Source organism: Hylobates moloch, unplaced genomic scaffold, assembly GCF_009828535.3.
Source record: "Hylobates moloch isolate HMO894 unplaced genomic scaffold, HMol_V3 SCAFFOLD_9, whole genome shotgun sequence".
NCBI lineage: Eukaryota > Metazoa > Chordata > Mammalia > Primates > Hylobatidae > Hylobates > Hylobates moloch.
Genome location: NW_026652284.1, coordinates 113,083,077 through 113,208,266, shown reverse-complemented (window position 1 = coordinate 113,208,266; position 125,190 = coordinate 113,083,077). Strand labels below are relative to the sequence as shown.

The following is a 125,190-nucleotide window of genomic DNA, read 5'->3' as shown; positions in this document are numbered from 1 at the left end:
CAGTAAAATAGCACTGCACACTTAAATAGCTAAAACCTTAAACACTAACACTACCAAACGCCGGCAAGGATATGGAGCAAGTGAAACTCTCATTCAATTGACCATGTTTTTTAGGTCTGTATCTGGATTCTCTATTTTTGTACCATGGATCTACATCTCTATCTTTATGCCATGTCTACACTGTCTTGATGATTGCAGCTTTATAATAAGCCTCAAAATTAGAAATTGGATTACCTCCAACTTTGTTCTTCTTGAAATTTCTTTGGCTATTCTAGGTCCTTTGCATTTTCATATAAATTGTAGAATAAGCTTGATAATCCATTTCAAAAAGTCTTCTGGGATTTTAAGTAGGATTGCATTATATTTACAGGTCAATTTTGGGAGAACTGACATTTCAGCAACACTGAGTCTTCCAATCCATTATCCTGGTATATCTTTCTATTTATTTATGTCATCTTTAATTATCCTCAGCATTGCCTTTGTAGTTTTCTGCATATATCTTAAACATTTTAAAAAATGTATCCCTATTTATATTTTGATACTGCTGATAATGGCATTTATTTTTAAATTCTAATTTCCAATTGCTCATTGCTAATGCACAGAAATATTAAATCTGGTAGCATTTTGGTAGATTCCTTAGACTTTTCCAGGTACAAACACGTCGGCTAAAAATATTTCCTCTTCCTTTCCAATTGGTTTACTTTTCTTTTCCTTATTGCCCAGTTCCATCTTACACTGGCAGGACCTCCAATACAATGCTGGGTAGAAGCGGTGATAGTGGACGTTCTTGCTTTGCCCCTCATCTTAGGGAGGAACATATTCTTTTGCCACTATGATGTTAGATTAAGTTTCTTCGTATATGCCCTTTGTATAGTTATAAATTATACATTTCTTTCTAATCTTTGTTTTCTGATCATTTTACATCATGAATGGATGTTGAAATTTGTGAAATACTTTTTATTTATTGAGATTAACATATAGTTCATATTTTTTTTTTTTTTGAGGCAGAGTCTCGCTCTGTTGCCCAAGCTGGAGTGCAGTGGCGCGATCTCGGCTCACTGCAAGCTCCGCCTCCCGGGTTCACACCATTCTCCTGCCTCAGCCTCCCGAGTAGCTGGGACCACAGGCGCCCGCCACCACACCTGGCTAATTTTTTTGTATTTTTTAGTAGAGACGGGGTTTCACCGTGTTAACCAGGATGGTCTCGATCTCCTGACCTTGTGATCTGCCCACCTCGGCCTCCCAGAGTGCTGGGATTACAGGCGTGAGCCACCGCACCTGGCCATAGTTTGTATTCTTTTATTGACCTGTTTTGTTACATTGATTTTTGATTATTAAGCCAACTTCATGTTCCTAGGAAAACACTCAACCTGATCTTGACATATTATCCTTTATATTGCTGGGTTTGGTTTGCTAATATTTTGCTGAGGATTTTTTATCTACATTCAGGATGAATATGTATTGATCTTCTGATATCTTTTTTTTTTTTTCTGGTTTTGGCACGAGGTCAAAGTTCATCTCAAGGCATAAGATACTAAATGCTTTTTTGTACTTTCTGCCAGTGTTGACATAAAATCGAGATTACACTTTCCTAAAATGTTATAATAGAATTCACATTTAGACCTGAAGGTTTTTTCTATTGTTGTTTTGAGAGAGGGCCTTGCCCTGTCACCCAGGCTGGAGTGCAGTGGCACAATCATCACTCACTGCAGCCTCAACCACCTGGGCTCAAAGCGATCTTCCCACCTCAGCCTCTTGAGTAGCTAGGACTACAGGCAGGTGCCACTACACTGAGCAATTGTTTATTATTATTATTTTACTTTTTGTAGAGACAGGGTGTTATTGTTGCCCAGGCTGGTCTGGAACCCCTGGGCTCAAGTGATCCTTTTGTTTTGGCCTCCCAAATTGCTGAGATTACAGGCATGAGTCATTGTGCTCAGCCTAGATTTTTAATTATAAATTCTACTTCTTCAATTTGTTTTTTTGGTAATTTGTGTCCTTTGAGGGATTTTCCCATTTCAGCAAAGCCTCAAATTTATGGAAATGTATTCACTGTGTTTTAAAAAACTGTTGGATCCACAGTAAGTCCCCCTCCTCCATTCTAGTTATTTATCAATCTCCAAGAGAGTATCAATTTTTGTTCTGTTCCAAGAACCAGCTTTTTATCTATATCTGTATTTTGTTCATTTAGTATTTCATTGGTTCCAGCACTATCATTATTTCCTTGCTATTATGCTTATTTGGCTGTAATTTGCTCTTTATCTTCTGGTTTCTTAAGGTGAAATCTTTTACCAGTGATTTTGTACTTTTATAAATATAAGTAAAGCTGTAATTTCTAACATTGATTGAGGTGTATCCCACAATTTTAGCATGTTGTTTTCATTTTCATTCTATTTAAAATATTTTCTAATTTTACTTGTAACATTTTTTTTCTTGGGCTCATCGGTTATTTAGAAGCACACTGTTTAATTCCCTAACATTTGGGAACTTTTCCAGATTATCTTTCTGGTATTGATTTCCAACTTAATTCAGTTGTGGTCAGAGAGCATATGGTGCATGATTTCAATTATTTTACATTTATTGAGACTCTTTTATATTTACCTTTATTGAGACATATTGTTTTATTGCCTAGTATATAAGTCTATCATCTTTAGTGTTCCATGTACACTTAAAATGTATGTTCTTGTGTTGTTGGGCAGAATGACAATGTTCCGTAAATGTCCATTTTAAGTCATTTTGGGTGATCATTTTTGCTTAAGTCTTCTATTAATATATCTTGACTTTGTCTACTTGTTCTATCAATTAGTGCTAAATTAGGAGGGGTGCAATGTTCAACTATAATTGTTAAATTTTTCTATTTATTCAGTGATGTTAGTGCTTGCAGTGTGTATTTTGATGCTTTTTAAAATTGCAATGCACTATTTTTGGTGGACAAAAGTATGAGAGGGTGATAAAGACCTATAATTATAGAAAATAATATTCTGTTAGTAAGTAACGTGGAAAGGCAGAAGGGAGAATATAAACATATGTAAAATTTCTAAATGTTAAAGATTGCTCATGTATTTTAAAAGCAGATGTTGGTAAGTAACAAAACAGTATTCTGATTCCATTGTATACATTTAAAAATAATGTAACTGGTTTATTTGAATATGTCAATATTTGCAAAATGGAAATCATCCTTTGCAATAGTTTAAACTCATAAACATCTTCAAATGGAAGAATCGAAGCCCCATTGCTCATGGCAGTGTCTTCAATTATGCATATTCTTATTAGCTTTTGCCCTCCCCTCCCACACCTTTGTTTCCCTCTCATTTCAACTTCCTTGGATCATTTCCTGAATAAACTAAGTACAATCAAGTCTTATCTCTTGCTCTACTTTCAGGAGTACCCAAAGACAGGTGTACCAGGAGTGAAATGCTTTAGAGAGGCCACTCGCAGTCAAAAGACATGAGAAGACCAGTTTTAATTAACAGGCATCATCTATTTCCCAAAAACCCCTCCACCTACAAGTCTAATTATCTTTCATCTCCTTGTACTCTCTGATAGCACCTATCTTGTTGAAAAATATTTTTATGTTTCCATTAGTCCATAGACTGTGATCTTATTAATCCCATATCCATCCCCAGCCTCTAAGCTTAATAGCTGGCACATGGACAACCCTAATGTCTAATGAAATTTCTATTTATTTAGTAACAGTTTCTAGGTACTTTATTTGCTTTACTTAATTCTCAAAACAAGGCTCTAAGCTGGGCATTATTCCCATTTTACAGATAAGGATAGTAAAGTTCCAAAAGATCACACTGCTAGTAAATTGCCAGAGTGAAAATTTGAGTCCAAGACTGCAAAGTTCATGCCTGTTCCACTATATTATTAATCACTGATGGAGTTCCTCCATATCTTAGTACAATGCAGGATACCATGAAAGGCTTTCAGTAATGGATTACTTCTCATAGGAAGAGAAATGAAGTTTGAAGGATTGTCTGGGTTTACAGAGGGACAATAAACAGTGGAGAATTTTCCAGAAGAGGAAAACAATACGAAGGTAATACAGGAAAACAAGTGTAGTCCATTTAACAGTAAGGCTACATTTAAATAACTTTGAGGATTATGTAAATTGCAAAAGATCCAGATTACAAAGACCTGACATGGTTTGAAACAGGGAGTCACTAGACATTACAGAGCAGAAAACTGAAATGACAAGAATAGTTGAAGCACATAGGCTGGAAAGAGACTATGAACTTGAATAGCACAGGATTTGAATCCTGAACCTGCCCCCTTATGTCTTATCCAGGATAAGTTTCTAAATGTCTCTATCCCTCAGCCTCATCTAGAAAACGATCATTTTACCTTATTTTATGAACAAATTAGATACTGCAGGTAACATGTACAATGCATGGAACATGTGCAATGCATGGAACAGTCTGGCAGTGACAACTGTGATGAATTAGAATAAAGGCAAAGTTACAGTTTCAGAGGCCAGTGGTAATATCTTCATGACATTATTTTATAAAAAATGTTGGAGCTTCAGTAGGATGCAGAAGTAAGAAGACAACATCATGTTTTAATGATATGGATATGAGGGAGGACTCGGTGTTTGAAGCCTGGACTCTTAGGGTAACGTTATTAACAGAGACAGTGAAGTTGGCAGGAGACTTCGTTTATTGCAGGGGAAATAGTACGCTTCATTTTGAACATGTGAAATATGAACATCTGAGAGGAAATAAGACAGTGGAAATAAGATGAGTGTTAGGAAAAGGGGTTTTACCTGAAATTTAAAGAATAACCAAGTTGTTTTCGAAGTACATTACCCTTAAGTTTGGAAATAAGTCAGCAGAACCACAAACAAGTATGAGGAAGTACAAGTTTATCAGCAACATACCAAGAGGGAGCCTTCTCTACCAATGCTCATCTGTTCCGCCTGGTGGCAAATAAAACATTGTCTTTTCAAGAAACACTCTCTCTAGTTTATTCCTTCTATTTAAATACATATAGTGATATTTAAAAAGACTAAAAGAAAATAATCTCATCTGAAACTTTTCACAATGGATTGACTTCTCAGAAACTAATTCACTCTCTTAAAGAAAAGGCTCAGCGCACTAGTGTGAAAGGCTTCAATCGATTGATATACTCTATATTAAATGAAAATATGCATAAAAATAATTTGATTTAAAGATCTAAAATTAAAAATTCAGATTTCCAGTTCGTAGACATATAAGCAGAGCAAAAATTTCAGTACTCTAATAATGGAATTTTCAATTTGTTGGCTAACAAATAAATTGATCTAATTTTTAGAAACTACAAGAACAAACGTGCATGAATTTAACCGTGTTCACCAGGAATCGAGAGGATGAATGTTACTAGGTACAAAGGGTCTTCTGTGTGTGTGACAAGAATCTAGGCAACATCATTATTCATAGGTTAAGGATGCTATTTGCTCCGTATCTGAAAAAAAGAAGATATAAATTCAATGTCTAGAATGTAGCCATGACAGGGAAAATATTAGAGCCATTATTTTAAAACGCAAAGGAAAAATAATAGTATCGATCATAAAATATAGACATTAGCAAATTTACTCCACACATGGAATACAGGCACTACTTTTTTACTTTGATATGCAAATTTAAGCAATTACCCCACAATACCACCTCTGCTAAAGCTTTTCATTTATCAGTAAGATCTTTCACAAAGTTAAAGTATGACAAGTAAATACACAGGACTATATTTTCTGTCTGTTGATCTTTGGCACATTTGTCAAGTTGGAGAATCTCAAAAGGCAATAAAAATTTCTGACTGTTTTGCACATTCTTTTAATCTTTACATCAAAATATAAGGCCGCAAAAAGGCAAGCTGAAATTTTAGGATATGTGGAATAGTTTTAATAAAGAGTTTTACATACAGTACCCTTACATATAGAACAATGTGTTTGCAAATTTAAATAATATCTGAATGTACAGTGGCATGTATTCTTATCAAAGATAAATTCAAGTTTACTGTCTATCAGTTCTAAAATGCATTTATACAGATTGCGAGAACTGATAAACAGAATGAGGCATAAAATATTCAAGTGTTATGTCATCAAATAGCCTCCTCTTAACAGTCTTTTTCCCCTTTTAAAAAAATTTCAAAACCTATACATACATTTTTAATTTTTAAAAACAGTCTGTTAAAAGGTAACATTTCATGTTAACCACCAATTCATATAGTCTATAGTAATAAAACTAGATATGTGATATAAATATGTGTAGATTATGTACATATGTACGTTGAGTGTTTGTTTAAAACAAGCATACACACTTACGCATACCTGCGTATGTAGCACTGGGGGCGCATACAACTCACATGAGTACTGGCAGACAGTAGGACCTAGGCTCAAAATCCAGCAAGAGCTAACACAGCAACTTAGTTGCCTTTGGTTTCAGAAATTTGTCCATTTGTGATCAAAGCTAAAAGTTTTGAGAGTGCATGTATTTTTTAAAAATAAAATTCATCTTCAGAAATGAAGCTTTTCCAGTATTCCACTACTAGCAGTTAAAAAAATCCACAGCCACAAATTATTTTGATATTCTGTCACTCCTCATCCCAGCTGAGGTTATTTACAATGTTTTTTTTTTTTCTTTTCTGAAGGCAAACAAACACCAAGCATACTCAGGATCAAACTGTACGTTGAGCCTGAATACTGCCATTCAACTATATATATGATATATATAGTATAAGTGATACATAGGTTTTGGATGGACTGGTGGCATTATGTAAGACTTAGGGTGGGAGAACTCTCACAATATTTAAAATCGTCTTTCCAGCAGAATCATGATCACTTGGCACATCGGACCCTTCTGCAAGCCAGTTTGTTTTTAATGAGCTTAATGCCTGCAATATATTCCAATTATTTGGTGTTTGTTTTTTAAATACATTCATAATGAAGTAAGAATTCCACAACTGTTTTTCCCAGAAGTGAGACTTCTACTGTCAGTTTTCTGATTAAGAACATTCATCGCCCAAGAAACAGCTCATGATCCTATAAAAGTTTAAATACCCTAAATTTCCGTACAGCTGGATCAACTGCTGAGAAGACAGTTCTTAGAGCAACCCTGTAGAATTCTCCAGAATTTAAATTTCCTTTACAATTTTGTTTTTGGCCAAGTGCTGGTTTATAAACATAGATCTTTCTATTAAAAACTATACAAATATACCATATTTCTTTCTACAGGTATCTTGAGCTTCATGTAAGCAACTACTCAAAAATTCTGCCAACTTGAAATCCCTTAGTATACATTATATTCTACTTCATTGTTCCTTGGCATATAACACATTCTCATTTGCAGCTTGCTCATGAATTTGTTTTTAAATACTAGCTTCCTTGATAAAGTTGTTCTTCCTTTTTCTTTCCAAGGTGCCATCCTATTGACATCACAAATCAGTGAATGACTAGACATTACTAAGCTTTTAAATTATCCACTTAGCCGTCACTTGGATAATAAAAATGCTTTGACTGAAGAAAGCCACATTCTTTCATTAAGTGTTCACTGTTGTCATACAGAGCAAAGAGTTGCTATCTGCTGTACTTTGCCCATGTCCATTAGGAGCTGTTTTATGTGGCGTTTAAGTTGGGGCAATCTTGCAAGAGGATCTGGTGGCTCCAACTCCCCTGTGAAATCAAGCCAGCTTTCCAGAACTAAAAGAGAGAAGAAAATAAACAAATTTAAACTGCAACTGGAAGAACAGTCAGAAAATGAAACAATTAGAAAGTTGGAGCTGTGATGGAGTTAAGCGTTCACTTCCCCGTCTTTAGAAGGCCGACATACTCAAGACATTTCTGAAAGGTTAGCATCCTGTCATCCCACCCCACAGAGTTCTAGTACCTCTTGGCAATTTTTATCTGTCATTTAAGATAATTTTCCCCTTTATATATATAGGAATTATATATTTTTATATATAAGGGGGAAATACATATACACATACACATAAACATATACACACTAACTTCATTTTGAAGGTCTCCTTTTACTCACTTCTGGAATAAGATACAACAGTTCCCTATGTCTGCTCAAGCTTTCTATTAATTTAGACTCGTCATCTCTACACGAAACATAACTAATCATATTTTTTAATCCAGAAGTTCTTTTTAACAAAGAAAAGGAAGTAGCAATTTCTCAGTGTTCTTTTCAGTTCCACTATTTTAATACTACTTTTTAAAAGACACGCAAGCATATTAAAATTCTAGGCAGAATGCAATTGATTATATTCTATAGTTTTTATTAATGTTTCCTTTGGAAATCTACCCTAATAATATGAAATAGTGTCAAGATGCATTTTCTTTTCTTCAAACATCGACTCAAAACATTACATTAACTCTACAGTTAGCTTATACCCAGATGGAAGAGGCTTCTAAAATGGGTTTCCATTTTCTCCCTTCTTCTCTCAAGAGGGGAAAAAAAGGAGTAGGAGCTCTAATTTAGTGTAGAGGAGAGGTATCATGTGCTTATGCCAAATTAAAAAAAGTAAAGTTGGGGTGCAGAATATCGTCTATGATGTTAGGAAGAAACAGGAGTCAGAAAGCATTAAGAACAACATGGACTGAGAATCAGGTAATGTAAGTTATTCTAGTTTCTCAACTATAAAGTAGTGATAGTATCTTTCTTGCCCACTTTTCAGGCCTCCTGTGTGATGATACAATTTTAAAACATAAAAGAAAACCACTTAAGGTTTACCTAATTAACTTTGTAGAAGTTTTTGTTAATTTAACAAGTGCTAACCAAAGTAAAAAATATTCAAAATGTTTTCACATTTCAAACATGCTTAAATTCCTTATGCTGGCTTCCAAAGAAAGCTTAGTTGAATGAAACTAATAAATTTATTCCATAAGTGATCTATCTGGAGGCTGGCAGATAGACAGTATTTAATAAATATCCACCTTAAAAAAATAAAAACAACCTAAGATCACACCCAGTCATATTGTTTTAAGCGTAAAAGATCCCAAATGTGTCAAATACAATACAAAGGGAGTAATAAAGCCCCATCGGTATGGAAAGTATCTGCAGTTTTCATCCCATAATTTAAGAATTTTAAGTAACTTCTTCATAGTAACAATAAATTCACTATAGTAACTGTATTTTAGTTCTTTCTTAAATTACCATCGACTTCTTTTTCTATTAGGTCCATCCTGCTGGTAACTTCATTCTGCACATTTTCTATGTGTGTAAGGAGATTGAGCTGCCACTGAAGATGTGAGTCTCCTGGGTCCTCGGTGCCCTTTTTATCATTATAAACAAATACTGTATTCCGTTCAGCTGGATTCTTCTCCAAAGGACCATTGGAAAATAAACACAAAGAACGGGATGAAATGCAGTCATTGAGGTAAGGATACATGAAACACCTCATCACTGGTAACAGTTAGTGAGATCCAATCTGACTCCTAGGATATCTTTAAAGAAGTACTGCTACATAACCAAATTCCAGCTGGTGGTTCTTAAGAGCAGATGCACCCATCACCTCCCTCCACTATGCCTCGCATGGTGCTACATAGGCAAGAAGGCTTCAATAAAATGCACTAAATAAATGAAGTCACTAATTCTACTCTGTAATTAGAATTCCTGACTAATTTAGACTGGCCTCTTCCTCAGTTAATCTCAACTGGTGATATAAGTGGACATAAGAGGGGAAAGCAATGATGAAAAGAAATCAAGAGCATTTCCAAAGACCAGTATAAAATCTAATTAACTATTGACTGGACTTTACTGTTATAGTACAGTAAATCAATGAGGGGAGGGAAAGGCAAAAACCTTTTACAAGTTTCAAAAGTACAAACTGCTTCTCACACACACACACACACGCGCGCGCACACACACAGACACACAATGTGCGTTTAGATTTGCCAGAGATAACTCATTTTGCACAAGGAATATTAATTAAACAAAATAACTTACCACAAACTTTATGATACGAAACACAAACATTCCAATTCAGTTAAGTACTTATTTACAATAATTACTTGTTAAGGAATGCAGAAAAATAAAAAAAACTAATTTTAAAGTGGCCTCATTAATTGAAAATCAGTAAAAAATAAAGGTACATTTCTAAGATAATCCCAGTGAACAGGAAGTAAGTTTACAGATGTCCAATGCACATAGGTCTGTCAGAATTCAGCTTACTGAATAGTGGGATGAACTGACAAACATGCTAAAATTTTTTAAAAAGACAGAGTGCCACCTTTTATCTAACTCACATAAAGAGGAAGACAAATCATTACACCCATATGTACTTTCACATTCTTACACACAGACATTTTTGTTTTGAATACAATGTGGTTTATTTTTTAGAAGCATCTAAATGTACTTATACAATTGAAACTTTTGTTAGAGTAACAGTTTATTGAATTACTACAATTCTGAATTAGAAGATAATCAAATGTTCAAATGGCCAGTGTTTTCCTGTAGAGAAAACAAAAAAATCTCCTTACTTTAACAAGGTACTGGGGAACTTGGAAATAGAAGTAAAATCTGGGAATTCAGTATGTCTTATTTTATAAAATTTTCCTTTGTTGTTCTATCATAGTTTCCAAGCAAAGAAAAATGAACTAGTTTTACCTTTTCAGGCATTCCGTGTTCTTTTGCTGAGTACTGTAAACGGTTTTTATTTCTCATGTGGAATTCTTGTTCTTCTTCCAAACTACTAACATCGTCATCATCTGAGCTCCCAGGGTCTGCGAGAGATTTACAGTCCTGACCAAAACTTTGTGGCTTTTGATAGCTATGCTCACTTGTTATATAAGTTCCTTCCATTTTTAGGGGCAAACGAGGTGGTTCTTTATGGTTCTGTACATATTTCTTTTCTTCTCGATTAACTGTGTCTTGAGCTATTTTTTTCTCCACCCCAGCTATTATTTGATCTTGGTCTTTTCGCTTCCCAGAACAAGCCCAGAGATGAAGGTCAGGATGATGTTTATTCCTTAAAACAAAGTTGGAAAAACAGCAGTTCAGAAAAAAAAAAAAAAATCTATTAACAAGCTGAATACAATAATCTATTTCAGAACTAGGTTAGGAGGACATCTAGGACTCAAGACAAAAGCAAAGGTAATCTTTAAGTTAACTCCCTCCAGGATTTCATCTAAAATTTGAATCTTCTCAATTAAATAAACAATACTCAGAAAAGCAATAACAAATTTAATTGTGTTGATAGTTCACATCATCATTTGATACATGCATTTCTTTTTCTACTGATTTTTCATTGTCATTTTTTCATTGTAAAATTTGAAAACCTTTAATGTGAGCATATTTTAAAAACTTTTATTCAGTCAAAAAGTGATAATTCCTGATGACAAAAATCCTAAATATAAATGCACAGAAAGTAAAAATTTCCTCTCCCATGGCAAACATAAATAACTGAGGTATAATCTTCCAGACTTTTTCTGTATACCTAAAATTAGTTCTTAAATGGATAAGTATACACATCTTCCTGTGACACAACCAGGACACATACAATCTGCCTTTTTGTACGTAACAGACTATGGGCATCTTGCCATATCATGTCATACAGATAGATTTCCCTTATTTTACTCTAGGGCTGAACAGTTACGAATGTACCAGTCGAGCCAACCAATTCCCTATTGTTATATGTTTGTGTACCTGTGTGTATCTTTGCACACAAGTCAGAATATTTCACTCAGATAAATTTCTAGATATGGAATTGCTGGATAACATGCACATTTATTTTGATAGGTACTACCCAAGGGACCTCAAAAGGGATTATACTAATTACAACCCCATCAACAATCTTTGATAACGCCCATTAACCTCATCCTCACTGAACATGTAAGCATGATATTGTACAGTTAATTCTGCAGTAAGTAAAACCGGAATCCAATCATCAGAGCTGAAGTGAAAGGACATTTGGGAGATACAAACCTCTCAAAAGGCTCAATAATGTTTGCATATTAATAATTTCCAAATTAGATACATACTGAGTCAAATTAGTTCTCTTCCAATAATACTCAAGTATTGTTTCTGAAATTATAAATTTTATCATTTGAATCCCTAGTAATTTAATATTCAGAAAATACTAAAACACTCAATCGGTAAAAGGCATAGTAGAAGAAAAGCTGGCACTGTAGTCCAATAGTCCAAGGGGTTGAATTCTGTTGTGCCATAGAGAAACCTGAACAAGTTACAAAATCTATGTCTTTCACTACCCAACAATGAAATGAAGTAGCTTATTATAAGGATTAAATGAAATATCACATGAAAGCACATGACGTGTAGGACTTTCAATAAATCGTACATACTAACAGATATTATGATTTAAAATATTAACATAAAGAGGGTCTATAAGTATATGAAACAGAAAGGGCCCAATTAAAATCCCTGGCAAAATTATGAATGCAGAGAAACTCATACTGATACCAAGAAGGAAATCAGGTTTTAAAAAAAGACCTAATAAATTATTCCCTCCCTTAAGTCTTAGCACTTACATGGCCTTTTAAAAAACAAATTCATATTCAGGCTCATGATAAAAAACTGAAGCAAATTTTATTCAACAAATAGTTACTGAGTACTTACCCTACACTATCAATTAGAGACAAAATGATGAATAGGACACAAGCTCTATTTTAAAGGATCCCATGACTTAGTAAGGGGAGACAGGCATAAAAAAATTAAGCATACCAAAGTGCCTGACACAAGTATGCGTGGAGTTTGCCAAGAAGAACATGGTCAACTCTAGTTGGGCAGGTAATTATGAAAGGCATCTGCTAGGGGCACTAGTGGTAGAAGCTTATCCTGGGTGTGCGTAAAGGCCTAGAGTGATGGAAAAACTTACTTCATTTAGGGCTTATGATTTGGGATAGCTGGGACGTGTGGGGGAAAAAGCACAGGGATTATGTGGCAACAAAATGGTAGACAGAGTATATGTCATGGAAGGACTCAGTCCATTGGGCAACAGGAAGATGCTCTAGTACATTAAGTTGGAGAAAGACAAGCTGATATTTATCTTTTACTCAGCTTACACTGGCAGCAGTACAAAGAATGAACTGATAGAGTACAAGGCTGAAGCCACAGAGAATGGACAAGCATGGCAATCGTTCATGTGAAATGTAACAACCTGGCTGAGACAGTACCAGTGAGAAGTGAGAGAGGAACGGACTGAACAATGTTCACAAATTGCAATGGATGGGACGTGAAAGACACAAGGATGGGAAGGGAAGGAGAGGATGGGGCAAATTTCTGGCCGAGGCAAGTGCATCCAAATGAAGAAAATCTTGTGAAGAACCAGTGAATCATCCTGTTTTTACTTAAAATGTGGGTTTTTGTTTGTTTGTTCTTTTAAAGAAGAATTCCAGTCAGGCATTAGGAAGGACTGGAAATAAGGACTTCAAGAATATTCTGATATGTTCTTTAAAGACTCGTTTAAGATAAAATTCTATGGGATGACTAACATATTTGGTGCACAGTAGAGAAGTGAATTCGGTTTGTGAAGGCTCCCTTCATCACCTTTAAATCAATCTTTATAAAAAAAAAAATACTCACCCTGCTTAGAATCTATTTCATCTTGATAGCATTCCTGAAGGAGGACACAACGTATAGGGTTCACCACAGCAACTGCACTTAATTTTGCACATATGGTAAGCATACCAAACAGTGGGACAGGAGCTAAAATGTACTGAAATACTAGATGCTATATCTACCTTTAACCACACTTACACATTCTAAGAGAATAGACAGGAAGCACCAACGCATCCAAGAGGTTGTTAATCTTTCCTTATTTTTAAAAATGAAACTTTATTCAAATAGCCGTTCTCTCCTCCAAACTGTTACTCTGGACCATCAAAACGCCGACAGTGTTGGTTTGAATTAAAATGTCCACTGAAGTGTGACCCTCCCTTTGCTGCCCTTCACTTACTTTAGTATTCCAATCTTCAGCTGTAGCCCGTGTAGCACTTCTGTAACACCATAGACATCAGCAAGCAGGTGATGTGTAGAAACTATCTTTTTGGCATTGAGATGAGAATAATTTTCTTTAAAAAATGATAACCCGCACATTCTCCCATTATTCAACCACTCCTTATCATAACGATATTTTGCACTCCACCTCTGACCTGCAGATGAAGTTGATATTAAATCACAGAGGATTGCACTTATTCGGATTTTTCATCAACTGCTACCCTACTAACGTTGCTCATGAAGCAAGGCAAGCTCTAGCACTAGGAGCAGATTCAAAAAGAGTAAGACAGCGTTCTGAGGAACTGGTGCAGGAAGAGCTCCTCCACACCTTCAGCATTCCTGCCCACCCAGGAGAAGAAACACCATTAAGGACATGGTCAGTGGCAGATGACACTTGCAAAGGGAACCTTGAGTGTACCGCTTTCAATTTTTTTGTAGTCATCATCTGTCCTCTAAAAAGGCTCAAAGGGCTGGATAAAAACTAGACAGGGGTTATTTCTCTCACTAACCTTTGTTTTGAATTGGATGAACCATAGAGTTCTAGTTGAGTGAATAGGAACCCTTCCCCCATGTCTGTGATTCCACAGAATCCTATGAAATTTCATATCCTCCATGTTAATACAAATTAGATCCTATTACAATCAGGTGTTTATGTGCCTGTGTCCCATACTATACTACTAGCCAGTTGAAGGCATGGTTTAAATCAATCATCTCACCACAGTGGCAAATAGAAGCCATCCAATAAACGCTTCTGAATAAATAACAAATGTCTACATTTGTTATTGAATAAATACAATGAATAATGAACAGTATAAATGTTGGTGAGTGAACAAATGTCTATATTCATATGGAATAATTAATTCTCTTGCTTCTTACTGTGACTTTTTTGTGATTTATTGTGACTTTTTTCTTTTTTTCCAATAGTCATGGGACCAATTCACCACATGCCTATTATTTGAGAAAACCTAGTTATTTCCTGCCTGGAGGCTGAGGTTAAATTCAATATGCAGAATATGCTATCTGAAGATCCTCTAGCATAGAAGAAGGCACCAAGTAGACAGCATGGTGGATTGAGACTAAAAAGGCATAGATTTCATCTCAGTCTGCCTCATCAGTAAAATAAAGGCATCATAGGTAGTGTTCTAAGACTCCACCTGCCCTACAATGAGTCGAACATGCAGAACTGCCAGGTCAGTAGCATGCAGGTTCAGAATGCAGATCTACTCTGACTGCCACAAATAAGCCTAGCTAGAAATGGATACAGAGGAACAGACAGAGGCTAATTCTTCTCCAGGAAAAAGTTACACCTCTTCCCTTCCAGTAGGATAGTAATTTTGTTGATAAATATATGCTAATGTATTTGTCTAAGTAATCAATGTGGAAAATAAAAATGTAACGGTGAAAAAATATTCTAAAATTTTAATATGGAAGTTGAGTCTAATTGACCAAGAAGTACAGTGAGTCCTCACTAAGCGTAATCAATAGGTTCTTGGAAACTGGCACACTGAATAATGAAATGAATTGTACTATAAGCTAATTGATACATACAAGTTAAGTTCCTATGGCATACAGCATGCTGTTTCACTTGGAGTCATAGTTTCCAAGAACCTATCAATGACATCATGTGAGAACTTGCTGTAGTGGTAGTGAACACAGCTGATAAACTCTGGAATCCTGGAGGAGACATAGAGGCATCCTGGCAATCAGCACGGCACAGAAAGCCTTACCTGGTGGGTCCCGGCAGATATAGCAGATATACTGCTCTGGAATGCTCTCCTCCAGCAGCCCCATGCACACGCTGTGTTGCCAACACAAGCACTCTTCACACTGCAGAAAACAGAGGAGTATTACAGTCACCCGATCCTCACTAGGAATAAGCTAGGAATAAAGATACATGTCCTTTCTTTGAATTGGCTGGCTTGGCTTCTTACTGTCACTATCAGTTCCATTCTTATTCGACACAACAAAATCAAGTCATGACTTAAGATGAATTTTATCTTTGAAATGGTCAACTACTTCACGAATTTTCTTTTGTTGCACCTATTAGAATATGCTTTGATCAAGTACTTAAGTCATAAAAAAGTCATAATTTCTCTCATTTAATTCCCACTGATATTTAGGCAATCATATCATAAAACTCTTAAAATAGTTTATTAAAATGCAGAAATTAGGGGAAAAAAAGTTGGTAGCAGTGTCTATAGCAATGATCTATTAAAGTACTACTTCTGTGGTAAAGTTATAAATTCGTAGTTCCCTCCATAAAACCACAGAAAAATGCGAGGAAAAAAGATTACTCTTTCTTCATGCTCTCAACTAACATCTCCAAATCTTCTGGCATCACAAAATTTGGGTTATGCTTTCCTTTTATCTTAAAGATACCTTTCCTACAAGAAGAAGTTGTTAACTCCTGCAACAAAATTTTTCCTTTAAGAATACTGGACATTTTTATGTTTTAATCACTGACAAGTGAAGGGTGACTATAAATTATTAATTATTATAATAATTAACATGAATGCAGATGAGGAAGAGAAAGGTTGCTGTAGCCTGCCCTTTCATGTGAAGGCTTACCACCCTAATCAATCTAAAGAGTTTCAGTTTGAAGGCACTGTACTATATACCCTAGAAAAGGAAGAGAGACGCTAAAATAAGAACATTGTCTACTTTACTTAATGAGGAAATCTCCTAATCATTACTATGAGTATTTTCCACATAGTAAGTTAGAAACCACTATCTGCAGCAGTACAGTTAGTAAAGAAATAAAACACCGTGATGCATTTGCTGAGCACCTGAAACAACTAACTCATTATTATAGGGAAGAGAGGTTAACTAATTACCTGGATCATGAAGCCATTCTCCTCATCCATCTCACAAATACATCGCACAATTTCATTAAGAGCATCATCCTCATCCTGAGATTCCTCAAAATTGGTTGAATCAAGGTCCTGATTGTATTCATCCCCACTCAGGAGCAAACTCTCCGTTGAAGAATCATCTAGGAAGTCTACATCTGATAAGTCTAGAATATATACAAAAAGTATACTTAGCACAACTTTTCTATTTTCATGTTATTTTTCATAAAGAAAGGAGCTATGAGAAGCGATCATAAGCTATGAAACATTTTAAAAAGGGGAGCAAACAAATAAGAATACTGTACTGTACTTGTCTCTGGACATAGAAACAAAAGATTTTTGAAGCTTAGGTAATTATGACTGCTTTACATCTTATAGTATACACTATTATAAGTAACTCAAAGTATCTTTTAGACTTCATGCTTACAGAATTTATGGCTAAGGCTGATGTCAATAATTTAAATTTGCATAGTTTCCATACACTTTCACATACATTATCCCTTCTGACCCTCATAAAAACCCTGAGTTGTCCCCTTGTGATTTCATACTATCAGTGTGACACCACTGTCCGTGGACCTGGGGACAGGTGTGTGTAGTAAGCCCCCATTAGCCAGCACAAGCTGGCTCTAGCACACCACTGATCTTCATTCTTTTTCTTCTTTCTTTTTTGGATTAATAAAGTGCTTTTTGAAAAATCACTTAAAAAAAAAAAACTCTGGATTGTAAAGAGGACGGGTTTTATTATTCGTACTATAAACAACTTCAGAGAGGTAAAGGAGCTTGCCTAGGGTCTAAAATCAACAATACCATTATTGACAGTATCAGCATCATCAACTACTATAGCACTTAGTAAGCACACAGTGCTATGTTAAGCACTTTAAACACAGGATATATAACTTGCTTGAGAAAAGGAGCCATGGAGTGGGAAAACCAACGGAATACCAGGAATGCCTGATTCTCAAGCCTGTGTTCTTAATCACTTTACCAGTATTTCTTAAAACTGGAACCATGAGTTCCCCAAGGGATTTTTAAAATGTATTAATTTTGTCTTGGTAAAAATATCCTTTTAGATTAAGCATATCCTAGAAACTAGACTATATGGATGACTACTACATACGACTCAATTTATATGCAGGTTTGAGGCGTGTGTGTATGATAGTGGCAATGCCGAAGCCTACCATTTTGCTCAGGTTACTGAGGAAAAGAAAATTTGAGACAGACACGGGGGAATCTTTATTTAGAACAAAGGAAAATAAATGATGACGGAACACTAAAATTTTTGCAGTAGTTTGGATGGAGAAATGTTAGGAAAACTGAGTCATCATGAGAAACAGAACATCGTATACTGCTGTGTGAGCTCCTGACAGAGGCTAATCAGCAGAGCACCTTCCTACCTCACATCCTACCCCCCGACCACATTCTGAGTGATCCCTTCACCTGCTTATCATGTCTTCTCTTACTAGAATATCAGAGTCCATGACAGCAAGAACTTTGCATTGTTGAATGCTACATCCCCAGTGATTAGAATGAGGCCTGATATATAATACAGCCACTCCAGAATGTTTATAGAAGAACTAAGGAGAGGCTCAGAGAGAGAATATTTTATTTTCAGACTTAATCAGATCAGACCAAAGTTGAACAGATTTGAACTTTAAAAATTCACGCTATTTATATTCTATATATTTCACATGACTTAGTGTTTCCTCTATCAGCTTCTAATCTTGCTTATTTTTTTCTTGATTCAATGTTTTTGAATGTTTTGTTGTTGATTAATGTTTTATAGAAAAATAAATAAAGTTTTCTTCTCTTTGAAGTCACAGGGACATACGGAAGGAAGGTCAGCAGAAATAGATAATAGAGAAATATCTGAAAACATTCATGGAGCTAGTAAATCAACTAGATATGGAAAATCTAGTATGAACAGTATAACTTGTTTTAAAAGAACCTAAAGAGGAAAATTTCACCCATCCATAATCTTGCTGGCTTAAATCCAAATTTTCTTTTGGGCTTTCTCAAGTTCATTGGAATGTGGATAAAACAGTTTCAAACACTGTTGTAGCATATAAACAGTATTAAATGGGCCGGGCACAGTGGCTCACACCTGTAATCCCAGCACTTTGGGAGGCCATGGTGAGAGGATCACTTTAAGTTAGGAGTTAGAAACCAGCCTGGACAACAAAGCAAGACCTCATCTCTACAAAAGCAAAAATAATTCGCTAGGCATGATGACCTGTGCTGGTAGTCTTAGCTACTCAGGAGGCTGAGGCAAGAGGATTGCTTGAGCCAAGGAGTTTGAGGCTGCAATGAACTACGATCACACCATAGTATTTCAGCCTAGGCAACAGAGCAAGACCTTGCCTCAATAAATAAATAAATAAAAATTAATTTGAAATTATATCATTGAAAGGAATTACTGTATCTCACATATACTTGCATGGCAAAGATTACCAGTTTTATGGTGTTAGCAAGCAAATTTATCATATTCTCCAGAAAATCTAGTTTGAATAACTCCCAAGCATTAAACTTATGCTTAGCTGAGTTTTGGAAGTTGAGTAAAATGGATGACAGAGCTGAAAGTTATGTAAGAAGCAAATAAAAGTTCCCCCTTACACTTGAATAGCCACTTAGACAATGGCTCCAACTGAGTGGCCACAAGAACAGCTGTTGCCATCCAACAACTACCCCTTAAACTGTCATTGCTATTTCCTGAGACAGCATTTTGCAAGTGTGGTTTCCTGATCAGCAACATTATCATCACCTGGGAACTTCCTGGAACTCAGAAATTCTGAGGGTGAGGCCCAGAAATGTGTTTTAACACACTCTCCGGGCAGTTCTGACACATGCTAACATCGAGAATTTCTGGCCTAAGACCTTATTAATATTCCTTTTCTTTCTCCTGACTTACTACTTGATCATAAGGGCAGGGCAGAGACTAAGAAGAACAGAGAGTACACATCTATGGCTCTTTTCATGTTCTTTCAAGGGTTCTTGTTTCAGCACCACAACTGGCCTAGATATAACCTCTATTCTCCATCTCTCTATAGCAAGAGATAATCTTCAGATCTTGACGATTCACCGTAAGGATGTTCTTAATGTGATTATCAACCTCTGCTTCTCCATAGAATCACCTACAAGTTGTATCTTGCCAGGATCCTTCCAGAAATCTCATTCAATTGTGCCTCATGGTAGGATCCATGATCAGTATAGTTTAAAACAACCACAGCAATGACTGTAAGGTTCACCAGGGGTGAAGAACCACTGAATCGTGGGAAAAAGCAGACTTGTATTTGCTGGAAAAGAGTGGTGGTAACTTCTTTTTAATCCCCTCCCATACGTCAAGCTTCTAAAAATAAAATGTCACAAGTGTCATGTGCTATAAAGGAAAGAAAATGCTTTCTCCATAACGAGCCAGGGAGGACTTAGACCTGGAAGCAAACAGTGCAAAAGCAAACATTTAACCTAGTATCCACCATCGAGGTCAGTCAGAAGAAAGAAAAAGGCAGGAAGTGAGCTCACTCATGAGGATCCTAGGTTGTACTTATGCTGAAGGCCCCGTCCCTTATTCCTCACTCTCTGACTCTGGTCGCTACTGCATTACAGCTCTACTCTTACGCCACAGCCCTCAATGTTTAGAGCTGGGATCTCTCTTCCTATTGCTTATAATATTGGAAGCAAGGTAAGAGTCTTCAACACTTTCCACTGTCAGGACTGGACCTGCAGGAAAGTCTAACAGATTTGAACTCCAGTGCTCCCTTCACTGCTGACGTGGACTTCTGACTACCTAAGGGTGCTTAGTTCCTGCCTGTGTTTAAATCAGTTGTCTGACTACATCTCAGGACTTTGGTTACAGATGTATCTGACTGGGAATTCAAAGTATACTTTTAAGATTACCATAAATATTTATTTAAGAAAGCATTATCTATGGAGTTAAGGCAGACCTCGGTTAGAGTTTTAATTCTAACACTAGCTAAGCCGAAAAGCTACTTACCTGTAAGTTTCGGCTTGTTTACATATCAAATGTGAATAATACCTACTCTGTCAGTTGATAGTGAAGAATATAAAAATATATGTACAAAAACCTACAGAAGTATATACACTAGTAATATTTTCCTTATGACTCTCTTCCACCAATAAGTATAAAGCCAATTTAACTTTATATAAATTAAAAAGTAGCTCAAATTTCTCACATCAAGACTTTCATATTAGTTTAGCTAACAAGTTTTTAAATCGTGTGCCCTTAACAGAGTATGTTTTATTCTCAGTTACACATTTAGGAATTGTAAGTCTTGTTTTAACCATCACATGGTTACACATACTTTCACCACTAAGATCAACGGACAGAATTGCCCTTGGGTACTGATAGGTTGTAGTTTTCTCCGTAAACATGCTTCGTGGAGCCAGAGAACTCCCAGAAGATCGAGTTAGTGGAGAAGAGCACCTTTCCAAAAATTCGAGGGAACTGTCTTCATAGTCTGAATAGTCTGCAACATAAGATACAGAAAGAAATATTAATAAAGTGTCAGATAATTAAGGTCACTATAAAAATAACAAAAGTTATGTTTCAGGATACATCAAATAATCATGCTACCACTTTCGCTTCTCATCCATGAAAAGCTACATATGTATCTGATGAACTGGGTTTAGCAAGAACACTTGGGAAACAAATATACCCCAGACAATATATACGTAGTAGGGGGCACCAGGTTCTAACTGGTACCGGTAAACTTTTGTGAAGTATTACAGAGGTGAAAAAGGATTATTTCACATTCTCTCTCCATTATAATCACAACTATGTCTGCAGTAAAATATGCAAGATGACAACACATGGACACATGGGGAAGAACCACACACACTGGGGCCTGTGGGAAGTGGGGGAGAGCATCATTAAGAATAGCTAATGCGTGCTGGGCTTAACACCTAGGTGATGGGTTCATCTGTGCAGCAAACCACCATGGCACACGTTTACCTGTGTAACAAACCTGCACATCCTGTATATGTACCCCAGAACTTATTCGGTTGGTGCAAAAGTAATTGAGGTACTTTTGTACCAACCTAATAAAAGTTGAAGAGGAAAAAAGATATGCAAGATGGAAATTCACCTTTTTTCTTCCTCACAATTCGTAAAGACGTTCTCCTGATGTCTGGCACACCAATTATATAGTGATAATCTGATCAATAAATTTTTCAAGTAAAAAATCACAGAAGGTAATTAACTAGTCCTGGAAGAACTCTGTAAAAATTCTGTTTTTCTCAGTTTTGTAATGAGTCCCACAGATGTTTGCAGGGGGAGAGGCCATACGCAGCTTACTGGAGAGTTGAGGGTATAGTGAGGGAAGGAAAAAAGAAGGTGGGGGTGTGATTCCAGGCATGTGGGAAGGCTCTGAAGCTGAAGAGTGCATGCCACATTTGGCAAGCTGTAAGACTGGCTGGAACACAGTGAATAAGGGAGAAACAGGGCTACAGTGACAGGAGCCAGATTAGCTTTTTTTTTTTTAAGTTTTACCCTAATGCAATAAAAAGTCATTCAATGCTTGTATGGAGGAGGAGCAAGATGTGACAGTTTCATTTCCAGAGGATCACTCTAGCTGTGGAGTGGAGGATGGAGTGCAGGAAGGCACACATAGAAGTGGGGGGACAGTTCAGAGGCTACAGCAGTAGTCCAGGCAAGAAAGGTTGGTGGCTCAGAACTTGGGTGACGGCAACTAAGGGGAAGATTTCAAGGACTATGGAGTGCTGTTATAGACTGGAGGCCGAGAGCTAAGATGGCATTATCAAGATTGATTTCCAGGTTTATGCTTGAGCAACAAGGCAACAAAAGTAGGTCTGAGATGGGGCTGAAGAGTAAATGCAAAGTGGAGAAACCAGAGAAGAAACAGAAGTTTAGAAGACGGCTCTGTAAGATGGGAAATCTTACACATCACCTACATGAACCTTAAGATGTGGGAAAGGGGGATGGCAATGGTGAGAAATGCTAGATTAAGAAAAGCACACATTCCCTCCATTTTAATAGAGGCTAAGAAGACGAATATTTTCATGTAAGCATGCAGATGTGGTGGATAGAGTATGAGCAAGTTCCCACCTGATGATGTCTGTCTCCTCAACTCTGTGAGGAAAAGGATGTCAAGTGACGCAGGTTAGGGAATACATGAGAGGTGGAAATGAGAGGCGGAAACGAGTGGGAAAAAGGAAAGACAGAGAGTGGAAAAGTGAGCTTATAAGAGACACACTGGTCTGTACTAGGTATCCATTTGAAGTTGGCAGTTGTGGGAGGCAGAATAGTCTGCCAAAAATGTCTATGTCCTAAACCCTAGAACTTTTAAATAGGCTAAGATATGTGGAAAAGTGGAATTAAGGTTGCTAATCGGCTGACCTTACAACAGGGAGAGCACCCTGGATTATATGGGTGGGCCCAATGTAATGGCAAGGGTCCTTAGAAGTGAAAGGATGGAGGCAGAAGAGATGACGTGAGAGTGAAACAATATGAGAAAGACTGGCCCACTGCTGACTTTGAAGATGGAAGCAGGACAACAGCCAAGAAATGCAGAAGCCTCTGGAAACTAGAAGAGGCAAGAAAACAGACTGTCCCTAAGAGCCGCCAGAGAAAAATGGAGCCCTGTTGATACCTTGGTTTTAACCCAGAGAGACCCATTCTGGACTCCTGACCTCTAGAACTTTAAGATAATAAATACGTATTTTTTTTAAACCAGTGATGTGCAGTAATTTGCAACAGCAGCAATGGGAAACTTACACTCATCATCATAAATACCATGGCACAACCAACACTGACTGAGGGCTCTCTATGTGCCAAATGCAATTTTCAGTTCTTTATGTGTATTAACTCTTTTACTCCTCACAAGCATCTAATGAGGGAAGTAGGACTGCTAGTAAAGAATTGAGGCAGGACAGATGAAGTAAATTGCCCAAGAATATACAACTATCAATGGCAAAGCCAACATTCAAACCCAGGCAGCCTGACTGTGGAAGCTGTACTCTTAACAAACAAGTGATATCGGTGTATTTCAACATTTAAAGGGTGCACAAGCTGGCAAGCTTGTTAAACCCCAGATTCCTGGGCCTCATCTCCAGTACACTGGAAATGAAAAACTCCGGCCGGGCGCGGTGGCTCACGCTTGTAATCCCAGCACTTTGGGAGGCCAAGGCGGGCGGATCACGAGGTCAGGAGATCGAGACCACAGTGAAACCCCGTCTCTACTAAAAATACAAAAAAATTAGCCGGGCGTGCTGGCGGGCGCCTGTAGTCCCAGCTACTCGGAGAGGCTGAGGCAGGAGAATGGCGTGAACCTGGGAGGTGGAGCTTGCAGTGAGCCGAGATTGCGCCACTGCACTCCAGCCTGGGCGACAGAGCGAGACTCCGTCTCAAAAAAAAAAAAAAAAAAAAAACTCCCAGATGATGCTGATGCGGTCAGATTACAGCAGTCTTTGCGCAGCACTACGCTATTCTGACTCCAGTGGCCTCACCATAACCACAGTATGCCCAACACCATATTACTTAGGCCCAGACATGGAAAGGGCATTTATTAAATGCTAAGTACTGTATCAAGTACTTTACAATGATTACTTTATTTAATTCGAATAATAAATCTATGCAATAAAACTATCAATTATCATTTATTTTAGAAGAAAGGAAATTGGGATGTAGAGAATTTAAATAACCTGTCAAAGGTCACTTAGCTATAAGTGATACGGGCAGGATGTGAATCCCTATACTAAACCTTCAAGGCTGCCTTCTTATCAACTCCATTATATATTGCCCTTTCAGCAAAAGTAAAAGTAGAAGCAGAATCTGATTGTAAAAATAATGAAAGAAACCTCAATTTTGCGCTAAAATAAAACATGGCTGATATTTAATAGGTAAAACTTGGCATTCTGCACCCTGTCTGTATTCCCTACTTCAATTCCCTCTGGCTATTATGAATAAAAGTCTGTTATGTTTCAAGGCTTAGATCAGAAGTAGTCTCCTACATAAAGTCCCTTCCTTGATCGTGCCAACTTTTCTAGCTTAAACGTTTATTTTGTACCACTCTTACCACAAATATCAGACCTTCTTGGTAGAGATTTACATATGCTTATCTCTCTTACTATATACTTCAATGACTTACAAGCTCCTCGAAGGAATCTTTTTTACTATGTAATGCTTTCAATTCTCTTTCACTTCTAACTCTATTTCTTTTTAATCTCTGTATGCCTGCAGTATCCTTATATTTACAGACACATGAAAGACAGATGAAGTGATTTGCTCAAAGTAACAAAGCTAAAAACTGGCAAAGATGACACTCTTAAATCCCAACATGGTGACTTCTCATACACACAAATTAAACACAATGTTAGTATTATGTCTTGTAAACCAATTCTGTTAATCAAAACATAACCTACTACCTCATAAAATAATAAAAAACAACTAAATTATTACTTTGCATAACTGCATTAAAATAACAGATAGGGACAAGAACTTAGTATGCCAATAGAAACAAGTAAAAACTTGTTGAAGAGAAGAATACATAGTTTGATAAACAGTATTTCAGGTATTAATAACATAACATGGTGATTAAAGTTAAAAATTCAGACTTGCAAGTCAGACTGCTTGGATTTGAAATGAATCTGCTTTTCACCGCTTGCTAGCTATGAGAGCTGGAGAGCTCTCTTTCTCACTCTCTCTCAGTTAACTGTTGGTAAAATGGAGATAACAGATCCTATTGTAAAGGGTTAATATGAGGATTAAATGAAGTAATAATATTTATAAAATGCTTAGTTTTGGGTACATAAGTACCAGCAGGATATATAAAATAATGTTGAGTGGTAAATAAAAGAAAGAATTTTGAAACTCCCTCATGGTGCTAACTATAGACTAAAAAACATACTAGAAGCCTCATACAGTAATAATGTCAATTCTTTAACATTAAGATGTCTTTAAAATTTCAAAGTTACTTCAAATCCTGTATTTCCCGCTTAAAGACCACTCTTCTAATTTAACCATCTGGGGAAAAGTGCCATTTCTAAGATAAAGTAAATAGCTCAGAATAAACTCTCCTCAAATGCAATAATTAATTACAAAGATGACAGTGATTACCAAACTCAACACCTGCTGTTTATAAATAGCAATGTTTCTGTGCATCTTACCGGGACTCTTATTTACAAAGTTAAGATTTTCATTTGTAAGCCTGATTTCAAAATGTAAACAAATATATAAGGTTTTCTTTTTCATTAAAAAATAAAAATATATACCATTTAAAGTATGTTTTAATGGCTCTTTGTAACGGGTTACATAGTTAAGGGCTGGTCACAATTCTAAGGTGCAAGTTTTTTTTGGCCATTTTTCCTCTATTAATCCTAATTGCTCTTCCTTCTCTCAAGTTACAATTTCCTGCCTTCTCTTAAGCTCTAGCCCTCATATTTTGCTGCCAAGCGTGGGCCCCTTATTTTGTTTTGTATCAGCTGCTGTTATCTTTTTCCCCACTTTCACAGGTATTTTGTATATAAGATTCTGTGTCTGCTACTAAATATTAGAACAGAACACAGTTTGTTGCTGTGCCATAAGATAACCTGAAATAGCTGGCCATTCCGCACTGACAATGCAGGTCTCCATTGGAACACCTAAGCTAGGCAAATCCCCTCTGAGCCTTTGGTCAGGTGGGAGTTCATCTGGAAGTTTTATTTGCTGCCTGAGCTTCTCTCATTTCTGTATTGTGACATACCGCTCACAGATGGGTATTCAGTAATCAAATGAGTTCATGGCGAATAGTTTTTGTTTACCAAACTCCGGAGTTTCCTACCTCTACATCATTCCTAGCTTGAATTCCACAGTTATATATGAAGAGGTGATGGGGGGGTGGGCAGAAGGGAAAGGAGTGAGGAGCAAGGCACACATAGAAGTGACCGGAAATGTTCAAGACTCTCTGGAAAGCGGTTTCAAGCTTTGAACCCCATTTTGATCCTGTATCTTCAAATTTACTCTGGCAGCTTTAGAATTCGAGAATGTGAAAACTTCACATTCTGTGAGAAAATTAAATGTTATTTTTGGACTATGGAGAGAGTTAAAATCCGAAGAATTTACCAACAATGATTACCAACCACAAAACTGCCCAGTTGGATTTGTATTTTTTAAAACTGGTTTTATTAAATGTCTAATAAATATGAAAAAATGGGTATGACACAAAGAATATCAATAGCACAAAACACTTAGGTACTGATCACGCAGTTTAAGAGAGTATCATCATTTTTGAAGGTCCCTTTGCACCATTTTCCAGTTTGAACTGATAACGGCCCTACCCCACCTTAGAGGCAACCACTATCTTGAATTTTTTTTTTTTTTTTTTTTTTGAGACAGAGTCTTGTTCTGTCGCCTAGGCTGGAGTGCAGTGGCACAGTCTCAGCTCACTGCAACCTCCACCTCCCGGGTTCATGCCATTCTGCTGCCTCAGCCTCCCAAGTAGCTGGGACTACAGGCACCCACCACGAAGCCCGGCTAATTTTTTGTAGTTTTAGTAGAGACAGGGTTTCACCGTCTTAGCCAGGGTGGTCTCGATCTCCTGACCTCGTGATCCACCCACCTCGGCCTCCCAAAGTGCTGGGATTACAGGTGTGAGCCACCGCGCCCAGCCACTATCTTGAATTTTTGTTCATCATTCTCTAGTTTTTCTTTATGCTTTTCCCACACACAGTTGAATCTCTTAAAAATACACTGTTTAGTTTTAAAACTTTTTTATCTTTATATAAGTGAAATATTCTGTTTTCTTCAGTTACTTGGTTTTTAGCTTACCATTTTGTTCCTGAGATTCTGTAGCTGTAATTCATTTATTTATTCCGCTGAAGGAATGCATGACTTTTGATGGAGAGCTGGGCTGCTCCCAGTGCTGCTGTGAACACTCTCATATTTGATGCACCGTGTGAGTTTCCTCAGGGGTTTTTAGGCCACATGGCACACACATTGTCACCTTACTCCCTGGTCCCCATCTGTTTCCCACAGTAGTTGTGTAGTTGCCTTCATTTCCTCAGCAACATCTGCTATTACCTACCTAGTTAGTTGTGCCAATACAGCACGTATGAAACAGACTTCACTATGTTTTAACAATTGAGTTTCATCTAATTTTCTGATACAATTTTTCATACCAATCCTATGTGGTCATATCCTTTTAACACATTGTTAGATTTCATTTCATAACATTTATTTATGGATTTTGGATCTATATCCATAACTAAAAAGAGTGTGTGGCTGTGCTTTCCCATATTATTCTCTCCTGATTTTGGCAGCAAAGTTATTTAAATCATTTAAAATAAATTTGGAGTTGTGTTTGTTCCTAGGGGTGCCATAAGAAATTACCATAAATTTAGTGGCTTAAAACAACAGAAATTTATTCTCTCAAAGTTCTGAAGGCTGGAAGTCCAAAATCAGGGCTTGACAAGGAAGTGCTCCCTCTGGAAGCCCCCGGGCCAAATCCTTCCTTGCCTCTTGCAGCTTCTGGTTCCTCTGGCTCCTTGGCTTGGGGCTGCATCCCTCTGATTTCTGCTTCATCTTCACATGGCCTTTGCTGATACCAAATTCTGTTGGTTTCTCAAATTCTTCTAAAAATATCATTTCACTCTCATTCTTGAAAGCTAACTTAAGGAACTCTACAATTCTAGACTGAGAATAATTACTTGAGCATGCTAAAGGGTGCTTGGTCAGGGCATCGAGTCTACCATAATGCTGGAAGGAAAAACGTCTAATCAGTTGCAACAATTAATTTATAGGCCAGAGTGAAACAGAGTAGTATATTTTTGAAATTTAATGTCAAAGGAAAGCTACAGAAACCTTTCAGTTCTCAACACGGGGATCTTGTCATGACTCCATTTTGTAAAAGAAAAGGGGAATCAAAGGAAACTTCAAATTTTAAAAAAAGAGGGAATAACCATCTCAGTATACTTACCATGCTGCTTAGATTTCTTTTTCTTTTTTTTCTTCTTCTTCTGTTTTGGTTTGTAGTGATCTTTGTCTCTCTTCTCTCTTCTTTCCTTATCTTTTTCTTTTCTCTTACCTAAAAGATAAAAGTGAATACTTTAGCAATCACGACTGATCCTGAGTTGTTCCTTTGTGGTTAACCTAAAAGCAGCATTTATGTTTTAATCAGCTATTCCAGTCACCTGCCCAGAGTGGATGGGTTCAATTAAACTGTTCATGTCATGACTCTGGAAGTCCTGATAAGCTTATTGGACTATAAGAGGGGATCTTCATTAGCAGTGCTGAGAAATCCCAACTCCTGATACCTTAAAGTTAACACAGACAGTAGTTAAAACCTTTCAATGAGTAATATTCTCAATTTCCTGATGTGGTAAGAAGTTAAACTCCATAGTTTGTTTACAAAGGACCTGAATGAAGAGACTTAGTATTTCCATATGTAATTTAATGAGAGAATAAATTAGGAGATTAAAAAAAAAACAAAAAACCTGATGGACTTTTTGCTTTGGATAAGCTTTAAAAATAATTAAATCAATTCATAAACAACTCCTCCAGTCTTTATTTACATTCTTTGTGTGTTTAACAATGAAGGCTAAGAACACGAGGAAAAAAAATATACTTCATTAAACTAATTTTTCCAAAATTGTAAAGCATTCTTTTCCCCAATCATATGTACTTAAAAAAATAAATATTAGAGCAGTATCCTACATTTCAAATTAAATCATCACATATATCCTACTAGCTATTGCTCCAACTCACAATGGTTTAGCCTATAATTTATCCAACATATTTGACCAACTTCAGTGATTCAAGCTCCAGTTAACTAATCTACAGTATATTTAAGACTATCATCCATTATTTCGTGACTTTTAGTCATTACAGCACAGGAAATAGAAAATATAGCAGAAAACTCAATAACGTTTTTATAAACCATAATGAAGAAGAAAGTGTGAAAAAATTACTATTTTAATCTATCATCCATTCTCTAAAGTCTCAACCATATTAAATCGAGGTCTATTTTTGAATAGCCACAATTTTGACTAGGGATGATCATAAACACAAAAGTTCCTTCGGAGGAAGCAAGAGACTCTCTTGACAAAAAAGTTACATATAAAACAAGATAATGTGTTTAATAAATCATGTATCTGGAGCTGACTAACACTAGTAAGAACTAAAACAGATGATCACTTACACCTAAGGTAGCATTAACTGGTAAAGAGTAAGGGGCAGACTATGTCCTCCCTCTCTGTCAAGCTTTATAGTCTTTTGCTTAAATATTACTTTCTGTTCATACCAAATGCTGTTGAGCTTTTTTCTTCCAATTTCACTTTTTTTTCTGTTTTCGATATTCCTGTGGGTTAGGGGAAAAATATGTAAGTTTAATCAGAAAAACTTAGAAGTATGGGATAATATTTTACATTACAATTGCTCATAAAACTCTATGTAAACCTCTTTTTCTCCTAACGGTCTACATGTTTTACTGCCTGAACTGGTAACAAAGCAGTGAGATTTCTTACCTTAAAAAAACAACCAAAACAATAAATTAAATGTGATTTTTGTTATTCAAACTACTTAGGTTCAACTTCTGGTTCCACCACTTACTAGCTCTGTGGCCTTGAGGACATCATTTAATGCCTCTGTGCTTCTGTTTCCTTATCTGCCAAACAGGAATAAGTCTATATATCTCAAGCAGTTATAAGGATTATGTGAGTCAAAATATGTAAGATGTCTAGTCCAAAGATTGGTAAATATGTAATTTTTTTCATTTTCTCCTTTGTGGTAGGGTAATAATTTGACACTACACTATTTCCAGAAATAGCATAAATATGGGTCTCACCATAAAGAAAAAGTTAACTGTACTAGGCCATCAGTAAAGGTCTACTCTAGCACCACAGACTTTGGCAATCCAAAACCTACTGAAATTCATCTGAGTAGTAGTTCCAGGTACCATTTTCTACTTCTGTGACAGTTATGACATGAATGCTATCTGGATTATCCAAATAAAATATTAAACTCCATATTAAAGTATACTGGTTTTCAACAATCTGTACACATTTTTAAAACTAACATTTAAGCTCTTGTGCCTAGAACAAACTTGTACCTTTGAACTCCATCATGAATGCACTGTTAGGTAATGATAATAGCCAAAATAAAACTGTTCTGCAAACCACTTTTGTTCTATATATAAATGTAAAATACAAAGACATATTTATACATTAAAATATTCAATCTCAATAAATATTCCAATAAAACATTAATAGTCCAAAATTCATTTTTAAACCAATATTGCACTTTTAATTACTGTGCAGCTGACACAGGTACATTTAATCAATTCATATTCAACCATTCCCAATGCTAATATCTATTTGTGGCTAGTGTTAATCTAAGAAAAATACTACAGTACATTTAAAATACAATTTTAATCTATTAAATTATGCTTTAATGTCACCATTTACCAGTTTTTTTAATTTTTTAAGATCATTCTACAACAGTATCAAAAAAGCTGATATTTCATTCATCTTCAAATATTTTCTATCACTTAAACATAATAAAAATATAAAAATACCACTCAAATCAAGTGCCAATAAGGCTCTAGCAAGTAAGTTTAAACCTAAATAAGAATACCAAAAATCTCCATTTGTTATGACAGAAAAAATGAAAGGGATATCACAGCAAAGAGAAATACAATTAAATTTTCTTATTAGCAAGACTGTTGAAGAAATGCATCGTTTCTGTTTACTACTTGCTGCACTATTAGAACTTTATAAATTTTATCAATTTCCTTGAAAACAAAAAGCATTTACAACGCAAACCATGAGGCATGTGCTTTCCAAATCCTCAGTGGTAGTACAGATATATTCAGATATATTGCTAACAGTGATCATTGCCTCTTAGGTTCTTACATCTCTAGAGCACTGGATCTCTAGGGAAAAGATGGAGCAATGATGTTTAGAATCTCCTGGAGTGGGGACAGGGAGTCAGATTAAAGGAACTGCCTTACTAGGCTACTTTTACTGAATGGAATGTATGCACCCCTTAGGTACTTGGAAGACAAATAAAACAGTTATGAACCACTGCACCAGAAACACGGAAGTTAACACAGTAGAAGAGATGCAGTCATTCCCAGAGTGGGGTCCAGAGAGTCAGTTCTAGATTTAGTTTTTACTTGTTCTAGTGGTTCCCAAACCTTTCGATTTCATAAATGATAAAACTTCAAAAGTAAAACTGGGAGACTTATAAAGGGTTGTCGATGTTTTACTCAAGCAAGGATATTAAAATAAATATTCATATATGCAAAGGCAGGACTTTAAAAAATACTTACAAATAGGAAAACAAAACAGACCATTCCAGAGGTCAACGAGAAAAATAAGTTTAGTTTTACAAGAAGTTCACGATCTCGTCCTTATTTTACCACGTGCTAGAATTTGGTGACCAAAGTACCAGAACATTAGTTTGTAGAATAGTAACCTTTAAACTAAGTTTTAGCAACAGAACATTTAAGAAAAAATTATCTGGCAGCTGAATACAAAACACAGCAACAAAAACCAAAACACAAATGGAGCTACTCTAGTTAAAGTCAGAGAGGCAGATCTCTGAACCACGCCTGCCTGCACACAACTCAAAAAACTAGTAATGTAGAGGGATTTCTCAAGCCTCTTCTGGTATGCTAAACATTACAGATTCTTCTGACTAAAAAGAGAGGCAATCCCTGAGACTCTCCATGGAAACCCCAGGCTCTGTAGAAGCCATGAACATTTGGTATGAGGGTGGAGGCAACAGAGCCTCCAGTTGTAGTTTTGAACAAATCTGGAAAATAAATTGAAAAATAATTTAAAACAAAAAGGCTTTTAAATAGTAAATGTAAAGTTGATGTGAGATGTTGGAATATAAATGAAGGCCATTTCAAAACCCGCCACAGGCAGATTAGGTAGAACTGACAACATGCTTTTTTGCCATACTTAGACCAACCCCATGACCTACTTCTGTTTTTCACTGGTGATAAAATGGATTATACTAACCAAACGATAATATAATTCATGAACACGCTACAGAAGATTCACTAAGAAGAGTCCAACTATCTCATCTATGATAGTATCATAGTATCTATGTAAGTATGTATGTAATAAGTAAATACATTTACTTACATCTACATTTGATTCAAAAACTAAGATGACTTTGAATGACACTGAAGCAAAGCCTGATGCATTTCATCGAATGCTACCCGAAAACTCAGGGGACCTGCTCACGGACATCCTGACGTTACATAAAGGTACACTGTATACGGCCACGTCAAGCCAACATTCCTATCCATGCTAACTAAGACATGCTGCAATAAAACAGGTAAATGCTCCTTGATACTTATTTACTAATTTGCTAAAAAATAAAAAAAAAATGAAGATGTGTTACTAAAGGTATTTCTTTTAATACAAGAGTAACTTTTTAAAATGGCTCAAAATTATATTTATACAACCTACTAATGCCAATTTTGCCTTCACAGTGGTTACAAACAGTAAGTTATCATCTCTAAGCTATCTTAATTGATGTTTTTAAGCTGGAAATAATCCTATATTATAATCTTTTTTTTTTTTTGGAATAAACATAGACTCTATCAAATGCCTGATTAATGATAAGTAAAACATCAACATTGTAGAGCCAAAAGTGACCACAGACATCATCTACTATAATCTCATCATATAGATGAAAAACTGAGTTTCAAGGAAGCAGGAAGAAAGGCAGATGGTTTGTCTCTCCAGAGTTTTTAAGAGGCTCTACCAGAGGCCTCTTGGGGCAATCTTTTCTTCCTTTACACCCAAGAGTACTTTACACCTCTTCAGGCACTTACATCTTGCTTTAAATATTTGTATTTCAGTTATTAGCTTTGTGTCCCTTCTAGACTCTAAGTTTCCGGAAGGCAGATTCCATATCTGTTCACACTGTGCTTCCCACCTAAGGAGAATTGTGTGACAAGGGGCAATACAGAATTAAGATTTCCTGAGGCTATATCCTTATCCAAAATTGGCTGGCTCTGTGAGAAAGCATCCTGATAGTAAAATAAAAACAAAGGCACCAATTTTTACAAAGATACCAATTACTTGTTTGGTAATGTAGGCAGCAGTAGCATTCTTAACAGTGGCTAGACATGTGGGCATCCATCCCAGTAGAAGAACATAGAGAGATTATTTCAAGTTCATTATCTCTACTGGAAAACAATTAAGAAAAGTTGTATATAATAATTGGACTATTTGCAAATCTCATTAATCTTTCAGCATCAAATGCTAAACTCAACAGCGTGAATTCATCTTGCTCCCCCAAAAGTAAAAACCTAACCATGTCAAACAATTTCACAGTTAGCAACTAACACCCTCATCATTCTAAACTCCCCAAGAGTTTCAATTTGACAAAAATAACTCAGAAAATGTCTCTGACAAACTGTAAAGAATGTTTTCAATTATGAGTTTTAAAATTCAACAGTAACAAAATTTACTTTTATAATTAATATGGACACCAACCAAACATACATGTGTGTATGAGTGTGTGCATATATGTATGTACGTATCAAAGAAATGAAAACATAAAAACCTGGCACTTCGACTCTAGATGTAAGAGGACTTGGGGAACAGACAGAAGCATAACAAATACTGCAAAATGGTCAAGAGAGGGTGAATAACAAAAAGGTTAAGGAGAAAAGCATAGAGACCACCGAGAATTTCAATGCAAGTGGGACAGGCGCACAAGGTTGTAATCAAAAGGTGTTCAGTTAGAACATGACCTAAATTGCACTACTTTCCTCAAAAACTAAAAATTAAGAGGTCACAGAAACAAATTAGAATTTCACCTCCCTCTATTCAAATACTGTGTTCAACCCTCTAATAAACCTTCTGTAATTAACAATTAAAACTATGCATTTCCTTGCTATAATCAATTAAAGTTGACAGCTACTGTACAATTAAGCTCATCATACCCAGATAATCCTTACTCTTCCACAAATTCAAATTATAGCTAAACTCCTCTCTACCTTTTACTTTCCCAGAAAATGATCTTACTTGTTTTACTTTTCCAATAGTTACTGCTAATATTTAAAAAGGGAAAGAATATTCGTGTGCCTTCCTCTAAGGTAGTCAGCCACATTGCCACAAATATGCTAGAAATTCTGAAAAGAAGAAGTTAATAATCTGGTTAGAAGCAAAATCATCTAAGTCAAGGACTTCCATGCACAATCACTACATTGATATTTTAGGATATATAATCTGTTAATATAAGACTCTTAGTTATTACACAGTTACTTATATTGGCCTATATTTCAATATGGTTACTAATATTAGAATACTTTTAAAGAAAAATGTAAATATTTTCACATGTACATCTGAAAATAATTTTCCCAATGGATATACAACCTTTTAACATATTTTTCTTATATTCAGTATGGTAACAAATTCCAGATCGTTAAAGAACTGAATAAGACCTTTATCAAAAAAGTATCTCAGTGGGTCAATGATAATTTGGAAACCTTGTGGAAAAGTGGAAAAGAAAAATTAATTATCTTAAGGAAAGACCAAGAGTCAAAAGACAATAGATCTGATTTGAGAAACTACAGGAAATGTTTCAAAATCTACAAATATTCAGATTTGGGTATTGTTTTATTTTTTAAAACATGATAAAGAATTATCATGTACAAAGTAACTTCAACCTTTATATAAAGATAAAAATTAATAAAAATAAGGCACATATACACCATGGAATACTATGCAGCCATAAAAAATGATGAGTTCATGTCCTTTGTAGGGACATGGATGAAACTGGAAAACATCATTCTCAGTAAACTATTGCAAGGACAAAAAACCAAACACCGCATGTTCTCACTCATAGGTGGGAATTGAACAATGAGAACTCTATGGACACAGGAAGGGGAACATCACACTCTGGGGACTGTTGTGGGGTGGGGGGAGGGGGGAGGGACAGCATTAGGAGATATACCTAATGCTAAATGACGAGTTAATGGGTGCAGCAAAACAACATGGCACATGGATACATATGTAACAAACCTGCACATTGTGCACATGTACCCTAAAACCTAAAGTATAATAATAAAAAAAAAATAAATTAAAAAAAATAAGTATATGTCTCTTAAGTTACTTCAATCATTTGATTTCAATACATGCCATCACCAGAAAAGAATAAGTTTCATTTTATGCTTCATCCAAAAAATGGATAAAATGGTTTCAGGGAAGATGCCTGTAAACACAATGATCACCAACACCCTTGGTAACGAATCAACAAACTGCCTTATGTTTTTCTCCAACTCACAACAAACTAAATTCAGACTTCCTTCAAATACCTAATTCCAATAGTAATTTACCAGAAGTGCATTTGTAACTAGTATTGGCCTTTTTTATTATGTGTATTCTGGATCAGGTTATAATTCTTAAAAACTTCTAAATAAAACAATGCACCCACATAAGGGAAACATGAATCGATATTCTGCTAGATTTAAAATATCAGCTTTGTAAAATACACATCCAAATGCTTTCGAACTACAATAAATATCACAAAATCATGAAAAAAATGTGTTATTAAGGATGGCTGATTTTATATATTGCACTCCTCAAAATAACTTTACAGCAAATTTAATTCAATTTGGAGGATTCTGTCCCAAAATATGGAATTATATTTAAGATACAGGCATATAGTTCAGTGTTTCTTCAATATTAAATTCTATCAAAATCCTTAAACCAAAGTACTGATCCCATTAAGTATTTCCTGGCTTCAAAAGTAAGAATTCCTGTAATTATACTTAGCTCTAATAATTTATATTTAGTAGAAATAAGGATATATAAAAAAGCAGGGAGAAGGAAATAGATCAAGTGACAAGGTTAAGAAGCATGTATGTCCAAGGAATATGATTGTAAAATGATCCCACAAAAGACCTTTAAAACAGAGATTTATGAAAAGGAATTATATAGGAATCAAAATAATGTAGTTAAACCTCAAAATGTTTATACCTAATAACTGCAAGCCTAGCTACTTATCTACTTATAAGAGCCTTTATTTTTTTTCTTTTACCTGCTGCTGCTGGAGCTCCTCTTCCATCAGCTATTGCTTTGGAAGAAGGATTTGGAAGCATCTGTGTATCCTCTTTTTCTGCCCTGGGACATTCATTATGGTAAGAGGAATCTGAGGCTACTGGTGCTGTAACTTCTGAACCACGACTTAAGTCAAGAGGGAGACAGGGTCCCAGCTTCTCAAGTGGCAAATGTGCAACATCAGGCACTACACAAAATAAAGAGTGTAATATAATATTAACACAGATAAAATGGCTCAGTTACTATCACTGTGAATTAAAGTGTTACATAATTTAAACAGTGCCTGGCACAAAGAAGGCACTCAATAAATATTTGTAGAATAAGTGAAGTGCTTATAACTCCAGAAGATATAAGAGCAGAAATATCTCAATATTTTAATAATCTTTATCTCTTAGTTTTTTCTTTATCTTCTTTTATGTTTGGTTCTATAGGAAATCAATATACATTACCCTCTGGTACTGAAGATTCTTGCTGATTTTGAGAACTGATGGAGAATACTTTCCCATCAGTGGCTGGAGAGGGAGAAGAAACCTTTTCTACAGAATCATCAGGCATGGGTAAGGTGGCTAAACGCTGAGATCTTCTTCTCCGCTCACTATGCTTGAAAGGTCTAGGGGGATTCACAGGCTGTGGAGGACCTAGAAAAAGATCTTCAATGTTCACGAAGCAGATACATACCAGGAGCATCTTATAATATTTAAGGAGATAAATGGGAAAAAATGATTTATATTCTTCCCTCTGATGTTGTTATAAGATATCCACAAGGAATGGCATGTTCCAAAGGTAATCAAAGGCAAAAATTGTGCCCTCATTCAAAATGAGTCAATCAAAAATTGTAAAATCTATACTCTACTAGAACTAAAAGAAAATAAAATGGAACATTAATTTCAAGTAGCTCCCCCAAGTGACAGACTACAGTTAATTTCTCTAATTGCAGATCGTTGTGTAAATTGCCATTTTTCCTTCGGGAAAAATAGTCTCTTTACAGCAAAAGATAAGGAAAAAAAAATATATATATATATATTCCTTTTGCTACATTGCAAATCTAGAAACTCTAAGGGAAAAAAAGGCAGGGATATAGATGATATGACATTAAATGAGTTAGTGATTTACTTTACACTAATGTAAATAATTTTATCCCATCATCATCCCCCCAAATGGAGTTTTATAAACATGTCTGGGCCTGATTCATTAAAAAAAAAAAAGTGAACAAAAACAACTTTGTATACTTATTGTGAGCAAATAATGAGGATATTTAAGATGATGACATTGTGTACTTGTGTTTTTTAACAACTTGGTAAGTAACTTAGGCATCTTCTAGCAATATAATATAAATATTTGGAAATGTCTCTCACACTTTTAGATATCTTCTTTCTACATGGCATATAAACACATTTGACTAGAATAGGCAAGATTATATATGCCAATATATTCATGTTAATTTAGAAAGAGGAAATAAGAACAGTCTAAAGAGATTGATGTTTGGGTATTTAAGAGTAATTTACAATCAAAACGAAAGACATGTTGGTAACTAAAAAATATGAAAGAATAACATTTAATTGCTATAATATTGTGGTTATAACACCAAGATATAATTTCCAAAAAAAAAGTTTATTAATGTCATATGACATTCCAGTGACTACTACTGACACTATTTCATGATAAATGCCATAATGAAATGAAGCTTATTAGGAAAACAATTATGTTCCCATTCTTTCCACCTATTAAAAAGAACAAAAAAGCAAAACCTGATCAAAATGAAAAAATGATTCAGTAGAAAATATGGCAACTAAGGGAAAATAGGTTAATATGTTTGATAAACGTCTTCTGAATGCCAACAGCTTTGATTATTCTGGAAGACACAATATGGAATAGTTCATAAGGAAACGTCATATTCACTCAACTGATCATGTATTTCATTTGTTGCATAAAGAGCAAAAAAAACCATCATTTACCAACGGACTTTTCAAATAACTGTTACTCATGTCTCCAACTTAGAATACTAAACTAATATAAGAAACTCAGGGTCAACACAAATCTTGTATTATTTATATATACAGATATATAGGGAGATAGATAGATATACCCATGTGAAAGGTGATTTCGAAAAAGACTGCGTTAACTCTTGAAAACTTAGAAGTACTGAAACAGTAAAATCTTTAAAAATATAATCACGGGGGCATTTTTTTTTCATTAAAAAGATTAAACTGAAGTCTAGACTGTAAATATTATAATAAGAATGAATAAAATGTATTGCAGAGGGAAGTTATAGACAAGTGGGGACAAAAAATCTACAGGAATAGTCTTAAGTAAAAATAGCTATCATGGGTCTTTTTATAACTTTCTTTTTTTTTGTAATGAATCAGGCCTCTCAGTATGCTTGGATTATGAGTTGAGGAGAGTCAAACTACAGTGGAATCTGTGTTATTAAATGGAAAGGATTCTCAACCAGCAGTAGTCTCTAAGCAACAAATCAGTAAGAAATGTCTATGGTTTTTGCCCCTGAAATAGTTTCAAGCCTTCCCTATCATATCCACTTGAGTTTTTAAAAAGCAACTTCATAAAAATACAATATAACTACAATCAAACTGTTTTTAATGTATCTTATAGGATAAATAACTATTTTTTAAAAATCTGTGCTCACTAGTTTTATTTATCACTGAAGAAGAAAGCTGAGATACAAGCGTCAAATCCTCGACTTGTATTAATTCTGGGGAAAGTGGTGATTTAGGGGGTTTTATACACCCAGAAGAATCTCCAGATTCATGTTTGCATTTCTTGCTGCGAGCCTTCCCTGAAGACAAAGTTGAGGATAACAGTGCAGGTTTCTGAGTGTTGGCAGAACTGCTAATGTCAGCTTCATTTTTTTTCTGACTTTGAGGTTTAGGTGAAATCGCCTGAATAAATAATAAAAAATTGATATTTTTATTTTGGCTTCTTCATTTTTGTTCTTGTATTCTATTTTGACTGTTAAGCAACTTTAGTATCCAGAAACATTGTTAAGCAACATATAACATTTCTATTACAAATGAAAAACCAAAAAGAACCCCACAAATTATTAACTAAAAGTTGAATAGGCTGTCTTTAAAGGGATGCTGTCAACTTTCAGTCTAAATTAATTTTTTAAAATATATTATTCACAATATTTTCGGAACATAAAATGTTATCTTACTGGACAAATATTTTCAGTATTAAATAGAAATATACCCCTTTAGGAACCATAATTGCCAATGACAATAATTCAGAAAATAAACAGCATTTTCATGTTTTAAAGGATTAGAGGAATACATTTAAGCTTTTGACTTTAGATGTTTTCTTATAAAATCTTTTCTTTTAAGTTGAATGTGAAGGTCTAAGTAGACAGTTTCCCTTTAAAGAAAGATCTGAACAGGAAAAACAATGACCAAATTAACAAAGCACTATCTTTAACTCATTTTAGTGCTGAAAGCTAGAGTTTCATAAGCACAATGCATCATGAAATCAGAGCCACCAGCAATATAGAGTTAAAAGACTAAAAAACAATACAAAACAAGCAACAACAACAAAAAAAAAACCAAAGAGATAAAGTGTAAGTTAAAAACATTGGATTTAAAAACAAAATACGTCGCATTCTTAGATGAGAGTTTTTACCTTCTTCCTGCCAACTGATACTTTTAAAAAAAAATTAGAACTTTGTCAGTTCTTTCATAAAAGAACATTTTTATTCATTTGGCTGTAAAATTTCCTACATATGTTAAAATATGTGTGAATGTGTCCATTTTTCAAAACAAGAGAAAATAGCTACATTGGATGAATTTGCAATTTATGGTTCTGCAATACCTCTATCTCTTTCTGATATACCTATCTGAAAGCAAAATACATAATATGCATTTTTTGAAAATCTATTCTACCATAGGCCTTTATAAAGAATCAAATTGCTAGCACTATAAACGACATGCTTGTCCCCAAGAAATCTTTTCACTTCCATATCTTGTGGAGAATAACTATCAGGTTTACTGTCTGCAGTTCTCTGGAGTATGAAAGATCATTTTCTGGGGACTAAATAAATAAATAATTCTGTTCCCACTGAGATACAAGTCAAATTTTGCTGGGGAAGAAAAGTGCATATTTGGTATTAAGTAGGGCACCTTGAATGCTCTATAGACAGCATGTTGGACATACCACATAAAAGGCCTGGTGTCAAGTGTCCCATTCATTCAGTTGTCATCATTTCTATTATTGAATTTACTCATTATAAATGTGTATAAGTGCAGATTAATTATTTGAAAAGGTACTTCATAAATGGATAGTATTCCTAACCTTATTATAAAAGGTGTTGCCAGAAAAGTAATTAGAGCCATTACTTGTAAATAAACAATTTTATTGTTCATCTTCACATATGTGAAAGACATCACTACAGCATCCATTACTCTCAAGTTACAAAGTTATAAAACAAGATTTTAAAACTTAATATCTTGATAAGGTGCTTAACTTCTAAACAAGGAAAAATTAACATTGTTTTTAAAACTTACTGAGTTATTATGCATCTAATGCAAGTTTTATCCAAAAGTAAATATAACATGACATATCCCTAATACAATTAAATAATCTATAATTAATAAGCTGAGAATTAGGGTTCAAGACCACAGAGTTTGAATTTTTTAAAAATATAAATAAGTCCATTAGCACAGTAAGTTTTGACTACAGGCCTGTTATCAATCTATGTCATGAGTGACATTACTTTAACTCATTAGGAAACAGAGGTTAGTAACAATCAATACCTCTCCTTTAGGTCTATTGCTGATACCAATTGAGATGTAATTAAGAGCTTTATAACTCGGCTTTTTAACTATGAAACGAGGCTAACACATAGGATAAAAATAAGTGTTTGTTCACAAAACATTTTCACATTGAAATCAACCTGAATGACAAGTAGAAAATGAGGAAATGGCATGGTGTTCCTGAAAATCTAAAATAATTTACAAGGTTTTCATTAATGATTGTTGGTCTCTTTGTTACAAAACTGGCAAGGACTCTCAAAAGTTTTTAATTATGAAAATAGAAACAGCCGAGTTACACAATTTTCCTTTCTTTCTTTTTTAAATTCAATTTCAAAACGTGGTTTTCTGTACTTCTCTCTAAGATGGGTACTGCCCTCTACACTAACTTCACATTTAATAAGTACTTTTCACAATCACATTCACCTCAGCAGGATTGTGCATAATCAAAGATTGACATTGTAATGAATTTTCCAGAAACATTTTATTACCCAAGTCCCTGATTTATCGCATTCTGAGAATACCATAAACAGTGGTGAAAATACAAAATATTGTTATATCTGGGACGTTGAATATAGTAATACACAGTAAAAAAAGGTATTTAAAATTTGGTTGATATATTGACAATAACGGCAAAGACTTAACCGTTTGATGATCACAGAAAATCAGAAGGTATGATTCAATGACATATTAATCAATTTAAAAGACCCATTGATTTAATACAACATTAATGGAGGCACCAAAACAACGCACTGTTATCAAATCAGGCCTAAAATAACCCTGAAAAACTCAATACAATATCAATTAAATTTGGAATAGTTTTTAAAACGCATCTAGAGGAGAGCAAAAGATACTCATTTTAAAGTCTTCTTTATTAGGCTACTAATAAAGAAAAGTAATACAAAAAGGATATATTAAAACTACATTAAGGCTCAGATTTTAAAACAGGAGAACCAAGGAAATCCAGTTATGGCTATTACTGCGTTCTTATAGTCTTACAGTGCCTAAGAAGTTAAGCCCTTAGAGAATGTAAAAGCATGCACAGTTCATTATGTACAAGTATTGTGGGAATCTGAAGGTAGCCAAGGCAAAATCTAGCAACTGCAACCTTCACTTTTAAATTCCTCTATTAGGTGGTTTAAAGACAGACCCTTAATAGTTTTTTAAACTCTCTTTTTTTGTAGTTATTAAAATATACATCCTAGCAAAAATGTATGGCTCATTGATCAATTCATAAAACACATAGTCAGTCTAACAACACCAATTGTTACAATATAAAAGAAACTTCTTACAAAAGAAGCTTTATTAGATGTCAAAAAACCCTGTTTTACTCACAAATGGAAAGTATTTGTGTAAGGGTCTTTTTGTAAGCTAGTTAAAGGTGATCCAGCTGGAAGCTTATACCCTGGGATGCCTGTCTCCAGGCCTTCAAATTTTGGAGACAAAGGCTTTAATGCCAGTCTATAAAATCAAACACTAATGAAGTCTGTAGTTATCTGTATACCTTGGAGAAGGCAGAGTTAAAAATATATCGTCAATTAATTAGCTTCCTATTCCCATATCTGATCAAAAGGGGAATTTCAATTACGTAGATACTAGAGCTCCGTGATCATTCCAGTGGGAACCTTGAAAAAAATCAAATGCTACCATTTCATACCTGCTCCAGCATTGGAGCTGTTTCATTGTAGTCTTCCTTTTTTTCAGCACCATCCACCCCAACAGCTTTGGATGCCAACAAACCTTGAGAAAAATTGTACAGAAATTGCTTATTAGAAAAAATACTGACTTACACCCTAATTAACTTTGCAAAAATCTTAGTAGTTGAAATTTCCTATACTTTTTAATATATAGGAAGTAATCTCAAATGTTTTCTTTTCAAAAATACAAATATGCTTAATAATAAGCCAAGGGACTGAATCAGAACTTGAGAGTTGCTTACATAGTTGCGTGTCTTTTAATATTACTCAATTAAATCACTGAAAACACACACTTGCACACACACATTTATTCTGTAAAAAGTTAAAATTCTATGTCTTAATGTCCACATTAAGGTTGCTCAGGTTGCTAATACTTATAATACAGATTTTGTCTATACAACTATAAAAACAGAGTAAGACAGAAGAAATCCTTCTAAACATCCAGAACATAAAAAAAGATTTTCTGTTGTTTTAGTAGCTAAAAAAGCTATCAATTCTTAAGTTCATTTAGATCCTTTTAATCTAAGCTTTATGTGTGTCCAGTTGTACCTTATCTTCTTCTAAGAGTTTAAACACAGATGGATCCACTTTATGTTAAGGGAAAAAGTGTGGGTCTTTCCTAGAACATCTGAACTTAATATTATAGTTCATTTTGTCATTTTGTCTATAAATGACAAAAATTTTTAGAAGTTCCAGTTTTCTTCTATGTATGTCACTAATTCTCAAATTTAAAAGACAGAATAGGCCAGGCGCAGTGGCTCACCCCTGTAATCCCAACACTTTGGAAGGCTGAGGCAGGCAGATCACTTGAGGTCAGGAGTTCAAGACCAGTCTGGCCAACATGGTGAAACCCCATCTCTACTAAAAATACAAAAATTAGCTGGCATGGTGGCAGGCGCCTATAATCCAAGCTACTCGGGAGGCTGAGGCAGGAGAATCACTTAGACCCAGGAGGCAGAAGTTGCAATGAGCCGAGATCCCGCCACTGCACTCCACCCTAGGTGGCAGAGCGAGACTCCGTCACAAAAAAAAAAAAAAAAAGACAGTATTTTATTGTAATATATAACTGTATTACTAATTTGAATCCCAAGACATTAAAACTCTGCTTTAATAAAATATAGGCATTTACTTGGTTAAAATTCTTTGCTAAGTCCGTCAGGTACCTTCAATGAAGTCTAGTTTATAAGCCTTGTTTAAGGCCACCCTGCTCATAAAAGGCCACCAAAATTCATTTCTGTGTCATTTCAAGGTTGTCAGGTGCCTTCAGTGAACCCCAGTTTATAAGCCTAGAACAAGTATTTGTTTTTGTTTATGGCCACCCTGCTCATAAAAGGTCACCAAAAATCATTTTTGTGTCATTTCAAAGTTGGCCACACAAAAACTTTGCTCCAAAGGAAGCATGTTTAACAACTGACAGCTTAATAGTAAATGACTACAGCAATTATACTACATACAATACAGAAGCTGTCCACAACATATTTAACAGGAGAAAAATGGTGCCCCCTCAAAGGCAGTATGATGTAAAGGTATCCATGAGGCAACATGTCTTGACTTTATCAGATAGCTACCCTAAAGAAGTTAAGTGATCTAGGTAGGAATTCACATATTAAAATTATATTCTTGGGACCAGCACAGTGGCTCACGCCTGTAATCCCAGCACTTTGGGAGGCTGAGATGGGAGAATCACCTGAGGTCAGGAGTTCGAGACCAGCCTGGCCAACACGGTGAAACACCATCTCTACTAAAAATACAAAAATTAGCTGGGTGTGGACGTACACACCTGTAATCCCAGTTACTTGGGAGGTTGAGGCACGAGAATCGCTTGAACCTGGGAGGCGAAGGTTGCAGTGAGCCGAGATGGCACCACTGCACTCCATCCTGGGGAACAGAGTGAGATTCCATCTCTAAATAAATAACTAAATAGATAAATAAATTAAAAAATTATCTTCCTAAAGTAGTACTCAAGCAAATTCTAAATTAAGCAAAAGGTACCTAGTACTCAGAATGTACTTTAAAATAAAAAAGGCCGAGTGTAAGACAATGATTTTGATACATCTATGATTAGTATTAAAACTGGTATTTAAGGTCAGGCACGGTGGCTCATGCTTCTAACACTTTGGGAGGCCGAGCTGGGTGGGTTGCTTGAGCCCAGGAGTTTGAGACCAGCTTGGACAATATAGCAAGACCCCATCTCTACATTAAAAAATAAGTAGAAAACAATAACAACAAAACCCTGGTGTTTGTCCCAGTTTGAGATTTAAAAAAAAAAAAACAAAGCAAAAACCAAAAAACTACATAGTTTGTTACAGTCTCATACCACATCAACTGTACATAAACAATTTTACAAAAACAGCTTCAATCCTAATTATATTCTGAATATATTTTTACGTTACTGAAAAAGATATAGTACTGAATATTTATTTAACATTTAAAGCCACATTCATTAGGTTTTTATTCTCCAGCTAATATTCTTAAGGCCCAATGAACTATTGAAATAAAAATAATTAGAAAATCAAGTTCTTTTGCAGGAAACTGAGTAGAGTTATATTTCTAAGGACTATTCAAACAGGACAAATCTTGCTATTCAATATATTATATATCTTTTACTTTGTTTCCTTTCACACAGGCAGTAGAAATACTTTTTAATACTCAATAGATGAAATAGATCACAAACTAAAAAACTGAAAATAAGATACCACAAGTAATAAAAGAAACAAAATAATTCACCCATAACATATGGATTTACATTAGGATATTACAGACCGAGTTTATTAAAATCCCTTTCCATTAATGGTTTGAGAAGGAAAAATAAAGTGTTGTAATGTGTTCATAAAAAGTAATGAGATTTAAGAAAAACTACTTAAAATTAGATTTTAAAATGCATACTTGGTCATCTAGAGAATTTAAAAGCCCAAATACGATTAATAAAGTTTTTTCATGCTTTTCATTCACATCAACTTACAAGAGTTATTAAATATAAACAATAAAATGGAACAAATAACAAAGAAAGTACTTGAAGAGATAACTCTGACTACTTCTGCCTTAAGAGGCAGTCCAAAATCTGTTATCTTGACCTGCTAATATTCCAGGAAAAAATGCGCTATCCATAGAAAATGAGAAGAATTAACTGAAAGGAAATTATCAGCAAGTACCTATTAATTATCTATGTATTACTAACAGGCCCTCTTCTAGAAGAATACACCTATGGGATAAAATTGCCCAATAAGAATGCATTATGCTGCTTCAAGAAATTATTTAAACTTAGGTAAAAGAAGAATATCAAATAGTCATCAGTTCCACCCACCAATAAAGTTACAACTTTCCAATATTCTATATTAGCTATAAAATACAGAGCTGGTCTCTTCCTGCCAATAGGAATAAGTAGAACAGAGCCCAGAGTTCCCTGGAATGGGAAAGGGGAACAAAGAAAGAGTAAAGTGATTACATTCTTGGTTTACTTCTCATCCAGGTATTTCAAAACACCATCTTCTTTCTGGGACTAAGAATCAAATATTCTTGATATTATTATCAATAACACACTACTGGTCAATTCAAATTTCAGGATTTTTTAAACTTTTTAAATTCCTAAGTTACAGAAACACACCTAAGCTAGCTGAAATTCCAGGAACTCTTAGAGCCTATTAGAAACAGATCATGCACCAACTGCTCATGTTGTTTTCCTTTATTCCCTTGACATTCTGTAGTTTAAAGTCTACTCAAATTCAATTTGTTTGTGACTTTGTTCCAAAAGTATGGACTACTAGTTTTCTAAGTAAAACTGTTTATTTCAAATCAGTATGCATAAGCCATATAACAATAGTTATCAATAAGGTACATTACATAATGAAAAATATGAACTGGGAAGTTGTGTATGTGTATATATATTGCACAGTATATGCAATATGTATATATCTACATACATGAAATATGTGTATGTGTATATATGGAAATACATATGTATATATGTATATATGTGTGTATATATGTATATACATATATACATATTCCATATACTGTGCAACTATATTGTCAATGTCTACCTATTCGGAATTTCTGAAAAAAGCCATCCTTTTAACATTCTCTATACAGAAATAGGGTTTAAAATCATCACATGGTGTGTATGTGGCAAAGTGAATAGAAAGAATGATAAATATATGAATTAAAGTTATCCAATAGCTGGTCCACGTATTTAAGTTAAAACTCTTTAAAAAAATAATAAAATAGAGTGGAGAGAAATACATCAGAGCAAGCTGCTATGATCCCAGCCCCAATCCTCTCAGTAGTAAAAGGACAAAAAGACACATACAGATGAGCTTGATGAATTTAAAATATACCATAATGCCATAACAAAATTACTATTTTATATTAGTCCTCATTTATCTTTATAAAGTATAAATGAAATTTACTGTAAAAAGCCAAGCCTGAATTTCAACTATTGAAGACAATCTTACAATATCTACTGTCTTTTTGCATGACATAGTTGCAACATGAAATCAGAAATAGATGTAGAAAGATGAACTATTAAAAAGATTATCACACACTTAAATTCTCTAAGTAAATAGAGAAAAGATCATAATGGTTTCACATTCATAAAATCTTATGCTCTGCTGCTGCTGTCAAACTGTAACTTATTCACTTGAGACTCCCAAGGGAAAGTGAAGAGAAAACCCCACTGTGGAAGGGAAGGGTGTTACTAAGCAACCAGTATTACAAACTTGAGGCACATAGTAAAATGGTACTTTTTTTCCCCACTACTGTCTTTTCAAGGCCATAGAGAAATAATGCATCATTGTGGGCTCAGCTGAGTTTTTGTGTTGTAGTTTTTTGTTTTTTTTTTTACTTCTTTAAACGTTGAGCTTGAATCTCCCAGTAAGGCATATGTAAGAGTATATTGATTGAAACTATTAAAAGCAGGTTATCCAAATTGAAGGAAAAAAAGCATGATGCTGGAAAGCTGGCAGTTGTATCATGTCAGTGTCATCTCCGTCTTCTTTGATCTCGACTCTTCCAATAGTGTTGTTTCAATCTTTGTATCACAGGAGTTAGAAACACTATTCCATTTCTGCCCAGCACATAGCACTGGGTTCCATATTTTAAGGCAAAACTGAAGTCTCATGCCATAAGAACAAACACTTAGAGAACATTTGGCTTTCTCCAAGGTTAATAGTTTACAAGGAAAAGGTGTAACAGGTTAATTGATTTAAAATATTTCCTCTCCTGGGGCCAAATATATCCTTTATCAGAGACAGGCATGAAAACAATATATACAAATGGAAAGAGACTAAATATTCTCACCTGCTAAAACCAATTATAATCACTTAGATGAACAATATAAATGAAACGGTGGTTCTAAACAACCCTCAGCTCCAGAGTCACCTTTCAGTTAGCTTCCTCTCTTCAGAAAATGGTCAAAATGTTTAGTTTACATTTATTCCTAAATCTGACCGTGAAATCAAGCTTCTTCAAGTTGAAGCCAACAAAGGTTTATACAGCTTTATTAGGCCAAAGGCACTAAAAAAAGGTTCTGTCCATTTAATAAGAACATATGACTAAATCATGAAGGTATTTAAACTCCCCTTTTAACATATACTCAGAAAAGGTAAATATGTACACAATTTCTTTTGAAGACTAGAATCACTAGGCTGAATAGACTATGGAAATGGCAGGATGTAGTATGACTGGCCCCAATTCTAATCCTTCAATCCCCTCTTCCATGAACACGAACCAGGCTAGAATTTTCAGTGTTTTCTAACAGCCTAACACTGCTATTTCCTAAACTAAACTACAAGAAATCATATGGAAATAAATAAGCCCAGATTCCTGTGACCAACTTGCAGAGTAGAAATTAAAAAAAAAAAAAATTTATAGAAATACTTTCACATCAGAAATTCAGAAATTAACAGATTCAGGAAGTAAATGTAAGTCAGTAATCTTTCCAACTATATATGGCACCATCCTTAAGTAAGATTGGTCAAGTAGAAGAATGTATAAAAAATTAAAAATGTGAGAAACTGTGTCACCGTAAGTTGACACAATAATTCTTCTAGAAACTACCACTACCACCAATGTAATTTAAAAATGACTGAGCTTTGTAGCATATGTCCTTATCAACCCTCACAACATCCCTGTGAGGTAGGTAGAAGATATGTGGTATTTTTCACATTTTACAACAGAAAAAGCTGACAGTGTTGAAAGACATTGACCTTGAAGAACCACAAAGTAACTGTCTTTGTTATTAACAGGTCCATGACACTAAACCGAAACCACTTTACTTCATTAAAAATAAATTACTCTAAAATTAAACCTTCCATTTCCCCCCCTCAAAAAAAAAATCATTGTAGTTTACCAGTAATCTTGTTAAGTCGAGCTCTCTTTGCCTGAAATGAGTTGCCTTGATTATTTTTCCTCTTGTTTGATAATGTGCTCTCTGGCTGTGGAAAGACCATCTTTGGAACGTTCTCTACATGAAGTCCTACTTTCAATAGAACACATATATGAGAGTTTATCTAGAATCCAAATTAAAACACATGATTTTTTAATAGCAAAATAGTAAAAATGCTTTGCACATTAGTTTTTTTAATCTACTACTTGATACAGACCTTTGAAAAACACAAATCCCTCCAGACTAATATATTAGAAATAAAAGACTACTAAAGCAGTTATTCTTAAAGAAAAGCAGGAAGAAAATGACTTACTGCTTTTTCCATATTACATATTGAAGCATACACAGAAGCATTTAAAAGGTTGAAGAAAAAACACAAAACAAAAGAAAAAATCTCAAACAAAAACCTGCTATCAAGAAGTTACAAATCAAAATCTCAACCTATTTCTATTCAAGAATACTGAGGGCATCCAATATCAAGTAACCCATACTAGACTATTACGTTTCAGGTCTAACTGTAAGATGCTAAAGAAGTTAGCCATCATATTATGCTAGGGACAAAAGCCTAAAAATTTAATTATACATTCAAAATCAAAGGAAGCCAAGGGATTTGACTTTACTACATGAATTTACCAGTGTCATAAGGAATTAACGTAAGAATGTATTTTGTACCAAATGTTTCACTAGATGTAGGCAGATCTTCCTTCTTCTCTACGTCTGGTGTGGCTATACAAGTTGAAGTTTCTTCCTTCTTTGAAGGTACTTTAAACCACTTTCTCTCATCTTTATCCTTATCTTTATTGCTGTTAGCGCTGGTTCGAGGTTTACTCCCTGTTTTGTTCTTGGCTGCAGCTGCAGCAGCTGCTTTGACTAAAGCTATCCAATCCTCCAAAGGAAAAACACAAAACATGTGAAGTATTAAAATTAATTAAAATGTAATTACACTAATAAAAATGTGTCACATTTTCAAAGCTACTTTCACATGTAACTACACAAACATAATATAGCGATAACAATATTTACATGATAGCTGAACATGGTAGGTTATCAAATTTAATAATCAAATGAGTTAGACTGTATAACCTCTCATAAAACAGGAAGCATATTCAGTAACAGGTATTCCATGGATATATTTTCACGGGAATAAAATCTAAAATAGCAGAGGAAACCTATGGCAGATATGGAAAACTACATGACATTCTACCTTAGTATTTTAGGGCTCAAATGTTGCATTACTTCTCTTTCTCATAAGACTATATGAGACAAAGGACTATAAAAGAAGGGAAAAACGCTATCTTGCGGTTCTACAAAGATTAAAAACAGTGTATTCCCACCTACCAAATTGTTGTTCCTTATTAGGACAAATGTACCATTCAAATTATAGTCAATCTCATAGAAATTAAGAAAGGTATGATTTTTATTATTTTCTAAAGCTATGAAGTTCAGATAGCAATTTATCATAACAGCTTAATAATACTGATGAAGAAGAAAAAAGCTCCATTGACCAGGGTAAAGCATTAACTGTCAAAACTCCACATTATCTCCCTATACAACATCCTAGGTCTCTGGTACCACTCTTCTGAGGTACAAATATTTATTTTTCCTGTGTTAATTTAGTTTGTTGCAAAATACATTTTACTATTGTATTTTAACTAAAAATGCTTATTATAAAAAATATAATAAGGTGTAAGGAAGTATAAAGTGGTCCTAACATTTTAATTTTCACAATCAAAATGTTTTTAAAACAAATATTTTAAAACAAATACAAATATCTCTACAAAGTGAATCTGCTGAGACCACTAAGCTCTGCCAAACAGACTACCAGTTCAGATTTACTCAAAATACTTTAAATCCCTAGTCCAAGCAACTAAAAATTTCACAACATCAAATGAATTTAATTCACAGTTTACATTAACAAATATAAGCAAAATACGTTAATAAAATTAAGCAATGAACGATGTAGATTAACACTGCCTTAAAAATATATGGTGAAAGCAATAAGCCATTAAAAAAAAACAAAATCTGTATTTCTCTTTCTCTCATGATTGAAATTAACTGAAAACATCATGTGATTGCACTTTAACACATTCAATCAACAATTTTCTATTGAATACCATGTCCTATATGCCAGGTACTAGCCTAAGCATTCAAGAGACTGCAACTGATAAAGGACTGGTCCTGGCCATAAGGAATTCACAGGTAAATACAATTAGCTATAAGCCGTGACAGGAGATGTACTAGAGAAATAAACAAAATACTATAGAACAGAAAAGAAAAGATTGATTTTGACTGAAGAGAAAGACTAATGCAAAGCTTCAGGGAAAATGATAGATGAGCTGAACCCTAAACATAAGTAGGAATTTGCTAGGGAAAGGGGTAGTGGAAAAAGAGAAAAGGCTACTCCAAGCAAAAGGAAAAACATTAAACAAAGGCCAGGAGTAAAAGTGTACAGAAAAGTGAAAGAGCAATGAAAGGTTCAAGGAGCAATATGGGCAGCTAAAAGCAGTATGGCTAAGTTGAGCTTTCAGACTAACATTTAAGCAGTAAGAAAAGAAAGCACCATCAATGAAAAAGAAAAAAAAAAGGATTGAGAGAGAACAATCAACAAAGTGGGAAGAGAAACAAGAGTAAGTACAATCAGACAACCAAAAGGAAAGTGTTATATGCCACAGAGATCATACGTTTGCAGACCTATTAAGAGTAGAGCATTTAATCCTGGGTTCCACATTGTAGGGAAAATTTTAAGTTGTCAGACTTGCTGGAAAATGTCAGAAGTAATATCCATCCCAAGTTGTTTTCTACCTCCAATAAAGAAAAAACTAAAAAGAGAATCATACTGCACCTTTTAAAATTTAAATATGTTTTTTAAATGCTTTTTAATCATATGACTTGCATGGGAATCACTGTAGCTCTGTGATTAAAGAATTTTCCCATTGTTTTGCTCTTTTATTTTTATGCTGAGTTCTATTTTGTGTTTGCTTTTATGTTTAGTTATACAAATTTATGAGATACATGTGAAATTTTGTTACATGTATATAATTAGTAGTGATCAATTCAGTGTATTTAGGGTGTCCCTCACTCAAATATAATACATTTTTATTAACTATAGTCACTCTACTCTGCTATCAAACACTGAATTTATTCCTTCTATAGAAAAGCTTCATTGTTAAAAATAACTGAAGTGTGATCTTTCCATGAACTATAACTAATAATGATGTTTTCGAGCTCTTTGTAGATAACATAATAGAATACTGCACTAAAAAGGGCACTGTGGGTTAAAAGAATCACTTTGCACAGAATGAGTAAAATTTTAAGTCACTCAATTCTCTAAGTTCTGAATTCTTCAAATGTGAAACAGAAATATTAGCCATATCTATGTCAAAGGATCTACTATGAGAATCCAACGAAACAAGGCACATAAAAAATGTTTGTAAATATTAATAGCAAAGGACCTATAAGCCAATCATTAACACTAGTGAGTCACAATGTATATTTTGTATCAGCATGCCCTCAGGAAGAAGAAATGAGAGAAAAGGCAAGTACTTCTGTTACAAGCTTCCAAATTAAAAATATAATGGCTCAATCTCTCACCCTGTAATTACTACTGCTCTTATTAGGGTAGAAAACCAGAAGGAACAAGGAGGTATCTCATAAGATGAAGGAATCAATCCCCCTCCTATCATATATGTCAGTTTCATAGCTATTTATGTATCAACACTACCATTCCACACAAAATTATGTGGAAGAAGAAAAAACTGTAGTTAGGGAGAAAAAGAGGGGATCTTATTTTGGGCTGATAACATGTCTACCATTACCTTCTTTCCCAGTGAGAAAAATGTCTACAAATACAGTGTTAGAAGGACTACAGCTCACATTGTAGCCACTATAATATTAAAAGCTCTTTAAAGTGCTCAAGCTAACCTCTTAATGCAAGCAGAAGTTTATCCAGTATTAACCAACTGGTTCAAAGTCAAAAACAACAGAATTAAGACTTATTTAGGCTTAAGAATATTCATCACTTTGAAGGTTTGCATATACAAAAGTGTTATTAATGTCACATTTTAGACAGGTTCAGGAAGAGCATTTCCACAGTGCATTAATTTGATGTACTACTCATTGCTAGCTTAATTTAAAAATTAACTTTCTAAAGAAATTCTCAAAGTACTCAAAATTTAGAAGATATTATGCAAGATAGGCCCCCCCTTAGCTTTGCCCAAATAACACCTGATTTAGCATATTTCTTCGATGAAGGCAAGTCAAAAGCTTGTTGGGAAAAAGCAACTCATAAAATGAGAGTCATTTCTAAAACACAATTCTACAAATATTGTTAACGTTGCTGTAATTAAGAATTATAAAGAAAAAATGAAAAATTAAAAGAAATATACTACTACCCAAATATTATTTCAGTTGTTTTATATCTTGGCACTGATCTTAATGTTATAATGTATCATAGTGTGACTAAAGAGTCACTACTTATTAAAAACAAACATCCATAACATCCAATAAATTTAATTTTTACAAGCTGTAATTTTACCACAAACCAAATTGGCTCAGTGTCCCACTTTGAAAAAACAAAGTTTTAAGGCAATAATATTGTCAATTCATGAACATCTGATCAACCAGAATAACAAAACAATTGTTTTAAAGAAAAAAAAAAAAATTGAGACTTTTGTTTAAGCAGGTATATACAATGTTCCCAACCTTTTAATCAATCTGTGTAGTAACCAAGAAATCACACCACTGAATGCTTAAAAGAACACTTTATTTATACATACATGTGGGAGGACACAAAGCCACTTCCTGATCAAAAGCATTTTCTTTTAAATTGCATTTACATATTAATTAGAGGAAATCTGCTTGCTAATCATTTCATAACTAAATTTTTGAAAACCAGGCAATTTAAAACAATCACACTTATTTCTTCATGAATAATTTTTTTAATGTGGTAGATACACATTTCTAGAGCACTAAATGTTTACACTTGACTGAAGCTGACCAGGTAATTTCAATACATTTCAGAATGACAGTTTTCACCGCATGGCATGGAACAAATACGTAGCACATTTCCATATTAGACATTTTTACACACTACTTTCAATTTCTTAAAATTAATTGTAGGTCCAGGTGCTGAAAATCCCAAATAACAGCAGAATAGAAAAGAAAATATTTTAAATTTCTAATGGCACCTTTCTTTCCAGTATTTCAGAAAACACAGCCAACAAATGGAATTGTGGTTTTTACCTCCACCCAAGATTCTCCTTCCAATGCTTACCATCCATTCTTGCTTTGAGCAGTGACAAAGCATACAATACACTGCTTCCATCATATGACTCAGAGAGCCCTATCTGAAACAGCCTACAGAGTGTCAGGTAAGCGCCTTTTAAAGGAAGATGAATGACTATGATTTGTAGAAGGAAAGAAGAAGATAAGAACTCAATGTAAATTTTTATATTAAAAATTTTTAACTTTCTAAATGACATTATATACCAGGAAAAACACAACGAAATTTAAAAAAAAAAAGGCACTTACCTCACTTCCCATAGACTGGTTACACGATCCAGCTGGGTCGATAGGACAACACCAGCTTAGTGGATGCTGGGATTTCACCTGGAACAGAAACTAGTGACCTATAACTTTAGCAGGTCTAAACCAAAGAAGCAAAAATCAAATGTATAATGTATTTTACAGTCTAAGCTTCCTTTTCTTGCTGCTATTTGGGGCTATCAGCACATAACCCTACAATTAGTTCATTTAAAAAAAATATATGTATAAATATATTTTGATCAGTCACCGTTCAAGAAGATATCCCTTTGGGTAGCTAGGAATACTGAACACTCTTACCTGCCCCTTAGCATCCTCGGGCATGGCTTTAATGTGCATTCTTTTTAAACAACGAATTACTCCATCATAAAACTGAACTGTAAATGTTCCTGAAACAGGAGCAAGTCAGAATCATTAGAAAATATAATTCAAGTTTACAGCAACACTTGAAATCTAACAAGTAGTGACTTGTATAGATAAATACTTTAGGAATGCAAAAACTACAAATGCTCCTGTTAAGGACTCCATCAAGTTTACTTTCTCCCTCCCTCTAAAAACAACTCTGAACTCCTGTTTCCCCTAACAAGTACACAAATTAAGTCTTGATAAGTTAGTTCCATGTAATTCTGATTTTTACTAAGAAATTTTATAATTTTGAGTAATTTAAATGTTTAGATTTATAACATAGCTGACAAAAGTGAAATCCTTACAAAAATATATTTCCATAGGCATTACCATTTGCTCTTTGAATGTTTCTTTCAAAAGAAGTAATACAGAGAAGGAGCTGATATGCAAAAAAGATCATTTGCCCTGGAAAGGATTATTCCTTGAGCAATAACAACAAACTGGAAAATAAGAACTGTAGTTCCAGACTTTAAAGCTAGAAAATGTTTTACAAATCATCTAGATAAAAGTCTTCATAAGTAGCTCAGAACACTGAACTCTAGAGGAAGGCTAAATGCTACCCCCAATGGCATTCACCTAAGTGGCAGGCAGCACAGCCATAATTAATACTTCTGATCTCATCTAGTCATCCATGTCTTTCCCACAAACTCATTCTACTTGAAGGACTCAAGATTTTGTCTATTATGAAGCATATTCACTTTTTGTTACAGACCCCATGCTTTCAAGTCAATATAAGCCAGTACTATTAGAAGATATATAAATTATGTATAATGCCTACTTAAGGAAATCCAAATGTTTTCCTGTCATTTCCTAGATAAATGTTCTTCCACCATTTCCCCAATGAAGGCAGAGTCCCACTTTAAGTAAACAGATAATTGGTCTTTATAAAAGAATTATAAACAAGAAATGTGACAATCATTACTAATGTCCTTGGGGTTGGCACCAAAGCCAATAATATATATGTGCAAAGGTTTTTTTTTTGGGGGGTTACTTTGAATAACACCATTTGATTTTATATCTTTCTATAATTAGCATAACGTTGAATTTCACAGATATAAAGAATTAAATTCAAGTTATGCAAACAACCGATCAGGCGAATAGCAAGGATGTAAAGACACTGGAAAAATTTTGAGAATGCCAAACTCTGTGTACACCTTGCACTCCCATCTTTCCAGCAACTTTCTGTCTTCCTTCTTCAATACAGCATTCCAGAAAAACTCAGCTTGCACACCAGGCCATCTGGGCATTAATACCTCTCTGCCTTTGCTCATGCTATTTCCTCTGTTGTGATGCCTTTCTCCTTTCCTTATGTCTATCTAAACCCCAGTCCACTCTTCAAGTACCATTCCCAAGATGAAAACTTCCCCAATGACTCCAGTACACACTGACTGGTCCCTTTTCTTCACTTCTATATGCTTTATTACAAATGCCTAAATGTTCACAATTGTTCATTTTGTTTTGCTCTTACACTGAATGGACGGCTTCTTTTGCCCTTCTGATTTTTGTCAAGGTGGGGAGGGGGCAGGCCTATCCACCACTTGGGGCATACAGAAATCACAAAATTAATACCTTTCAGAAAACAAATAGTATCTGCCAATATTTCACTATGTGTTCACTGAAACTACTCTTGAAATGCCAGGGATCACAATCAGTATCATCACTCTTCCACTAAGGTAAGCTGAATTTTCTATGTTAAATGCCTGTAGATGAAAGGGATAGAATAAAGAATGAGGGTGGTTTTGTTCTGAGTGTGTGTGCTATGTGTGTACTTGCATCTGCACACACACAAGGAACTTGAAGCATGGAACGAAGGTCCCAAAGCTCTTAAAAGAAACTGTTATGAATTAATGTAGAGGGCAATGACTATTTAATTTTACTTTGTTTTGGGTACATCTTATTACCCAACAGAAGAGATTTTACTTCTTCCTTTACTTCCACAAATTGTTACTGACTATCTACTATGTGCTAGGCTCTGGACTAGACACTCGGAAGCCAATGTGAATAAGACTTGAGAATGTAAACTCCATAACACAGCTCCACAGAAGTGTAAGTGAACAGGGAAATACAGGCCCCACTAGAAAAGAACTGAGATGTCTCTCAACTCTTGCTGTAGGGGTAACCAGTGGTAAGAAAACTATAGCCATATTCATGATTTCAATTCATTAAAACAATACATTGGATTAAGGTCTTTATGAAGTTATATCATGATTTCTAGCTAGACTACTATGATTTATTTTTTCACACCTAACATTCCTTAATATATCTGTTTTCCTCTTCTATCTTCTCTTACCTCCTATTTTCTCTCAAGTTTGTTGTTAGATTAAATCCTCAGCTTAAAAACCTCTTCCATGGCTCCCACCACCTCCAAATAAAATTCTAATTCTTCAGCAAGATTACATGACACTTCATATACCAATCTTTGCCTTTCTCTCCAACCTGTACTCTAGCTATTCTATCACCTTTAAATGAATCTCATTCTAAGCAACCTGCAGTTCCTTAAAATGACATGGCGTGCCTCTCCCACTTATGTTCCACATATTTCTTCCACCAGAAAAGCCTTTTGATCACTACTTTAGCTAACTTAGTTGTCTTTCAAGACTCAGTTTAAAGGAAATGTCCCCTTACTTAGATTAAATGCCCTTCTTGCCAAGAAGCTGTCACTCAATGTTTGTTTCTTTAGTAATAACAATGAATACAGAAATCCCCCTTATCCGCGATTTCGCTTTCCACAGTTGCAGTCAACCGCGGTCTGAAAAGGAGTGAGTACAGCACAATAAGATACTTTGCAAGAGAGAGACAAGAGAGAGTGAGAGAGAGAGGAAGGAAGAAAGAGAGAGACCACATTCATATAACTTTTATTACAATATACTGTTTGATTATTCTATTATTGTTAACGTCTTATTGTGCCTAATTTATAAATTAAACTTTATCATTCATATACATGTACAGTATAGGAAAAAACATAGTATATATAGGGTTCAGTAGTTTCCCAAGTTTCAAGTACCCACTGGGGGTCTTGGAATGTATCCCCCGTGGATAAGGAAGGACTACTGTAAGTGGTCAAGTTTAAGAAATAACTTTGGTAGAAAATTAATGTATTACCGAATTTAAAAAACACGTGCAAGTATTCCAAAACTTTTTTAAATGAGAAATTTAAATAAAATATTCAGGTATGTTTTCAATAATAATTTAATTGTTAATTCTCACAACTTTCCAAATTAATCAGCATATGAATTCTGTTTTAAATTAATAATCTGTCCAATAGATTTCCCAGTCTTATGCAACACTAACACGCCTAATTTCTGTGTTACTTTCAACGTTTTTGATTACTTAAGTAACTCTGGCTCAGTATCTAATATTCTAACAAATGTCCACAAAAAGCTACTAGAAAATTAACTCAATTATCTGTAAAAATTAATGATAGGACAGCAGGGAGAGACACAATAAAGGAAATCCTCAAATTGGTAAAAATTCCATACTCTTTCCTCAGAAAATATCCTATGTATTTCACTTGTGGATTGAACTGATTTGAATTCCCCTAAATCTTTAACCTTTCCTCACACTCTTGGGTAGATGCTTATAAGTATAACTTGGCCACAAACTAGAAACAGAGAAGTAGAAATAAAATGCATATAATATAAGCCTGTGAATTGAAAGGTGAAAAATGTTAACCAACTATTTTTGTCTACTAATTTAAACACTACTTAGGTAGCAAACCATATAGCATTTTATTCTCAACAAGATATAACAAATCAAACGCTCCCGAAAAAGAATACTTACAGAAAATATAAACGTAATGATTACATAACACACACTAATTAAAATTTAAAATACAGTGAAATTTTACTATTAGTCTAATTTTAAGTCTCAGATCATTTCAAACACATACCTTCTTTGTTAATTGCTTCAATCTTGGCAGGGTAATAGCGACAGTCTGTCCAACGAGCCAGAACTTCTTCTCCAGCTTTAAAATCCTATTTTAAACAACTTTTAAGATCAATTCCATGTATATTAAATAAGCATTTCTTAACAAAAACAGGCTTTTGTATAATTTAACAGAATCCTTTTAAAATATGTCATTACATAGCTGGCAAAACTAGCAAATAGAAAAAAACTTGCTACTTACAAAGAAATCTTCCTCATCTTTTAGCCCTTCTTTTCTTAGTGCTGGTCTCTCAAGGGGTCGCAATCTATTGCTATCCCAGTAAATCCACTCATCATAACGATGACTCCAGCGCTCAAAATGGACCAACATCTTGCCCTCCTCATAGTCAATTTTTTCAATTCGTGATGGATACCTCAAAAATCAAAATGCTTCATATAAAGAGAAAATCCTTATATTTGTTTATACAAAGTATTATACATAGAAGATTTAGCTGAATGTTGCTTACCACTAAAACCATGAAGAAAACAATAAATACGTCCATATTTTAAAACTAACCAAAAAACTCTGCTTTATTGTCTTTATAAACGATCATCCTCAAGATCTGAATAAACTCCTTGATATACTCCCAGTAGAAATATAAATGACTGCACTGTTTTGTGAAGTAATGTGGTAACATACATCAAGAACCTTAAAAATATTCCTACTTTCTGACCCAACAATTCCAATTCTGGAATTATATACAGAAAACATTATTTATAATAACAAATAAAGTGGAAACCATCTCAATATATGGTTGGAAAAACTGAAGATGGTCTACAGCTATACAAACAATGATATATCCACTGAATGAAATATTATGTAGTCACTGAATGTGGTGTTTACAAAGAATTTACAATGTGGGGAAAATGTAAAAAACAAGAACTCTATTTAGCATAAATATAAATATGTAAATTTTGTCTAGCAAAAAATACATCAGCATGTACACTGTCTTTATATGGCATAAGCTCACTTTAATTCTTATTTTTCTGTATTTATCAATATTTTATAAAGAGCAACAATGATGGTAAGGCTCAGTAAAACCTTAAATTTAAAAATATAAAGTATTTCATTGTTCTGTCTTCACATGTGATAATTCTGTAATTCCAAAATAGGAATTTGTTAACTTAAAACTTTTTACAAGGAAAGTTGCTTCGTCATTCTTAATGTACTGTATTAAAATGTTAACAGATGACTCAATTTTTTTTAAAGTATGATTAAATAACATTCAGAACTCAATAGCAGCACACAGTAGATGATTCAGCCATACAGTTTATCCCATATACTTCCTAGCTTTTGCTAAATTCAGAATCTTTGTTTTCCCCATGGAAAACTGGCTTTAAATATAAAGTACAATGGACTTTATATAACTTTGAAATGTAGGAACTGATTACTACCTACTTTATAGCTCAATCTTGCTATTCAGAGTTTTTCAGACATTTCAAGGATCATTCTCTGGTAGAGCTTCTTCAATCTTTGACATTCAACCCCACTTTGATCTAATGATATTGAGTTCTTGGATTTTCCTCAAGTATAGGTTGCTCTTTGTCACGCATTCGTGCTATTCTCCATTCTATTCTTTCTGTCCGAGCCCTAAACGACCCTTCCCTTCCTTTGTATACAAATCACTGCAGACTTGGGTTAAACACAGAACTGCTTGTGTGAAGACTTCCCTAACTCCCCGGCTCCTGCTGCTCTGACAGCACTCATCTCATTAGAGCTGTACATCATCTCTGCACAGGTTCTCAAACTGGGTGCTGCAGAACATTTATATCTCTTGGAACACTGATATGTGTGGCACTAAAAAAAAAAAGAAAAGAAAAAAGGGGTCTTGTTGTCAAATAAGCTAGAGAATTACTGGATTAAAAAAAGTTAGGCTGCATTCTTCACTGAAAGACTTCTTGGTGCAGTCAACGAGATGGAGATAAAGCATTCAGTGTTACTAGATTCAAGAAAACATGTAACCCCTTTTATCATGAAAATGTATTAACATTTCTTGAGACAGCAAATAGCTAAGGAAGATGAGGTTAGAAATGCTACTCTGGCCTGTGAGCTTCTGGAGATAAATGAGTCATGTTTACTTTTGTAGTCCCCAGGACCTAGCACCATGACAGGACACAAAACTGCTACTCAGGGAATGTTTGCAGGCATAAGCAGCAGCTTTAAAGGAAGGCGGGAGCAGCTTTAAAGGAAGGCGGGAATGTTTGCAAGCCTAAGAAGCAGCTTTAAAGAAAGGCAATTTGTTCATTTCTTCAGAACTAAGAAGGCAGTTGACCCAATTATAGCCTTGTTAGATCTTAGTCTTTTGGGGGGAGTAAGTATAGGTGAGGGAAGACCTGTGTTAAAGGCATAAAAACAAGAAAACATAGGAGATTAACATACTTCCTGAGGTGGACATGCCTACCCCACCCATTTAGAATCAATGCTGTAATACTCGTCTTTTGCAGTGTTGCTCTGGTTTTGTTTTTGTTGCTCTGGTTTTGTTTTTGTTGCCCTGGTTTTTAAAACATAAAAATTGTCAATAGCATTAAGAAAAACCTAGAACAAGGTTGTTCTTTATTTTTCAACATTCGCTAGCCACTGAAGTACTATAAAAAGATACTCTATCAATTGTAAAAATTCATAAGTTTCTCTCAAAACATAAAGCCTCTAATTTCATGTGCTTAATTTATCCTGTCATTTACATTTTGAATAAAAAAATAAGGAGTTTATTCTTTAGGTTCCCTCATATTCTAAATGTATACAACTCTATATATTTGAGACATTTCTCAAAGTGAGAATAGTCCACAGTAACAGAGTTAAACACATCTTTATTTTCACAACATGACTTAATTCAGTAAAGAATCAGTATCTAAGTGAGTTCAAATAATTTAAATCTGGATTGTATTTTAAAGCGACCTATGGTTTTTCTAAAATATTTTAAATTATTCTGGCTGAGATGCCTGATGTAACAACCAAAATGAAAATTATGTTTTGGGGATCCTCTTTGGGGTAGTCATAGCATGCTGTACTCTCTACATAAATAACTAGAAATCGATATGTACAGTTGGGATGAAGGCCAAGAATTAAGTAAGTAACACAGATACCCAAGATTCTTCTCTATTTTAATTTTTATCGTGTTCACTAATCAAATTTTGAATCTTAAAGGTGTTAAAAATATTACCATTATCAAAAATGTCCAAATTTATGTTCATTCATTAAACATTTATTTGAACATCCAAGAAGACTAAGGCACTTCCTAGGCACTACTGGTACATAAAAAGGAAACGAAACAACTCGGCCAGGCATGGTGGCTCAAGCCTGTAATCCCAGGTGGGTGGATCACCTAAGGTCAGGAGTTTGAGACCAGCATGACCAACATGGAGAAACCCGGTCTCTAGTAAAAATACAAAATTTGCCAGGCATGGTGGCACATGCTTGTAATCCCAGCTACTCAGGAGGCTGAGGCAGGAGAATCGCTTGAACCCGGGAGGCAGAGGTTGCGGTGAGCCGAGATCGCACCATTGTACTGGGCAACAATAGCGAAACTCCATATCAAAAAAAAAAGGAAATAACTCCTATCACTGATGGGCTTAGCTTAGGGTCAGATTAGGAGAAAGAGAGAAGAATCAAAATATTTACTATCGCAGGTATGTCAGGCTCTGTGTTTTTTACTTATTGAGTGCCAACTGTCCTTTCTATATGTTTTCTCATTTGATCTTGGTAATCATCAAAGGTACTGAAAACATAGTGTACATTTAAGAGATGAAGACCTGTCCAAGAATACATATGGTGCAGCCAGCATTAAAAACCAAGACTAAGTGGCACAAAAGTCTGTACTCTATGCCAAAAGGAGAAACGGGATAAGGCCCATCTAAGTGCTTATTTCATACATAGTAAAACTGGTAAGTGTATACAAAAACTGTATATAAGATGCTTTAATAGTCCATAGAAAATCTGGGAATTTACTGAAGGTTCTTGGGAGACGTTACTTATATTAGACTTGCTAGGGGACATCTAGAATATAGACCTAATGAGCACAAACAAAGTGTATAATTTGAGCATAATTTATTTACTCAATGTTCACTTACTTAAAACCATCACATGACTCTGAGTTAGGCAAGCAGCCATGGAAGATTTCAAGATAAGTAGGATATGGTTATTTGTCCTCAAAGACCTCATGTTCAGAGATTGGAGGAGCATTTAAAGGAAAGAGTAACAGTCCTTTTGGCTAGACTACATGGTAAGTAGTAAAGCAGGTAAAGGAGACTAGTAAGACATCAGATGGGACTTGTTAGCCTGGTTGAAACTTGAAGGGCTTTGAAATAGCAAACTAATGAAACAACCCTTTATTCTACAGAAAACAGGGAGTGACTTAAAGTTTGTACTTAATTTGGTTACCAGTTACACCTCAAGAGGAAAAAAATCGTAACATCGAGATCTTTGCAATACACGTAAAATGCATTAAATGGTAATTTAACATATAGCTTTGCACAGTGAAGTTATTTCTAGCAGATGGCTCATAGTAATAATGTTTTGATACATACAGTGAAGAAAAAACGCTGAACACAAACGTATTCACAAATGCCTCTGTATACTGAACTACAATATTATTTTGATGCACTATTTATGTTTTATTCTAATTGACTGTGAATTAAACATAAGATTTTTCTGATTGAATTTGGAAGCTGTAGCGTTAATGTTGTTGTTTTGTCATTTTTTTAAAGGTTGAATCATAGGAAGCTGTTAAATTAAAGAATAGTGATTAGGCACAATCCCAGACATTTATGAGTAATTTGGAAAAATAAGAAGTGGAAGACTTAAGTTTCAGAGTTTAAAGAGTCAGAGATAAGATGCCGATAACAATGATTAGAGATAACGAGAAAAGAAAATAACCACAGCCGACATCTCTCAAGGGTTCAACAGAAAGAGATGGAGAGAAGGCAACTTCACTAAAAGTAGGATTTCTCAGTGCCAAAATTCTACATAGAACTCTCTTACCCTTTATATATTACTGCAATATACCATAAAATTTCTGCTATATCCCTTCCCTAATTCCACTTAAAACTTCATGCTTTCTACTTGTGTAGAAAATAATCACCTCCACTGCTGAGCCTATCTTGCTCTCCCGTATGTCTTGTATACTCGAATCCCAGGAAAGAGTTTACCCTCAGAAAACTTAACAAGAAAAATAATTCACTCTAAAATGGATTCTTTATTGTTTATTTGGCTTAATGGAAATGAAGAGCATTCCAAAATAGAGAAGACTTTAAAATGATTCTTGCTGAATTTAACAGAATTTTCACATACTCAATTCTACTAATCTCAACTGACTTCTTGAGACCCTTTCTGAATTAGTGTGGGACCCTTTTGAATTAAAGTCCTCTAATGGCCAAGTCAAACTGTAGCCATAACTAGAGTAGAGCAAAGCCATCACCAAGAATAAAATTTTTTTCACCTTGTCTAAACTCCTATAGTATATTATTGCATTATCTGATATGTTGTCATTTTAACACTATGACTCCCACTTGTACAAGACTCTTCAGAGAGTGGCAGTATCTACAGATTCTGGACTAACACCATAATCTCATAAGAACAGAAACTGACCAAAGACGTTAGCTACATAGTAAACACACATTATCAGTTCCCTGTTGTATCAACTCTTAAGTGTTAACAAAACATAAATATGTTTTGCATAAAATTTATTTTTACATATTTTACAGAAACCTAAAATTGGAATTATTACCAGTGAATTCTTATTCTGGCTCACATTGTTAACTGTTTTACATGGGCAGGTCTGGACTCACCCACTAGATCAGGAGACTGAATTCCCTGAGGCTGCATGCAAAATGCTATGTGCTTGGTGTAGATGTATATGGGTACTCTTTTGAGGTGAGAATTCCCAAGTTTAATCAGATTTTCAAAGCGGTCCACATTCACAAAACCAAAAACTTTTGAAAGGCAAGATGATTTATTAACTCAAACTGTCAGCGCTTCATTATCCTAGGATAAAAGAGGGAAGCAATGGTGGGCATGCAGCTATGCCAGAAATATAATCTGATGGATTAATTTTAAAAATTTCTTTGCATTCAACATAGGAACATTAATACAATTAAACATCATTTGCATTTAAGGAATTCATTCTGATATATCTTCTAATTTAAAATATATCTCCAGATTTTTATCTGTATTGATAAAAAAAAATCAACCATGAGAAAATGACAAGGGAAATTAACTGATATAACCTAGAATCTCCTGCACTTAAGTCAAAATAGAGTTGATAACTACCTCGACACGTTGCAATCCACCAAGCAGGGCCACAATATGCTGCCAAATGCCCTAAAGACCATGAGAATTCACGAAAAGATTTAGGATTTAACTAATTATTTGAATAAGCACCATATCAATCAAAATGGCAACATAATTTTATAAACTGCCTCAATAAGTTATTCAAATTATGTATTTTAAATAATCACTTTCTTGTTTATATGGATAAGCCAATAGGATGTCTAATTAACGTAAATTTAGAAATTGACAGTTCCTCATTCATTTCATTTATTCAACAAAGAAAAAGAATCAAGTTAACACAATTCAACATAATGATAGCTAGTATAATAAAGACATTATGCTAGCATACAGCAAGAGTATCTGAACAAGGATGTTCTCTTGGACAAGGCAGTTCTTTATGTTTTAAAGGATAGTATGTATGAAATACACCTAAAATATGACTTAAACATAACTAAAATATTAGCAGAATCCTAGGGATCTAGGACTAACAATTCAAAATAGTTTTGTGGATAAGAACTTCATCTACAACTATGGTAGTCATAAAAAACGACTAAAAGATTAGAAGAACTAGAAATAGAAGGGTAAGAGCTGTCGTACATCCAATTATTAGTGAGAGGATTATTTGTCAAATAACAAAAATTAACACAGAATGTAACCCAAAGCAAACAAAATATTCTTGTATCCTAGTTACCCTTTAAAATTTTTAGTTTCCTGGAAGCACTTTAAATTTACATTAAGCTTTATAGTTTTCAAAAATGTTTTCTCATTCACCCATTGATTATAACTGCAATAACGATATCACGTACTACAATTACAGTATTTTAAATTCAGCACTTTCAGATACTGCATGTTCATTTGCTTCATACTTTAAAAACAACAAACCGAAAGCAAAACTATCTCGATTAATTCAAACTCAATATTCCACAATGCAATGTTAATACAAAATAGTCTAAAAATTTCAAATCATTCCGATGATAGCTTATAGGTCAAAATAATATCTTCTCCAACACTGAAGTTTAAGAACCTCATCACATTATTTCTCAGGTCTTTTCAGACCTATTGATCCCCATAATACACATCTGGCATGAGCTGACAGTTCACCCTGCTTCCTACTTGTCCACAACTTTTACAACAAAGAGAAGAACAGAATTAGCTATGTCTTCTCTTTTAGAACCTTGTGGCAGGTACTTTGCAAATTAATGTTTCACTTCAGATCACTGTATTTAAGTTCCTGTTCCTCTCTCCTCCCACCCCTCAGCACCTGAATCCTGCCATGCCTATATTCACTCGCCCTGTCAGTTCTAACCAAATCAAAATACCTGTACCATATCCTTTGTACTCACTATCTTCTCACACCACAAGCATCCATTAGACCATAGAGAATTTCTTTCCTACTCCACTAAAACATGATCTTCCTGTCATGAGTAATTGACTCAAAGTTTATGAACTTCATACAGTTTTTTCAAGCTACAACTCAACTTTTGTTACGTAATTGTGCTAGCAAAACTCAAAATCTAGCAGGTTGCAATCACCCAGTTCTATTTCTTAACATTTAGTACTATACAAAAAACTTTACTACAGATAGTTATATTTGTTTATATGCCTACTGATTAAAGTCTGATGAATTTACATCGATTCCTCCTGCATTTGACTCTACCTTCTTAAAATAACAAATGTTCATGTTATTGTTATGATTAAAACTAATGTTTATGTGCCTACCATGTGGCATATAACATGCATTATTTTTGCTTAAATCCTCAAAGAACCCTTTAAATGAAGTACTAATACTGTTACCAGTTTTTAAAGGGAGGTCATGGAGGCTCTGAAAGATTCAGTAACTTGCTCATGTTAAAAGAGGTAATGAATGGTGGATCCTTGAACTGAGGTATTCCTGTCCATAAAGACTATGCATTCAATCATTACAGATTCTGCATCTTGCAACTGATGAGTTTCAGTTCGTATTACATTTATGGCAGTGTTTCAATATAGGGGGCTCTTACCAAAGATGTATTAAAAACAGATAAAACAATACAAAAATCAAGTTATTTTATCTATTTTTTTCTTAAAATTTTACTTTTAATCTCTCGTATACAAGCAACATGCCTAAAGTTGGTTTTTGTTAGACCAAAGAGTATGGAAAATAATTGTACAAAATAAATATCCTCCATGCATAAAATTACTAAGCAAAGATAAGAGGCTCTTCTGTTTTATTATTAAAATTTCTCAAAACAAAAGGGCACTACATCTCAACTATGACTAAGTATGATACATCACATTATTAAAATTAAATAATTGGAGTAAAGAAAGTGGCTTAACTTTCATCACGTTTGAAACTCATAAATTTTAAAATTAAGAGGAAATCTAGGATATGATATGTTACAGAACTAAGGAAAACAAAAAGTGATTTTAAAAATAAATTAAATTTGCTAATCTAGGTTAACAAATATCATCTTATGTTTAGTTTTCAATCCAAAAGTCACAATGTATTTGCCATAATTTTCTGAAATGGTAACTAGGTTATTTCAAGATATCCCAAAACTTTTGTCTTCATTCATCCTTTTTACACCCAACAAAATTCAATAAACTTTGCTGGGCACCTTTTATGAGTAAGTTACTATGTTAAGGCCTTGTAGATGCACCATTTCACATAAGTAGCTTATACTTCAGTACCCTAGCTAATCATGATGTACCAGAAATAAATTTATTTCTAATTGATGGTAACTTTTTTGGCAATAAGAAAACAGACTTTCAAGACACTCTGAATATTAAGTAAATATCTATACTCTTCCTTCAACTTCACTGCAACAATCTTCTCAAAGTTGAGGTAATTATAATTACCGAAATAACATAATACTTGCATACCAATTTCTAATTTAATAAGAAGTATATTCTTACACGCTGACTAATGATCTGTAGCAAGAAATGATAGGGAGTGGTCAACACTTCTTCAAAATATTCAGTTACAGTAAAAATACTAAAAAACTAGGACCTTAATGAAGAACAGCAGAACTAAGCTGTCTTTTCAATACTCCGTTAATTTCTTTTAAAAATTGTACTACTGATATTCAAAACTTAAAATTAAAACTAGTATTTTCTCCCTCAGCTTAAATCACTTAAAACCAAAATTAAAAACATAAGCATCTGCAGATGCCATTTCTGTCTACTCAGCAAAACTAGAATTGCAAAACATTCTTTTTAGTAGAGTTAACTACCACAACAGATAAACTGTTTCCCAGCTAGTGGCTTTCATCAACCCCCAACTAAAAACTAAACCATTATCTAATGTAATGTGACAGTGTGAAAACTCATAATACATAATAACATTCGGCAGGAATGATGTAACAAATAGGGAGCTGGATGTGTGTGATACGTGATGGCTGGACTTCAACCAAATGTCAGATAAGCAAAGACATTTTGTGGCATAGGCTTGCTAGACTTTCAGGGCCCTTCTAGATGCCAGACATACACTCACTACTACAATTGGTCAGAAACTACGGTGGCCCATGAACACTGAGCCCATTTAGTTAACTGAGGCTCAAAGCTTTAGGAAATCTATGCGAGACAATGGGCTGTAGTGGAGAGATCACTATATTGGGAGCCAAAAGGTTTCATGCCCAATATAGTTATACCCCAAATAGCTCAAACCTCTATTTTTTCCAAATTATATTCAGTTTTCTACATTTTTCTCATTTTCTCCTCTAGTAGCCAGCAGTTTTGAACTACCTATGACTTTTTGTCTATCTTACCTCTGCCTCAAGTTTGTGTTATTTACCCATCTAAAAGTGTGATTTAAAAAAAAAAAAATCTGAGGGACATGGATGAAACTGGAAAACATAATTCTCAGTAAACTATCGCAAGGAAAAAAACCAAACACCGCATGTTCTCACTCATAGGTGGGAATTGAACAATGAGAACTCATGGACACAGAAAGGGGAACATCACAGTCCGGGGACTGTTGTGGGTTGGGGGGAGGGGGGAGGGACAGCATTAGGAGATATACCTAATGCTAAATGACGAGTTAATGGGTGCAGGAAATCAACATGGCACATGGATACATATGTAACAAACCTGCACATTGTGCACATGTACCCTAAAACCCTAATAAAAAAAAAAAAAAAATCTGTCATCCCTGAATAGGTGAAAATCAATAAAAAGAAATTGAGTTTGGAATTCAATTGCACCTGAAAGATCATCTAAAATGTAAGACTTTCATTTTAAGGTCATTAAAGCAGAGAAATACCTCTCCAAAATCACATAGTTCATGGCAAAATAGCACTTAAAACCCATATTTTATGACTTCCAGTTTAATTTATTTTTTCCAATACTTTTGCTTTTCAAAAAAACAAGGATAAGCAGAAAAAGCTTATAAATCAGAAAAAGTTACATAAAAAACAAATTAACATACAAAAAGGAGGAACACTAGAGCAAGAACAACCTGAAACCAGGTATGTTTTCAAATAAATAAGTCTTCTCTGTCCCTAAATCATGCTTTTCACATTTTTGGAGGGGTAGAGAGAAGCTTATATTTAGCATTGTTCAAAGGAATTTATGGAGCTTTCTTTTGTGGAAATTTTAAAAGTTAAAGAACTAAAATGTTTGTGCACTGGTACAAACCTGCTTGATAATTAAACTGGATGATTCACTTTGACCTTAAGATTCAAAATTTGTGACTATCTAAATGTAAATTATCTCAGAATTTTTAAACAAAACTTACAGATTTCAAATGAATTGTCTGCAAGAAGGGTCCTTAACCTAGAGGTCATGTATAAGTTTTCTACGAACTTATGACCATAGTATATAATTCATTTATTTTGGTGTATACATAGAACTGTATATTTTTTCTGAGTCTACGGCTGGCATTGGTTTTCAAAGGTAATGACTCAAAATAATAATCATTACTTTCCACGTATAGACAAATTGAAAGAATACCAAATTACAAAAAGACAAAAACTGCATGCATATTAATATTAGCAAAAGAACCTCTATTTTTGAAGTATTCACCTAGTGTTCCTACAATACTATACTTGATCTACATGTTACATTTTAAGACCATTCTCCTACTCTAAATATAGATGACACAACTTATCTCTAGTAGCATTTTCCTTTGAATAGTTAAATCTAATTAGAAAAAAAGTAACTTTTTATTCAGAAAATGTGTATTTTTATTTAAATTAACAAGTATTTGTACTTGCTACAATGTAAATTTCCTTAATTCTCCTATACTACTAAAATTCTGCACGAACATCTTAAAAAGTCACATTTGCAAATGTTCCATACAGTTCAAAAAACTCCAAATGTGTGAAAACAGCATTTGCCAATTCAAATTTATACTGTTCTATTAAACTCTGATACTTGGAGATATCTCCACATTTTTTAATCTTTCATTTTCCTTTTCTTTAGGTTTAGAAGAGAATTAAATAGAAATATCCCAAAAGAGTCAGAGGAGCATATCTCATCTGAATGTTTTAAATTGACTCTGTATTTCAAATTTATTTTAAGATTAACACCAGAGCATGTTATTTAATCTCTTGTGTTTTTGTAACAATCACTTACTGTAGAATAACTATTTTAATTTCAATCAAAAAACAGGAGTTAAATCAGTAGTCAACGCCAGTGTGATTTTGTCAGTTGTATTACTAAACAATATTCAGAATGATTAGATACTTTAATATTTGCAAGCAAACTCTATAAAACTCTGTGGAAACATGAGGATTTTATTATCACTTCAAAAAGACTATCTACAACTTTGGAAGAACAAGACAGATGGAAAACCTGCTTGAGCCCACGAATTCAAGACCAGCCTGGGCAACACAGAGAGACTCTTCTCTCTACCAAAAAAAAAAAAAGAAAAAGAAAAAGAAAATCAACAGGTTACTATGGCATATGCCTGTAGTCTCAGCTACTTGGGAGGCTGAAGCAGGAGGACAGCTTGAGTCCCAGGAGGTAAAGCCTGCAGGCTGCTTCAAGTCGTGATCTCATGACTGCACTGCAGCCTGGGCGACAGTAAAACTTTGTCTCAAAAAAAAAAAAAGGAAAAAGAAAAAAATGTCATCAGCTTGTTGCAATGACATGTTTTGCCTTCTATGATTCCAAGCCACTCTCCTGTCAAATAAAGCTACATTTAAAAACTCAATCACTTAACTCTTCAGATCCCCAAAAATTTACTTTTCTGTTCTCCCTTTCCCCTTGCATTTACCTCAATGCTTTATGATTATGTACCAATCTGTAGAATTTAAAGCAATACATAATTTCATTTGAACCTTAAAAACCAACCTCTAAATAAAAGCCAGTAATACTGCTTCCATTTTACTGCTAAGAAAACCAAGTTAAAGGACTTACCCATATTCACAGGATTAATAAGCAAGTCTGAATTTAAACCCACCCGCTTACAGTGTTTCCAATGTAACTTCAACTCTCAACTTTCTCCTTCCCCAAATATACTTCCGTATCAACACACCTATACTCATTTTTATTCTTATGATGTTACTACCTTCCAGAGATTATAAAACTGAATATCAAGATTTGGATGCACAGAGTTTGTTATGAAAAACATGATGAAAATAAGATAAAAAATAGCTGACTGTGCTAGCTGTAAACATTAGCATGTCAAAGTCTTTATGCAGATGATTGAAAAAGTTAAAAGAAAATGTGTTTAAAATATTGTAAAGCTATAATACTTTTAAAAATTAAAACAGCCCACACTACTCAGGAGTTATGTTTGGTCAGTGTAGGAGAGATCCAATTATCAAAAAGCAAATACTGGGACTAAGATGATTGACCTCTTGATGGCTTCTCAGGGCCTGTGTTCATTAGTACTGATAAATAAACCACCAATGAGTGTTCTTATGTAGCTATAAAGTCACTATGAAAATAAAAACAAATCACTACTTAAGGCCTGGCGCAGTGGCTCACGCCTGTAATCCCAGTACTTTGGGGGGCTGAGGCATGCAGATCACAAGGTCAAGAGATGGAGACTATCCTGGACAACATGGTGAAACCCCATCTCTACTAAAAATACAAAAAAAATTAGCTGGGCATGGTGGCGCGTGCCTGTAGTCCCAGCTACTCGGGAGGCTGAGGCAGGGGAATCGCTTGAACCTGGGAGGCAGAGGTTGCAGCGAGCGGAGGTTGCCATGAGCCGAGATAGCACCACTGAATTCTAGATTGGTGAAAAAGCAAGACTGTCTCAAAAAAATGAATAAAATAAGATAAAATGGAAATAAATAAATCACTACTTAAAAAGGTACAATGCATTTTCAAAAATAAGGTATCTTTCTGATCTTTAAGAATTATATGATATGGTTTATTCAAGCAATAATAACATACTTTTCCTGAGAAACACAGATTGAGTCTTCCTGTTAAATCAAATCTACCCTAAAGCTAAAAGTGAGAGCTTAACTTCAGATTATTTCCACCTACTAAATTTAGAGTTTATCCTTTTATGTCTAGACACATACCAGAAACTATTTTCCTTTTTTATATATGAGAAACCAGACAGGAGTGCACTTTGGGAGGCTGAGGTGGGAGGATCATTTGAGGCCAGGAATTCCAGACCAGCCTGGGCAATACAGTGACACTTCATCTCTACAAAAAAAAATTTTTAATTAGCCCAGACTTGTGGTGCACACCTGTAGTTCCAGCTATTCAAGAGGCTGAGGTGGCAGGATAGCTTGAGCCCAGGAGGTAGAGGTTTTAGTGAGCCAAGATCATGCCACTGCACTCCCAGCCTGGGCGACAGAAAAGACTCTGTCTCAAAAAAAAAGCAAGAAAAACCTTTAATAGGCATTTTAGGTTCTTCACTAGCACCACTTTCCTTTTGTACTTCTCTTCAAAAGGTAATTTATCAACATGTGATAAGTTAGTTTCTCAGTAATATACTGCTTATTGTAAATGTTTTGAGTATAGAGACAGTAAGCAAGATTTGCATTCCTGCTCCTCCCTATCCAATGCCTATAATAGTTCAAACTACATTTATCTCAAAGATGACTCAATACTTTTCAAAGAGAATTGAATAAATTTGGAAGACTAAGCATTCAATATGGATGCAAAAAATAGAATATGAAAGAAGGGAAAGAGAGAAGAGTAGGAGAAGAGGGAGAAAAGAATTTCCGTATTTTTCAATGATTAACTATAATATTTTGCTTCTCACAAGAATGTCAGTTTCTCGTCAAATAATCCTATAATTTTACTTAATATTAACGCAAAAATTTATAGAATTTCCATGAAATGTAAAATGGTCATTTACAAATGGAATAATATGAAGAATTAAGTTTATTGTAATCCCAGGACTTTGGGAGGCCGAGGCGGGCGGATCACGAGGTCAGGAGATCGAGACCACGGTGAAACCCCGTCTCTACTAAAAATACAAAAAAATTAGCCGGGCGTGGTGGCGGGCGCCTGTAGTCCCAGCTACTCGGAGAGGCTGAGGCAGGAGAATGGCGTGAACCCGGGAGGCGGAGTTTGCAGTGAGCCGAGATTGCGCCACTGCACTCCAGCCTGGGCGACAGAGCAAGACTCCGTCTCAAAAAAAAAAGAATTAAGTTTATTATCCTATTTATAAATAAAATCTTTTAAGAGCACTAATCTCATAGAACTTTTGTGTCCCATATAAAATTCAATACATCTTAGTAATTACATAGTTGGTCCAACAGCACACCAGCTAATACTAAATTTAAGGGGCACCTAAGCCTAACTAGTTCTTGAAGCTACTGACATTAATAAGCAAAATTACAATAAGAAAATTATTTTTGTAAATTACCTAGAATACTTATATACAATATTCTTAATCCTTTTTTAAATAAGGAGCCACCTGAAACAGAATGCCACAATCTTTATATAAATCAGCTTATAAAAATAAAACTGATAACAAGTTTCAGTGATAATATGTGATTATTCTGGCTAATGCTTATTTCCATTAAAGAGAACTATTATTACCAGGGTCATTAAAATTAAATCTAAACTTCATCAGTGAGTATATTTGCATGACACCACTCAAATAAGCACATATGAATTTTGTTGCAAGAAGATACAACTTTCATTTGTTCTCTGAAATTCCAAGTATTCTAAAAACACAGAATACTCTGAAAGTACATTCAAGCATGGTTTTAAAAGTTCTTTTTTGTAGTCTTTTGAACTACTGGATCATAAATTTAACAGCTCCTAAGTTAGAAAACACTTTACTACTGAAAGAAAATTTCTCACTAATATCAAAGTTATATTAATATCCCTGAAAATTACTGACAGAACTAATAAACTATGTGTTTTTCCAAAACTGGAAGCTAGCTCAACTGTAACACTGTCAGTTGGAAAGCCTAATATATTAATATGAGTTAACTAAGTCACAAAGCCAGTAACTTAAAAAATAAATAAATCACTTAAGAGTAATATCAAAGAAGTAACAAGTATTATTTCTCATACCCTTGTATCACACGGACATTTAGTAGTATGCCTTTGGAGTAAAAAGCTTCTCTTGATCAAATGAGAACCAAGATAGCCAAGTGCTGCCTCAACTGGCATTTTTTGTTGCATGGTCTAATGCTGAGTTTCTCAATCATTTTCACCACCACCCACCCTCATTCCAGTTGTCATTTGGCAATGTCTGGAGACATTTTGATCGTCACTAGGAGAGATGCTACTGCCTAGTTCCCAGGTGCTTCCCAAACCCCTCCTGAGAACTACCATGTACATTCTTCACCTAGTGACAGTATCAATTAACCTCCCCATCTCAAATTGTAGCTTCAAACTGTCCTAAAGTGGAGCTCAAAACAAGAGGTCATTAAGCCGAGGTCAGAGATATGTGCCAAGCTCTAACGCCAGATGTTAAGAGAGAGAAACTCCAGCCTGGTCTATACAGTCAAATATCATGACTAAACAAGATTTCTCTGCCTGCCATTGCCAACTCAGGAAGCTGACTTAATACAAATCAATCAAAAGTAAATCTCCAAAACACCCACTATGGTTTTAAACGAGAAAAAATGTCAAAAAGTCTGGGAAAGTCCAAGACCTCCTAAACCAGAGCTCGCATCAAAATAAATGGGCTTCAGGAGGAGCAAAGGCAGCATCCCTCCCAGAAGCAGAATCCCTCTAATGCCCCTCTCAGGTTAGGAGCCTGCAAATGGCAACAAAAAGACATCTGCTAAGACAGCAGAATGAGGCGCCAGTTAACCCGAATGAGGAACACGCTCCTTAGGAGAAAGGAGAATCCTCCTCATTCCTACTCTGGCCCAGGGACCCCTGCGTGTAGCTTCCCCTTCTCTCCTTTCCAGATAGCAGTTTTATACCAATTCATCAACTTTTCCTAATCACTGTATAAAGGCTATGTTAGGAGGTGTTTAAATTTACCACTTACCACAATGTCCAGAATAGGGAGAGACACACAAGTTCTGAAAGGACAGCCTATTTTGCACTGGAGACAGTAACAATCTGCCTTTAGGTTAAGGCCCACCAGGGAAAATAGGACGTGAAGTGTGATTTTGGTTTCAGGTGAGATAATGAATAGTGGAGATGTTTCTGAAAGTGTTCACTATGAAAAAATGCTATGCTAACCATTAATATACTCTGTAGTTTGAAAGACTACCACTGACAGACCAAAAATACCGATTTAAATCAAAATTTATCCAAAATGTGAGAAGTTGGTTCTCTGGATTACTCCTCTCTCTACTTCCACCAATATAGCTCATGTGAGGTATACATGAGGTATACATAACCCTCATACTCTAGACAATTATTTTCATTTCTCAAACACCAAAAATGATTGTTCTAAATAATTTAGTCAGTTGACTAAAAATGGTTTTTAAATGCTAAACCTAAAAAGCCTAGAGTAAGAAAACTAAAAAACAACATATATGTGTAATCAAAATGTGAATACACTGATGTTTCTGCTACCATCAGTGGAATTTACTGTTTTAATTAACATATGTAAGGCTACAGATATTGTGATATTTAGGTGAAAGTTCTATATTTTCCATACCATTTTTGTAAGTAGTCCAGTGCCTCCAAACGAGCACCAATCTCAAAAGTGATTCCAGGGCGATTTGGGGGCTTTTTACTCATCTTGAGATCCTATTCTTCAGTATTCTCTTTTCACTACCTCAAGAGAAAGAAAAAAGTTAGATTCCAATGCAGAAAATGCATAGGAAGTAGAGTATAAGGGAACAGGTAAAATTAAAATTAAACAGAATTTCTAAAACAATATATGAGAATATGAAATACTTGCCAAATTGTTAAGAAATTTGAAGGAGTATTACCAACATCTCTATATAAAGTTCTGTGCAATCTGCAGGCAATCTTGAGAATGATTTAAGAAAAGGAACAAAGAAAAGATAACTGTCTAAAAAGAATGAATAAACGGACTGTTAAAAATTGTTAATAGCTAAAAATGCTTTACATTTTAGCTTCCAGATACCCAAGAAAATTCTCCACGGGGACAGCTGAAAATGCTTTCCTGCCTTTGAAAAATTAAGACAGCTGAGTGTTCTGGAATATGACTACTAAAATTCTTGAGAACAAAATCAATTTTTAATTTCAACAAGTATTTGTTGAGTGCCTCATAATACAAAACACTAGACAAGGCCCTACAGCACACAAAGATGGAGGAAACAGTAGGCACACTCCTCTGCCAGTGAAGATACCACTAATTCCTCTTGGGATTAGGATTTTTCATTACCCATGATTCCCACCTTGGTAGCACACAATTCAACAATTTTAATTTAACATATAGTGTTACAAAAGAGACTGCTTTCTTATACTTTACATTCAACAAGCAATAATAACATGCTTTTGTTAACTCTGAGTATTTCTACTATATTTCAATATAGACAGAAAAGTGGTTGTAATGCTAGAACAAAAACTGCAAAGGAGTATCTATGTATCCCTAGGTCATTCACATGCAAAGTACTATATTTTGGGCCACAGTGGCCACCGAGCACACTTGAGGTGGCCTCTTTTTCACTAATGGGTATGTGAGGAATATGAATACATTTTGAGATAACCTAATCAAAACATAGCTCATAATTAACGTAAATTGATTGTTATCAGGGGCAAGGAGAGATCCGTAAAATGTCCTTCGATATTTGAGATCACTAATGACTATGTTCCCTACAGTTTAAAAAGAAAAAAAGAAACACACACACTTGTCATCTTTTATAATGGTTTTGTCACAATTCATAATAGACAGAACAACAAACAATAAATTCCAACTGCTCCCTCTTTTCTCTTTGAAAGAGTCTGATAGGTAAGGGAAAAAATAGCATCAATACTGGCCATGAAAATATGCGAACTCAAATACCCATGGTTGGATGGGGAGAGTGCGTATCCTCCTGCTATGGTATGAGCAAATATTAGAGCATTAAAAAGTTAACAGGGAGCTTGCCCAGGGTGTAGCTGGTGCAAAAGAACAAATGTATGAATATTTTTAATAGAGGTCTCGTCAGTGCGCAACATGTAAGGCAGTTACTTAAATGTTTGTGTAGAAATCGAATCAACCTTTTCTGCTCTGTCACAGGAAGAATTCAGTAAGGGATAGTTCACAAGGTACACTAACATCTAGAATCAAACTTAGAGCCCATAATTAAGTGATGGATTGAATAAGTATAATCCCCTAGTGACACTTAGGGATGAAGTACCAGGAAAAAACAAGATTTTCCTTTGTCTTAGGTTCGAAGAGGGAAGGATGAAGAGGGATTTGAATTAAGGAACTTTTATAAAGTAAGACAGTCTACTGGGAGTAAAACTTGAAGCAAAAAGAAGGCAGAAAGCACGGAGAGGGGTAAAAACAGAAAGGAAAGGAGCAAAGAATGGCAAGAAACAGGACAGTGGAAGTTTTCGGAGATGACAAGTTAGAGGGAAGAAGAGATGAGCAAGAAGACATAGAGACGGACAATGTAAAGCAATGGTCAGAGAATGACCGCCAGGCCAAAAAAGGTGAGGAGGTGAGGCCAGAGAGGGGGTGGCAGGAGACAGGCAGGAAAGACTGAGACCGGGCTGGCAGGGAGCTAGAGAAGCCTCCAGGTTTGACAGCCATCCGGCCCTCGGCAGGGGGGTAAGGAAGGGAGGGGAAGGGGGAGCGGCGGCGCCCAGACAATAGGGCCGGCAAGTTATGGGGAGGGAGGCGGGAGGGGAGCGGGCCGGAGAGAGAGACACCAGAATGGGGGCGTCCCGGGCGGCCCGGCGGGGGCCAGGCGGCCTGCCGGCTCAGCCGCCGCCGCCTCTTACCGACTCGGCCTCCTCTCTGCACAGCAGCCGGGCCGTCCGGGGCCGAGCTGGGGCACGAGCAGGGCGGCCAGCCCGGGCCTCTGCCTCTGCCTCCGCCCAGGCAGCGGCCGGGGAGGGAGCAGGAGCGGAGCGAGCTGGGGCCGCAGCGCCGGATCGGCCCAAGGTTTCGCGGGAGGGAGCTGGGTCCGAGCCCTCAAGCTCGCTCAGGGGTCCGCTGCCATCGCCGCCGCCGCCGCCTCCGCCGCCGGCCAGCCCTGACGCGACGCCGGGCCCCGGCGACGTCAGCCGCCCGCGACGTGCCGGAAGCGGGCCTGGCCTTGTCACGTGACTCACGAGGGTTGGGCCCGGGCTGCGCAGCCGATTGGCGGGCCGCCGTGGGAGGCGGGGCTTTGCGGTCGTTGACGGACCGCTAGCGGGCGGGGCTCTGGTTAGCGGAGGAAAGAACGCGAGCTTTTGGTGCCTATTGGTAGTTGTGAAGTGTTTGACCTTTGAGATTTGAGGACGAAGGGCATTACTTATTATTCTTGATTCGTTGGGAACCACGTCACCAAAACCCCTCTACCCAGGACCCTTGGCAAACTTTTTCAATGCACTACATGCTTTCTTAGATATCCACCCCATTCCACATCAAGAATAGAGCATGGTTACTACTACAAAATCAGTAAACCTCCCTTGAATGGATGCTTTGTGATAGACACTAGGCTGTAAATATGTCACATGACAATCACAACTGTACAACTGTATTACAATTGTATTGCTTTCCAGTCTTGGAGATCTTTACAATACAAAGACGAATATTACTAAGATGTGTGTGTACGTGCGTGCTCAGGCATAGCTGAATAACCTTAACCTATGGCTACATTGATATCACTTCCCAAAGACTACACAGCTAATGATAGCAGAACTGCTTTTATGGAATACCTACCCTCCCAAACTCTACTAAGCACAGGAGACAGTATCCCTGCTGTAGGGAGAAACCAATAAGTGAATACATTGAAAATAATATTGAAATGAAACATCTTTTTTCTCTTGCTTTCCACTGTACCACTCTGGCTTTCAAGTGCAACGTTGCATACAAATGACACGTACATTTATCTTGCTTCGTAGTGTGGAGTTAAAATAGCAAAGTAACTCTCTTTAAGCTCCAGTTATAGTAAGATTTGGTAAATTAAACAATCATTCTTTTTTTATTCAACAAACATTCATTCAGCACCTACTATGTCACTAATAGCTACTAAGCTAGACTGAGCATGGTGATACATAGAAAAGATATAAATAAGACAGTCTCTAGTGGATATTTGTTATCTTGTTTTTTGGTTGCCCAGCATCTCAACTTTCTTTCCATGTTTGAGAAATTTCTCATCATGGTTGCATTAGTTCAGAACACCAAATACTTGTAGCATCTTCCTTAGGACATGACAGGATTATACTTTCCACCCTCCTTGGAATTATGTATGGCTATTTGATTTGCTTTGGCTGATAAAATGTAATTAGAAGTGAGATTTGTCATGGCCAGTTGGTAATTTTTAATGCCAGCTCACCAAACTTTCTGTCTCTGGCATGGTGTAAAGCACTGTTTGAGATGATAGCTGCTCTACCATTCAGGTTCTAGACAGATTATGATGAACCAAGGCCTCACTGATAATCTACAACTACTGTGTTGTATAAGGAAAAAAATAAATATGTATTATTTTAAGCTATGGAGATTTGGGCGCTGGATTGTTTGTTACATGGCATGATCCTACCCAAACTAAATGATACATCCACCTTATGAATCTTGGATGCAGAATCAACCTCCCACTAAATAAGATGAAAATATCAGAAACTCATGTTTCCAGTCTCCCTTGCAGCTAAAGTTCTAGCCTCAAGTAAAACTCTTTTACCAAGGACTTTGTATCAGAAGTTGCTAATGATGTTCAAAATAAGGAAACTTTTCTCCCGCATCTGTGGCAGTACCAGTATTCAAGTTTCTGATGGTCAGCTTGGAGTTAAATCTTTCTAAACTCTGGCAGAACCCCTGCTGAATCACAAGCTAGTAATTAAGAAAAAATAAATATCTATTATTATACACCACTAAAAACTTAAGGTTATTTGCAATTTAAATAAAATACATACATAAAGAATAACAGATTCTGTCCATTCTCCCAACTATTTGTTGAGAATCCACCCTGGAAAGATGATTGTTCCATTTTAATTGGAACTTGACAGTGGGTCTTCCAATAATGACACTTGAAAGAAAAAACATAAAATAAGGTCTTATGTAAATGGTTCCTGGCTTCAGTGGATTGTGTAGGCTTAGTAATCCTCTGTGGAGTTAATACCGTCCCCTAGAGGGCACTTTGGAAATGGAGGATGGTATTTTATTGTCTCAGGATTGGGGTAGGGCACTGCTACTATTTAGTGGGAAGAGACCAGGGCTGCTAGACATCCTGAAATGTACAGTGCAGTTTCACACCTTGAAGAATTGCCCCAGGTCATGCATGACTTCTAGATGTCCTTCCAGACATTCATGTAGGTGAAAAACCTGTTTATAATTGTCTGTGCCTAGAACTGCATTTCACATATAAGTATTTTTGGAAGGTTTTAATATACATTAAATTTTGCAGGAATGAAGCAACTGTGTAATGTAAGGGAACACTGACCTTTTTTCTGAACATTACCAGGAGTCTATCTCATTTTAAAATACCATGCCACCAATGGCTAATTACTCATGGTATTTGAGACACTGATAGAATGCACCTGTGTCAGTCTAGTTGCATAGCTGTTATATTTAGGGAAATCTAAATTTAGATACAAGCACTTCACTACTTCATTATATATTTCTGTGATACATGACTGAATGTTATGTATTGAAATATATATGATTTTTATGAATTATTTTCATAAATTCTTTATATTATCATTCTCATATTGATTTTTAAGTATATATGTATAGCTTGGTTATGTTATTTATGAATTTAATTTCAGAAAGTGGAGAGGGTGTGAATGTAATATTGACTCTAAAAGGAAGGCATTAAGCCTGATAAAACTGACAAAAAATTCATGTAGGATGTCATTTCCTCTTTTAACCACATAGAGTCAAAGATCAGGATCAGGGTAGGGTTACATGATATACAAAATTCTAGTACTGACTCCCTGGCCATGTAGTGAAGCTATGCATTGCTCTGTCCCTTCTCCTCTCTTCCACCCAACACACCCTGTTCCAGATGGTTGATGCCCAGCCATCAGTCACTCCATCTCCAAATATAGAAAGAAAGAACTTACAGCTGTGTTTAAGCAGAACCAAACAAGCAGTGAGCAAATTATCTTGAAACAACAGTTGTTAGGCAGAAATCACTGAACTAAATTCCTCCAACATTAAAAATATGAATATGGAACCATAATGTCTCCTGGAATATTTAACAAATGTATACCTATTTTAAGGTAGAAAAAAAGTTACTACTAAATACCAGATACTCCTTGATTACAAATAAAACACAAGATAGCTATTTTTTGTGTGTTTACTTAGTATTTATAATTAGCATTAGTAAAGAAAATCAAAGCAATTCAAGTTTTTATTTTAAGGTTAGTTTAGCAGAAACGTAAACTACTGTGATAGATAGCCTCTGTCAAATCTCTTCATTCCAGGTGCATAAAAATCTTGGAAAATAGCACTGACATCATTTTCCTCACCTGCCAAAGAGCTCACTTATCTTTCCTCTGTCACCATATCCCTTTATCAACTGAACAGAAATTATAGTTATTCCAGAATTAATCCCTGGCAATAGGAGCTCTAGGCCATGTATGAACTGGCAGAGATGTCATCTCTCCCAGTGTTCCCACAGCATTTTTTTCACCTCTCTAACGTATTCCTCACTGTGATTCGTAGGTTTATATTCCAGTTTCTTAGAATGAGCCAACTCTAAGGATGATAGGGTGTTCCAGATTACTTTAAACATACTTATATATACAAATAAAATAGATATAATATTATTAAAGTAAATAATAGTACATATGTATTATAAATACAAAGTACATAAATATTGAAGTAATATGTATTACTTTGATATATATGTATATATGTAAGTTTATGTGTTACTCAGTTTACATGTTACTCAGAGCCACATGGATCTCTGAGATTTTTTAAACTTTTAGGCTTGTCAGTAATGATTCTAAGATATCAAAGTCTCTGCTACTAAACGTCACAAAATAGAAAAAATATGTATGTCTATTTCAGCAAATGCAGCAAGAGAGACAAAGAACTCTTTTGTGTGTGTGCAGATTACCATGAAGCAAAAGAGTGAACATAAAATTTATTATCCAACCCTGAACACTTTTGAGGATGGAAGGAGGAGCTATTAATAATTACATCAGAATGACAGGTGGATCCCAGACAGTTCCAGACAAACTGAGATATCTGGTCATGACACATAAAGCAGGAAGAAATAATCATGAGAAATTAGTAAAGATTTTATAAACAGAAGTACATTGCATATGGAATCCACTCGTGATACAGCAAAGGATTTTCACATTTCTGATTTAGGACAAAGGATGGTCTCTGCTTCCTGCTGCTATGTGATACTTTGCACCTCCCCTGACTTTTATCATTGTTAACTAGTGTCTCTTGCATTAACTGTATCAGTATTTCTCAAGCTTTGGTCTGCCAATTATCTGCATTATGGAGATACGCGTACAGCCCAGGGGCACTGTTTTAACAAGATGGTCTGTTAAAATGCAACACTGTTTGATAAAATGCAAGTTCCTGGGCCCTGATTTATAGCTTAGGTTTGGGGACTGGAAATCTGCATTTTAGCAAGCTACCCTAAAGAATTCATAAGTACATGAAAAATTCAGACCCGCAGTGTGTGAGGATTCTTTTCGTCGCATGTAACAGAAAATTTTATGAAAACAGGCATAAGCAAAAAAGGGAATTTTTCAGTTTGGGGAATTAATAGAAGATAAGGAATAAGTCTGCCTTCCGTGTGAGTTTGATTTAGTGGAAAAGTTATAACATCTTTCACTCTACTTCCTAAGGTTTAGCTTGATTCTGGGGATCCCCAACAGCTTAAGACATTACAGCATCCTGGTGACCATAAAAACAAATACTAGAAGTCTTTCTCTCACTGGCCGAAATAAAGTTAGGTGCCTAAACCTGAACCAAGCATGGTGGCCATGGGGATGACTTGTACTGATTCGGCTTAAACTGGGTTCCTATTCCTAATCCGGCAGGTAAGTGTGAAGACTGGTCCAAACCTCATGGACTGAGCGATGGGAATGAGTGGGTCCTTTAACGCAAAATTCGAGTGCTGTTACTTAAAAGAAAGAGACTGGAATTTGGACAATAAAATAACTAATATTCAACACAACTATAACTCCAAATTACAATTTACAGCCATTCAACAGAGCTGAGAATTCTCTTCCTGGCTTGCAAAGTTAGAAAACCAAGCCAAATGAGAGACAAATCTAGTGAGAGATTGACCTAACATTCACATTCCTAATTCTGTAGGCATTTGATTTTAGAGATAGTCTCTACCACGTACAATCCCCATTTCTGTGGCTTGTTAAAACTGTGGTAGGAGAGGGTGAGCAACAGAACACAGCAACTATACAAATTAACAGTCACCAAATAGTGAATACTTTTACTCTCTTAGTGATCATTCTTTTTGTTGAGAACAGAGCTAGCAGCAATTCAGTGGCATCCTGAAATATGGCAGACAGCACACATGCATGCATGCAATATTCATTTATTTGCATGCATTCATTCATCATTAATTTATTTGTTTAATCACTTGATGTCTTAGTTTGTGCTGCTATTTAAAAAATACCATAGACTGGGTAGCTCAAACAATAGAAATTTATTCCTAACAGTTCTAGAGGCTGGGAAGTCCAAGATCAAGGTGCCAATTGATTTGGTGCCTGGGATTCTTCCTGGTTTCCAGTTGGCTGCCTTCTCACTGTGTCCTCACATGACAGACAGAGATCATCTCTCTCATGTTTCTTCTAAGGGACTAATCCCATTCATGAAGGCTCAACCTTCATTACACAAGTTACTTACTAAACGCCCCACTTCCAAGTACCATCACATTGGGGATTAGGGCTTCAATATATTAATTTAGGGGACAGATAGACACACACAGTCAGTTCATAGCACTCAACAAACTCTTTTTGAATTCTTACCTAATGCTAGACACTGGGTGACGTAGAGTAAGGGAAAAGGAAGAAAAATAAAACTAGATACCCATTCAAAGTTGACTTGTCATGATGCAGACATGGATACAGAAACAACTAAACACAATATGAAGCTAAATATAAATCAGTTTGAAATAAAGATACTATTGGAATATGGCCATTCTGACTCGACAAATCAAGAAAGACAACATAGAAGAAGAGACATTCAAAACATGCTTTGAAGGATGAGTAAGCTTCAAATAAGAGTTCTATGCAGACTTTATAATTATTAATGCCTTACAGTTCTTTATAGTTTCAATTCAAGAACTGACAAATGAAAATATTCTACTTCCATTTCTTTTCCACATACATTTATTGAACATCTGTGGTATGCCAAGCACACAGCTCTAGTTTCAGGGAGCATAAGGGATAAGCTTAATTCCTGATCATTGTTAAGACATTTAACAATGTAGACAAACATGCATACAGATAACTTCAATACATTGTAAGTGTTAGTGTGGAAGAATGTGCAGGGTCAGCATTTGGGCTCTAACTGGTCACTCACAATTTGTCTAAATGTCTGGCCTCTTGGCCAGGACCAGAAAGCGATAACACTATCTCCAAGGTAATTGTGGGCATTCGAATGAAATAATTCCCCTTCTGCAGGACGGAGAGGGAGCAGGGAAGGGGCAGGTAATTTGTCAGCACAAGCATTGCACAGCTCGTGGTTTGCTTTAGTAAAAGTATTGAGGCAACACACCCTTGTGGTCGAGTATCGGATTACTTCCTCTTTTGGATTTTGCAAAACATTCAACAGAGCCAGTTTCACCAGAATGAGGAGAAACACCTTTTGGTTTTCCTTCTTTTCTCTTCTATTTTTTTTTATAACTATGTTGTCTTCAAGATATTAGGAGACTGTAGATTTGAAAGAAATCAATCCATTAACTTGCTTTTTGCTTTTTTTTTTTAAATAACAACTTAAAATAATAAACCATATAAGATCCAGGGATCTGGAATGAGATCAAGGATTGTACGTTAGACCTGACACATTACCAGTTTGTCTGGGGACTAGATACTTCTCTGATTTGCTCTTCTTTACATGTAAATTAAAAATTTAAACCTACTTTGCAGAGTTGTAATGAAGATTAAATTAAATAGAAATTATGTTTTGCAAATTATAATTGATATACAATTGACAGGTGCTTCCTAATGTTCCTTTCTCATCATTTTCAGGGACCCATATACTAATTATTGTAATCTCTAAGAATAGTCCCAGTTTTACTATGATTCCATGAAAACACACATTTGCTGAGGACATGCTGTGTCAAGCCCTGTGTTTGCTGCTAGAGATTACACAGATGAATAAGACTGTTCTTCCTGTCCAGAATGTAAGCTCTTATTAAGACTTTATTGTAAAATTTCCACTAGCTAATCAGTCTCTCTTGATGTGGCTCCTCTGCACCCTCATTTCATAATCTGTCTCTCCCTATCTCTGTCTCTCTCAGAAAAAAAAAAAAAAATTGCTGCAATTGAAAATGAACCCTGAGCAAACAGTAGGGATATACACATAGCATTTTTGAGAGACAGAATTCTAGTTGCAGGAAATATACTATAAATCCTAAAAAGACACATTAGCAGCAAATGATCTGCCTGCCTCAGCCTCCCAAAGTGCTGGGATTACAGACTTGAGCCACTGTGCCCTGCCGAGCACAACATTTTTTAAAGTAAAAGAGAGGAATGTAAATATTTGTGACCAAAGGAAATTTGAGAACATCAATTATAAGAAAATCAAATCTAAAGGCAAATAATGAAAGTACTACAATGAATTTAATGATGTAGAAATTGTAGATTCTAAAAAGCAGGACAAAGCATCCAAAATCTCATTCTTCTATCACTATCTGGACATGAACTATTCCAGTGTTATTACAAGGGAATTGAGGTGAGCCAGTTAAATAAATCAAATCTAGCCTGGTTTGCCACTTTTCTGATTTCTAGGTCCTTTCTTAGTACATTACTTACAATTTAATTATTGTCATATTCTCTAAATACTTGTATATATAATCCCCATCCCTACCCCCATAATACGTATAAGTAACGTAATTCCTTAATGGCACTGTGATCTCGCAATCTCATCACAACTCATACCGCCAACATAATCTTTTTCTCATAAAGCCAAAAAGTTTGAAAGTTCTTCAAAGACGTGCCCATGAATTATTCACCTGACACAGGACAGATGCCTAAGCAACAGGTTGTCCAATAAGCTCAAGGTGCTAGCAGTTAAAAACAAAGGGCTGGGCCGGGCGCGGTGGTTCACGCCTGTAATCCCAGCACTTTGGGAGGCCAAGGCGGGCAGATCATGAGGTCAGGAGATCAAGACCATCCTGGCCAACATGGTGTGAAACCCTGTCTCTACTAAAATACAAAAAATTAGCTGGGCATGGTGGTGCGCACCTGTAGTCCCAGCTACTCAGGAGGCTGAGGCAGGGGAATCGCTTGAGCCCAGGAAGCAGAGGTTGCAGTGAGCCGAGATTGCGCCACTGCACTCCAGCCTGGCAACAGAGCAAGACTCCATCTAAAAAAAAAAAAAAAACCAAAGAGGTAGGTATGTCTCAAAACAATTATAAGCATGAATATTGACACAAGAAGCTGACTGGAATCAAATGCATGAAAAGTTGTTGATATGTTCTTAGAATAGAATGTACAGTCAAAGAGGTACCAGCTTGGTATCAAAGAGATTATGACAACTAAAAATTTCAAAATTATCTTTCCATTTGCTAACTTCTACAAGCAGAAAGTAAGTTGAGAAAGTTGCTCAGCCCCCAAGAAAGGCATATTCTCTAATCTTCAGAGGAGGCCAAGGAGAGTAATGGAAAAGGAATACTTCTACTTTCCAGAGGGCAGAAACAAGAGCCACAATTGCCTGAGTTACTACCCCTGAGGAGCAGAATCAGAGCTGTATCAAGGAACATTCCCTAGTCACAGGGTACAAGGCTTTTGTCACAACTGATCAAACTGATCATTCCGTTTCAGAATAGCCCCATTACTCTCTTGCTAAATAGGAGAAGTTTTGATGGAAGTTATTCCATCTCTGTTCTGGTATTGAATGTTGAACATACAAGCTAAGATGTTTTAGAAGTCTTTGTATCAAGAGAAACCACATTGATGTAGAGATTATTATGAGATTCTGGACTGGAAGTCTGTTGCCATGATTAAATGAGATTTTGGCGTGTTCTCTGGAAAGATGAAGTGAAAAAAGCATCTATTTTTTTTTTTTTTTTTTTTGCGACAGAGTCTTGCTCTGTTGCCAAGGCTAGGGTATGCAATCTTGGTTCACTGCCACCTCCACCTCCCTTGCTCAAACCATCCTACTGCCTCGGCCTCCTGAGTAGTTGGGACCACAGGCTTAAGCCACTACATCTGGCTATTCTTTGTGGAGACAAGGTTTCCTCATGTTGCCCAAGCTGGTCTTGAACTCCTGAGCTTAAGTGATCTGCCTACCTTGGCCTCCCAAGATGCTGGAATTACAGGCATAAGCCACCATGCCTAGCTGAATACAGCACTTTTTTTTTTAAAGTAAAAAGGAGGAATCTAAATATTTGTGACCAATGTGGAGGGCTGTAGTAAATTATACAACAATTCCCATTTCTTCCTTACCCCCCCGCCCCCCATGTACTTCTGCTATACATCTACCCATCACCCTATGACTTACAGTGCTTCCCCCTGGAGATGTGTACTTCCCTATCCTGATGGCATTGAACTTGACCATGCAATATGCTTTGACCAAGGAAATATGGGTAGAAATTTCAGATGTCAGCTCTGAAAAGCTTTAAAAGCCATTATGTGTTTCTGACAGCTTTCCTGTTCTCTTCCCTCTGCCGCAAGAAAGGGAAGTCTCTCACAAGGGGTACTGCCTCCAGGAATGATGGCACAAGGAGCAAAGCTACAGCCAACTTGCAGTTAACACAGGTCTAGATGTGTTAGATTCGGCAGGGCGCGGTGGCTCATGTCTGTAATCCCAGCATTTTGGGAGGCTGAGGCAGGTGGATCACCTGAGGTCAGGAGCTGGAGACCAGCCTGGCCAACACAGTGAAACCCCATCTGTACTAAACGATACAAAAATTAGCTGGTGGCCGGTGCCTGTAATCCCAGCTACTCAGGAGGCTGAGGCAGGAGAATCGCTTGAATCTGGGAGGCGAAGGCTGCAGTAAGCCGAGATTGTACCACTGCACTCCAGCCTGGGCGACAGAGTGAGACTCTGTCTCAAAAGATAATAATAATAATAGTAATAATAATAATAATAATAAAAAGGTGTGTTAGATTCAAGTAGAGAAGCAGAACCTAGGAATGATAGAGAATTGCAACTGTGTAAAATAGAGATTCAACCTTGTATAATTATGGACACTGGTAAGCAAGCTCAGTTCGTCTGTTTCTTAGGAGGGGTGTTGAGCCTGAAATCGCAAGACAGTTGGTCAGTATCAAAAGATGGACAGGAAGCAGAGGAGAGCAGGGAAAACTGGAATCCACAAAGAACCATCTGGAACACGCATCTGTCTATCACCAAAAGCCATATAGGCCTTTTCCTATCTCTGAGACTCCACCCTCATTGCCGGGTATACTCTAAACAGAAGCTGGCATTCTTTCTGCAGAGCCACACCCTCTCCTCTACTAGGACTTGTGAAATGGAAGGAAGTGATCTGCAGGGACTGGAGCTTACATCAAGCTAGCAGGTCTGTGAAAACGTGCATGAGCTGCTGCAAAGTCTAACTTGCGGGGACCTTCCAAAAATACACACAGCTTCAGCTCCACTTTCATCTTCCAAATCTTGCACAAGTTGCTTTTAGGGCCTATCTTAACCAGGAGCATACAAAAAAGGAATTCTGGGAAATGTAGTTTCACTTAGCCAAGCTAACATTACAAAGCCATCAAGTGGGAAAATAAAAGCTTACTGCTCTATGCCACTAAGACTTGGAGGTTGATTTTTACTGTGGCATAACTGTTACAATAAAATGGCTAGCTTCCAACTCCTTCCAGATTAGTAGCCTGTCCAGGCTTTGGCCAATATATCTCCTTCTGGCCCTTGTGTGCTATGTATGGCAGAGAACCTAGCCAGACTTGGATGATAAAAAATCTTATTCACATATTATTAAGTGCCTACTATGCTAATGATAGAAACTGTAATAGCAAACTAGAAAAGCATTCTCCTTATTCTCTGAGATCTCACAGTGTAGCAGAAGGAACCAACATGGATAGAAACTTGGGTCATTAGTTCCAATTGTGATGCATCCTCTGAAAGGAAAGTGCAGACAGCTATGGGATCCATAACCTGGTCTACCTGGTCTGGGAGGGTCAGAGAGGCTGCTCAGAGAAAAAGCTCTTTCAGAAAGAGATGGGAGATGAAGAAAATAGCACATTCCAAGGGCCTGAGGTGGAGCAAAGCTAGAGAAGCTGAAAGGAAGCCAGCATGGTTGAATTCTAAAAAGAAAGATGGGGCCTGTTGAGGGAACAATGAGGCTGAAAAATAGTCAAGTCCAGACCCTACCAGGACTGACAGGCCATGAAGAGGATTTTGAACTTGACAGGAGAGAGGAGCAAGGGCAAGCACTGGTGGATTTAATCAGGGGAGTGACATAATCAGATATTCTATTGGAAAGGTCATTCTGACCATGGCTTGGGGAATGTATTGGAGAGAGGCCAAGTGACCTTGGCATGTTGGCACAGAAGTCCAGGCAACAAGTGCAATACACACACACACACAACTTCCCGGTTCATATTTTTCATTATGTAATGTACCTTATTGATAGCTATTATTATATGGCTTATGCATACTGATTTGATGTAGCTGGAGCCCCAGAGCAGATAGTGGAGATGGAGACTTAGATGATAAGTCTAAGAGCTACATGAAGAGGAATCACGATTTCAAGTCCATGTTCAAAAGCAACATGGAGAGGAGTCACAATTTCTCCCAGTTTTCTGGCATGAGTGATTGGGTGGAAGATGTTGCCATCTAATGGGACACAGCGTTCCAGAGCAGGATGAGGCTTGGGTAGGAAGAGAGATCATGAGTACATGAGGGATTTAAGCAAGCATGCAGACATGTTGGTTCATTGCTTGTAGTATGTTAAAATTGAATTTGTCAAGTTCATCAATTTATGTCAGCATTTCCTAACATGAGTTCTTCAGCATTCCGCCTGTCAAAGAGTATCTTAGGGACTAACAGTTTTGGCTTTACCTAGGAACTGATATGAAACACAGTCTCCAATTCCCTTACTTCTGTAAGATCCTCTGTGATTCATAGCACATGAACGTTTGCAACACATAGCTCTGGAACTGGGGTCTTGGGAGATATTATGTGACCAAAAGATTCTCAAGGCAAATAATTTTGACAGATGGTGAGACCATGTTTTCTGTGTATAGTAGCAAGTCCAAATATCATTTAAAAGGTTCTATAGTGACCTCTATTACAGAGACCTATGCTTTCTAGGACGTTTTGTACCTAAATTTGCCACTCATCTTTTCCCCATCCACACATCACCTCCATTAATAGCGGAAGATTGAATATTCTGTGGAACATGCTTTTAGAAACATTGATTTATAACATGCAGAATAAAGGTTCTGAAGGCGAGTCTACCTGGATGTAATTAACCTATTTGTTAATTCTACAAACATTAATTGATAACCTACTATATGGGAAGCACTATTCTTGATACTCCGGCTATTAAAATGAAGAAAAATGACAATATTCTCTGCTCTTTTAATGCTTATGTTCTGGCTGAGGAGCATGTTTCTTATTACAAGGAATGAATTGTGTGACATATTCCTTGGTAAAAAGTTCTAAAGAGAAGAATAAAGCAGGAAGAGAGTGGAGAGTGGTGTGGAGGGCAACTTAATTAGTAGCAAGGCAGTGGAGCAAAGAGCTGAGGGAGGGGAGGAAGAAAGCCCTGTGACCCTTAGGGCGAGGGAACACTAACCTCAAAGATCTTGAAGTAGACCCGTGTCTAGTGTTTGAGAAACAATAAGAAGATGAGTGGGCCTCAAGAGAGAAGATTGAAAGGAGAACCATAGGGTTGGAATTTAGTTCTGGCCCTTGGCAATTTTGAAAGATTTATGCAAACTCTATAAACCTCTGTCCTGCATGTGGATAATAATTGCACTTATTTTCTAGGGTTATGTGAGGTTGAAACAAGATTACATATGTACAGTGTTTAGTGCAGTGCCTGGTTTGTAGAAAATGCTGACACATGTTGGATATGATCATTACACTTATAGGTTAAGAAAGCAAACTCGAGAGCCATCTCACCAGCATTTGAATCCTAGCTCTACTTACTCATCACGTACTGGATATGTGAATTTGGGCAACTCTCTAAACTCAGTTTGCTCTTCTGTAAAATGAGAATAATAATACAGCATCTCCCATGGAAATGATGTAACAATTAATGTGTTGATATGTGGAAAGGCCTTAGAACAGTGCCTGGTACATAGTAAGCACTCCTTAAAGTTAGCAATTATTATGGTCATTAATAATAAGGTTCTAATATGTGCCAGATCTTTAAAAAAAAAAAAAGTAGACCAAAGTCTTTCTGATGTGAGCTCTTTGGAAAAGTGGATTTGTGGGCACAAGAAGAGCAGAGGGTCTCGGATAAGTCAGAAAGATTTTCCTCCCTCATCTAGAAGAGATAAGCCAAGGCTGGAAGTAGGAGGATGAGGGATAAGAGAAACAGGAAAAGGTGAAGAAAAGAACTGTGAATTCCTATAAAGAGAACACCAGACAGCTGTGGAGCAGAATAGCTGTCTGGTAAATCTAGGCAGATGTGACCAGAAGTAGCCTTGAGTAAATGTGACTATATTCTACAGGAGTCACTAAAGCAGCAGAGAGTCAGCAATGACAGATGGCTCAGGAAGTGACCTGTGTTAGGACTATGCATCTGCTATGTGTTGCTGTGTAACAAATTACCTCAAAACGTGGTGGCTTGAAACACAATTTGTCACCTCCCAGTTTGCGTGGGCCAGGGAGCTGGGCAGGACTAGCCTGGGTTGTCTGCTTCTGGGTCTTTCCCAGTTCCAATCAAGCGTTAGATGGGGCTGCAGTCAGCTCAAGGCTCAACTGGAGAAGGATCCACTTCTAAGCTCACACACTTGATTTTTGGCTGGATTCCTGGCTGTTGGATGGAGCATCAGACCCTTACTGGCTTTTGAGACAACTCTTGATTCCTTGCCACATGCTTCTCCACCATGACAGCTTGCTTCATTGAAGCGGGCAAGCAAGAAAGTAATAGAGTCCAACAAGACGGAAGCCTCATCATGGTAGTGGAAACCCAGCACCTTTGCCTTACTTTATTTACAAGGAGCACGTCAGCAGCCTCAGTCTACACTCAAGGGATGGAGATTAGACATGAAGTTCCAGAGACAGAGAACTTTGAAATTAGATGGGCCCTCCTCCTGACAGTTTCTGCTGCCTAGAACGTGTTCTACAGAAGATCCTGCCATGTGACAGAACCTCAGGGGGAAAGGAAACCCCAAGAAAGGATGAGATTAACTTTTCTGCCAACCGGGCCAACTGGTGCCTCAGAAGAGAACTTGATTTACAGAAAACAAATAAAGAATACACCTTGCACATCTGTGCTGAGGTCTCAATTATTTCTCATTTCTTTTATTTCATTTAATTCTTCAAGCCATCACATGACATATATATTTTTATATTTATAATTGAGAAAACTGCAACTCAGAGGGATAAGTCACAAATCTGAGGTCACACAGCTAGGATGGTAAACAGGTTGAACTTCTGTCTATGTGAACCCAGAACCCACACTCTTTCCACTATGCAGTGGCACCTCAATGTTGCTGGAATATATATTTGAATGTACATTTCTTTTATCACTTATAATAGTACAGATGTGTGATTACCCACAAACACCATCAAGTCTTTGAGCTCTACTATAATGTAAATGTAAAATGCCATCTATAGAGTTTTTTGTGAAGTCCAACCTTCATTAGATAAACCTATTGCCTCTATAGAAATTTTCATAAGATCAAGCTCTTGCTATTTAATAGTATTCTGAATTTAATAGCATCAGCGCATTATCCTCAATAAATTTAAGTGATTTGGACAAAGATCACTACTCTGCACTACTTATAACTGAATGTGGCCATATGATGAGCAACAAGTGTCGGTTCACTGAAAGTCTTTGTCACGTTCTCGCAGCCAAAGGTGACAAGTTAGCTCAGAAAACCACCCCTCCAGTGACCAGGGTGTAACCAGCTGGCCTGACACACGGGCTGCACATTCCCTGCTGCTGGCCCAGGAAACTCTTTGAAACCTTCAGCACACTCCTCTGTGTGAATGCCACTGATGTGAGCCCAACAGGAAGTGTGACCTCATTCTGCTTCTTTGCCTCTGGTTACGCAGGCTGTTTTCAAAAGAAAACAAGAGAAGTTGTAAGACTGACTTTCCCAAGAACTATACACTCATTTATACCAGGAAACAGACAAGAGAACAAGAGGCTGCTGAAGACAAAACTTCTCTGCAAGCACCTGTGCACAGCAATGTGCGTGGGCATCTGTGAGAAGAAGGTAGGGTGGGATTCCCTTTATTAAGAGACTTCTGCACCTGTTGACATTCAGACATTTTTCAGCTGAGGAACTGCTCTGTCCTCAATTTTTCCACTGTCAACCACAGGAAGCTTCGTATTTCAGTAATAATTTTGTCCTTTGTCAATTGGAAGAAGAGGCTGGGAACTCCCTTTGGAAGGAACATGTATGCACACATTATTTTTCAGAATAGATGTGTTGCTTTGATGGAACTGGCAGATTCTGTTTCTTGAAAAGTTTTAGATCTGTAACTGAAGGGTTTTTTTTTTCTACTGTTACTAATTTTCTATTGAATGTCAGTGTACTGCCTGTAGATTCTTCTAAGCACTTGTGAGATAGAGCAATAAGACCTTGCTTTTGCTGCAGGATTTATAGGCTTAAAATTAAGCTTAATACTTGGAGAACACTAAAATAAGGTAATTTGGGCCGGGCATATCCATACAATATTGATCAAAAATGAAAAGAACAAGTAACATACTAATATATGACATTACATTGGGATTATTTTATATCCCAAACAAATGAAATTTGTAAATGTGTGCTTTGATTTAGAAATCTTCCAAGGAAGGCCAGAAAGTTCTCCGGACATCTTTACAGGTCTCTATAAACCAGGTTTATATTTTCCTAATAGGGTTTGTATATAATTTATTGAAATATTCAACTTGAAGCTGTAGAATTAGCCTGGTTTGATTGATTCTGTTACAGCTACAAAAACAATCCATTACTAGTTCTCATGTTACAAAATGTGGCCACAGGTGGTGAATCAGAAAAGAATTTACTCCTACCTTATAAAGCAATTAGGATAGTGATACTACATACAAAGTTTCATAGTCAACAGAAGTTGGTTCTATTTGATGAACAGTAAATGATCAAAGTTTGCATAATTTACATACTTTGATATGTTTTTAATTCATAATCGAGAAATTAAATTATGTCTTCATGGGAACTAAGTTCTAAAATCTTCCTAGTGGTATGCTATCTTTAGTGCAATGTTAGTTATGCTGTTTAGAAATGTCCAGGCTGATAAAAACTATTAAAAAACACTCGCTGTGACTACCTGTCCATGGTTCAAGTTGTTGGGCAAAAGACAGACACCAATCTCCAAGCACCGTTTGAAATTTGATAATGAAGTTGATTTGTGTCAGATGATTAAAATACACATAAGTTTGTTTGGGGGCTAAATGACCGTTAGAACCAGTCATTTTATTAAGATTTCTTAATCAAATACCTCACTTTCATTATTTTCTTTGGATTACAAATCAACCTTTTTAAGTCTAGATTTTTCAAATAAAGTGTGGTTCTTATTTACAGAAAAAGGTTATTGAGATGCACTGAGTGAGGCTAATGGAAAACGTTCAAAGTCATAGAGGCAGACAAAACTTTAGAGAAGTTGTGTCTTCAATCTGGTCTCCTACCTTCAATTCTGTATCTCTGTATTATTTCTGTAAACAAATCCGACTAGTGCAATTAGTAGATGCCATCTGTTTTGGCATAATTTTTCTATTTTTAATATATAGTCCACCTTTTTTTAACGTCTTTTGCAGAGAATCTGTGAAGTTTGAGCAAGCGGCCTTCCCAAGATGTACCGAATATCTCAACTGATGTCAACACCAGTAGCAAGTAAATGTAGAAGAACTGTGATACGCAATTATCTTTTGAACGATTAGACTCCTTTTAGCAATTTCCTTGCTTTGATTTTGCTGATACTCAGACCATTAACCATCTGTCAGTAGCTTGTGCTTCTTAAATGCCAGTGTTCACTTTGGCAATGATTTTGACTTCATTTTTTTCCTTGAAAGAAATGTGGTATTTTTCCTTCTAGTAGAAAAAAAAATCACCGTTTTTTTTTAGATGCCTGTGCATAAATGTGAAAGGAGATTGTTTATCAGCTACTATTAAGATGCAAAACTGTTTGTGTATAAAAAATGCTGAATGATTTTGATAGCTACTTGCAGAAAATAAGGGCGCTGTTAAAACGGTAGTGGTTTCAAGTTTCTTCCTTCCTCTTGTTATTTTCTCCCAAAACCCCACTTCTAACTCTCCCTCACACACCCACAGTTTTCTCCTTACAAATCAACCAGCCCAATCTGAAAGTCTAAATTTCTTTCTTTGTCCTAGATACTAATTGTCCATAATGGAATCAAATTTCACTAAGCTTGTCTGTTGGGATTATTGACACCATCTCTGCACACGATAAAATTCTGCTTTAGAGTTTAGAATATTAATCAACTCCAACTTTCCCCAAGTAAAGTCTGTTGCCACGCCTTTGGTTAAACTGGAATGAACGAATGGATGATGTTTCTATAATTAAGAATACTCACAGTCTTTATACACTGGAAAATTTTATATAAAACAAAACAAAACTTTATTTCTTCCCCACTAATGTCTTTTGCTCATTATTTTACAGTAGAAGTGTCTTAATATGCACTAATGAGGGAGAGTCTAGAACAATGACTGAGTTCCTCAGATTACTGAGTAAGCTGCAATAACCAACGCATTGGGTAATTGATTTGAGTTTTCTCCCACTTCACACAAGACGTTTTTTCCCATCCTTACATGAGCTCAGTTTGATGCTAATGATTTATTATTGCCTCATTCTGCACTAAGGAATTTTTTTTTTTTGAGACAGAGTCTCGCTCTGTCGCCCAGGCTGGAGTGCAGTGGCGCGATCTCAGCTTGCTGCAAGCTCCGCCTCCCAGGTTCATGCCATTCTCCTGCCTCAGCCTCCCGAGTAGCTGGGACTACAGGCGCCCATCACCACGCCCTGCTAATTTTTTGTATATTTTAGTAGAGACGGGGTGTCACCGTGTTAGCCAGGATGGTCTAGATCTCCTGACCTCGTGATCCGCCCTCCTCAGCCTCCCAAATTCTGAGATTACAGGAGTGAGCCACTGCGCCCGGAACTTCTAGAGTGTTATGTGGGAGAAGGAACAGAAGCTAGAAGCCTCTAGTTTATGTCTTATGTCTTGCTTCCGGTAGAGCCCTGGTGATAAGGGTACCTGCATTACTGGAGTCTTCCTGCTGAAGCTGGGACATCGGCTATTCGCATCTTGTTACATGCCTCCACTGTTTGCAATTATACATATTGATACATGTATCAACATATATAACTGTTGATCAGGTATGATACATTCTACTTCTCTCTCATCTGTTTATGCAGGTCCTTCCAGGTTGGAAAAAGAATATGCTGGAGAGCTGTCTCCCACGTGCATTTTCCCAAGGTATACTATGGGGCTTCTTTTAAAAAATAATCATTCTGGCCGGGCGTGGTGGCTCAGGCCTGTAATCCCAGCACTTTGGGAGGCCGAGGCAGGCAGATCACGAGGTCAAGAGATGGAGACCATCCTGGCTAACACGGTGAAACCCCGTCTCCACTAAAAATACAAAAAAAAAAAATCAGCATGGCGTGGTGGCGGGCCCCTGTAGTCCCAGCTACTTGAGAGGCTGAGGCGGGAGAATGACGTGAACCTGGGAGGCAGAGCTTGCAGTGAGCGGAGATTGCGCCACCACACTCCAATCTGGGCGACAGAGCGAGACTTGTCTGGAAAAAAAAAAATCATTCTTCGCTGGGCATGGTGGCTCACACCTGTAATCCCAGTATTTTCGGAGGCCGAAGTGGGTGGATCACTTGAGGTCAGGAGTTTGAGACCAGCCTGGGTAAAACATGGTGAAACCTTGTCTCTACTAAAAATACAAAAATTAGCCAGTCGTGGTGGTGTGTGCCTGTAATCCCAGCTACTCGGGAGGCTGAGATGGGAGAATCACTTGAACCTGGGAGGCAGAGGTTGCAGTGAGCCAAGACTGCACCACTGCACTCCAGCCCGGGCAACAGAGCGAGTCTCAAAATAATAATAATAATTATTATTATTTTCCTGTATGTCTTGCTTTGTTGTATTATTGGTTTGAAATTATTATTTTAGCTATCATCTAGTTTTGAAAGGTTATTTCTTTTTGGTGCCATGTACATACTAAATAAAAACTTGCCTGATAGAACAATGAATATATATATATATATATATATATACACACACACACATAAAATATACGTTAGTGTCAATATATGGGCAGTTGTGAATTGTTTCTCTGGCGAGTGGTGAAACTATTGAATACTGATGAATGGTTACTTTTTCTCAATCTGATGTCTTTTTAAATATGCTTTCCTATCTTATTTTACAAGAGCAACAGAATTCTGTACCAATGGCCGAATTTTATGCTCTACCAAAACATGTGCAGTCTACCATTTTCTTGAAGTACTACCAGGGAGTCTTTTTTCTTTCTTTTTGTAATGACTCTCTGACTGTCTCTTATTCCTCATACAGACATCAGTTGATGTTTCCCCTAGCATCGTGAAATGTGCCTATAGCATAAAGAGATCATATATTCATTTTAGGACCTGCTCCTTCTTGTAAATTGTAGGCCTCCTGATACTACCAAACGAATCAATATGAACAGAGGCATATGTGGAAAGAATCCATGTTTTAGAGTCAGATAGACTAGGGTTCATATCATAGCTCTGCCACTTACTAGCTATGTAAAATATCCAAGTAATTGCTGTTTTTGTAAATCATTTTTGCTGCTATATGATGAGGATAATAATGATACTTAGCCTTTAGAGATTTGTGAAGAGTAGATAAAGGGCAAAGTAGGGGGCCAGGCTCCTAAGTGTTCAAAAACTCACCTTACTTGGAAACAGCATTTTATTACAGGGCTAAGTGTATATATTCATTGTATATAAGCTTTTAAATGTAAAAATATCAGAAATTCAGTAGAGCATGAGGCAGATGTGTAGAAGGATGAGAGACGTTTTGTAATCTATCAGTGTGTAATTATCTAGCATTTTTTAGTAGTACTAATGATATTTGTCCTTTCACCAACCAGTCTTTGTCCTATCCTAGGAGGCATGATTTAGGCTCTTCTAAGACCTAGTCAGCAACCTCACAAGAAAAGAAAGGGCTTTGTCTTTGGGCAGTCGGGCTTGTTGCTGGGCTTTGCTGTGGGATGGACTTTAGAAACCAGTTGGAAAGGACCTGCTAAAAACGAATCCGCTACTAAGTTTATTAGAGCAGAATGAAGCAAGGGTCAAGATCTAGAGATAATTTTGTTATCTGCTCTAAAGGTCTGGTATTGTTCAGAAGGATCCTTTTTTTTTTTTTAACTATAATGTAGGTGTTGGAAGAGTGTCTTCATTTTGTTTACAATCAAGAGAGGATAGATAAAGGTAGGGGCATTATAAAGGAAAGATGCCAGGGGATTAGAGAGGCTACAGTAGATAACTGTTGAATGTTGAAGGCTTGGAAATTAGAGTGCGGATAGAAATACAGATCCAGAACTCTGAAACCTCCTAAGTGTTCAGCACCATACAGTTGCCCCATTAATTCTCACGGAGGCAAAAGGATGTAAAAGAAAGAGCACTAGAGTAGGAGAAAAAAAGATCTAGATTTTTACCTTGCCTCTCCCACTTGTAAGCCCTCAGTTACTGAACAATGAACTTAACCTACTGGAGCCTCCATTTTTGCATTTATTATTAGGGGTAACAAGAACCAAAATGTGCTGTTAAAGTGGGTCAGTGCATGTCTGGAAATAGTCCCTTTTGATGTTTCCAAAGTCTCAGATTTCTACCCGTACTATTCAATATTTTTATCAATGATTTGGATTGAGGACATATAGATTCCAGGGATAACATATTTGTATGACATCATGTAAATATATTAAAAGTATTGTGTAACATAATCAGAATCCCTCAAAATTCTAACAGTACAAAATGAATAGCCATTCAAATAGTAGCCAACATATTTAGCTTACCACCCTTAGGCAATGGAAATCACAGGCATTAACAACCTTCATTAAATTATGACATTAAATATTTATAGAAATCTATGAGATTTATTTTGGGTGATCTTTACTGCACAGATTCACGTTTGTTAAAAAATAAACAAACAAACAAAGAAAAACAACTAAGCCTTGGAAAGAATAATTAGCAAGAGGTAGAGCCAGGATTGAAACCAAGGGTATAAACCTAGCTCTATCTGCAAAGTCTTAATTATATATTGGCCTTATAATATAAAATTGGTCCAAAAGTCTAAGAGAGGAAAGGTACTTCTAAATATACAGGAAAAAGACTAGAAATTGATAGTTTATTTAGATGAGATCAGGCACGTTCAGGGTGGTATGGCTGTAGACTTGATAGTCTATTTGATAGTGTGATAATATGTTGGTAACTGGAGGGAAAAAAAAAGAATCAAGCTAATGTGACTTAAGCTTCATTGCTAAAGACATGGATTCTATAATGAGGGAGGTGACAGTCCCTATATCCCTTGGGCAGACACACCCAAAGGACTGGGTTCTATGGTTGGCATGATATTTAAGAGGAACTCTAAAAAGTGGAGAATACTCAGAGAAAAACCATCAAACTATGATAGCTAAGGGATCAAAACTACATCATGTCATATAAAGATGAATTAAATGAACTGGAGGACTTTTAGTATGAAGAAGCGAGGACCCAGGGAGGACATGGAAACTCTCTTTAAATAGCTGAATAGATCTCAAATGGAAGATAGAAGGAACAGAAAAGGAAGGGAAAGAAAAGAAGGGAGGAAGTGAACATTTATTAAGCCCATACTAGGTGCTAAGCACAGATCATTTATTTCATTATTTAATTATTAAGATAACCCGATAATGGAGATTTTTTTTCTCGTTTTACAGATAAGGAAACCGTCTAAGAGGCTAAGTGACTGGATTAATGTTACTCACCTAAGCAATGACAGAGTTGGCATTATGGGCTTAGAGGGGGATTGACTTCAAATTCTCTGTCTTGTCCACTATGCTACAGTCCATATTTGTTCAGTGAAGGGTTGTGGGGGTGCTTAGTAAGTGTGGGGTCCTTCTTACTGAAGGTGTGCATGCAGAGAGGGGACAATGTTTGTCGGAAATACAGCAGATGGGACAAGTAGAATTTGGTGGGGCTGCAGACATGACCGCCAAAACTCCTTCTGATTCTTAGAATCTGCGATTTTCTGGAAGCATATGGTCCCAATTTATGCAATTAAGTGGAATACATAATATGTAGAAATTACTGAAAACATCAAGGTAAAGAGCACATGAGAGCTATTATACTATCAGTGCTGTTAATTGATTAACACAAAACCACCCCAAGAGTTCAAATATATTCAGACAACGTATATTTTCATAGATTTTACCAGATTTCTATAGCCTATCAGGTGATTTCATTCAGTAATTGGCATTATTTACATACCGAACATTTTTTAGGCTCACAGTATCTGCCCTCCAGTAATGTATAAAATAATTACTGAGGTGGACATACATACACAAAAATCACAGTGAGATTAGTTGGGGTTTAGGACAAAGAAAAATAATTTTTAAGGGAGAAAAGAGGGAAAAAAAACAAGCAGTTTTGAAGAAAGAACACATAACATTTTCTTTTCTCCAATATGGCTCTATTACTGTTGTCACCAGGCTTCCACCAAACCTCACCTCAAAAAATGTTACATTTATGAAGCATTTTCATAATAATTTGGTTGCCTTTCAATTATAGGGCCATGTGATTCCTTCCTTCCTTCCTTCCTTCTTTCCTTCCTTCTTTCCTTCCTTCCTTCCTTCCTTCCTTTCTTCCTTTCCTTCCTTCTCTCTTTCCTTCTTTTTTTCTCTCTCTCTTCTTCCTCCCTTTAGATACAGGGTCTTTGCTATGGTGCCCAGGCTGGAGTGCAGTGGCTATTCACAGGCATGAATAGCACACTGCAGCTTCGAACTTCCTGGGCTAAAGGGATCCTCCTGCCTTAGCCTTCTGAGTAGCTGGGACTATAGGCACATGCCACCACACCCAACTCAATGTGATTGTTTTTTAAAACTAAGACACATATAGATTTACTCAAGGAATTATGGGGCTTCCCTGGATACCAAATCAGGGAAGGTAACCATGTGCCCATTTGTACAGCCAACCTGGAGGGAAATTTGCAAAGGCCAAAAATGATCATTTTGACTGCATGTTCACCCTGTTTCTGGTGGCTACATAGTTATAATGTCTCTATTACAGTGACAAGATTAAAGATCTGGCAACTGGAGGGCTATTCAAAGTAGGAGAGTACAGGGGATTTTGAGCTTCCAACATCTCACCCAAAAAAATACAATAGACTAACATCAAACGTAGGTTCATCATGTGGTGAGGAAAGTGATTAGCCATCGTGTTTTCACCGAAGTTTAAAACAGAAAGTAGCGCTAAAGGTTCTGTAGTTCAGTGCTGTCACAGGTGAGGAGATGAAGCCCAGAAGGTTAAGAGTGACATTCCTAATGGTTGCAGAAGTAATTGACAGTCATGGATTCAAAGATGTTATTTTCCTTCACAGTGATAAGACATGGTTTATTTGGGACTGGATGTACTGAATAGAGATTTAAAGTGCGTTCCCTTTTCCTTCTTAGTTTCACCCGTGATTCCCTGGATGGTGACCATTCTTTTGAATGCAGATCCACAGATCCCCTGACAGGCTCCCACTCTACCTGTCGCCGAAGTCCCAGACTCCTCACCAATGGCTACTATATTTGGACTGAAGACAGCTTCCTGTGTGACAAAGATGGCAACATTACTCTGAACCCATCCCAGACCAGTGTTATGTACAAAGAGAACTTAGTTAGGTAAGTAGAGCATATTACAGAAAGAAATCTGAAATCCAATCCATCCATTAATTGTTCATTCATTCATTTATTCACTCAACTATCTTTTATAAGGAGCCCATTATTGCTCCAGACTGTGGAAATACAAAGGGTAGGAAGGGACCTGTCAACAGGTCAATCCATCCATTAATTGTTCACTCATTCATTTATTCACCCATCTTTTATAAGAAGCCCATTATTGCTCCAGACTGTGGAAATACAAAGGGTAAGAGAGAATAGGCATAGCCAGCATGGAAACAAATGAAAGCAATGAAATAATACGGATGCCAGGATAGAAACCTGTCAGGGTGCAGTGCAGGGATAAAAGAAAGGAGATCCATTTTACTTGGGGAATAGGTAAAAATAAACTCACTAGTGGTGGTGATGGCTGATTTAAGTCTTGAAAAATGTAGGATGTTAGTTAAAATAAAAGTAGGAAAGAGGACTTCTGGAAAGATGGCACAGGCCTGGGGTTCTGAGAGACCCTGGTAAAACTTGGGGAATAGCAAATAGTTTGGTAGGAATAAACTTAGTGTTGGAAGGGGTGTTTTGTAAGAAAGAAGACTGAGCTCAGGATCAGGGGCTGGATGAAAGGGGTTAAATTTAAGGCTAAGAAGTTTGAGCAGTACTCTATAGATAAAGAGGGGCCATTGATAAATTATCAGATTTATTCTTAGAAAGATAATAGTGACTGCTATGGAAAGGATGGGTAGTTGGATGTGTGTGAATATGAGTAGACACTGAGTACAATAGGAAAAATGAAGGCAAGGTATCCACAGATTAAAAGCAAGTTGTGGTAGCAATGATGAAAGAGTAAGGATGGGGAAATAGATAAAAAGAATGGTAAATGGTAAAGGGGTGGAATCTTCATCATCCAAAGATGTGGGAGGTCCAACAAAGGAAGAACACTTGCATGAATCTTAGGACTCGGGTTCTGTCAGCTGGATGTATGGCAGGACCACTTACCAAGATCAGAAAGAAAGGATGGGCATGTCTGAGGAAAGAAGATGGATGAGTTCACTTTGGATTGGTAAATTGGGATAATCACATTCATTTTCTTTTGCTTCGAAACCACCCATATGCTGACTGTATCAGTTAGCTATTGACACAATAAAGCTGTGTAACAAATAACTATCAAATCTTAATGATATAAAACAAAGAGTCCACACATGTTTGGAAGTCAGTTGGAGTAGGTTGATTTAGTCTGAACTAGGTTGAGGTTGGCTTCAGTTGGAATCAAGTATGCATTATATAGGTCATTCCCTTGAGACCATTGGACTGCAGAAATATGTTCTTTCCATTGTAATTACATAAATGCAAGAGGACATACCCCAACAGCAGATACATTTCAAGCCTCTGTGTGCATCAATCTGCTACCATCTCATTGGTCAATTCAGCTTATATGGGCAAGTTGTAATAAGGGTCAGGGAAATACACTCTACCCTTGTTGATGAGGGAGGGAGGGATTTCCTATAGGCATCTCAAACCCAGTATGTCCAAAATAGAAAAGGTCACCTTTCTTTCAAAATGTTTCTCACATGATTTCTATTGCAATGAAAAGAAGCACAATTTATCCTCTGTTGTGAGTCTCTCTAGACTTGACCTTTTTATTCATACATCCCTTTTAGTCAGTCGGTCAGGATAAGATGGTATAGGTAGTAATCTATAGATCTAAATATGTAATGATTCAAACAAACCGGATTTTATTTCTTTTTCTTTTCTTTCTTTTTTTTGAGATGGAGTCTCGCTCTTTCGCCAGGCTGGAGTAAGTGGTGCTATCTCTGCTCACTGCAACCTCTGACTCCCTGGTTCAAGCAACTCTTCTGCCTCAGCCTCCCAAGTAGCTGGGATTACAGGCATGCACCACCATGTCCAGCTAATTTTTGTATTTTTAGTGGAGATGGGGTTTCACCATGTTGGCCAGGATGGTCTCGGTCTCCTGATCTTGTGATCCTCCCGCCTCAAACTCCCAAAGTGCTGGGATTACAGGTGTGAACTGCTGTGCTGGGCCCAGATATTTCTTGCTCATGTAATTGTCCAGCATGAGTGTTCTAGCTTAACTGGTGACCCACCTTGAAGCAGAGACTCAGAGACCCAGAGACCCAGATTTCTTTCATCATATGCATCTGCTGAACATGCGAGCCTTGTAGAGGCTGTGCCATGGTGGAATTGCCTGGAGCCAACAGGTAAAAGTAGAAAGAATGTGAGCTGAAGGAACACCTACTTTCCCCAAGTCTCCAGCCCATAAATGGCACAGATTGCTTCTGCTCACATTCCACTGAGGAGACCTTAGACTCATGACCACACCTAATGGCAAGGGAGCAGAAAGATGTAGTTCAGTTGTGCGTCTAGGTACAGTGTATTTGGTGAGAAGTTTATTGTTTCCACCACAAATGTGAAGACCAAATGAATCTATTTCCTAAAATTATTTTGAATTGTTCCTCTTGTCTTTCTTCCCATAGCTATTTTCTTCATTCAGGTCATCATCACCTCCTGTTTAGATTTCTGCCATGGTTATCTTAGTATTCTGATGCCTTCTGGATTACCCACCTTCCAGTACATTCTCCAGGCCAGGCTACTGCAAGGTGGTTTTTTTACATTGGTTACGTGCCCTCCTTCAGGAAAGTTTTACTCCATTTTCTTTCTTCTCATTTCACCTTACATAACTGCCAATATTTGTTATAAAAAATAAATTTATTGATTGCTTTCTGTGTGCTAGGGACTATCTCAACTGTTTTGGATATATACTACCATTTGATTCCAAACTCCTGCTCTGGAATCTTATGACATAGATTTTATTACTGTCATTTCCATTTCACAAAGGTGAAACATATTTTAAGAGAGGTTAAGTAATTTTCCTAAGCTCAGAGGGCTATTAGGTGGAAATAGGATTCCAGATCAGATGGTCTGACTTTAGAGAATCAGTTTTGAAACACCACTTTTAACTCCAGCCCACATTATATAGATATTCTTGATGTTAAAGATGTTTCATCCATACATTTTGTTCTCAAATTTGATGAGTGCCCATCCCACAATAGGTACTCAATAAAGAGTTGTTTAGTGGATTAATGAACATAAGAATAAATGAATAAAAATTTCTGATTCCTGTTTATTCAATTTTAAATGATCTCTTCTTAGAACCTACAAGAATCTTTCAAATTTGGTTCATTTTCACAAGAATGTGTTCCATTGTCATGAACTCTACCATTTTTCTCAACTTGCCGTTCCTGAAACCTATGACAGAGAGAGTTCAAATAAAGCAGATTTTCTCAACAGTAGCACTATTCACATTTTGTACCAAATAATCATTTGTTGTGGGCAACTGCCCTGTGCATTGTAGGATGTTTAATGGCATCTCTAGCCTCTTCTCACCATCTGCCAGGAGCACTCCTTCCCTGGTATAACATTAATAAAATGTCTCCAAAACCTGCTAGATGTTCCCTGCAGCCAAAATCAACCTGGTTGAGAACCACCAGGATAAAGAATGCACAAGGCTTGTTGTAATTTATCCTAACCACCAAGGGAAAGCACAATTCAAAATGCATCTTCTGATAGCAGCTATAGATAAAGAGCAGAATTTTGTGATGGGAAAACTGTTCCATGCCCACCTTGCCTGTGATGGGAAAGCTGTCCCACTCGACCTTGCATTACCTAACTTTGGTTCAGGCCCTCAGTACTTTTCGCCAATACAGTGTGCTCAGCACAGGGCTTGACACATCGCAGGCAGATACGCAACAGTGAATCCCCTGTGCACTTCGATTAGCCCCTCTGACCTCAATCTTTCACCTCTGAGCCACCGTCTGTTACCAACAATTTTGGAAATGCAAACCGAATTATGTCATCACTAATCTCTTCCCTGTAGCCATGCTTTAGAGGTCTCCCTTTGTTCCAACACTAAATTCCAACTCCCTTGTATCATATAAGAAGTTCATCATTACCTACCTTCCTTTAACCTGTCCAGCTTCATTTCTTGGCATGACCTAATCAGACTTACTGGTTCCTCAATGAACAGGTCAGATCATCTGATGCAGCTTAGAACTCACTTCTCCCAGAAAAACTCCCTTGATTATCAATTAGCACTGCCACTCCTGGTGCCCTCAGAGCAGCCTCTAGTTAATCCTTTCAGAACACATATCCCCTATATAGCATAGCGATCAAAAGCGAAGACCATGGAGGCAGACTCTCTGGGTTTGTATCCCAACTATGTTACTAGCTGCATGACCTCAGCCAAGTGACTTAACCTATCTGTGCCTAAGTTTCCTGATCAGAAAAATGGGATAATAATAGTATCTATTTCATAGAGTTGTTCTGAAGATAATGTGAGTTAATCTATGTAAATCACTAAGAAAGATGCCTGGCACAGAATAAACTCTAGGAAAGCATTACCTATATATGCATTATTATTTTTTTCTTTCTCCCATAATACATTGTGAACTTTTCACACACAAAGTTTTGTCTTTTATCTCAATACTCTTGACATTGAGTCAAGGACCTGGCACACAGTAGAATTTTGAGAAACTTCTGTTTCTCAAGCAGACTTGGGTTGTAGAAATGTACTCTGAGCATCAAATCACAGTTTTGAACTAAAGGTAGCTATTATTCATTGTTCACTATGCTTTCATTTCTCTCTAGGATATTTAGAAAGAAAAAGAGAATCCGCCGTCCCTTTTCTTCCCTCTTCAACCTCAGTACCTCCAAATCTTGGCTGCGTGGAAGTATCTTTGGTGACATCGACTCTTTTCCAAGTGAAGACAACTGGTTGGAGGGGATCAGGAGGTTGGACACAGACCATTGCAATGGAAATGGTGAGTTTGAGTCTTCCTTTCCATAGTAAAATTTTATCTCCAAGTGGGCAGTGGTAACCCTGTGGTCCTCAACCAATGTCAGTTCCAGAGATGACAGTCATTTTGATGGAGAGATGGGCCACATTTTTAAAATTCACTTAAAGTTCTCTCTATATTAAATGTGTGATCAAAACACATATGTGTCTATGTCATGCAAAATAGCCTAAATTATTAAGTTGATAATGCTGGGAAAATATTTACACATCTCCACTGTATTTTTTCTGTAAGGGATATTGGTGGAGAAAGGATACTAGAGTCAGATTTAGAAGACCTGTATTGGAAGAAATGTACTGGAGTCAGGGTTCAAGTCCCAGTATGAGTACACTTGGATAGTACTTAACTTTGCTGAGTTTCAATTTCTTCATAAAACCACATATATATATATATGTGTGTGTGTGTATGTGTATGTATATAAACATATAACTGTTGAAATATAATATATATTAGATACATATAATAAATACATATTGTGTAATAACATTAGTATTAATACAAGTAAATATGTGTATATACATGTATATAAACACAGTGATGGGAACTCAAAGCATATATTTTAAAATTTATTTTTCTTTTTCAACTTTTATTTTAGATTCAGGAGGTACATGTGCAGGTTTGTTACCTGGGTATATTATGTGATATTGAGGTTTGGGTTATGAATGATCCCATCACCCAGGTACTAAGCAAAACACCCAACAGTTAGTTTTTCAACCCTTGCCCCCTTTTCTCTCTCCCCCATCTAGTAGCCCCGGTATCTATTGTTGCCATCTTTATATTCATGAATATCCAATGTTTAGCTCCCACTTATAGGTGAAAACATAGGGTATTTGGTTTTCTCTTCCTGTGTTAATTTGCTTAGGATAATGGCTTCTAGCTGCAGCCATGTTGCTGCAAAGGGCATGATTTCATTATTTTTAATGGCTGTGTAGTATTCCATGGTGTGTATGTACCGTTTTCTTCATTTAATTCAATGTTGATGGAAACCTAGGTTGATTCTTTGTCTTTGTTACTGTGAATAGTGCTGCCATGAAAATGTGAGTGTATGTGTTGTTTTGGTACAATGATTTGTTTCCTCTTGGATATATACAAAGTAATGGGATTGCTGGATGAAATGGTGGTTCTAAGGTCTTTGAGAAATTTCCAAACTGCTTTCCATGGTGGCTGAACTAATTTACATTCCCACCAACAATGTATAAGCATTTCCTTTTCTCCGCAGCCTCATCAACTCTGTTGTTTTTTGACTTTTTAATAATCACCATTCTGTCTGATGTGTGAGATAGTATCTCATTGTGCTTTTGATTTGCATTTCTATGATGATTAGTGATGATGAACATTTTTTCATATGTTTGTTGCTGCATGTATGTCTTCTTTTGTGAAGTGTCTGTTCAAATCTTTTTCCCATTTTTATATGGGGTTATTTGGTTTTTGCTTATTCGATTGTTTAAACTCCTTATAGGTTCTAGATATTAGACTTCTGTTAGATTCATAGATTGTGAATATTTCTACCATTCTGTAGGTTGTATATTTACTCTTGTTGATATTTTCTTTTGTTGTGCAGAAGTTCTTTAGTTTAGTTAGGTTCTATTTGTCAATTTTTGTTTCTGTTGCAATCGCTTTTGAGGACTCAGTCATAAATTATTTTCCAAAGCTGATGTCCAGAATGGTGTTGCCTAGGTTTTCTTCTAGGATTCTTGTAGTGTTAGGGAGGTCTTATGTTGAAATCTTTAATCCATCTTGAGTTAATTTTTGTATATGGTGAAAGGTAGAGGTCCAGTTTTATTCTTCTGCATATAGCTATCCCAGCTCCATTTATTGAACACAGAGTCCTTTCCCCATTGCTATTTTTTGTCAACTTTGTCAAAGATTAGATAGCTGTATGTGTGAATCTTTACCTCTGGATTCTCTATTCCATTTCTTGGGTCTATGTGTTTGTTTTTGTACCAGTACCATGCTGTTTTGGTTACTATTGCCTTATGGTATAGTTTAAAGTTGGGTAATATGATGTCTCTGGCTTTGTTCTTTTTGCTTAGAATTGCTTTGGCTGTTCAAACTCTTTTGGTATCATACGAAATTTAAATCGTTTTTCCAACTCTGTGAAAAGTAATATTGATAGTTTGATAGGAATAGTTTGAATTTGTAGATTGCTTTAGGCAATATGGCCATTTTTGTGATATTGATTCTTCCCTTCCATGAGCATGAGATGTTTTTCCATTTATTTGTGTCACTTATAATTTCTTTAAGCAGTTCTTTGTAGTTCTTCTTGCAGAGATCTTTTACATCCTTATTTAGAGGTATTCCCGGTTATATTTTTTTGTGGCTATTGTAAATAGGATTGCATTCTTGATTTGGCTCTCAGCTTGAATGTTATCAGCGTACACAATGTTATTAGGGTACAGAATTGACTACTGATTTCTGTACATGGATTCTCAAAGTATATTTTAAAGATGAAATGGGACAATGACTATCAGTCATAGTTCAATGTCTGGTGCTCAGTAAGTTGTAGTTATAATTACTTTTATTACTAGAATGGAAACAACAGATATTTATTTGGCACTTACCATTTTCCAGGCACTGTGGTAGGTCAGGGGATATAAAGATGAATATAAACTATGTAACCCCTGTCTTCTTGGGCCTTATGGTTTACTGGAGCAGGACTGGGGTTCAGCTGTTTGTTAAATAAGTGCACAATCATTGACATAATGTTGTGGTAGGTGCCATGAAAAAAAGTTATATGATATAATGGGGAATTTGACTCATTTGGAAACTTAAGAAAGGCTTCCCTGTGGAACTGGCAATGGAGATCAGTGCTACACAATGAGAGAGGATTTTGCTGGGAGAAGGGGAAAGGTAAGAACATTCTGTGCTGAGGAGACAAAAAAGTCTGGAGTGTGAGTTGCCTAGTGAGTAGACGTGCTTGGTGAGGGAATATAGCATGCATGGTTTGGAACACAGTGAGTTTAAGTTTATTTGGGACATCCAAGAGACAATGTCAAGATGGTGTTGATATTTGCAATCTGGAGCTCAGAGGAGGAATCTAAGTTAAAGTTATATATCTGGGAGTCATATCAGTCTAAGTGGTCATTGAGGCCTTGCAGTGGATGAGATGGATAAGGAAGAGCATATACAGTTTTCCAAAGAGGGAGCCTAAATTGGAATGTTGTGAACTCAAACACTGAATAAGTGAATAGGACAGGATTAACCTGCAAAAGAGATTAGGAAGGAAGCATTCACAGAAGTGAGTGGAAAACCAAGAGAGTGCTGTGTAATGAAATTCCTGGGATAATAGTGGTATAAAAGGTGGGAATACTCAGCAATGGCAAATCATGCTACAAAGGTAAATAGTATGAGGACTGAGTGTTCAACAGATTCATTGGCCTGGGGGTGACTGGCAGTGGAGTGAAGGTGGCAGAAGAGAACCAGGAGTACAATGAAGAGAGAATGAGAGGCAAGGAAATAAAGGAATGGCCTGTAGAAGGCTTTGATGTCTGCTGAGAAGGGAAAGGGAGAGGTGAAGGAGGGTGAAGGCAAATGAGAAGATTGAGTGAGTCCCTGCTGCCTCTTCTTCCTCTTTGTCCTCCTCCTATCAACAATAGGGGAAATTTGAGCATGTGTCATGATATGGTTTGACTGTGTCCCCACCCAAATCTCATCTTGAATTCCCACATGTTGTGGGAGGGGCCTGGTGGGAGGTAATTGAATCATGGGGGCAGGTCTTTCCCGTGCTGTTTTCGTGATAGTGAATACGTCTCACAAGATCTGATGATTCTATAAGGGGAAGTTTCCCTGCACAAGCTCTCTGTTTCCCTGCTGCCATCCATGTAAGACGTGATTTGATCCTCCTTGCCTTCTGCCATGACTGTGAGGCTTTCCTAGCCATGTGGAACTGTAAGTCCATTAAACCTCTTTCTTTTGCAAATTGCCCAGTCTTGGGTATGTCTTTATCAGCAGCCTGAAAATGGACTAATACATGTCACTTCATCAACAAATGGGCCTGAATTAAAAATGGGTTTGCAGGTCTACTTTGATATCTTATGTACTCATTTAACAGTCATTCTTTCATTTATTCATTCACTCACTCATCAAACTCACTGAGTATGTGCTATGTGCCACCCACTGCACTAAACACAACACTATTCCAAGCTAAGTAAGACATGACCCTAACCTTGAGAAATTCCTGGTTTAAAACAGGTAGATAAATACATTTGCAAATAATTTGAGTATAATGCCTGAAAAAGCATGAGAGATTTAAGAGTAGTATGTGGAGAGAATGTCAGAGGTTTAAGCAGGGGAGGCAGTGTTAGCTGTACCTAGAGGTGGCTGGGAGGGCTTCAGAGGGAGACAACAACTGAGTGTTTTGTTGTTGTTGTCGTTGTTGTTGTTTTTTCTAGACAGAGTCTCGCTCTGTCACCCAGGCTGGAGTGCGGTGGCACGATCTCGGCTCACTGCAACCTCCAACTCCCTTGTTCAAGCAATTCTTCTCCCTCAGCCTCCCGAGTAGCTGGGATTACAGGCACGTGTCACCACACCTGGCTAATTTTTGTATTTTTAGTAGAGACAGGGTTTCACCATGTTGGCCAGGATGGTCTTGATCTCCTGACCTCGTGATCCACCCACCTCAGCCTCCCAAAGTGCTGGGATTACAGGTGTGAGCCACCATGCCCAGCCCTGAGTGGATCTTAAAGGATGAGTAGGATGGCTAGGCAGAGATGAGCTGCGGTGATATTCCCAGCTTCCGCATTCTATCTTCCAAACTGCTGCGAGGCTAACCTTTTTAAGGCATAAATGTGGCCTTGTCATCATTCCTTAACACAGCATACAAGGCCTTTTGAATATTTCCTACTTCTCCAACCCAAACTGGCTGCATCATTTTTAGGCTCAGTGCAGAATAAAATACAGTACCCCCTGTTCAAAAATGCTTAAGAATTTCAAGTGTCAACCAAGAAAAACTGTTAAACCAAGAAAAAGGCCCTCAGGAGCAAGAAGCCCTGTGCAATGGCACTTGTCAAAGGTCTGTGTGGCTGGTATTGTCTTCAACTCCACCGTTTTCCTTTCCCTTACATGCAATTGACACAGATCACACTGATCTTTCAGTTTCCTGAATGGATCCTGCTCTTCCACACATCTGTGGCTTTACTTATGTCACTCACTCTGCTGTAATTCATTTATGCATTCATTGGGAAGATTTTGTTGAGGGCCAACGATGTGCCAAGGTGTTATCCTACACGATGGACATAGTGGTGAATAAAATGGACAAAATGACTTGCTCTTGTGGAACTTGCATTTCTATAGAAGGAGATAGACAATAAATAAATTATGTAGCATGTTAGTAAGTGGTGAGTGGTATGGGAAACAAGAAAGGGGGAAGTGATGGGGATTGCAAAGGTAAATAAAATGGTTGGAGAAGGCCTCATTGAGAAGGACTTTTGAGCATTGGCTTAAAAGCAAAAGCAAAACAGCTCTGTAGATATCTGGGGGAGGAACAATCCAGGCAAGTGACATGCTGGCGTACAAGTTCTAGTCTCGGAGCGTGTACTGGGCTGAGTGAGTGAGGGGGCATAGTCGGGAAAAAACTGAAAGGTGTGTCAGGAATGCAAGTGGGAAAGGACAAGGGGAGCTGTGGGGTCATTTCAAAGGCTTTGCTTTCATACTCTGAGTGGAGGGCAAACCACTGGAGGATTCTGAGCTGAGGAATAACTTGTTTCAATTTACATGTTAAAAGAATTATTCCAGCTGCTGGGTTCAGATTAGATGTCAGTTATTAGGAACAGGAGCAAGAAACCCGTGAAGAGGTTGTTGGAGTGATTCAGGTGGGAGATAATGGCAGCTTGAACTAAGATGATAGCAGAATGGTGATGAGAAGTAGGATTCCAGATTCCTTTTACAGGTAGAGGCAACATGATTTGCCTACGTGGCAGTGAGAGAAAAAGAGAAGTCAAGTGTGCTTACTACATGCTGAACACTTCACATTTTGTCTTTTTAAAATATATTAGCTTGTTTATATACACTATCTTGTTTAAATATCCCCCAAACTCATAGGAAGTAGGTCATATTATCATATTTATTATAATTATGATAAAACTGAAGTTCAGGGTTAAGGAACTCACCCAAGTTAATTTAGCTTATAAACAGCAGAGTTGGGGCCGGGCACAGTGGCTCACTCCTATAATCCCAGCACTTTGGGAGGCCGAGGCAGGCGGATCACGAGGTCAGGAGATCGAGACCATCCTGGCTAACATGGTGAAACCCCGTCTCTACTAAAAACACAAAAAATTAGTCGGGCATGGTGGCGGGCGCCTGTAGTCCCAGCTATTCGGGAAGCTGAGGCAGGAGAATGGCGTGAACCTGGGAGGCAGAGCTTCTTGCAGTGAGTGGAGATCGCGCCACTGCACTCCAGCCTGGGTGACAGAGCGAGACTCTGTCTCAAAAAAAAAAACCAGCAGAGTTGGAATTCAACCTAGGTCTATCTGATTTAAAAGTCCAGACTCTGCTCTGCTGCCAGGAAGCGCTTTGTTCTCCTTTTCAAAGAGAAATCCATCATGTCCCTCATAGTGCAGGCCCAAAGAGCGAGCTAGAGCAGTCATAGAATGCAATAATCTATTAATTTAAGTGTGTAGCAATTACATGGCTACGATTTTTCTTAATCTGCTTCCTAGATAGAAAGCACACAGAGCATTTTTTAAAAATTTTCAGTAACTTTGATTCACAAAATGTTACAAAAAATAGTACAGAGAGGGTCAGTGTATGTATGCTTCATCCAGCTTTGCCCACTGATAACTACTTATACAACTGTAGCACATTATCAAAACCAGGAAATGGACATTGGTACAATGCCATGAAGATTCTACCAATTTTTACATATATTCCTCTGTGTGTGTGTGTGTGTGTGTGTGTGTGCGCATGTAATACTAGATTAGTTTTAAAAATGCAATAAGTGCTTGTTAAATGAAGAAACAGTTCTTAACATGAGCAAAGGATTACTTAAATTGAGTGATTCTAGTTTTCCACAATAACAAGAGTGTATAAGCAGGAAGAGGAGAGGGGAAAGAGCAGGGATGTGGGGGGTGAGGCCAGAAATATTAATCGTAGATATTTGAAGAACCTTTTGTGCCATATTGAGGACTTGGGGTTTTATCTAATCAATCAAGAATATTTTTTTATGGCTCTTAAGCAGGGTGATGATGCAATCAGATTTCGAACTTTCAAGTTATCTTTGCAGTAGCACAATTGAGGATTGGATGGGAGCTCTGAGGCATTAAAATCAACCAGTATCCTAAGGAAGTGGCAGGAAATAGGGAGGAAGGAAGAGACTTAAAGAATATTTTCCAAGGTAGAATTAACAGGTTGGTGATAGATAGAATATAGTAGTGAGAACGTGGGAGAATCAAAGAAAACTGATGTATTTAATTTCGGAGACTGCATAAAAAATTCTGCAAGTCACCAAGGGCTGGAAGATAGTGTGGTAGAGTGATAAGGAAAATGAGCTTTTGAACTGGATGGACCTGAATTCAAATCCTAGAACCAGCTTTTCCCATCTGAGTGTTCTTGGGCAAGTTATTAACTAACCTCTCTGATCCTCCACTTCTTATATATAAAATAAGAAAAATAATAGCATATAGAATGGGGAGGATGAAATGCAATAATTCATGAAAAATGTCACACCTCTAATATCTCTTATGAATGCCAGGGGCTGGTATTCTGCTTAATACACATTAGCTCTAAAAAGGCAGAAAAGAACAGATGGGGATCATCAAACAGACAACAAATTTTATTTCTTATGGGTTGAATTTGAGATACCCTATGGGAAAAAGATAACCAGTAGAGGTTTGGAAACATAAGAAGGGGGTTCAGGAGTAAGGATGGATCTAGAGACATTGATTCATAAGCCAATCTGAGAAGCAATACAGTTTTTTGGAATAAAGAAGGCTACTTATGGAAAACAAGTGAATGAGAAGAAAGGAGCGGTAAGAAAGGAATTCAGGAGGTTGAACAGACGACCCAGTAATAATGATCCCTAATTGTGTGAGTGCTAGGGACGAGCACAGTTCCAAGAAAGCCGCATGTCACGTCATCACTTCTCTGCAAAGCCTCTGAGCGAGTTATTATTATTTATCCCCATTTTCCAGGGGAAGAAGCAAAGGCAGCTTAGGTACTATATATGAGGCCACACAGGTAAGAAGTCGCATAGCCAGGATTTGAAGAGAAAAGTCTGAGCGTGTGCTCTTAATCACTGGACTACACTGGGAAAAAGCTCTTTGGGGAAAGTTTCTCAGGCAAGGAAGCAGGAGAATGTGGTGTTATGAAAGAAAAGAATATGAAGAACTGGCTAATGAAGCACTGCTTGATAAGGAGGTCAACTCAAGAATTCTGTAGTCCCTAGTAGATGTGTTATGTGTGGAATCTTCCCTCAGAAAGCAGAGGAGAAGTTATCTCTCTGACTCTTTCTGACAGAGTGGCACAAGTATCTTAGTACAGAGCTCTCGTTACTTTTTAATTGAGATATAATCCACGTTCCTTAAAACCTACCAACTTAACATATACAGTTCGGTGATTTTTTAGTATAGTCACAGGGAGGTCATGCAATCACGACTGCTTTCCTGTTCCAGAACATTCCATCAGCCTCAAAGAGAAATCTTGTACTCACTCGCAGTCACTCGTCCTTCCCCACCAGCCCCTGAAGACCAATATTCATCTACTTTCAGTCTCCATGGATATGCCTATTTTGGACTCTCATTATTTTGCTTCATTTTGATAAAATGTTTAATTAAGGTGTTGTTGATAAAGTGGGCAATGTGATGCTTCAATATATGTATACGTTGTGAAATGGTGAAATCAAGTTAATTAACATATCCATCACCTCATATACTTACCATTTGTTATTGTTGTTGTGAGAACATTTAAGAGCTGCTGTCTTAGCAATTTTTTTTCTTGAGATAGAGTCTCACTGTGTTGCCCAGGCTGGGGTGCAGTGGTCCAGTCTCAGCTTACTGCAACCTCCACCTCCCGGGTTCAAGCAATTCTCCTGCCTCAGCCTCCCGAGTATCTGGAACTACAGGCATGAGCCACCACGCCTGGCTAAGTTTTTGTATTTTCAGTTGAGATGGGGTTTCACCATGTTGGCCAGGCTGGTCTCAAACTCCTGAGCTCAAGTAATCTGCCCGCCTCGGCTTCCCAATGTACTGGGATTACAGGCGTGAGCCACCATGCCTGGCCCTCTCCTAGCAATTTTCAAGAATACAACCCATTATTATTAACTCTAGTCACCATGCTATAGGATAGATTTCCAGAACATTTTTCATCGTGTCTGACTGGAATTTTGTACCCTTTGACCAACCACTCCCCATCCCCTAACCCACCCACTCATGGTTTTCTGAGGCTGCCTCTTCCTCTCAGTGGTTACTGCTGCTCCAGGAATGGCTTACTCAGGCTCACCTCTAATGTGCCTTTTGGAGTGTCCATCCATCGATTCTCCCCTGCTTTTTTCTGGAGCAACAAGGCAAGTGTCTTCTCTGTTCTAAAGCAATGTTTTCTAAGGTGTAGGGTAGGGTAGGAAATGCTGCTAGCACATAGCAACAGTGAATGTTGAATCACACAGTAAGAGAGAAGTTGTGGCTCCTCTTCTAATTCCCTTACAATCCTTCTGATAAAACCAAGAAGTCCAAGGCTCACTTTAGAACCTTGGTAGCTGTCAGATTCTCTAACATTTGCTACAATCTCTTTGGTTTTAACAAAGTTCTTCTTAACCAAGAACGTGCTCAAAGCTTTCTGCTACACCAGTATTTCACACATATTAAATAAGGTTACATTTTCCATTGTACTTATTTTTACCTTTATTTTCTGTTTAGGGCATTTACGTGACTGATACAAAGTTTGCTTTAAAGTAAAAATGTAAAATGAGACAATCTTAAGAAAATATTAAATGGCTGAGAGCAAGCAGGTTCTGGGATTTGGCAAAAATCAGGAAAATAATGCCTGGATGACTGAAGTCTGAGAATCACTGTTCTAAAGACAGTATTTCACATATTTAGAAATTAACATCTAGTTTTTCCTTCGTTGTCTCTTTGAAATATGTCCAAACAATTTCAAAGTGATTGGATCACAGCAATGCTGCACGTGCATGAGGTATCTTATTAAAATTCTCATGGTTTCCAAATATCCTCTAAATATAACAAATCAAACTACCTCCATCCAAAATCAGTAGTCAACCTGGGCACACACAGGACTTTGAAATCTTTCATCTCTGCTGTCAAAGTAATCACATCTTCCCCAGACTTCTTGCTTTCCAGATTTACCCAAGGCCCCATGACTTTTATCAGCAATTTATTTTTCTCTGGAAATGCCTAGTTAGAAGACTCCAGAAGAAATCAAAATTAAATTGTTTTGCTGTTTTCTCTCTGAGCAATGGATGCAATCAAACATTACTTCCCCTGATTTTCTTGTGCTTCATTTTTCAGGCAAAAGGATGTTTTTGCCTGTTTTGTTTGTCCTCAGTTCACCCCTTTCCCAGCTGTGTTGACACCTTTCCTCATTAGTTGCAATTCATTCTTGAGCCACAGAATTTTGCAGCTACCCAGGCCCCAATACTGCAATTCGGGATGTGTTCCCAGAGCCTGTGAGTCATACTGAAGGAGAGTAGAGGATTCACGCAGGGAGGACTGAACAGGATGGACTCTATTTCTTCCAGTCCTGGAAAAGGCAGGACGACTCCAGGCAAGTCACCTGAGCTTGAGGTGCATGCCTTTCTCTAGAACTCATGCCTGTCACATAAATATCTTTGGGATGGCAACATCTGTGTGTGGCTTTGGGCTTTTCTTTATAGCAAATAACACCCATTTTTATATAAAACGATATGGAAGATGTGCTTAGAAGACACAGAATCTTCCCAACAGAGGTAAAGTACATCAAATTTAGATATCAAGTTAAACAGAATGAAATAGATATCTTCAACAATAATACAACTAGAGCTATTTGATAAAATATTTTTTGCCTTATAATCCTTTTATTTGTTATTAAGTTTGGAGAAAAAAATTCACTGTCAATTAGGGAAAGTGAGTTTGGGTTGAATCATGTCTTTTCAGAGATGAAAAATCTCCTTGATCATTTTTGAATGTTAAGACTTTTTTGTGGTTTCTCTGTTGAATACCATCTTTTCTTTTAGAAAATTTTGTGTATAATTTCCAGTATTCTACATATTTTTTATTTCATCCAACTCTCAGCAGCAAAGCTTTATGTTCAACTGGGCAGCCGTGGGAAACAGCACATCTTTTTACTGTTGTTACAGTCTCGTCCACATCTACCCAGATTGTAGTTAAGGGGCACTCATGACTACATAATTAGCCGTGGAAGTTCCCATCTCTTTCTCACTTCCACATTGATTTGATCAGCTAGCCTCCTCTTTTTTTTTTAACAGCTTTGTTGAGATGTAATTGCTATACAGAGAACTGCACATATTTCATGTGTACAATTTTATGACTTTAGACATATGCAGACACCTGTGAATTCCATCACCACAATCAAGGTAATAGACATATCCAACATATCCCAAAGGTTCCTGTGTCTCTGTGTGTGTGTGTGTGTGTGTGTGTGTGTGTGTGTGTGTGTGTAAGAACATAACATGAGAGCTACCTTATTAATAAATACCATATTGTTAACTACAGGTACTATGTTGTAGAGCAGATCTCTGTAACTCATCCTTCCAGCACAACTGAGACTGTATTCACATTGAACAATGGCTCCCAATTTTCCCCACCCCAACCCCTAACCCCTGGCAGCCATTATTGTACTCTCTGCTCCCGTGAGTTTGACTATTTTGGCTACCTCATAGAAGGAGAATCATGCAAGATTTGTCCTTCTGTCACTGGCTTATTTCACTTGGCATACTGTGCTCCAGGTTTATGCATGTTCTTGCAAATGGCAGGATTTCCTTCTTTTTTTTAAGATTGAATAATATTCCATTGGATGCATATACCACATTTTCATCATCCATTCATCTGTGGATGGACACTTAGGCTGCTTCCACATCTTGGCTACCACGCATGGTGCTGGGATGGGCATGGTCCAGGGCCCCCTCAGGAGCTTGGTCATTATTGGATGATCTGCATGTTTCATTTTCTGTCACTCCTTTCTCTATGGCAACCAGCAGGGATGCATCCACAGACTGCTTTGTCAAGCTGCCAAAGGCTATGTGTAAGGGGGTGCAAGGAAGCCTGCAAGATTAGTAGGAATTCCCCAGTCCGAAACCCCCAGCTCAGTATCCAGGCTGAGTGGGACCACAGGTGAAGTCAGCCCACCAGCTATTCTCCTCTCTTGAAGTCGCAGTCTTAGCTCAGCCTTAGCCTCCATGGTGGCAAATACCGAACCACTTTCTCTATAGTTACTGTACCCTGTTATGACAGGCCTACGTTAGATTTTGCAAGTACAACACTACACATCTTAACCTCCCACCCCTTACTGAATTCTCCGTAAAACTTACGGAATGCTAACTATGAGCTGGGTACTAATTGCTGGTGTCTGGGACAGATGAAGTGACCTTTTCTCATGGAGCCTTTTGTCTAGTGAGGGAGGCAGACACTAAACAACAACAACAACAACAACAGAAACACACAAATTATGTATTCTATTGTCTGTATTTCTGTAACAATTATAAAATCATAAATTATGATCTGTCCTCTGAAGGCAGAGAACAGAGTATTTTGACTAGAGTAAGCATAACCAGGGAAATGCAGACACGTGATTCCCACTTGAAGCACCTACCAGAGCTGTCGAAGGACTCTAATGATCCAGTCGCCTTAGACGGTTAGGTCAGCTCTCTCAATGACAGGGTTTCTCAGCCTCAGCATCATAGTATTGTGGGCAGGTAATACCTTGTTGTGGCACCTGTCCTGTGCACTGTTGGGTGTTTAGTAGCATCCCCGGCCTCTGTTCAGTAGATGCCCGTAACACCTGTCACCTCACTCCAAATTGTGACTACATAAACTGTCTCAAGATATTGCACCATGTCCCCCAGGGAGGAGAAATCACCCCCTATTAAGAACTACTGTTGCATGAGGACCCCAGTGTCTCTTGGAGCCCCATAGTCACTCAGCTCCTAGAATGGGAGACTGGGAATCTCGCAAATCTCTCACTACTGAGTGAGCATTTTAACACACAAAGCAACTCATGTTACACTCATGCTCAAATTTTTTTAATGACTGTAAATCACCCACAGAATCAATATAACTTGGAGTGTGACATGAGACCCCACACAATGTGACCTCTGCTTAGCAGCCCAGACAGAATCATCTCCTGGGACTGACCTCACTCGCATGCTCTTGTCTAGCTACACAGGAGGACTCACTCTTCTGGGAACCCACCTTGGTCTCTCATAGATTGATGTGTTGTCATTTCTCCCCATCCCCACTTACTCTCTTCCTCTCTGCCTGGCCTGTCCTCTTCCTGCCGTCTCTCTGGAAGAACTCCTTCTCATCCTTCCAGTTTCCACTGAAGCACTGCCTCCTCTGTGAAGCCTCCCTCAATTTCCCTCAGACAGACTCACACACCCCTTCCTAGACTCCCACTGGATAACTTGTTCCAGCCTTCGTTGTAGCAATTACCTCATTGCATCCCAATTGTTCATTTGCGTGTATATCCCTCTCCAGATCATGAGTAGGGAAGAGCAGTATCTAATTTGACTTCCTTTTTCCAGAGCAGCCTTTGCAGTATATACAATAACTGCATTGAATGAATAAATAGATTTGCCTGGCCCATATCCACGCAGATTTTGCCTCCCCTCTTAATTTTGCTCCACTTCCCAACTCCTCTGGCTTCAGGATCTTCTCTGAGGATGTCACCTGGGGGCTGCCTCAGTCTTTCCTCCCAGCTGGTTTGGTATCTTTCCTTAGTCATTTTATGTTCCAGACATTCAATGACAGCAATCAAGGCAGAGAAAGTTTCTATTTGTTAACTGGGGCTGTTCGGATTCCCGTGCTTGTTCCCTTTGAAGTTCCTACTACGTGGTAAAAATCACCTTCTTAATTCTTTCCTTTCTTCCTCCCGGTTTTTCTTTTGTCCCTGTCTCTAAACCCTTCTTGGGAGCTGTGGCTATTCCCCACCAGGTCGAGCTGGTCTTTCCAAGAGGCCCTCTTGCTATGCCTGTTCAGCTCTGTGATGGGGCAGGGGACAGAGATTACAGTATCTTCCCTCCGCTGGGGCACTTCCTTCTAGAGAGGACCGTGTCCTACGGTGAAGTCAGGGCAAGTAAGCAGCCATATGGGATAAACCCTGTGCCTAGAAATGTCTGGAGCAGGTTTAGGGATCCCTTCATGGTATAGCAAATTCCTGCATATCTAATTCAAAGTAAATATTACCTTTCCCAAGGTCAACTAATAAGCTTCTTTTATTATTGAATGATAAATTCTTAAAAATCACTTCCACCTTGAAACATCCTTTGATGACTCATCAGCACCCTTCTATCACCCCCACTCCCCATGAAGTTGATTATCACATTTGGTCACGTAACTAGGGACTATATTATAATGTCTATTAGTGACAGAAGTTTCAATTCTCTCCATCTATACTATATGTTGGGATGTTTACATTTTTATCTTTTCTCCTTCACTTATCACAGCTGTAAAAAAGTAGACATTACTGTCCGATTTTACATGAAGAAACTCAGGGTCAGAAAAATTGAGCAAATTGCCCTGTTACTAGTATTAGAATGTATGTTTCAGTCTTTCTGATGCCAAAGTCCTTGAAATGTCCATAAAACCACATTTCATCTCTTTTTAGCAAATGATAGTCTGTTTCCCCTGTCCATAAGTGATGCCTTCTTTATTGCCTCCCACTGTTGACTCGTGTACATGCACACACACACAAACACAAACACACACTCATGTGCACACATGCACACACACACACACACACACCCTAGATTTCAACTTGTTTTGGGACAGTGTCTTATTCTCCCTTGTTTCCCTCCCATCTAAGTGTCTTACAGTTTATAAGTTTACCAAATATTTGCCCAGTCGATATGCACATTTCCCTTAGTCATGAAATCAAGGCTTAGATGGACCACAGAAGTAATTGTCCTGTTTAGACAAGAAGCAAAAATAAGGACATACTATGGGTATAAAATAACCACAAAAAAACAAAAAAACACAAATTTTACAGGTCTTCAGAGTTTCCCCAAGGGAAAATAAGTTAGGACAATTTCTCCAAACACCATGCCTCCTGCTCAAAGCTTAAAGCCAGACGGTAACATCCTGGCTACTCCCATCATCTCCCACTGCAGGATTATCTTTTTCTGAAGCACCATATTTATTCTCCTTACCCATGGGAGATTATCTCCCTGCGTAATTTATAATTTTAGATTGTGAGCTCATGTCCTTTGGGCTTTATCTGGGGAAATCTGTGCAGCTTGGGCTGAGAGTGTGTTTCCACAGAGAGCTTTTATGTTGGCTTCTGGCAGATGTCACAGGGCTAGTACCAGCCTGAGACTTTTAAAAATATTTACTTCCCAGGTTAGTATAAATTTTAAGGTAAGGCCAGGCACAGTGGCTCATGCCTGTAATCCCAGCACTTTGGGAGGCCGAGGTGGGTGGATCACCTGAGGTCGGGAGTTTGAGACTAGTCTGACCAACATGGAGAAACCCTGTCTCTACTAAAAATACAAAATTAGCTGGGCATGGTGGCACATGCCTGTAATCTCAGCTACTCAGGAGGCTGAGGCAGTAGAATCGCCTGAACTCAGGAAGTGGAGGTTGCTGTGAGCTGAGATTGCGCCATTGTACTCTAGCCTGGGCGAGAAGAGCAAAACTCTGTCTCAAAAAAACAAACAAACAAACAAAAAATTAACTAAAAACCCACTTACTTATAAAATGTTAGCAGGGAGACATTTTCCTCCCACCCACTACACAGGCCAAAAGAGATAAGCTTTCATGCCTTCTCCTAGAACTAGTGGGCAGATTTTTTTTCCTAGCCATCCTTTCATTGAGGAAATAGCATTCTGAGTCCCTACAGAAACTCGGTTTTAATTTTCTGCCTCTCTTGAGACCAAGGCCTTTTTTCTGTCCCTAATGTCATTTAATCCATAGACCTTTGACTACTATGACTTCTAAGGCCCTCTCCCCACCCCTTTTGGAAGCTTTGTCCACAGCGTATGCTTAGAGTTATAGGTTTCCCTGGCTTGGCCTTTGGGAATATTTCCTTCTTTCGAGTTCAGCTATAAAGAAAAATAACATTTTTTGGGCATGTGCAGTCCCTTTTAGATGTCAGCTTAGAAAACACCTACATCCCAAAGCAGGACTCTGGCTACTCTTTCTGAGTGGCTTTGCTTCCAAGTCAATGAGCTCTAAACTGGCTCGAATTCTTACCCAAGATCATAAGAGTAAAGTTAAACCCTGGAATATGACACAGACCATTCAAGACAGAACCGAGAGAATTCCTAGGTGCATTTATGCCAGGTGAGCCAAATGGGAGACTTCCAGTGGTTGAGTCAGAGGTGTGGTGCTTAACCCTCCCTGTGGTTGAAAGGCATTCTTAACACATTCATCCTTTCCAAGGAAGCTTTGGCTTAGACAGTTTTGGATCCCTTAATCTCTGACTCAAACTAAGAATCAAGGATTAAAATTCATTCCTTGGTGACCTCACATTGAAGACACCAAGTGTTATGAGCAGTCATCTTAGCATGTTTGAAACTTGATGTTGCATGCATGCTTTTGCAATAAACTTGACTTTTTTGTGAGAATGTCAGGCTAAGTTTAGGGCCAGTAAAATATATTTATGTATGAATCATCATAGGAGAAAATGGGTGCATGTTCTTGAAGCTATGTATGTATGAAATAGCCTCTTTGAATAAGAAAATTTAAACAGATGGTTGCTATATTTTATCTAGGCATTTCAATGTATTTTATAGAGGCAGAATTTCCTTCATGACACTTATCACAAGATATTTTCTCCCCTGCCACTCAGCAATATGTAAGG

General features: G+C 36.8%; 2 protein-coding genes across 19 annotated transcripts in view; one reads left to right on the top strand and one right to left on the bottom strand.

Moving 5' to 3' along the window:
* Positions 1 to 4,847: 4,847 nt before the first annotated feature.
* Positions 4,848 to 79,271, bottom strand: PHF20L1 (PHD finger protein 20 like 1). 11 transcript variants are annotated; one of them, XR_009214750.1, is made up of 22 exons: positions 78,998 to 79,271; positions 76,755 to 76,870; positions 59,723 to 59,894; positions 59,486 to 59,570; positions 55,492 to 55,580; positions 55,180 to 55,257; positions 50,323 to 50,536; positions 49,615 to 49,743; positions 43,229 to 43,311; positions 39,459 to 39,711; positions 37,264 to 37,452; positions 36,795 to 37,001; positions 30,028 to 30,084; positions 28,705 to 28,812; positions 21,097 to 21,261; positions 16,766 to 16,947; positions 15,659 to 15,758; positions 13,891 to 14,086; positions 10,584 to 10,944; positions 9,132 to 9,294; positions 6,305 to 7,672; positions 4,848 to 5,442 (listed from the first exon to the last, which is right to left on the bottom strand). XR_009214750.1 is itself a non-coding variant. In XM_058443717.1 (21 exons), the coding sequence occupies exons 2-21, from the start codon at positions 76,835 to 76,837 to the stop codon at positions 7,530 to 7,532; spliced, it is 3,057 nt and encodes a 1,018-aa protein (XP_058299700.1). In that variant the 5' UTR covers positions 76,838 to 76,874; positions 78,998 to 79,271; the 3' UTR covers positions 4,848 to 7,529. The 11 variants fall into 11 exon arrangements, 10 of the variants coding, with proteins under 10 accessions (XP_058299700.1, XP_032616356.1, XP_058299699.1 ...); XM_058443717.1 differs by having other exon boundaries at positions 4,848 to 7,672; positions 76,755 to 76,874; XM_032760465.2 differs by having other exon boundaries at positions 4,848 to 7,672; positions 49,615 to 49,740; positions 76,755 to 76,874.
* A 15,333-nt stretch (positions 79,272 to 94,604) lies between these two features.
* TMEM71 (transmembrane protein 71) overlaps positions 94,605 to 125,190 on the top strand; it is a 56,239-nt gene continuing 25,653 nt past the window's right edge. For 3 of the 8 annotated variants that reach the window (XM_032758508.2, XM_058444437.1, XM_058444435.1), the window contains exons 1-4: positions 96,310 to 96,349; positions 97,890 to 97,950; positions 103,163 to 103,375; positions 108,026 to 108,198. In XM_032758508.2, coding sequence (XP_032614399.1) covers positions 96,310 to 96,349; positions 97,890 to 97,950; positions 103,163 to 103,375; positions 108,026 to 108,198 — 487 coding nt within the window. Of the gene's footprint in view, positions 94,712 to 96,273; positions 96,356 to 97,179; positions 97,205 to 97,889; positions 97,951 to 103,162; positions 103,376 to 108,025; positions 108,199 to 125,190 lie in introns of those variants that run through there. The other 5 variants (XM_058444436.1, XM_058444438.1, XM_032758505.2 and 2 more) reach the window with 4 other exon arrangements.

Bases quoted from the DNA above. Each gene is read 5' to 3' on its own strand.
- PHF20L1 (XM_058443717.1), bottom strand. From the start codon at position 76,837: ATGAGTAAAAAGCCCCCAAATCGCCCTGGAATCACTTTTGAGATTGGT. The intron at 59,895-76,754 runs GTATGGAAAATA...TTGATTTTTGAG, and splicing joins CTGGACTACTTACAAAAATG to GTATCCATCACGAATTGAAA. The intron at 14,087-15,658 runs GTAAGGCTTTCT...CTTCATCTGCAG, and splicing joins TATCTGCCGGGACCCACCAG to GTCAGAGGTGGAGTGCAAAA.